Source organism: Juglans microcarpa x Juglans regia, chromosome 8D (genome assembly GCF_004785595.1).
Source record: "Juglans microcarpa x Juglans regia isolate MS1-56 chromosome 8D, Jm3101_v1.0, whole genome shotgun sequence".
Classification (NCBI taxonomy): domain Eukaryota; kingdom Viridiplantae; phylum Streptophyta; class Magnoliopsida; order Fagales; family Juglandaceae; genus Juglans; species Juglans microcarpa x Juglans regia.
In genome coordinates this window covers 35,540,188-35,658,309 of record NC_054608.1, presented here as the reverse complement: position 1 = coordinate 35,658,309, position 118,122 = coordinate 35,540,188, and the positions used below count along the sequence as shown (strand labels likewise).

At 34.9% G+C, this 118,122-nt stretch overlaps 11 protein-coding genes, 1 long non-coding RNA gene and 1 pseudogene across 17 annotated transcripts; 8 read left to right on the top strand and 5 right to left on the bottom strand.

Annotated features, from left to right (window-relative positions):
* The first annotated feature begins 3,141 nt into the window (after positions 1 to 3,141).
* On the top strand, positions 3,142 to 11,383 carry LOC121242797 (ubiquitin-like domain-containing protein CIP73). Of its 2 annotated transcripts, none has more exons than XM_041140747.1 (16): positions 3,142 to 3,300; positions 4,579 to 4,722; positions 5,127 to 5,244; positions 5,861 to 5,941; positions 7,235 to 7,350; positions 7,433 to 7,504; positions 7,904 to 8,029; positions 8,141 to 8,210; positions 8,310 to 8,488; positions 8,588 to 8,752; positions 8,841 to 8,912; positions 9,022 to 9,151; positions 9,246 to 9,635; positions 9,730 to 10,145; positions 10,725 to 10,802; positions 11,104 to 11,383. In XM_041140747.1, the coding sequence occupies exons 2-16, from the start codon at positions 4,600 to 4,602 to the stop codon at positions 11,110 to 11,112; spliced, it is 2,145 nt and encodes a 714-aa protein (XP_040996681.1). In that variant the 5' UTR covers positions 3,142 to 3,300; positions 4,579 to 4,599; the 3' UTR covers positions 11,113 to 11,383. The 2 variants fall into 2 exon arrangements, with proteins under 2 accessions (XP_040996681.1, XP_040996680.1); XM_041140746.1 differs by having other exon boundaries at positions 8,304 to 8,488.
* A 1,392-nt stretch (positions 11,384 to 12,775) lies between these two features.
* Positions 12,776 to 15,382, top strand: LOC121243430 (40S ribosomal protein S11). Its single transcript, XM_041141548.1, has 6 exons — positions 12,776 to 12,925; positions 13,030 to 13,070; positions 13,188 to 13,288; positions 14,575 to 14,719; positions 14,856 to 14,945; positions 15,062 to 15,382. Exons 1-6 carry the CDS (start codon positions 12,914 to 12,916, stop codon positions 15,150 to 15,152), a joined length of 480 nt encoding a protein of 159 aa, XP_040997482.1. The 5' UTR covers positions 12,776 to 12,913; the 3' UTR covers positions 15,153 to 15,382.
* Positions 15,383 to 18,830: 3,448 nt separating this feature from the next.
* Positions 18,831 to 22,957, top strand: LOC121243281 (probable protein phosphatase 2C 27). Of its 2 annotated transcripts, none has more exons than XM_041141375.1 (4): positions 18,831 to 19,162; positions 20,486 to 20,683; positions 21,438 to 21,649; positions 22,048 to 22,957. In XM_041141375.1, the coding sequence occupies exons 1-4, from the start codon at positions 19,019 to 19,021 to the stop codon at positions 22,607 to 22,609; spliced, it is 1,116 nt and encodes a 371-aa protein (XP_040997309.1). In that variant the 5' UTR covers positions 18,831 to 19,018; the 3' UTR covers positions 22,610 to 22,957. The 2 variants fall into 2 exon arrangements, with proteins under 2 accessions (XP_040997309.1, XP_040997310.1); XM_041141376.1 differs by having other exon boundaries at positions 18,849 to 19,162; positions 20,476 to 20,683.
* A 9,016-nt stretch (positions 22,958 to 31,973) lies between these two features.
* LOC121242575 lies at positions 31,974 to 47,704 on the top strand. The gene is made up of 3 exons (XR_005935921.1): positions 31,974 to 31,984; positions 40,897 to 40,898; positions 47,244 to 47,704. It is a non-coding gene; the product is annotated as an uncharacterized LOC121242575 (long non-coding RNA).
* On the top strand, positions 32,779 to 38,232 carry LOC121242571 (E3 ubiquitin ligase BIG BROTHER-related-like). Its single transcript, XM_041140461.1, has 6 exons — positions 32,779 to 33,130; positions 35,082 to 36,068; positions 36,325 to 36,498; positions 37,260 to 37,402; positions 37,672 to 37,782; positions 37,912 to 38,232. The coding sequence occupies exons 1-6, from the start codon at positions 33,011 to 33,013 to the stop codon at positions 37,988 to 37,990; spliced, it is 1,614 nt and encodes a 537-aa protein (XP_040996395.1). The 5' UTR covers positions 32,779 to 33,010; the 3' UTR covers positions 37,991 to 38,232.
* LOC121242573 lies at positions 38,427 to 41,240 on the bottom strand. Its single transcript, XM_041140462.1, has 5 exons — positions 40,578 to 41,240; positions 39,483 to 40,299; positions 39,296 to 39,375; positions 39,102 to 39,173; positions 38,427 to 38,892 (listed from the first exon to the last, which is right to left on the bottom strand). Exons 1-2 carry the CDS (start codon positions 40,905 to 40,907, stop codon positions 39,679 to 39,681), a joined length of 951 nt encoding a protein of 316 aa, XP_040996396.1. The 5' UTR covers positions 40,908 to 41,240; the 3' UTR covers positions 38,427 to 38,892; positions 39,102 to 39,173; positions 39,296 to 39,375; positions 39,483 to 39,678.
* On the bottom strand, positions 44,371 to 45,728 carry LOC121242574 (probable E3 ubiquitin-protein ligase RHY1A). The gene is made up of 3 exons (XM_041140463.1): positions 45,153 to 45,728; positions 44,926 to 45,041; positions 44,371 to 44,793 (listed from the first exon to the last, which is right to left on the bottom strand). The coding sequence occupies exons 1-3, from the start codon at positions 45,321 to 45,323 to the stop codon at positions 44,505 to 44,507; spliced, it is 576 nt and encodes a 191-aa protein (XP_040996397.1). The 5' UTR covers positions 45,324 to 45,728; the 3' UTR covers positions 44,371 to 44,504.
* Positions 47,705 to 52,051: 4,347 nt separating the features above from the next.
* LOC121243643 lies at positions 52,052 to 53,169 on the bottom strand. Of its 2 annotated transcripts, none has more exons than XM_041141760.1 (3): positions 52,789 to 53,169; positions 52,558 to 52,673; positions 52,052 to 52,457 (listed from the first exon to the last, which is right to left on the bottom strand). In XM_041141760.1, the coding sequence occupies exons 1-3, from the start codon at positions 52,915 to 52,917 to the stop codon at positions 52,286 to 52,288; spliced, it is 417 nt and encodes a 138-aa protein (XP_040997694.1). In that variant the 5' UTR covers positions 52,918 to 53,169; the 3' UTR covers positions 52,052 to 52,285. The 2 variants fall into 2 exon arrangements, with proteins under 2 accessions (XP_040997694.1, XP_040997695.1); XM_041141761.1 differs by having other exon boundaries at positions 52,558 to 52,670; positions 52,789 to 53,163.
* Positions 53,170 to 56,614: 3,445 nt separating this feature from the next.
* LOC121242476 lies at positions 56,615 to 57,079 on the top strand. The gene has a single exon (XM_041140320.1). It carries the CDS (start codon positions 56,615 to 56,617, stop codon positions 57,077 to 57,079), a length of 465 nt encoding a protein of 154 aa, XP_040996254.1.
* A 2,083-nt stretch (positions 57,080 to 59,162) lies between these two features.
* LOC121243546 lies at positions 59,163 to 63,556 on the bottom strand. 2 transcript variants are annotated; one of them, XM_041141674.1, is made up of 9 exons: positions 63,037 to 63,555; positions 62,458 to 62,982; positions 62,177 to 62,326; positions 61,797 to 61,955; positions 61,610 to 61,696; positions 60,758 to 60,868; positions 60,385 to 60,645; positions 59,924 to 60,267; positions 59,164 to 59,830 (listed from the first exon to the last, which is right to left on the bottom strand). In XM_041141674.1, the coding sequence occupies exons 1-9, from the start codon at positions 63,104 to 63,106 to the stop codon at positions 59,222 to 59,224; spliced, it is 2,316 nt and encodes a 771-aa protein (XP_040997608.1). In that variant the 5' UTR covers positions 63,107 to 63,555; the 3' UTR covers positions 59,164 to 59,221. The 2 variants fall into 2 exon arrangements, with proteins under 2 accessions (XP_040997607.1, XP_040997608.1); XM_041141673.1 differs by having other exon boundaries at positions 59,163 to 59,830; positions 62,458 to 63,556.
* A 14,545-nt stretch (positions 63,557 to 78,101) lies between these two features.
* Positions 78,102 to 102,097, top strand: LOC121242475 (annotated as a pseudogene).
* A 2,461-nt stretch (positions 102,098 to 104,558) lies between these two features.
* Positions 104,559 to 105,321, top strand: LOC121243751. The gene has a single exon (XM_041141882.1). The coding sequence runs from the start codon at positions 104,679 to 104,681 to the stop codon at positions 105,114 to 105,116; it is 438 nt and encodes a 145-aa protein (XP_040997816.1). The 5' UTR covers positions 104,559 to 104,678; the 3' UTR covers positions 105,117 to 105,321.
* A 996-nt stretch (positions 105,322 to 106,317) lies between these two features.
* LOC121242985 (homeobox protein knotted-1-like 3) lies at positions 106,318 to 110,596 on the bottom strand. 2 transcript variants are annotated; one of them, XM_041141033.1, is made up of 6 exons: positions 109,897 to 110,596; positions 107,778 to 107,898; positions 107,396 to 107,589; positions 107,178 to 107,309; positions 106,925 to 107,061; positions 106,318 to 106,838 (listed from the first exon to the last, which is right to left on the bottom strand). In XM_041141033.1, exons 1-6 carry the CDS (start codon positions 110,392 to 110,394, stop codon positions 106,805 to 106,807), a joined length of 1,116 nt encoding a protein of 371 aa, XP_040996967.1. In that variant the 5' UTR covers positions 110,395 to 110,596; the 3' UTR covers positions 106,318 to 106,804. The 2 variants fall into 2 exon arrangements, with proteins under 2 accessions (XP_040996967.1, XP_040996968.1); XM_041141034.1 differs by having other exon boundaries at positions 106,318 to 106,830.
* Positions 110,597 to 118,122: the final 7,526 nt, after the last annotated feature.

The window sequence follows — 118,122 nt, the reverse complement described above, 5'->3', positions numbered from 1 at the left end:
TAGTGGCATACAGTCTAGTCAAGGGTGATGATAAAGACATATGACCAAGTTATGGGTGATAATAGCGGCATATGGCCCTTCCATGGATTATAATTATGGTTTATAACTCTACCACAGAGTTAAACATTATATACAGTCCAACCATGGTTTGATAATAGTGACATACAACCATTCCACGAGTTATAATTGTAGTTTATAACACTACCACGATAATTAAATATGGTATATGTTCCGATATGATATTCTGATACGATGAAGATGAGGTTTTAGAGTTTGATATGCCAAATGATTTTATTTTTGAATATGAAGGTTGATGAAGTTTTCGCTCTAATATTTTTGATAACATGTTTTGATTATGCATTCTGAAAGCAAATACTTTGATTCTGCATTTTGAAAGTAAATGTTTTCTTTTGCATTTTGAAAATAAATGTTTTGTTTTGCATTCTGAATTCTATAAATACTCATTTTTACATACAAATATATGTTTTTTGTTTACTGAGTTATTAATAATTCACATCTTATCTCCACAACATTTATCAGATGATTTTGATACCTCAACTGGAAGTTAAAAGTAAGAAGTGTTAGCAATGTTTGATGGTCGTAGAGGAATAAGTGCCAAAAAGTACAAATAATTATTGGAGAGTTTTATATAGTAGATTTTTTATTTTATGTTAATTGATATTTTGAGTCATGGATATTTTCGAATCTTTGTAGAAATTTTAATTTATTTTATTGAGGTATTTCTTTGATGTCGTGGTGGAGGAACATATATTTTTTAATTTTAAATAAATGAGTTTCTATTTTATGAAAAATTTGAAATATATAAATAAGTTATGAGATATGATTTTAAGTCATAAAAGATAACTTTCTAAACCTCAAAAAAAGGGGCGTTACACTAACTTAGGCTAATTATTTCTCAGTAAAGCAATCAGATATCCTATAAATGTCATTCTATACACAAACCAACAATTGGCACGAGAATCCTCCTGTAAGCTTATCTTGAAGATTTATTATAAAGCACAACCGACAAGCGGAAGATATGATTTTGGGATACTCGTGGACCTGAAAACAAGATTACTTTTTGATTTTGCATGGGAAAATATTCTATGATTACATAAAATCAATTTCACAAACAAACATGATTTGATATCGATAAATTATAAAATAAATCTAATAGATCAGATATAATTATATTAATTTATGATATTATTTTATATATATATATATATATTTTGTGAATATAGCACTCTATTTTTTCATAAAAATGGCTTCAACTCTTCCCCGAGGCTACTTGTTAATTAATCATATATAGACATATTTTAGTTAATAAACCAACTAATTTACCCAAACCTCCAAGATATTATCACAATGAGAATTGAACCTAAAGCTAGAAAGATTCAAAATTATCTTCATTCATCATCCCTTAAAGATATAAAAATATATAAAACATTTATCAGTGTAGTGACCCTTAACTAAGTCAAAGTTAAGTGTCTAGATAATAACTCATGCTGCATTTTATGACCAAGGTTTTCCTTTTTTTTTTTATTATGTATGACCAGATTATTTTATGGCTTCATTTTCTCTGTTCTAAGCAAGAATTTATTTTATTTTTAAAAATCCAGTTGAGCCTACACAAGTTTTTCCACATAAATGGAACCAAAATTGAAACTTGAAGATACGCTTCAAAATGTAGAAATAAAAGGAAAGCAAGATTAGTGTAGACGACGGGCTCAGCAATAGCATAAGATGGATCCAGGGTATTGATGGACTCCCTAATCACTTAGGCGCGGATTATTATAAACCAAATCTTATATCAACATCCAAACAGAAACATTACATGTTAACAAAAAAAATGTAGTATAGGACAAAATCTAATGATGCCACCAAAAATAAAAAATAATTACCGAGCACGAAAATATGCGCACTTTACTAACTATAAACAGTAACATACAATCATCAGTACACTCAATTATCATGCAAATATTCTTACAAATAAACTTCACAAAAGTCTATCCTCGAAGGTCCTTACTATAAAATTCACAAATTCTTCTTGAGGACTGCTCATGGAGATTTCCATTGCATTGCATTACAGTGACAAACTATGGACCAATTCTCATAATTGCTTTTTCTGAAGTTTTTTACAAGTTACCTCCATCATGATTGACTTGAAGATTCTCAAAGTCTTTTTAATAAACAAGTCGATCTTAAAAATCAAGGGTATCTGGATTGTGTTCAACCCTTTGAAAACCTATCACTAATAAGAAATGAATATATAAAACTAAGAGATAAGACAAGGAAGAAATAAGATAAGGAAGAGATAAATCAAAAGAAGTTGGCTCAGACTCTTATAAGGAAAAGACTTCACAAGACAAGTTAGACTCAATTACTCAAACAAAAAAAAATAGATCTCTATAAAATGAGGAAATCTCTACAAATGAAGGGGACTCTTTATAAGCTCTGTACGTACAAACTCTACCACATAGAGACTCTACCAGATCTCTCAAGGGAGGCATCGTCTTCAACCTTCTAAAATCTTAAATTTCTCCATTATATTAAGTGATATCTGAGGTCATGAGAGATTGTAAACTTATATATCATAGTAGATTTTGCCTCCAAACAATCTGTAGACATAGGCTTTTATGCCGAACGACGTAAATTTCTGTGTCTCTTTATTTATTTTTATTTTATTATTTATTATTATTTTATAGATGAACGTGAAGAACACTCATGTTTATAAAAAGATCACTCATGTTTCTCAAATGCTTCAACCGTAAAAAGATCTTACAAAAATAAATTTATAAATTAACATTTTTTGATATAATACATGTTAGATTAAATAAACATCAATTTATAAATTTATTTTTATAACATTTCTTTACAGCGGTGAGACTTTTCTTATATGTCTAAATAATAAAATAAAAATAAAAATAAATGGATAAAGTTAGAGAAAGTAGTGGTAGTAAAAAGGTAAGAAGAGGAGTCGTGGGTGGGACTATGGAGGAGATATATGCAATGTATTTATAAGGATCCAGTAGTGGGAGGAGCACACGTGGCTGCATGTAAATTTCACCGCGAGACAGACACACAGTGAAAACATTTCCGTCTCATTGGGTAAAAATTTATAAAGAGGTGTCCGATATATTACACCACCCTTTTCCCTCCCCCTGAGCCATCCTCCCTCCTTGTGCCACCGATTTCTCTCACAGAGAGAGAGAGAGAGAGAGAGAGGGATTGAGAGCAGACTATTTTGGCTAAATAGCTTCCCCCACTTCTCTCTCCCTCTCCGGTGAAGCTTCTCGGGTAACTATGAATTTCAGCTTTTTTCCCCTTTTTTGTTTTTTTTTTAGTTTTTGTTTTTGTAATTCTTTGACCATTTAAGACCCATATGTTCTATGGGTTCTCTTAATGGTTGTGTTTGCCTTTTGTTTTCTGTGCTATTTCTTATTTTCTTGGGTTTGGGAATTTAAAGGCTTGGGCTTTGTTGTTCATCTCTGATGTCAGAAGCCCTAAAATTCTTGGTAAACAGTTTGGTATTCTCTCTTGTTTGTCTTTTTGGTTGGGTTTCTGGTAAATGGTATTAGGTAATGTATGCAATCGTTTGAGTTTAACTTTTGCAGCTTGATTGGGTTTTGATTTTACTTTGAAGCCAAAGCTGAAAATATTGTGAATTTGGTTTCTCCAATTTTTCTTGATCGTGAAGTCTTGGTTTACTTCGGATTTGTGTTTGTTTGATTGAGATTGATTTTGGGTATTGGAAGTTTTGACTCTTTGAACCGAGAAGTCTGTTGATAACTGACGGGGGTTGTTCTGCCAGCTGATTTGACATGTGGGCTAGCCGTGATAATGGATCAGATCATGGGTGCTGTTTCAAAATGGAAAATCCTTGTCATTATTTTCTTCTCGGTCCTTGATATGTAATCTTTCTAGCATAGATAATGTTTCTGAAATCATTTCTTTTTTGTGCGCGCATAACTCAAGCATTTTCTTTTTGTGTAAATGTGTGTTTTAGTAGGGTTTTGGTCTCTTTCATGTTTGAAACAGCTATATACGACCATGTATTGGCTTTCTCTTTGCTAGTTCATTTAGTAGTGTTGGATTTCTGTAGTTTTTGTATTTTTGGACTGAAATTGATTTTTGGGTTTGGAAACTTCCAATCTTTCTACTTGAAATTTGTCAATTTTGAGTGGAGGGGTTCTAAACTTAGCAAAGAAGATTTTAATTTCTGCTGTACAGAAATCAATGGAAACTATTTTGCCAGTGAAAGCAAGATTGATGAGTACTTACAAAAGTTTGAGTAATTGATGGATAGCAATCATGTGGCCCTAATGCTTACTTGCTATGATAGGCTTATGATTCATTCTTATAGACTCTTGCCTTTGGTTTGGGAATAAGTAGGATATTGTTGTGGTTTCACTTTGAACTTTGCCTAGTATTCAAGTTTTATGTAGTAGGTAAGTTTTTCAGTTCTTTCTGAAAATGAGGCTTCTTTTAACTTCTTAAACTCATGATTATTCAATGCTAGGCCCCTATACATGTGTGAATGGTTTTGGAATGATTCCGAGTATTCTTTTGGTACAGTTGTCAACTAATCTCAGGAGAATGGGAAGTAATGGTGCGGATGCAATTCCTAGGGTTGATGAGGCTGGAGGTTCTGAACCTACAATTGAAATAAAAATAAAAACATTGGATTCTCAAACATATACTCTGAGAGTTGACAAACAGGTGATTTCTGTTTTTTTTTTTTTTTCATTGCATTATTACCAAGTCACAGCCTTAACTATTTCTTGTGGATGATATGTCTGAAGTATATATTGAGAATGCAGTTGTGGGCCTTGTGACTTCAAGTTTCCTTTAATATCTGGCTAAAACTTGAGTAACTCTAAGATTCTTTGGGTATAATCCTTCTTTAACTGCATTAGGACTGCCAGAATACAACTTTAGCATATCTGCATGGTTATGCTCCAGTGTTTGAGATTGTTTTATAACATTAATGTGGCTTAAGGAAAGCCTAGAAAACTAGCGTATATATAGTTTTTAAACATCAATCATGTTATGGTATGTAAGAGATTTTCAGATGGACCTCAGGTTTTCACCATATTATTTCATGTTTCTCTAATATCCTGCAGGTGCCAGTTCCTGCTTTAAAAGAGCAGATTGCTTCCATCACTGGTGTGTTGTCAGAGCAGCAACGCCTAATATGCCGAGGAAAGGTTCTAAAGGATGATCAACTCCTCTCTGCCTATCGTATCCTTCTTTTTTATCTTTTGCATGTGGAAGTTTTTTTGGCTTTAAGATCTAGTGGCATTTTTTTTGGTATCTTAAGATGCTCTTATGACTTTCCTTCTGCAGTGCACGATGCACCGTATATTTGTTCCTATTCTCTGTGGTTTATGTTCCAGGTGACATTGTTCCTGCCGAGAGGTAGTTTGTACCCGTAGTGAAGGATATAAAGTATTAAATAGATTGTGAGTGAATTTATAGTTAGCCTTATCCTTTTTTCAGAAAAGTTTGAAAGTTAATGCTCAATCATTTTAGTTTAGCATGGTTAACACCTAGAACCTATCGCACAATGCATATTTAATATCTCCTTCCTTATAGCCGCATCTAAATTTCATATATTTTTTTTAAGTGTGTTCTGTTTAATTAGCAATGAATTTTGTTAAAATGCGGGTGTTATGTGTATATTGTGGATTCTCCTTTAAATTACACTTTAAAACTCAAAGATCAAGAAAGTGTAAAAAAGAGAAAACATACAAAGATATATATATATATATATATATATATATATGGCGAGTCACTTGTATCACTGCTGTTTCATTTTCACCATTGGAAATGAGTTTTGTACCTTGACATTAATTAGATGTTGAAGATGGTCATACCTTACATCTTGTTGTTCGACAGCCCTTTCCACCATCATCTGAGGGTTTACCCAATCATGCAGGTATGTTTTTCTTGATATAATACAATCTGTTTCTACTTGGTACCTGATCTAGATATTATGATACTTTTCTTTTATATGCTGTATAAGGTAGGCTTCTTTCTTTTGTAAGTAGAGTTTTCTTTAAGTGTGAAGTATTTCTGGTGGTTGCTCCTCTTGACGATCAACACAGATTTACCAAGAGTATAAATTATACCATGCATTTATGGGCATCTTCTGTCTTCTGATGAAATCTTGGATTTAGTTGTGCACTGTCAAATAAAAAATTCACAATCTGCTCTCCTTTGCAATTTTTGTCCTTTATAAAAACAGTTTGAATCTCATGTGCAAACTCAGAAATGAATGATCAGCTAGTCCTGTGTTCAAAGCCCAGTTCTGCCATCTATCTTATGTTTGCTGTCTGTATACCTCCTTTGTACTTGGGCTATGCCTATTTACTACCATCAATAAAATGTTATTTTTCCCCACCTTTTTCTCCTTCCAATTATGCTCCAAAACCCTTCAGATGGTGCTGCTCATCAATTTTCTGGTCATAGGGCAAAGAATCCCATCCAACTTACACTGATCTAGTTACTTTAAACATCTCCCTGGAGTGAATGCATTCAGAAAATTTAGTTGAAAATGTTATAAGCAGGCTCTACAAATGCAGTTAGTGATACTGAACAAGCCCATTTCTGTTCCAAAATCCATAGTTTGTAACTTCTTTTTTATATCTACCTGGAGGATAAAGGTATGCCTAGTTTATTGTGTAGAGGTCAACATATAAAAAAAATTGCATGCTTGAGTTAGGACTTTCTTCCTACCAGCTAAGCACTTCTAAATCCAAAATTGATCATCCAATTTTCTCTTTTGGTTGATCAGTTTTCTAGTTTAGTTTTTCTTTTATCTTTTCTTGGAGAAGCATGTGTTGTGTCACTTTGGTGCTTTTTTTTTTTTTTGGATGAGTACTTTGGTGCTTTTTCTATGAACTTATCGTTCATATAAGAAAATACCCAATCCAAACTGGTTGTGTTTCTCTCGATATAACAATGCTTCCCTTACAAATTGAGTCTCTAATTTTTGGAGAAACAGAAATTTAGTTAATAGATTTGATCATTTGGAAAACATGATAGTTTTGTTGACTAGTGATCTGTTAAATCTTTTGCTGAGGATCTTCTGACATTTCCAAAACTTTTTATTTGATCTTTATCTTGTTTCCCATCCTCTCTATTTTCTATGCTTTTTTTAATACATTGATGTGCATATCATTCATTTCTCAAAATTAGATACTTAGAATTAGTAAAATTACTTTTGCAGCAACTGATCCTGCTTCAACTACAAGCCATGGGCACAGTAATCAGGTACCTCCTGGTTTTGTTATTGAAACTTTCATGCCTGTTCAGGGTGAAGGAGTTCCTCCTGAAATCAATCGGGTGAGTCTACAACTCCAGGATGATTGTAGCACTTTTATGGTATACTATTGGATTATCCTTTCTTATCTTTATTTTTTAGCAGATTATCTCTGCAGTTCTGGGCTCTATTGGATTTTCAAACATTGCAAGTGGCAGTGAAGGGGCTGATGCCAGGGTAAATCTTACTGTCTATTTCTGGAAACTATTGACTTTGCTTATTTGCTTAATTTCATTATGAAAATATAAACGTAGGCAGGGTATAGAATGAAATCTCTGTCTCTCTGTGTTTGACAAGTAAGTAAAAGGTATACTCAGATGAAATTTCTAGAGCACGGCTTTAGAACCTATACCTTTTTTGATTTAGAAAATTAATAGCTAGACAACTGTAAGGCTAGATACCTGTGAGGTGTGGTTTGACCAAGATTTATGGCACTTTCTTCAAGGTCCAAGAAAAATGATGTCATTTTCGGCCAAATGTATATTCTTTTTTTATCAATCCACCTTTTAATTTATCTCTATCTCGATCTTACATATATATAAGTTATTGATTTGGGGTGGTCGGTGGATGCTGAAGGAGCATGAGACACAAAATCCTTCCCAGTTTCAACTCGAAGAGGCTGGCCTGAGGGGTCCATCAGATAGATCTCACAGTGCTTACGGAATTCCATCAGCAGTTTCTTTGGGGCATCTGCAGGCCCCTGTAAGTTTAAAATCCCTTATTTTCTTCATTAATATTGAATTTTCACCATTGATTTAGTTTACTTTCCCATATACCAAATGAACCTAATGCCTATGTTCCTGGTATTTGTAGGTGATTCCTGGTTCTTTGACTACGCTATCCCAAAATCTAAGTCATTTGAGGCATGAATTTGATGCCATTGGTCAGTTAATTTTACAGTATTTATTTTTTACATTAGAGCATATAATTTCCTCCTTCAAAGCTGGTTCATTGAGACAGTGATGGCACATTGTAGTGGCAGGCAGAGGCGGCGGAGACAATGCTCAGGCAACTGCCACCCATGAGATTGGAGAGAGAGGTACTAATTCCACACTGCGCACTGGCACTGTACAAGAAGGATTTCCAACACCAGCATCCCTGGCAGAAATCATGCTCTCTACCAGGCAAATGCTTATTGAACATGCAGGAGAATGCCTACTCGTGAGCTTTCAAGTCACTTTATATGACGTATAAAATATTTATGACTTCTCCCAGTCTGATCTTGCTATGCTAATTGCTTAATATTTTGAATGCTGGCAGCAACTTGCTGGGCAACTAGAGGATCAAGTGAATGTGACTGATCCCTCTGTGCGGTTAAGCACTCAATCTAGTGCAATGAGAACTGGCATTCTATTTCATAATCTAGGTGCATTTCTACTAGAACTTGGTCGTACAACCATGACACTGCGTCTGGGTGAAACACCGGTAGGATTTTCCCCTTTCATGTTCATTTCATCTTTTCAATGGTAACATAAACTGTGATGTGTTTTGCTTTGATCAATGTCTTATGCAGTCAGAAGCCATTGTTAATGCTGGACCTGCAGTTTTCATAAACCCATCTGGTCCTAATCCTATCATGGTTCAGGTCATTGTGTTCACTATATTAATATTTGTTTTTGCTTTTGAATTATTAAAAAAAATCTGTTTACGTTTGAAAATAGTTATATTTGTCCTGATTAACCTTACTTGCCCAGCCTCTTCCTTTTCAACCGGGGACAAGCATGGGTGCCATTCCTATGGGAGCTGTGCAGCCAGGTTCTGGTTTGGTTAATGGACTTGGTACTGGCTTTGTTCCAAGGCGTATTGATATACAAATACGTAGAGGTACCGTGTTAAATTATGAGTGGCCTATTTACAATCCACGTGTTGTTTCTAGTGAACTATATCCCTTATAGACTAGTGTTCCTTTTACCATAAGGTTCTTCAATAAGCACGCCAAATAGTAATCAAGAGTTGCGTAGTGATACTCAGCAGCCCTCTGGGCACAGAAACTCAGAAACAAGTTCTGGTGTTGAAAACCTTACTAGTACAAGGACTTCAAGGGTCTCAGAGGGTTCATCTTTTGCTGGAGAGGCTGGAGTACGGATGCTACCAGTTAGGACCATGGTTGCAGCTGTACCTGGTCCGTTCAGTCACCTACCTGCAGATTCGTCCGGTAATTCGATAGGTTTGTACTATCCAGTTCTTGGAAGATTCCAACATGTGGCGTCTGGACATGCAAATGGTGAACAAGGATCTCAAGCATCTGGTGAGCGGCCGACTGATTCAGTAGTACAACAGCATAACATAGATGGTCCTGCAATAGATGGTAATCCAAACATTTCATCTTTCAATGTAATTGATGTCTCTCTGAACATTTGACTCTGTAGTCATGAACTTCTCTGTTGGGGCATATCTTGCAGGATCATTGCCAACACCCAATCTAAGACAACAGGAGCCATCTAACGCACGCAGTGTAAGTATCAACATTCTGTCAGCTGGTGGAACCCACAACAACCAGGATTCTGATAGACAGCTCCCGAGCAGTGTTATGCAGTTTTTAAGGAATCTTTTTCCTGGTGGGGAAATTCATGTTGAGGAAGCCAGGCCACCGGGAACAATTCGAGATCCTGTCCCAGAGAATGAGGGGACATCTAACGGTGTTGCGACGGCAACTGAAGCTGAACCAAGAGTGAGCGATGAAGGAATATTTTTGTCTAATTTGCTTCATCAGATCATGCCCTTGATATCTCAACAAGCAAGTGTAGAACCAGATACAAGACTTATGGAAGAAGCAAACTCTTCTGAGAGTATAATGCCTTGCGATTCTTTAACTCAGGTGAGCATGCTTCACCAACCTTTTCTGCAGTTGCTATCAGGCAAAATTATGATTTTCCACTAAATGAGAAAACAATTGTAAAATTATAGAATGTGTTTACGACCAGCGCTGTTTGGACTTTGTGCTTGAATAGTTGCTTCAAGTTTCATGGCATGGGTTCGAGAGCTAGTGAGAGAGAGAAATGAGAGTCTAAGGGCTTGTTTAGACGCTAGAATATCTCAGAATTATGTGAATAGTAGTAAAATAGTTTGTGAATAGTAGCAAAATTGTTTGAGTTAAGATGTTCTATTGGATTTTGGAAAGGAGGGAAAAAGTTGAATACAAATATGAGAAATGATTTGTACAAGCCTCAAATAGACAAGCTCTGCCCAAGCCTTTGTAAAAAAAAAGTGGACCCCACCTTAAAAAAGTGTAATTGAAAAGTGGTTTGTGTTTGAGTAATGTTTGGGAAGGAAATAATGAGAAGTTTTGAGAATATCTGAGAATAGCTCGTTATCCAAACAAGCCTTAAACATGAGGATTTCGTATAATAAAAATTATAAAATGTGCTTAAGAAGGTACATAATGAGGTATTTTCAGGCTAACTCTGGTGTTGGGCCATCTCGGCGACCAAGTGATGATGGTGAAACAAGTCCTCCAGATTCAAAACGCCAAAAGGTAATGCCCTTGAACCTACGAAACATGCTGAATATCAAATGATTCTTTGCTGAACTGGATTGTTTTGTTGAGTATAGAAGTAATGGAAGTATTTTGTTGAAGGCATAATATCAGAGTGGTCTATGGGGGGTTTGGAAAATCATATTTGAATCTTTGATAAATCAAAAGGTTGGAAGATCTTTGCTGATGCTAATTTTACTTACAGTAATAAGTTGTGCATAAATGAACCCTACTTTTTATTCTCTAGACATCCTTAATATCGGTCAACTGTTGAAATAATATCATTTGTTTGTTGTTGCAGACACAGTGATTTGTAGTGAGATTGAGGATGCTACCTGCAGTTGTGAGTCCATGATCCATGAGACCAAAAAGAAAAAAGAAGAAGCATCATATTGGTCACTGTAGTTTATTGGTTTTATTTTTGAATTTTTTTTTTCTTGTCAAAATTCATGTTAGTCAAGAGAAGAGTTATAGGATAAACTGTTTTCTTTTGCTGTATTACATTTTAGTGTTGTAAAACTTGCAAATCATAATTTTTGTTTCCTATATAGTGCTATCGGTCTTGAATTTCCTTTTTTCAATGCCTTGCTAGTTTGAGAACTTAATTTGAGATCACACTTGGGAGAGTTTATGGTTCTATCACACCATTTTGGCCTTGCTTTGTTATATTTTCTGGGGCAAAAGACTACCAATTCATGTACATGTATGTTCTTCAAGTTCAAGGATTTGCAATTTGGACTGACCTTGTATTTGGGGTTGCGTATAATAAGGCTTCTTTATGCAGCCGACAACCCATAAAGCTTAATATTTCGAGAATTTAAATAGTACAATGAATTAAATCAAATGTCATAACTCGTGATGAAGAATTTCATATGTTAATTGCAATTATAACTTTTAACTAGTGTTTAAATATAACGAGGGTAAATACTATTTTAATAAATGTTGACATGGTAAATTTTTTTATGCTCGGCCTCTCGTTCAAAACACACTTCAACTTATCTCATCTTATCATTAAACATTTTTTAAATTTTTATACAAAATATAATAAACAATTCAATTTTTTCAAATTTTAAAATAACTTTATCAAATTCTCATACAAAATATAATAAATAATTCAATTTTTATTTTGTTATTCACAAACTATTTCAACTCATCTCTGAATCCAAACTACTATTTATGTTTCGTTTTGATGATTATTTTAGTTTAAGTACTAGAATGAAATATTTTGACATTGGTATATTTCTATGTACCATTTTGACAGTGTCCTATATATAAGCTGATATTTATAGAATAAATGTAAGTGTGTATTATGTATGCGTGTGTATATATGGAAGAATTTATTATTTATAAAAAGAATATATGTTGAAACCATTAAAAAAAAAGAGATTTTTCAGTATTAAAAGATAATATTAAAAAACTTACAAATTTAAGTTGAGACACAAAAAAACAAAGAAAAGATATAAGAGCGTTGAAGTTATTAAAAATAATAATATTTTAAAACTGGGAGAATGATGAGACATATTTAAAATTACAAAAATATTAAAATTGTATAACTACATTTTAGATTTTAGAATTACATAAATACCATCTAGATTTAAAATTTACGAGAATGCTATTTAAACTCAAAAAAAATTATAAAACTTTCCATTAATACCCAAAATGAAATAGAATTATTCAAAACTATGCTCTTAATTAAAAAACAGTGGTCAAGACTTAGAGAAATCCGTTCAATAAAATATCTCGAGAATGGTTTTGATAAGTAATCGAACATTTTATTAAAAAAAACAATTAAAATAAGGTGTAGCACTGTAGTTGAAGTATTCATGATGTAGACCAATATAATAAGGTGTAGCACTAAAGGTATGTTAAAAATTTAAGACGTAATCCTTTGGGCTTAGGTCATTTATTTGGGCCGACTTCTAGTAGTCTAAATCTTCTTAAAATTGGGCTCAAATAACCCGACTTGGTCCGGCCCAAAATTCCCTCAGAACGATATAAATTTCCATTTTTCTCCGCCAAATCCTTCGTCCTGAAACTAGGGTTAAGGTTTTTTTGGCTGCAGATACTCATCGTACTTGACTGGTCATTACTGCTTCAGAGCTCCCCTAATCATGGCTGAGCAGGTCTGTCTAGGATCCATATTCTTATTCATCCCTATTCTCTTTTATTTTTGTTTCGCGATTTGGTTTGGCAATTGTTATCAATATGAACATTGTTTTTGTTGCAGACCGAGAAGGCATTTCTTAAGCAGCCGAAAGTGTTTTTATGGTAGGAAAATTTCAGCCTTTTGTTTCCTGGGTTTGACATCTTGTGGTTTCTGAGATTTCCATTTTTTGGTGATTTACTGTCCTGTTTATTCTCTGTTATTTAAAACAAAATTTACAGCTCAAAGAAGTCTGGGAAGGGGAAGAGACCTGGTAAGGGCGGGAACCGTTTCTGGAAGAGTGTTGGTCTCGGTTTCAAGACTCCCAGAGAAGCTATTGAAGGTCTCGCTCTCGCGCTGTGTTTATTTTTATTATAACATTTTGGACTGAACTGGGATAATTTTGAGGCTTAGTTGATTCTGGGAATGTTTGTTGCTTTGCATATATTAGTAACTGAATCAAGAACATGGTACTTTGTTTTCTAACTGTTTGTGTAGTGAACGTGACTGTTGCTTTTTTTGGCTTGTCTCTCTGCACATTTTGGTCGATTACCTCAGTATTGTTAGTATGGCACTTCAATTTGCTTTATTGGTGATTTCCCTTTCGGAACATTAGTTGGTATTCGCACATTAATGCCATGAATCTGCTTTCCACCTGGAGTTTTGACCATTGCGATGTTTCCCTATTCTTATGGCAACAGAAAATGTACAAAACACGGGGTTGAATCCTGAAGAGAAAGGCTAAATTCCATCAATAATGTGTGAGGCCTAGCTCATAATGGAGATGTTTCATAAAATATGGATAATCCTTATTGATACCTTGTATTAATGCTTGATATATCATATGCATATGCATATCATTATGTTGGTAGCCTCCCTTTGATCCTCAGACCCTACTAATAAACAAAAATGCATATCATTATGTAATGTATCTGAATATCATTACATGCTTGGGTGTTTTCTTAATTCTAAAACTTGTCTCTTCCCTGTATGAATTTGACCTTTTTTTGCTTGTTGATCTGACATGTATTTCAAAACTTGAGCATGCATGGGTTGTATAGATGGAGAGCAATGCTATAATGAAAGATTGTAGCTTTGAACCATGATTTAACGTGATTGGTTGATGTGAGCATTTGATATGTTGGTCAAAGTAATACTGCAATATTTTGTGGAAAGTTAGCTGCAGTCGTTTGTTCAGGTGAAACTAAGATGCTGCACCATCATTCAGTGTATTTTCTGATCCATTCATGATGAACATATTTTGTGCGGAGAATTCTATCAAGATGCAAGTCTTTTGTCATTAATTTGTTAAGAATGTACACTGGACATTAATAATAATGAAGTTCTCTGTAAGGCCCATTTATAGATCACATCCCGTGCTTCTTTTTGGAAAATGTGGTACTATGGAAGGGTCCTGAGTCTGGGGGATGGTATTTTGATCTTGTGAGGAGCTTGCGCCCTAATCTAAATCCCAAATGCTTGGAATTATATTTGCTTAGGCTGACTCATATGTATGCTGCAATTACTCATAGTACTGAATGACATGACGGGGGATGTTTCTCTAGTAATTATTTAGCATTCAAAAGTACAAGTGTTTGCTGATTAGAGCCCTTTTTCTGCTTGATACAGGAACCTACATTGATAAGAAATGCCCCTTCACTGGCAATGTTTCTATCAGAGGTCGTATCTTAGCTGGCACTTGTCATAGTGCCAAGATGATGAGGACAATTATTGTTCGGAGGAATTATCTTCATTTTGTCAAGAAGTACCAAAGGCATGATCCTTAGTTAGTTCTGATGAAAATCTGTGTTTAAGTGGATCTCAATTTTTTTAACATTTTTCTCACTCTAGAAGTGTAACCTTTCTCCCGATTTTCTTCTTTGCACCCCTTTTCCTCCCTTTGTGAACAGATATGAAAAGAGGCACTCAAACATTGCTGCGCACATATCCCCATGCTTCCGTGTGAAGGAAGGAGATTATGTCACTGTTGGCCAGTGCAGGTAAAGTTTTTCTTGATGAAAGAGCCTCTTGTTTTATCATTTGTTTATATGTTGTTTTGATAGATTAGCATCCAATGTTTCTGGTTTTGACTGGCTATTTTTCCCCCATGTTTCAGGCCATTGTCAAAGACAGTGAGATTCAATGTTTTAAAAGTCATTCCGGCTGGATCTTCTGGTGGTGGGAAGAAGGCTTTTACTGGAATTTGATGTTGTTTTCCGTCTTAAATTGCTCATCATGGTTTTGATCGAGCTAGTCATCCACTAGAAGACTTTTGAAGTTTAGAACAGCATCTTGATGGGGTGAACCTGGACTTCTAAATGCTTTGTGCCTTTTGTATTTCAACATAATTTTGACCTCTTTTTTAGTACTGTTTTAAGTTGTGGTGTTCTAAATACACAATATGGTTCTTTGAGTGGAATCCACCTTTTAGATCTTAGTTGCCACGTATTTCTTGCATCAGACCATTGATGCCTTGGTCAGACCTTGGTCATACTCATAGACTTGGAATGTCGGAAACTTGGACTTCCTTGCTTTCCACAAACCCGGATGGTGACCTTTTTAATATGTCCGTCAAGTGATCTAGATCACAGTCTTAGCCAATGGTAGAAACCTTAGTACTCATTGTTCCTCTAATACACTTTAATACACTCAAAAACCGAAGCACTCATTGCAAAAAAGGAGCATGGCTATTGCTATATGAATAATACAGCAATAGCACCAACCTTTAATTGGGTGGCATTTTGACACATCAGGGTCCACTAATTTTTGGCTCTTTTGTATATCACATAATCAGGCAACAGGAGAGATTCCTTTGCACTTGCAACATGGAGCTGGACTTTTTTTTTTTTTTTTTAGGTCTTTTGGATCGACTTGACCTTAGAATCTGATATAAGAAAATCAAGGCAGGGTTGATGCTCAAGTTTTTCAACTCATTTATTTGATGTTTTTTTTAAACAAATCCTGGACGTTGTATGATTTTATTAGGAGAAAAATAAATACAACATATAGGTCTTAAAACATGTAGTTCTAGAAAATCTTTTAAATGTTTTGGTTATTGCATTTTCTAAATGATTTGGTTGTGAAGCAACTAGGTTTGGGTACTAAAATCATCTCATTTCATCGTTATAATTTTTATAAATTTTCACATAAAATACAATAAATAATTTAATTTTTTTAAATTTCATAACAATAATAATATTTAAAAAAATTATTTTAACAATATTTTATTCAACTTTCATCTAAAATTATCTTATCTCATCTCACTATTTAAACCCTACAAATAAATATTGTATTAAATGTTGTATGATTTATACGATATTGACAAATGGTAGGAGATGTCATTCATTCTATTATGCAAAGACAGAGAGATGGTAATCTCTCTTTTTCAATATATTTTGGAAATTCATGGGGTCACTTTGAAAGGAATAAAATGGAGATTAAAATCAAGGAGCACGTTCAGGATGGTGGTGGTTAAATGATAGCAAAACGAAAGGTTTCTTTTTCTTCTTTCTGGCATTTGGACCATCAAGTCAAAAGAAATTTTATTTGCAATCATGAGTAGAGATTGTGTGTACAATCTTATTGATGAATGAGAATAAAAGATGAAAAATTATCATTTTAAAATAGATATTATTATAATTTTATTTTTATTTTTTAAATACAACTGTATGGGATTGCATAAACAGTCTCTATTGTCTAAATGAGGACTGTATATAGACTAACTTTCAAAGCGATCAATTCGGTGCCTTTCTTCGCATAAAGCAGAAAGAGAGACATGAAATGTTGCTATCCCACGTAAGCTTCCCCATTGAACAATGCCCTTTCAGTCGGTGTGAACAATGAACATATCAAAATGCCTAAAAGCTCTCTTTTAAATCATTTGGCACCATTCTTTGTAGTTGTAACTATAAATAAAATGACCTTCCTCCTACAAGTTGAAAACATCACCTATTGGGACACCATACCAATTTCAGGACTTGATGTTGGAGAGGCTCCGTTGGTTTTGGGAAAAAAAAAATGGTAAAAGTTTAAGAATTCTACATGGTCTTCTTGGATAATGAGATGAGATGAGATGAGATGATTTTAGATGAATTGAATAAAATGTTGTTAGAATATTATTTTTTAATATTATTATTGTTTTGTGATTTGAAAAAGTTGATTTGTTTATTATATTTTTATGTAGAAATTTAATAAAATTATAATAATGAAATGCGATGAGATAGGATGAAATGAGATAGTTTTTATATTCAAGCGTGCCCTAAGAGCATCCTTATTGGCTTGGCCAAAGTTGAAGGATGACTAAAATTTAGATAATCTGTGTCAAAAGACCCCACATTGGATTGAGTATCTCTAAAACAATTTGGACTTTTGCTACAGTGGTTGGCCAAAAATAGAGAACCACAATTGATTTATCAAACATTAAAATATAATTTCCCACTCCAACCACTTGTAAGTGTTTATGTAGGTAGATTTTTTATTGACATTGAAATAGATATGTTGCTAGATATTGGGTTAGTGAATAAGAAATTTAGATAAAATTTTAGATAAGTTTAATCTCAATTTTTGGTTATTAGTATTAAATGACTTTTGAAAATATGATTTTTTTAATATTAATTTAATTAAAATATAATTAATATTAATATTAAATTGGTATAATTATAAAATATGATACAAATAAATTAAATAAAAAAATTATTAATTTAATAATATTTTATTATTATATAAAGAGTGAATGACTAATCTGATGTGGGGATTGAATTTAAATAGAATGGACAAATATAAAAAAATATAATATTAACTAAATTTTAAAGATATATTTAATCAAGTGAACGTGAATGCTCTAAAGATGTATTGTGTTTAATGAATGCAATCAAAATCAGCTATATAAATTCCTTTCCTAGCTTAGAAGAAATGACTATCCTCTTTTTATTGGTTTTTGCTCCAAAAGAAGCCAACTAATAATGCGTAGGCACCCTGAAATAATGCCATCCATCCAATTATGTGCACATCTTGTGACTGATTGTGTAGCAATGATTGAGGTATAGCTTTTCACGTTTTCCATCCTCCAAAATGTCTACCTACTTTCTCAAGAAACTATATGGTTGTTGTTTGAATGGTAAGATTTATAAACGGGTTTAAAAGATTTATATATAAAAAATAAATAAATAATTTTTTACAATTATAAAATAAGATATGGTAAAGGGTTAGGTAAGTACTGAAATGGTGTAATCAAAGATGGGTGGTTGGGATACTTTGAATTTAAAAAGTATGAGGTTTATTGGGGCAGGCCAATCCCCCATTTTATATTGTTTTTTTTTAAAAAAAAAAGAATTTAGGATTAATATTATATAAAATTAATCAAATTTCAACTAAGCATGGTACTTAAAATAAAAATTAAATCTAGGATTTGGATGGATAGATCCAAATGAAACAATTTGAAAACTTATTTTTTTTTTCTTTTAAGAATATTATGTCAAGATCTATATAAAGAAGGGTTGAAGAACATTTCAAGTTTTGAATGTCGGTTGCATGGGATGGGCATTTAATCTGCAGGGTTGGGTCTGAAGGGCCCTACTTTGAAGATGTTCTCCAACATAAAAAAAAAAAAAAAAAAAGTTTTGAAGGTCCATTTTAAAGTATTTGTAATCATTAAGAAATCCCAAAAGTAATCTCAAAAAATGTTAAAATCACTGAGGATTTTAAACCATTTGCCCTATAAATATCAGAAAATATTTTCATAACAAAAAAATCCCCCACTCAAAAAAATAAAAATAAAAATAAATAAATAAATCAAAGATGTACATCAAGAGGACATTTCCTCCTTGCAAGCCGCATAAAGCTCATGATAATTACTAACAACTAACAGACTGATTTTCAGCCACGCTTTCATAAAAAAAATCTATAATTTGACGGCTCTCTCTCTCTCTCACAGTCCTCCCAACATATTCCTAAGAATCTTTTCCCACGTAAACATATTTCTCTTATTCCATCTGTGCGTGTTACTTTTCATAAGCGTAGCGCTCTTGCTGTAAGAAGCTGAACCACAACCACCGCCACTACCATCTTTATCATCATGTGTGTGAAGGATGCAGAGGAAGTTGACCAGGAGATTGAGAGTCTGGACAACAATAACAAGCGGCCAGGGCGTTTGCATTGTGAAGTGTTGCATACCCAGATGGAGAAGTGGGATAAGGAGTCTTCTGAAAGATCATCTCCTGTAAGAAATCCAATTCCTTTATCGTTTACTTCTTCTGGGTTTCGTCTCAATTTTGTTTTAGTGGAAGATCCGTTTTTTTGAAATTGGGTTCTGAGCATTTGTTTCTCCATGTGATTAATGATTGATAATGATTTTCCTTTTCCCCCCTTATTTTTCCCGTTTCCAAATGGGATTTTGTTCATGGGATTATTCCTACTGGATTTTTTTGTCTGGTTATTCCTCTTTGAAAGGTGACTTACTGGACATCTATTTGAAAGTATTTGGGACTTTGTGAGTATAAATTCATGTTTATGGCTCAGCACTTATAAAACTTAGCTGGTTTCATTAATTTCAGTTCAATGGATATTATACCATCTAAAATTTTTGCAGAATTTTACTGGTTGGTACTCTGCTATTTTTCTAGTTTGGTTTCATTCAATGAATCTGAGTTTGTCAAAGCGCTCTATTTCAGTCAATAATTTGGATTGTCTCACCGGCACTGTAGTCGCTTAGAATTTTGATGTTCTGACCAATGAATTCTTTTTATTATGAGAGTGTGGAATTTAAAGAAAGATACCATAAAAGGATTTCGAGAACCGAAATAAAAATTTTGTTAGTAAACCTGTATTTCTTTTTTTGTTTAAATATTTTTAATCAGTTAGGGAATACCTACAACAGAACTTGTTTTAGTTTATTAACCTGTAGTAAGGATAGTATGACATTTCCAAAACAAGAGGGGGGTTATGTGATAATTATTTTCCTGAGGGAGGTCTCTGCGTGCTTTTGAATTAATTGAGTGTTGATGTATAATTCCAACACCAACGAAGGTTAGTATAAATAACTCTGACACAATGCAATGGAAACTGTTCTGCTTCTTCCAAAGATTCATTATCTAAAATTTTTTCCAAATGGTTATCAGTGCCACGAGTTTAAAAGAGCATATGCTTCACAATTATATGGACCAGATGCTTTTATCTCATTACACATACCTTCTCTGGATAAGAGTTATACTGATCACTAAAATCTACATTTTTTATAATCAAGATAATTTTGTTGAAGACGAAAATAGGATATTAACCCCAGTATACAGGAAATAACAAGAGATTCACGATCCACCTACCAAGCAACAGGAAAAGTGCCTGAAATTCTTCGAACTCGGAATCACTAAAATCTACATGGAGACCTTATACAAGAAGTCTCTTTCTCGAGCTCCCAAGAAGTCTCTTTTTTACCTTTGAAAGAAGCAGAACGCTTTCGAAGAAGTCTCTTTTTTGCCTTTTTGTTTTATGCTTATTGTTCATCTCATCCTCTTATAATAATTTCATGTTTATGAGGTTCATTCAGCTGGAAAGCATTTGTGAGGATGCTGTAGCTGTGGACAGAAAACAGAACCTGTTAGACTTTATCCCTGCCCTTCGGTCAGGAGTGTGGTCTCATATAGGGGGTCGTGACTATATGGAGGATACTCACATCTGCATTGGTGATTTAGCTGAGAAATTTGGTTCTAGTTTACTCTCTGATGAAGTTGTCTCCTTCTATGGTGTAAGTTATCTAACCTACTTAATTCTCTGCCGTCTGTATCCAAAAACAATTTACATTTGAATCTTTTGCAAGAATCACATCCTTAAAATAAGGGTGGTTGTGAGAGTTTGAGGAAACATTCAACTGTCCATGCTCTATGTGTGTGTGGATAGAGAGAGAGAGAGAGAGAGAGAGAGAGAGAGAGAGCTTCGGTTGTGGGTACTTTGTTAATTTGATGAATAACCTGAGCATTTCTAGAAAATATAGATTATATCGCATTATTGTGAATGGTTGGAGTATTATATATATATATATATATATAGATATACGAACCTTCTTTTAGCTGTTATTTGCTTTCAACTTGAAAAGACTAATGTACTTCCAGTTCTGAAGAATGATCATATCACAGATTTGTGGGATCACTTTTGAATTCGAATGTATCCATCATCTACCATCTAAGAAAACTCATAAGCTTGAAAAATTCTCGTGATAAATAACCATTGTACGGCCACTTGAATAGAAGTTGGTGACAATTAAATAAATGTTATGAGGGATGGCTATCTTATCCAAGGTCAACTTGGGAATTTTCGTAGTAAATTATATGCAATTGAATATTGGAGGATGCCTTGATGGAACTTATGGATGTGGATCTAATTGTGGGCACCTTCCTTTTTACGAGTAGTTGTTTATTAAAGTTCTGAGAAACACAGAAAAACAACTAACAATTCAAACATTTCGATTTTTATTAATATATAGCAATTGGTTTGAATAATAGGTATTTGATGGGCATGGAGGAAAGGGTGCAGCACAATTTGTTCGCGACCATTTGCCAAGAGTAATTGTCGAGGATGCTCATTTCCCTTTAGAACTTGAGAAGGTGGTTACAAGGTCGTTTATAGAAACTGATGCTGCATTTGCAAAGAGATGCTCTCTTGAGTCTTCCCTGTCTTCTGGCACAACTGCTCTGACTGCAATGATATATGGGAGGTGAGTCCCACGTTGATCAGTCATCTTTCAGTTTAGTTTTTTACTTGGGTTCAGTGAGTTGCATAGCCACAATCCTCGCTATTTAATGAGCTGTTGGCACTGAAATGTACTGTAGAAGATGGAGGAAAAGTAAATAAATATAATTAAAATAAAGAATGATACATGGATGCTGATCAATATGGTTACTGTATTGATTATAACTGTATGTTGTACCAATAAAAGAGGCTCACGACAATGATGTTTAAATCTCCCATTTACAAGGAATTGCTTATGTTGTCTCCTCTGCATCTTTACAAATTCTTATTCACAAATTATGAGATAATGTGCTATGCAAAGAGCATTTTGAATGACATTTTTAGGTGCACTTCCTTCTTAAAATGCAATACCATTTTGGACAGGTCTTTACTTGTGGCCAATGCTGGGGACTGTCGAGCTGTGTTGTCACGGCGTGGAATTGCTATAGAGCTGTCAAGAGATCATAGGCCTTGCTGCACAAAGGAAAGAGCAAGGATTGAGTCCTTGGGTGGATACATTGATGATGGTTACCTTAATGGTCAGTTGGGTGTGACTCGAGCCTTAGGCAATTGGCACCTCGAAGGAATGAAAGGAACGGGTGAAAGGGTTGGGCCATTAAGTGCTGAACCTGAACTTGAATTGGTAACATTGACCCAGGAAGATGAGTTTTTGATAATTGGCAGTGATGGACTATGGGATGTGTTTTCCAGTCAAAATTCTGTAGATTTTGCTCGGAGACAGCTCCAAGAGCACAATGATGTGAAGTTATGCTGCAGGCAAATGGTAGAGGAAGCATTAAAGCGGGGAGCAATAGACAATCTGACAGCTGTGATGGTAAATTTTCATGTGGAGCCACCTCTGCCTGCAGTGGTACAAAGGGCCAGGGTCAGGAGAAGCATATCTGCTGAAGGCCTACAGAGTCTCAAATGCCTGTTAGAAGATTAAGTTCTTTTTTAAATTGAAACATTTTTCCTGGGAGGAAAATATTATAACTAATCTTAAAAAATAATACTTTGTCGATCTCCCCAGTTTTGTATCTGTCTATGTATATATACACACACACACACATAAAGCATCATCCCAAACATGGGAACTGCCTTTTCCTTGCTCTGATGGATTGATGCCCTGTTTGGTTACTGAGAAGATGGAAGGAAAGATAAGAAGAAAGGGAATCATAATTTGTAATAATATTCTGAAATCGGGGAGGGGATTAATCCCAACTTGTAGACAGATTGATGATTTTAGCACTGTATCATTTTTAATTCAATGTATACAAACCAGTGCATACATTTATTTTGTTTTGGTGAAAGGAAAGATGTAACTTTCACGTTGAAATTTTTACATTCCCATTGGATTGTTGTAGAACTGCTATGTATATGTAACGTATGGTTGGTAGAGGGAAGAGCGAGTAATTGAGTAAATATATGAAAGAATCCAAAGCTGTTAACTTTACTTCTTTTCTTCTATTTCTGCCATTGGATAATAGCGGCCATTTTTAAGAAGAAAAGAGTTTCAATCCCGAAAACAGCTTAGAAGACATATGCATGCTGCTGTATATCAACCAAGTTTTTTCGCGTAATTTGTTCCTTTGTTGAGTGGAGGTTACATTCAACTTTGCAATCTCACCATTTTGGTGGTCATTATTACTGAAGAAGATCACCCTATCAGGCTATTTCAAAGCAATCTTTTCCCAGCTGTGGAAGACTGAATCCGATTCCTCTTTTTCACCTTTTCTAAGCTGATATTTCTCACAACTCGAGTCCTATATAGGCAAAGATAAAGCCAGATGTGTGGATGGGAGAGCTTCCGACACTCATTCCACAAGCTGGTAATGGAAGTTGACCACTCACTTTTTCGTAACTAAGATTTGATGGTTAGCATGCTCCCCTATGTACGGTTTCAAACAAAATGTTCCGCTTTGAATGCGATTCTAAAAGGGTCCATCAAGACGACAATCTCGTCTTAAAGAATTTAAAACGACTCCACAACTACACTTTCAAATCTTTTGTTCTGCAAGAGTAATGTTGAAGCTACAAAAAGATTTTATAAATATAAAACTATAAATTAAAATGCCTTCATGTAATACATTATATTTAGTTTATAATAAAAATAACTTTACAATCTGATATAAATCATGTCAATTTATAAGTTGATTTTTGTAAAATATCTTTGTGGCTGAAATATTTCTTGTTCTGCAAACTCTTCTCGGAGAAAAATGGCGGATATTTCTTTATACATCTAAAATCTTTCTTTCTTTACCTCTCAAATTGATCCCTTATACTTTCACTTTCATTCGCAATAAGAAGGTAGTTTTAAGATTGACAAAATTTAGGATATCTCACGACTCTTGTCAAGAATAAAAAATGTTTTAATAACAATATGAAGAGTCTTCCAATTTAATGAGATTAGATGTAACGTCCCGTTCTCGAGAGTCCGGAGAGTTAACTCATATTACCTGATACTCAACTCCAACATTGTTAATACTCTTCCAAAAGCTCCAAATCGAATGTAAACACTTCAAATTTAATTAACCACACATACTTGTATATAAAATCCTCAATACAGTAATCCCAAAAATTATCAATTTCTCTACATGTCACATAAACTCACATTTCAACAATATAATTATCAAAAATCACTAATACTTATCGAAAACTTTCTATTCTTAATCCACTATTCTTAAGTCATCTCACCCAATTCTTCATGGTCCTGATTCTCAGCTGAAATATCCAATAATCATCTGAAAATATTAGAGATAAGAGGGGGTGAGTTATCAACAACTCAGTAAGCAGAGAACATATACTAGTATGTAAACATGAGTATTTACAAATTTCAGAATGCAGAACAAAACACTTTTTATTTTCTTTTCAGAATGCAGAGTCAGAACATGCTATCAAAATATCAGAGCGAAGGTTTAAAAAAAAATATTCTTATTCAAAGTCTTTTGGCATAGCATAACTGACCACCATCATACCAGAACATCACAGCGCATCAGAGGCCATGTTTAACCCTCGTGGTAGGGTTGTGCAAACTCCGGTAGCTAACCGAGTAGAAACAGAATGTGAATCTTCCCTTTATTTATTCTCGGAGCCCCGAGTGTGCACAAAGGAAAGACCACCAGAAAACCACTTTGTTTTCAAAGTGGGTGCACCAGAAACAGAACAGTTGGTACCAACCCAAACAGAAGCCACTATTAGCACCCGTGGTAGGTCAAATAGGTCACCATCCACAAACCATATCCTGATTTAGAATGTCATGCCAAAAGTTTTTAGAAATCACATCATATCAAAATAAAAAACATCTTCAGAACAGAACAAAGTTTTCCGAAATCACATCACATCAGAGTATAGAACATCTTCAGAACAGAATAGAATCAGATCACAAAACATAATTTTATGCACAAACTTTCATATTCTCTCTCTTTTGCACAGTTAAGAAACAAAATGCAAAATAACTCATGTCCACACCAGTCATGCCAGAAAACACTTTATTCTTAAACAGAATTTCATGAGTAATGCAGAACAAATAACTGAGGTAGTTCAAATATCTTTTCATAACAAAACATGGATATTTTCAAAAATCAACCTCAGCCCATTTTATTTTTATACAAATCTAGCATAGGAACCCCGCTTATCTGGATTTCTTAGCTTTTCAGAATTTTTCTCAAAAATATTGAGTCAACTATAAATCATTACCTATAAAATAATCACGTAATTTCCGTAAGTTTTCAATCAATCACGGATTTTGATATTTAAATCTAAACTTCTAAAATAACCTATTTTAATTCCTCAAAACTTAAAACCCTCATAATTCCAAAATATATCATCACTTCCTAAAATCACCAATATCCACCATAGCCAACGTTAAACTCAAAACACCAATATTTAAATCCGAAACAGCCAACAAATCTCATAGCATAAACCAATCACAAAAACAACTCCATCATCCAATTCAGCTGACCCCCTTACTCCTCGGACTCAGTTCGGCACAACCAACCAATTCACAGTAAATATGAGTTAGCACAAAAATACATTTAAATCTCAAAAGTTATTAGGAAAAATACTTACAATGCTATAATATAATTTTTGAAAAATCATGAAGGTGCTAGAAGTGGCGGCACAACAACAAAATAGTGCAAAATGCACTGTGGCCGTGGGTCTCAAATACCCATTTTTGAATGGGGACAAACCAAGACCCGAAATTGATAGGGTATGACTTAGAGATGTCGGTGAAACTAATGGTTGTGGTGGTTGGCCGTGGGTGGCGGCGTAGAGGGTGGTTGAAGACCACAAAGCCTAAAACGGAAATGGAGTTGGATATACTTTACCGGTGATAGATCGGGGCTAAGGATGCGTGTATTGGGTTGCTAGGAAGTTGAAGATGAAGTGGCGAAGAGATGGTGGCCGGAGGTGGCGCGACGGCGGCGCTGGAGCAAAGAGAAGGTCGCAGCTTGGTGTTATGCGTGGGGCTCACAGCGGCGTGAGGGAGGCTGAGGTTGAAGGGGGTGGTCGCCGGAGGGAGGGGAAGCTAATGGGCTGGGCGGTGTCGCCGGACGGAGTCGCACGGTAGCAGGCTGGTGGAGAACGACGTGGACGCAGGGAGAGGAAGAAGACGTCGCGCGAGGGAGAGAGAGAGAGAGAGGAGAGAAAAAAGAAAAAGAAGAAGAAAGAAAAAGAGAAGGAAAAAGAAAAAAGAAAATGAGAAAATTGAGGGAAAGAAATGAGGTCCAATTCTCTCATCTTGGGTCACAAAAATGATCAAACGAAAAATATTTTAAAACAGCAAGTCAATTAAAATAATTTAAACGTAATGATAAAATGAAAATAAAATAATTAAATCCAACAACACAATAATTTTAAAACCCACAAACAGTTAATTTAAATTAAAAAAAATAATATAAATGCAAAACAATATTTAATATTAAGAAAACATATCAATATAATTTTCAAATTAAAAACCATAAAAATAAACCAACTAAAAATCCCATAAACTTAAAACAAGAGAATCAATATTTAAATTAATTAAAAAAATCATTCAATTAAAAAATACACTAAAAATACGTCACATTAAACCTTCTCATTTCCTCAAGAAAATGTCCATTCTGCAAAGCAAACGGACTTTGGAAAAGATAAGAGAGCCGGGTCACATGCAAAACAGAGGATGCATAACACTTCCTCATATGAGAATGAAACCAACCTATTTAACCAATTCGTGCGCTACATAGGATTTGCTATGCATTAAATGAATTTTAGAGACGAAACAACTTAGTGATACGTTAATTAAACTTAGCATAAGAAGAATGTGAATGGAAAAGTTTCTACCCTCCATCAAGTTACTTGAATTATGATATTGATCAGAAGTCTTTTCAAACTATAAAGTCGGATGTATTGATTCCATCATGTGCTTCACCACGGCGGATTACCGGTAGAATAACTATTTATTAATTTGACAGCAATTATTTTTACTCCGATTGTTAATTCTCTTATCATCTTTCCCTATTTCTTGCTCAAGAATAATTTCACATTATATGTAGATAAAATTTTAAATATATTTATAAAAATAAATAATTATCTCTTATAGAATCGATTTTATGAAATAAATTAAGTTCATAAAATTATTAATAGTATCAGAACTTACTATAAGACGAATATGAACCCACACTACTTATTCCGGATTGAAAAAAAATACTAATCTGCACATAAATAAGAATATTTAGAAATAATCTCATATTATTTATAGATAAAATCTTATATATATTTATAAAAAATAATAATCATCTCTTATGGAATGAATTTTACGAGACAATTTATACTCGTAAATTTCTTACCTCGTGGATAAAAATTCATGCCCTTTTCCACAATGGAGGTGCTTGTTCTGGTTTAAGGGCCAAAATCACATTCAAAGATTTTACCTATGCTAATATTTCTTTTATGGATGCGTGGTTCAATTCTAAGCCTACTTGGGAATGGAAATGAAAAAGCGTATTTGGAGCTTTTGCCTGAAAACCAGCATTATGGCTGTGGATCTACTTTGTACACAAAAAGGAGAGTCAGAAGAAGAAGCAGTTGCTGATACAAGGTTCGTGTACAGTGAAAGACGAAGAAGAAGAAGAAGAAGAAGAAGAAGAAGAGCAGCAATCAACACAAAGGGTACTTTATTTATTGTAATAGATACTACAGCATAGCTACAAACAAACACGATCCCTTTTCTCCTCTACCAAATTACAGTCCAGTTGTTCACTTAATACACATAATTATGAAAAGATTAAGATCTCTATTTAGCCATAGCATCACAAGAACATCCTTGCTAGCTTTGGTAAACTAGACTAGTTATTCCCATCATGACTAACAAGCTGAAATAACAAAGCATAGGCATAACATCTGGACTACAATCCTAGTCACACGATTTTATAAGGTTACATATAAACTTCTAGCCTTTTTAATTAGTGGTGGTGGTGGTGATCATGAGGAGGGTGTGGTTTGTGCGGGTCATGAGGGCCTGGTGGAGGTGCGTGAGGACCAGGAGGAGGTGGTTCATGACGAGGCGGCCCCGGAGGTGGTGCAGGCTGATGCGGTGGCCCTTGGTGTGGTGGCCCGGGGTGTGGGTGATGAGGGTCGTGTGGTGGTGGAGGGGGGTTGTGCATCTTCCTGCTGTCTGTTCTTCTTCTTTTTCTTCCCGGCTAGAATGCTTTTTTCTTGGTGCTCCAAAGTATGTGAGAACTTGAGATGGTGAGTGAGCTTATATGACTAGGGTGCTACCTAACTGTCAGCGCAATCTCTACATAATAGGCTGAGGAGTAATATCAAATTGTGTGGTGGTGAATATCCTATCCATTTGAATACGGCCTTGAAATCCTCAACGGATGCAGATGAAAAGATAAATGAGAGAGTGATGTTTTTGCACAGTCCCATTCCTCATTGGCTTGGTGGGGAAGCTCTTGTCTCGGGTCTATTATTGCTTCCACGTTCTAAAAGTGCTTGCAGTCCTTCGGCTCTATGCGTTCACGGGCTAATTTATCTTATAAAATCAATTTTTAAAAAAAAAAATTATTTATTTCTTATAAACATATTCAAAACTTTATTTAAATTATTTCTTAAAACCCTTGTTCACATACAGATTAATATTTTTAACAGTTATTATCACATGATAAGTAGTGTGGACTCTTATTCGTACTGTAGCAAGTTTTAATATCATGAAAAAATTTATAGGCCTAACTCATGTCATAAAACCGGTTCTACAAAAGATAATTGCTTATTCTTTATAAACATGTCCAAGATCTTGTCCCTAGGCAATGTGAGATTATTCTTCAACACCCTCCCTCACATGCATGCAGTATTTTTCCTGCTCCTTATTACAGGATAAGTAGTATGGCCCCCATTCATTCTGTGGTAGACTTTAATACCATGAAGAAATTTACAAACTTAATTCATCTCATAAAATTAGTTTTCTAAGATAGGGTTGCTCATTTCTTATAAATATATCTAAGATGTTGTTCACAAATAATGTGAAATTATTCATTAACAGAACCATCCAAGAAGATGGAGAAGGCCGGAGGAAGTGCTAACAAATTAATGACCTCTTTTATTTTTATCACACCCTGAGCTCAAGCCCAATGAGAAATACTTCTTCACTGCCTCAGAAGGGCCCAAGCTAAAGCTCTGGAGCCACTTTGGGAATACATTCTGCTTTAAGTTTTGCCAATTTAAGATGTAAATGCGTTTAATTTGGTATTTGCAAGTCACTAATGGAGCCATGCATCTAATGTGATGAACAAATATATAAACAAGTAAAAACACCCTTGCTTTATTTTATCTTAACCACGCACGAAGAGAGAAAGGACGCGGAGTCGTACGTAGCAGGATGACTTCCAACTTGAACAGGACTACTTCAACAATTGCAAGTTAGGTATGATACTTTCACAGATGCAGGAGAAGTAACTTGGGACTAAGCTTGCCCCCCGCACGAGGCAAATTGAGAGTGAAAGGAACTAGGAAGGACGATACGTGGCTCGGCGTATAGGAATTAGAACAGATCCAGTCTAGTACAGTGATCAAGAATTGAATTGCATGTAGTTTGTGCATGCCTTGCCTCTGCAATCCCCCTTGAATTCTTGATATTCTTGTCATGCTATTCCTTTGTAAGTAGGATGATTTAAGTCTCATGCTTTCTAACTGGAAACTGACTCTGATACCATATAAAGAAAGTCCTGGCTGTGAGTACATATGGATTTACACTCTAAAATGACCATTTAATGATATGATTAGAAAACCTGCAATGATTATAACGGCCAAAACTTCTTCCTTGGGAATATATGTGATATTCAATATGGGATATAAAGAGCAAATCAAGCATCTGTTAGGAGTACATGTAGTACTGTTGATCTAATTTCTCAGCGGTAAAGTTTGCTCTTAGACTTGGAGACTTTAGATTGAAGTAGCAAATAAGCAATAGGCCTCCAAGACCAAGGAACAACTTTCTTTTTTTTTTAAGCAAGCAAATTCATGGATAAACTAAATGGTTACATGATATAAGATTCAATGGGGTGGAAGTCCCCAACAATAATCTCAAAACAAACAAATACAATACTAGTGGAATAAAAAAAGTGGGGGGGGGGGGGGGGGGGGGAGGATCTGGAGCCATTTCCCACTAAGAGAAAGCCGCTTGAAGCGATTTTTGTATGATCTGATAAACAGACTATTAGACTGCGACTAAAAGTTGCAGTGAAATGGTGTGTTGCAGCTTGTTTGTTTGGGCTGGCTGTAAGAATCTTCCATGATCACTTTATCTTGATCCTCATTAAGGAAAAATAGGAATATAAGAACATAGCAACCGGATGATGCATCGATACGCCGGCATAGGATCTTCATATACCAAGGAACAACTTACTGTAAAGTCTATTGATCAACTTTTGAATATATATACACACACACATTCACCACAAAGATGAGGCACAAGCTTATTGTATAAAGGTAAGTACAAAGTGCATACTAGTAAAAACTATAACTATAGCTTATATTCCTGGCTAGCTAGCTCTTACACCATACAATAATATCACACATGTATGCTTCCAGCCGACACGATCACGGATCAAGGGTGGTGGTGATGAGGCGGATCATGTGGTTTGTGTGGCTCAGGAGGTCCTGGGGGAGGCGCATGAGGACCTGGAGGAGGAGGATGACCATGTGGAGGAGGAGGTTCAGGATGTGGTGGTCCTGGGGGTGGTGCATCGGGTGGTGGTGGGTGGTGGTGATGAGGTTCTGGTGGTGGAGGGTTATGCATGATGATCAGCTTATTTTGCTTCCCCTTGTGAAACTTGTAGATGCCAGTGTATTGAGGTAGCTTGTGGAATTTATATGAAGTGAAGTGGCTTAATCTCACAACTGCAAGTCAGACCCATGTTTGTTTCTGGTAGGTGTACATCATCTGCCTAGCTACCATAAATCCATGGACTTCTCTAGATGATGCTATCATATTCACCATAAATAAATTAATTACTGTCAATTTCAACTTTTAATTATATATATTTTTTTGTTTTTATGAGAGGTGAATGGCTTGGACAGGTGTATATATATAGTTGATCAGTCTTAATCTGTGTTTCGGTCTCCTATGGGTATTTTAAAAGCGATTTAATAGGTGTATGACTTTTATTTGTCCACATAGTGACCACTAATTGCTTATGTTGAGTAATTTCAATGAGTATATAAATGCTGCAAGGCATTATCTTTGTAGCAACCAAACCGGCCATTATCTTTTTTTTTTTTTGATAAAGATGTTTTATGCCTCGTTTGATTACACAGTTTAAATGATATGAGATGAAATATTTTATTAAAAATTGGATAAAATATTATTATAATATAATTATTTTTTATTTTGAGATTTAAAAAAATTTAATTATTTATTATATTTTATATGCAAGTTTAGAAAAACTGTAATGATTATATGATATGAAATAAGATAGTTTAATTTTGTATAATCAAACCGTCCTAGTTCTTATTTCATTCACCACAAACAATCATTAAAATGATCACTAGTGAATTTTGGTTTCTTGTATCACCATTTCTTCAAGTTATTTGTGGTGTGAAATCTCTGTTGTAATTGTGATAATGTTGCTGCAATATAAGCTATAGTCATTGCTTATTAAAATTGAAAAATAGATTGTAAGTGTATTCTTACTCTTTGTTCAATTTGAATAGAATTAATTTATCAACGAGACTTAATCTCTACTTGAAACATGACATAATAACATCTTATTCATTAAAACATTTTTGCATGAAGACCTACAAAAACAAGATTGATAAATAATGAGAGAGTATATAGAAGGTGAAATTCCAAAAAGCACAAGGGAGCTGGTCTTGGGATTTGTTATGCTAATCTTCTGTTTTTATGACATAGACTATTGAGTTTATTGTATAATAGAGTAATGATAAATATGTTTTTAAAATGTGCAAGTTTGGTGTACTTTATTTAAAAAAAAAATGAAGTTTACTATTAAATAAAATAAAATTTTCATCTGAAATTTAAATTTATTCATTTTTTTTTAAAAAATGCATGAAAATTACAAATTCTAACACTGTAATATCATTTTTCTATATGATAAATGATGTACTTGAAGTAGAGAATATTACTACGAGAAAAAAAAATTATTAATTTATAAATTATTTATTGAAACATTAAATATATTATTAAATAAAAATATGCGGTACGAAAATAATAAAAAATATTTTTATTTAATTTTTTTAATAATTATAATGGAACTCATGATAAATATATAGCATAATGTATGGAGAAAATTCATGATTGACCATAATTGACCATGGAGGTGGAGGTGGTGGTGGTTATGAAACCTTGTATTGTATTGTATGGTAAATAAGTAATATTGTACATTATATTTTTATTTTATTTTGATTATATTTAGTATGTATTATATTTATTATTATTAGATAATAAAAAATATGTAATAAATTATTATTTAATGATGATAAATATGTAATAATATATATTATACTCTTATATTAAAATGATTATTTAGTAAAATGAAATAAGATGATAGTATGATATAAAAAATTTTTTACAGAAAATAACCAAAAGATGAAAAAAATAAAGAAAACAAAAAACAGGAAAAGTGAAAGGACAAAAAAGGGGGAGTGAGAAGTTTAGACCACGCTGCCTGAACTCGCAAGTCGTGTCTTTATGTCTTAACCTTAATTAAAATAATTGAATTGGAATTTGAAAGCGAATCTCTTGTTGTGTCTGTCTGTGACTCTGCTTCCTTTTTCCATTATCATCGTCCTCAATCGTCTTCCCCACCTCTCTCTCTCTCTCTCTCTCTCTCTCTCTCTCTCCCAAATGGGTTCTAGCAGTAGTCGACTGGGCTCACGCCCTTCTCGGGCCCGAGTAAATCGCACCAACCGCTCCAGGGTCTTCTCTCTCATCTGCGGTGGCTCCCCTTCTCGCGCTACCCATCAGGTACCATTCACTCATGACTCATCATTTTTAACAAAAGCTTTAATCTTCTACTTCTATTAACCAAACCCATTTCCTATTGATCCTTATTGGTGATCAATTTTGAACCTGCGAATTCAAGTTTATGACTCTTGTATGATTTGGGATTGAGTTCCGTTCCCGTCATCACCAATATCAAGGAAAGGTGTTTTTGTTTCCTGGAAACTGATAGGCATACTACGGTTTTTCCCCTTTTCTCCATTCGAACTGTGAATTTCGCAATCCTAAATGTTGACGTTTGGAGGATTTGGTCTTGACCCGTTGATGCTGAATATCGGTTCCTTTTCCAGTAATTATCGGCCCCCGGGGGGGGGGGGGAGGGGGTGTTCGGTTTTTGATTATTTCCTTATTAAAATGAAAATGGGGTTATCTTGGAATTATGTTCTGATCTTTGTTTCTTCTGTATTCATAAATGTGTTAATGTGTTTTTTATTGGGTATGTGGTGATGGTTGTGATAGATGTTAAATATGTGATGTTCTGATGATGATTCTGATAGTTGTTAATTATGTGATTTTGGGGTCTTAAGCATGTGGAAAGTATTGGGTCATTCATTCGATGGCTTCTCTTGCAATTTCTTAGTTTCACCATACGGTCATGTTATGTCCATATAAAGAAAAACGATTAAACGAAGGATTTAGGTTCTTGAATACAGAGTTGGTTTTACTGAATTGGACTAGATCACTTACTAAAAACAAGACCCAGTAGTTCAACATCATCATCTTGGGAATTCAGCATTAGTACATGTTTTTTTTTTAAACCACCCCTAAAATTAATCTCAGGATAGTTACTATTGAAAGCTACTTGGAGAAAGGTTTTGAAGTTTGGATGGTAATTGAGGCATGTAATTATTAGGAAGAAGATTTGTTTCCTTGTAACCCTTCTTCAATATGCTTCTGAAGACTGTTTTCTTATAATTTGGCCTCTTCTTTTTCTTTCTTCTATCGGGGAGGTGATGAAGCTTGTTAGTTGGATGTGGCCTTGAAGTAGTCAATAGTGAGATGATTTACAGTGCATTAAGAGAGGAAATAAGTAAAAGAAAAAAAAAATCTCAATTCTCTTATATTTGAGTCTTTGATCCAAAAAACCAATATTTTTAGAACAAGTGAAGTATCATGAGAAAATAATAGGTAGAAACCCAAGTTGTTGATTTAATTTTGGATTTGCTTTACCCATTTTTTTTCTACTTTTTGTTGTGTTAAATTTCCTTATATGGTAACTGATTACAGAAATTTCTAGATGCCCTTGCATAGAAATGCAGTGTTTTAGTACTTCAATGCAATATGCCATTTTGTCTAGGTCACCCGCAATTTTCAGTATTTTAAATGTCTTCTTTTAGAGGCTCTGGCTGATATATTGTTCTTGGATGTGCTTATCTTGTTGGTAATTTACATGTTTACTTATAAAAAAAAAATCTTGTTGGTAATTTTGTGTCCTCTTGCAGATTTATGTCCTGAAAATGTACCCATGGTTTTTTATTGATGCTTTCCAACAGTTTTGCTTGTAGATGTAGTTTGGGACCATTGCCTCGCCCTTTGAATATAAACGTGAAATGGTTTTTGGTCTAGTTAGTGTTGATTAAAGTGTGATTTTCATATTATATTAGTGCAATTGAACCTCACCAGTTTTTATATTTAAGAGAGCCTGAAGAAAAGTGAAAGCAAACTGTTATCCCAGTCTTTGAGTTATCGAGGAAGTGATATGACAAAATTTTATTTAGTCCCTATCTCACAAGAAGAATCAAGTGATCAAGCATTATTCTAAATTCAAAAAAATATTCGATGTATTATACAATTATTTACAATTATTTTAACATTCAAACTACTTTCATTCTGTTCAATATTCTTGTGAAAGAGTTTTGCTCTTCAAAAATTAAGATAATGAAGCAACTAATAGACAAGCATTTTTCTACGGCAGATGGAAGATTGCGCAGTTGAATCTCTCGTGAATTCTGCAGAACATTCAAATCCAGTCATCAATGTAGTTCAGAACATCATAGAGGAAACCTCTCTTGTTACTGGTGCAGGAAGGCTCTCCTACTCAATTACTGAAACTGGTGCCTTATCTGGAAGCAGCATTGAGAATCCTGCAGTTGAAGATGGTTCAATAAATGTTGAAACAAGTAACCATGGGAAGTGCTTGTCTGAAAGTAAGGAGCTAGTTCCTCCTCATCAGGTAAGTGCTGATCATAGTCATGATGAGTCCTGTAGGTATAGTAGTACTACAGCTAGTACGTCGTTTAAAGAACAACAATCTTCAGATCCAGTTTCTGTTAATGTTTCCACTAACAAGGATGTAGACAATGGTATTGATAATTCAGTGGACAAGGGAGTACCTCAGATATGTCCCAAGGCTCATCCTAGCAGCTCAAGTCCTCAAGAACTAGGAGATTCAAGTTTCAATGGAGGGTCTGTTGATAATCACATTAGTGAAGTATCTACCTTCGAAAACTCCGACCCTGATTCTGTTCCTCATGATTCCAATTCACCTATGACATTTGGATCGCTGGGAGATGAATCTTTTCAGGAGGCAATACCTTCAGGTTTAGGATTTCTTGTTTCCAATAGGGAACAAGGCTGGGGAGATGGAGGTGTACTTCAAGTTGATGTGGTGACTATCTCTTCTAGTGTTGTTTCAAGTAGCAATGCTGATGAAAGTAACCGAGAGGTCAGAAGGAATAGTAGAAGACTGTTTTGGGATGCTTTTTCAAGACGTAGTTCTAGAAGGCATAGTGATTCTCCTTCTATTCTTCTTTCAACAGATGATTCTCATGATTTAGGATCTCATGATAGATGGCTCCTTGATTTGAGTAGTGACTTTTTTGATGGAGTTGGAGGTGATCGTGGACATCTGGGCAGTCGAATTCACAGCTTGAATGAACAACGACGGCATTCAAGATCTGAGGTGATTCTCAGAATATCTTGATTATACTATACTTTGGTAACCTTTACATATCAAGCTGTATTTTTTACTTATATAAATAAAATTTCAACCTGCATTTGTGACTTTATTTGTGTCTTATCTCCATATCTTTGAAAATCTGGCTAAGCCTTTGTCTATGTAGTGGTTGCATTGGGGTGACTGAAGTGATATATAGTGCTTTTAAATTTTACTTTAAGCTCTATGGATAATCTTTATGAACCGCTCCTGCATGCTACAGATCTGGGAAAGAGTTCGTGGCAGTCTTGATGACAATGGGAGGCAAAATACAGCTTGTCCATCAGGTCTCCACCCTGATGGTACGTGCTCTTGTGAGTCATTTTTGATGAGCGAAGAATCTAGTACCCGTGCAAGTATATCACGCATAGTCATGCTTGCTGAGGCTTTATTTGAGGTAATTTTCTTTTCTGCTGCCATGTTTTGGTAGAGGGCTTTGGGATTTCTTGTGGGTGTCTTTTGTTCTTTATTCCAATATATAAACTGGGGAAAGACTTATAAACAAAAATATAAACTGGGGAAAGTTAGGGGTTCTATATTTCACAATGCTTATAGCTTTGAAAACACTTAAAAGTTAATTTTTGGAAAAACTTCTATCTTGATCCAATGTTTCTGTTGGGTAATTCTATGGCCATTATGTGGAGACATTGGAAGATCCATCAAGTTAAAGGTGAGGTTTGATTCATTGATGGTCCAACTTAAAGTTAGGTTTGATTCTTCCCCATCTTATTAAGTTCCTATTAGTTTTTCTTTTGTTTTTCATTTGGTCCCCTTGTCGTTCTGTTTTTTGTTCAATTATGGGTGGTATGCTCCTGTTTTAACCATAACTTATTTTGTGTTGGAATGCCAACCACAATTAACTTATATCTTGTGATCCACAATTAACTTTTTCTTGTTACATGGCTATTCAATTAAAATTATTTCTATGTACTTGCCAATGATCCATCTGGGTTTGTGCCAAACAGCATCTCTTTTCTCCATAATGGGTGAAGAGTGATGGCATGGGATCAATCCTGTGTGGTGGGTGTGTGAGTTGTACGTACCCATAAAAAAAAATATCTATTTGTTTTGCCATTGGAGCATTGGATGTTGATGACATCTGTAGAACTCTAGCAATTAACTTGGTAACTTAGTTTTATTTTAATGTATGATTTGCAGGTTTTGGATGAAATCCATCGCCAACCTGTGTCACTTTCCCTATCTATGGTCTCACTCCCAGCACCTGAGTCAGTCGTCAACTCTTTCCCTCTCAAGAGTCACAAAAAGGTTGAAGCCTCTGGGGCCAGTGAAGATGTAGAACAGTATGTCTCTTATATCAGTTTGGTTAGATATAAATGCTTAAGTAGAGTACTTATCAAAATAACTTAATAAATGCTTATGTAGATAAATTAAATGAACTATCATGTGCATGCATGCGAGTGCTTGTTAGTGTCTTTGTGTGTACATATGTTTGTAATGATTCATATAAAGCGTTTGCCCCTATTATAATGGTTTATCATAAGAGTGCTTATTTATTATATGTGTTTGTGGTTGATATTTCAGTTATTAATGATACTAATTAAATTGGCAGGTGTTACATTTGCCTTGCTGAGTACGAGGAAGGGGACAAAATTCGAGTTCTTCCCTGTCACCATGAGTATCATATGTCTTGTGTTGATAAATGGCTAAAAGAGATACACGGGTATTGTAATTGCAACCCCCCCTTCTTATTGTCCTTTATTCGTATAATAATCTCCTCTCTCTCTCTCTCTCTCTCTCTCTTTTTTTCCTGATGCCCTTCTTCCACCCTCTCCTTATTGTTGTTTTGCAGGGTATGTCCACTGTGTAGAGGAGATGTTCGTGAGGTCGCAGAAGCATCTGTATCTCATTCAGAAATCCCTACCCTTTGATAGAATTGTACATATCTTGTAAATAGTGATCAACACCCCACTCATGACATATGCATTCACTGTCCTTATAAAATTGACATGTATCAGAATTTCCTGTTATTTTTTCCTTTAGCATCTTGTCCTCATGATTTGGTTTCGTAAAACTTTATGATATCGGTTTAGAAATTGGAATTTTGTGGCTTTGCCCTCTAGCTCATTCATTGTTATAAATGTGATCAATGGGATCAATCCATTCTAAATCAGTCCCAAGCGTGATGTAACCAATTGAATGTTATATCTCTTGTTAATACTTTCTCTCCTCTGCCGCAAAAGCTCAACAGCTATGGAAATTGAACTTCATTAGTAAGACTAGCTAGCTGTGGAGACCCCCATAGCCCACAGGGAAAAAGTGACCAAATTGGTGACGTAACCGGCTTTAAACAGTATCCCTAAAGACTTTCGGCACAAAAGCATTTTAATTTCCTAGAAAAAATTAAATGGGGTTCATACACCAACAGATTCTTAGAAGACAAACATGCAAGTAACGACGGAAAAGGGTACAAGTCTCCCTATAGCACGATGGAAACAGTACTCTCAAGAAAGAGAGAACTAATGTAAAGCTTTTCATCTAACCCAGCAAAGAAGAGCCATGCCTTGGAGTCCAGAACGGATTCTGGTCTTGAAACAAGGGATTGCCTTGGAGGCCCTTGCTACCATTTCTACTACTAGGGAATGAATTATCACGAGGACCAAAGAGATTTGGATGACAGTTCTCATCATCATCTTCAAATGTTGTCCATCGCATTGAGTTGCCATGTTTCTCTCTGGAGGCGTTTCTCATATTTTCCATCTCTCCAACATGATCTTTGAATTCTTTCTTCACCACATCCAATACTACATCACCGTAACGATCACACCACGGTCTTCAGCACAGACGAAACCATCCAAAACAGAAACAAGAAAGAATTTTAGAGGGTGAGATGGGGAGTATGTTTGTCCTCATTGGTCTTACAGTCCGATTAATTAACTGTTGAGTTAGGTTTGTAAGCATCTTTGGTTAGCTGTCTTAACAACATGATTAAGAAAATTTTTCAGTGTCATATGGATGATGAGAACAGAGAAGATGACTTACTTAGGAAAGAAACTTTTCAGTTCGGACTTGTCCACAGGAAGCTTGGTCGAAATTGCTTCAATTTGATCATTCCTGATAAAGTCACAAGAGAAGAGAAAGTCAGCATATTTTTAAGACCAACTTTCATAAGTATCAACTTTGAAGTCGACATGCAAACGCAAGCACACAGAAACGGCCCCAAAAGAAATGCTTACGAGAATTGGAGGTTGGGGTTTGTGGTGCAAAGCTCTGTCTGGATTCTTGTTAGCTCCTTCTTTATCTTGTCTCCTAAAACCTTTTACATAACAAAATGAACCAAATACAATGTCAGGAAAAAAACTCTTAATTTAGTCCAACTACACAACACAAAAATGAATGGATCTTGAAACATTAACTCCCGACCTTATCTATGAAGAAATCAGACGGAGAACCATCCGAATGCAACTTCTTTTTTATCAGCTTGGTGTCCGGACCCTCCCCGATAGGGCTTGCGACAAGCCGGCCGGACTCCAAATAAGCCTCACTGTCCAATCTTCCATTGAGAGACAGAGGAGCTGTCTCTTCCTCTGAGTCACTTTTCTTCCATTTCTTGAACTTTTCAAACCCCCATTGTTTTTTTTGCAGATTTTGTAGCTCTCTCCTCATAACCAGCATCATTATGATCACCACCACTCCCTTGTCCTTCTCTCTGCTCTCTCTGAAACAGAGTCTTAAAAGGTTTCCTCTTCGCGGACTCCACTGGCAAGCTTTCGGGCATTAGAATCGAGCTTGTTTCGCTTTCTTTATGCTGAAAATGGCTATCCCAAAATGGGTTTTCTTTGGAATGCCGTATTTCATTCTTAGAAGAGGCAGGGGAAGAGAATTTTGAGTCCGCCGAGCCTAAATGTGCTGCTGTCAATTCAAATACGCTCTTCTCTTCTTTGCTCTTTCCGGGTTTATAAAAGCTGAACACTGAGGCAACTCCTTTGATCTGCTTCACTGTTGACCCGTGCTTCAATTTACTCTTAGAATTCGAATTCTCTTTGTTTAGCAAGCATTTCTCATCCTTTAAGTCAATAACAGACCAATTTTCTTCTGAGCTCTCTTTTGGGTCTGTCGGTCCCGCAGCAATTACATCTCTAGCCTCGATTTCAGCTCCTTGAACTGCCAGTCTCTGCAACAACGGCCTCTTTGAAGCGTGATATTCCTCTGAGGAAATGCACTTCCCATAAAGAAGTTCCTGGAAGACAAAAATAAAGGACAGAGAAGTTTATATTTTCAATTTACTCAAGGAAACAAAATTTCAAGGCTAAACAACCCCTTTGGTTTCGGAAAACCAATGAAAAGAAAAACTACAACTTTTTGAAATCGTAGGCTGAATAGGAAGCCTGGTAGTTGAGTTAGGCCCAGAAAGAGTATAAATTTAAGCCAACTAAGCTCCTAAAACATGCAATTCGAGGAAAAAAAATATCGTTTTCCATTTATCCAGTAACCGGAACGGATGGTTAACAAACTTACCTGCAAGAACAGCAGCTTATCTCTTAATACGACCGGCTGCTCATGTTCCACGGGAGAAGCGATGAGGGTCTCGAGCAAGTGCGTCCGAAAAGCGGAAACCTCAGTCTCAGCCAAAATCCCTTCTCTGTGAAGACCCATCAGATTCATCATCTGGTGGAAAGAATCTTGCTGCCATTTAAGATTATCCGACTGGAGCTTGGAGAGCTTGTGATCAGAAGCAGGCAAGCGCTGCAGCCGCTTCTTGAGGCCGAGTGGCAAGATGGTCTTGCACAGAGAGGTGATTGAGTCATGGAGTGTGGAGTAGTACGTCGGGGTGTAGGAGTAAACCATTTTTTGTGCGTGAGCTTGTTACTGTGTCAAACAAAGACTGGAGATTTTAGCTGGGAATTGAATTCCTTGTGATTTTCTTTTTTTCTTTTGGATTTTCTTTTTCCTCTGTGGATTTTGGGGTATTTGTATTTGGAAGGAGATGGAGGATTTTCTTCGTCTCTGTGTTGTTTGGTGTAGTGTGCTTGGGGGGGTTTCGGTTTCAGATTTTGAATTTGGGTTGGTCTTAACGGTCACAAGAAACTAGCCGTTGCGGGGGAGGATGAGCAAGCTCAACATGCTCAAACAAGGTGGGGGTGTGGTCACAATCGTTGAAGGCTGCATATGATACGGCGTCGTTTTACGCCAATTCAATGAAATTGGGATTGCCACCCATATGTGGATTGAGAATTAGCTTCAGACGTTAGGCAAAGCCACTTTTAAGGCTTTGTTTGGATCTTCAATTACTCTCAATTCATCTCAACTCATCATTATAACTTTTTTAAATTTCAACATAAAATATAATAAATAATTTAACTTTTTCAAATCTCAAAATAATAATAATATTAAAAAATAATATTTTAACAATATTTTATCATCTCAACTCAACTCAATTCAACTCAACTCACTTCAACATCTAAACGCACTTAGCCTAACTTTTTCACACTTGGTTGTAAACATATCACTTTGCTACAGGATCCCTTACAATTATTAAAAGAGTAATGCTACACATAGTAGTAGAGTGTGTAAGTGCTGTGCAATCGTTTTAAAAAAGAGTGAGGTCTATTATTAAAAAATTAATTTCTTTTCATGTGAATTCTCATATTTATTTATTTTTGTCAAAGTTATTGCACGGACTGCAACTATCATTTCTCTTATAATAAAGGTTAAACTTGTTTGGTTACTGTAATTTTGCTGAAATTTTCTTCTACCCATCATGTTTGGCAACCGTACAATGTTTAATTAATTGTGGATAGTGGTGTGTGTATATATATATATAATATATATATATATATATATATAGACCCCATCCCATTCATGAATATTTCGGTACTCAATCTCCACCTTATATATATATATATATTGATCGGCCCCATTTAACTTATCTGCATATTGTTTAATTATATCCTCCCTTGAGAAATAAAGGCAAATTATTAGAGATGGGTTTCAAACTTTTACTTCAATACCTACCTGGAGAGGACAGTCCGACCAGTTAAGTCCCACATGGGCCTGGGCCCTTACTCGAGCCCGAAGCCTACCTCACTACTAGAACTGATATTGAGCACCAACCCATAGCCAGTACTTACAGGATAACTATCGAATGATGGTATGGAATCCAAACGGTTATCATTCAAATAGGTTTGAATTTGAATAACAGATGTCTATTATCATTTAACAACAGAATGGTTCAAAGGCTCTATATAAGAGAAGAATTCAGGTATGTAACATGGCATCTAATTTATTGGTATTAAAGAACTATCCCAATCACTGACTTAGGCATCGGAGGCGTTCCCTCGAACCCTCAAGCCATCTTACTCTTTAGTTGTAGGTGATCGTGAGGTGGTGGCGGTGAAACATATCCATAACACTACCTATACACAAAAGACAAAACAATAGGCGTGGAGATCAAGCAGATAACCAATAATATTATGCCCTTTTTTTCCTCAACCTCTTCTTTTTCTGTGCTTTCAAGGAAAAACACACAGATATCGGTAATCCCAGTTCCACTAATAATCATCTTTCCAATATTTATATAGGGTTGTTCCATGTTAATTATAAGTGCCAAAAAATGACATTCCACTATCACAAAAGTGATGTAGAATATTAATGCAGGTACTAAAAAAAAGGGTAGGTCTTTGTATCTGCACCAACCCTGCAGTTGGATGACACTATCACCCTCATGCAAATTGATTAATGACAAGGTAATTTCCTTGATTTCAACATGCCACCAGGATAGCTTTCAGAACCATCCTAGAAGTTTTCCTATGCTTATTGGCCCACTTTACAGGCAAAACTGGTGCATTATTTGAACTGCAGTTTTCAAAGTGGGGGCAAAAGAATAATGGATACTGATAGTGATCTCTGGTTCAATCAGAATCACTTGCTTGCTTTTCTACAAGGAATGAATCAACTAACAATAGCCGTCCACCGCTATATGTTATCTCTTTATCTCTTCTAATATGCATATATATTAATTGTCAGTTATCCAGCAATATTAATCAATGATACAAAGGACAGTATTCATATAGTACTTTGAATTTCACATTATCAAAACTATAATTTAATATTTATAATAAAGGTAAAATTTTTTGTTGGAGAATGATCTGATCAATTTGATCATGAGTACGGCCACTCGAGGCTTTCATATTTAATGAATTGAGACCTTTATTTTGTCCTTGGATATATAAATAACATGAAGCTGCTGCATGCATGTGATCATGTCAGATCATGTCATTTGAGCCACTGCTTCTCAATTACTTGGTGCTGAATTTATATATATATATATATATAGAGGGAGAGAGAGTAATGCTAGTCATCATCTCAATTCTCATCATCCTATAATGTGGCATTAAATGATAAGTTCACAAGTGAAATATAATAAATAGTCTTCAATTAACTAATGTGATATCATATGATAATGAGAGGATAATAAGAAAATAAATGATGAATAGATTTTTTTATATATATATATATATGATCGATGCATACATATATATCTCGATGATCAGTCACATAAACTTACAAAAAAAGACGAACAAAGCAAGGCCGTGCAATTTCTTGTGGTTAGCCTAGTTCTGGTATTTTTGTTCTTCATTAATCTGCATCCCTGTCGAGCTATTGTTTTTATCACAATCTTAAGAGATAATAATGACAACTTCTGGCTTCCCTTGCCAAGGAAGAACCAAATTTGTATCATGACAAAAACAACTTTGGTTGTTTCGTCCAAGAATTTCCTAGATTTTGTCGGTAAACAATTAACAAATTAGAGCCTAAAAAACCAGTAATAGTAGAAGACCTATTGGTTTTCTCATAAAAAATGCCAAAAGCATGATCGATCTAATCAAACTTCTGGTGCAAGAGAATAATCTTTAGGGATGTTGATGTTGAGGAATAATCTCATATTACATGTGGACAAGGTCTTAGGCATGTTTATAATGAACAATCATATCTTGTAGAACTGGTTTTATGAGATGAGTTAGGCCCATGAATTTCTTCATAGTATCAGAACCTGCCACAGGACGAATGAGGCCCACACTGCTTTCCCTGTGACAAGGACCATGAAAAATACTGGCCTGCATGTGAGAGAGAGTGTTAAGGAATAATCCCACATTGCCTGTGGACGTACAAGATATTAGGTATGTTTATAAGGAATGAACAATCCTCTCTTGTAGAACCAGTTTTATGAGATGAGTTAGGCTCATGAATTTCTTCAATTGAAACTACTTTAACAAATCAAAATTCATCTATTCAAACCCAACTGTAGGGATGTTTTGAAGATCAATTAATAGATGAGACGCATCATGAATCTTTTAGGATGCAATAATCACAAAATGTTCACACTCATGGGTTACTACCAAATGCAAAAGGTACTAATATCTACAAGTTAAGGAAAATCAAAAGTTACTGAGAGGAGATTATCCCCATTCTGCAGCAAGGGCAATGGGCATTGTTCACTAGCCATGGCACCAAACATTTCTCATGAAACCGATGAGCACAAGGCAGGTGCACCAGGTTCTCAACGCCTTTCAACTCTTCTAGGCAAACAGCACACTCGTCTTGGTCTGAAACCTTCCACCTCAACTTGGCCCAACTGAACCTTCTTGACCCACCCTTCTTGAACCCAAACATCTCTGTATTCAACTCCTCTAGTACTATAGATCTGCCCTCAACACACCTTAAGCTCTGTGTGCTGTATCCCAAGATCGATTACAAAAAATAGAAAACAAAAATAAAACATTAACTTCGATGAATATTGGGGTTGAGGATTCTGGAATCAAGAGCTAATTAATTAGTTTACAGATAGACCATATATAAAAGCTACCTTTTGGCTTTTGATTTTCTCTGTGTTCTCAACCTTTCATCTAATCTTTCCTTGGCTTCTCGGGCTACTTCTCCTAGATTCTCATCCCGGTATACTTGGTTCAATAAACTTCTCTTCTGTTTTTTTTTTTTTTTTTAAATCCAAACCATGAGTAAATAAGAACTTTCACCTGAAAAAAAAAAAAGAAAAAAAGGAAAGATTTGAGAGAGAAAGAGTGCTTCATGTACCTGTGAAGAGGTGGAGGTATGCTGGGGTTCATGATTGCTTCTGTACAAGCAGAATGAGGACCTTCTTGTCCCGCCAAGTGCAGCCACAGTACTAGGTGAATCTGAGCAAGCTCCACTCTGATGGAACCGTCTCCTTCGAGCACATTCAACTCCAGGAAGCATTCCAGCCATTGAGAACAACCCCAAAGAATTCAAAAGATCAGGAAAAAAGAAAGATGTTTTCCTAGTGAGAATTCATATGTTCTAATAATATTTGCCTGTCTCCACCCATATAAAAAGAAATCTTAAAGCACCTGTTTGATTGGAAACTGACTGTTAATTCGATTGTCCAGGCAATATATCTAGCTAGGCGGAGAAAATTATTAGTTACAGTGCAAAATCATTGAAAGATGGTGGGAGACAAAAACGGGTCCATGCCATTGATAGCTGCTACACGGTACATCAATCTTTATCTCCTTCAATATCTATATCTCTCTCTCTAAAATATATATATATATAGTTTCATGGGTTGGGTTCAAAGTGGGAAAAGGAGTTAAAAGGAATAAGGAGGAGAGGGTTTAAAGCAAAGCTGTAAAAGCAATTTCACCAGTCTGCCACCAACCTCTATTATTCTCCGCATGACCACAGAACCTGCTAGCGCTTTAGGAACAAGAATGAGCCACGTGACCTGACTAACCTGTAACCCCTCATCTTCATGCATACATGTTGTTGCCACCCCACCCCACCCCACCCCACCCCAACAAGCCTTTTTTTTTTTTTTTTTTTTTTTTTTTGCATACGAAAAACGAAACGACAAATGCTAAGAGCTGTGGCTAGAGATCGATAGATCATCTGCTTCTTATGATCCAAAAAATCAGATAGCTCAGTTTCTTTGGCATTGTGCTTTGCTACTCATCATTTCCACTCATCACACTTTTCTTTTAATTTTTTTTTTTCTTTGGTTTTATTCTTTTTAAATATATTGAGTTATTCTACTCATTATTTATATACCACTCATTTGGTAAGATTAAAAAAAAATATATAGTGTGTGGTGTGCATAAATGATGAATAGAATTTTTTTAGCAGTATATCACATATAACAAGCAAATCAGTAATAGAACACACACACATATGCCGATGTTTTCACAAACGTAAACATATATTCCCATGTTTTCACATATACATAAAAGAAATATCACAAATTGACGTAGTTTAATGTGATTCATCAGTAGATCTAACAGATCAGATAAAGTCACATCAACTTATAGGATTATTTTTGTATGATTCATTTGGGATGCAGCAGTTCTCTTTGAAAAATTGTTCAACAGCTTTGCTTGTCGTTAAAAAAGAGTACTTTTGATATAGTATATTTTTGTGGATTGTGTTGCTCGGTATTTACTTCTCTAGAACTTCTATTTGCAAAAAAAATAAAAGTAAAATAAAAACCTTAGAATACCAATTTATCCCTTGTAGGTGTTTTAGTCGGATCTAAACTGTTTTATTTTTCAATTTAATTAGTTTTAGCTTCTGTGAAACACGTCTCATGAGAAGCATCCTCTAAAACTTCAGTTACTGATCCCTATAGTAATATATTTATATGTATATCTTATATATAATAAGCGTCAATAAGCAGGCAGCTGTCGTATAATTTTTTTTCCTTTTTTACCCTTACATTTCTAATCTATTTCTGTTGTACTCTATCACTTTTTCTGATGTTTTTTTTTTCCACACTTGCCCTTACTTTTTTAATCATTTTCCCTCTGCATTATTTATTTGTCTTTATCTTCACTTTTTTTCTTTTCTTCCTGTAGATTACACAGATTTTGATGATCATGTCGTGTTTGGTTACTTCTTAATTATAAGGTGTTGGAGGAGGGGAAGGTGGCAGCGTAAGGGCGTCACACCTGGATTGATTGATCCACGTGTTTGAACATTTGCTAAACCATTGTTGGGCAGTTTGGGTAGTAGTCAACACGTGGTGCTAAGTATGTCAGGAGTATTCCGAAACTGTAGAGGAAAATACTATACCTACCGATTTTACCCCTACTTTTTTGTCCATTTTCCATTTCTGTCCTACAATCTTGATGATCGAGTACTGCATGTGCATATCAGTTTGTAGTAATTTATATGTGAATTAATTGTCACGGCTCAGACTGCATGCGTACATGGCTACACTCGATCGACGGCATGCATTTACTTTAAGCGGTGCTGGTCATGCATTTTAACGTACACGCGGATATTCATGCATTGTGACATATGTTCTGGATTTATCATTCTGCCGTTTTTTTACTTAGCTTTTCCACTGCTTTCACATTTGTTATTAGATTGTATTTTTACTTTATTTCCACCGCTTCCGATTTACTATAAAACCAAATTTTGTTGTCTGATTTTGGTGTAAAAGTTTACTGCTTGGCTTTCGGATTTCAGATTACACTCGGTATGCTTCTTGTTTGGTTTTATACTCTATTAATTATGAAATTTCCTTTGCTTTCATGAAATAGTTAATACTTATAGATGTGAAAAAAAATTAATGTATTTTATGATTACAGAAACAATTATTTACAGTTTAGCAAAATTATATCCTCGACTGATAACAAAATTACTTTCTTATTCATAAGATACATATACATAGCATAGAAGACATAAAAAATAAAAATCTAAAATTTAATTTCTTTACATAACATGCATATACATATGAAAACAAATTTAATTATTTTATGATTACAGAAACAATTATTTACAGTTTAGCAAAATTATATCGTGGACTCATAACATCAGGACAGAATTACTTTCATATGTATAACATGCGTATACATAACATAGAACACATAAAAATTAAAATTTTAAAATTTAATTTCTTTACATAACATGCATATACATAGATAACATGTCAATAATTTATTTCTTGAATATCCTACGGTTTTTTTTAAGGATTTACAGACTTGAAGATTAAAATTCTAAAATTTAATCCAAAACTCATTACATGTAATAGGTATGTCAAATATATGTGCGAAACAAAAAAAAATTTAAGCGTGAAAAAGGTTGCTATACGTAGATGTTGATCTTTACAAAACAGAACAAAAAAATCAAAAATTTTACAAGAACAACATAAAATATATTTAAGATAAAAAAAATTTGTGAAATCAGACAAAATTTTCCCACTAATTTCTTCATTAACTTAGAAGCATGGAAAGAAAAAAACCAAAGGAAAGAGTAAAACAACAGCAAAACAGAGGTAGCAACATATACTTGGAGATCAGCGAATGACGCCACTCATATCTGAAGACGAAAAAATACCAAAAAAAAAAACCTCAGTCGGATCTATTTTAGATCTATGGAAGCAAACCAAAAAAAAAAAAAAAAATAACCAGTCAGATCTGAACACGAGATCTTCAAATATGCAATGATCTGTTCAAATGTATAGAGAAAAAAATGCAGAGATGAACCAACTTCAAACCAAAAACACAAAAGCATTCGGAAAAAAAAAAAACCTGCAGACCATGTCTTCATGAAGTTCCTCTTGTCGCTTTGAAGCTTGCGTTCGGGTGGAAATTTGAAATAGGTTCACGAAATATATTCCACTGGCATGCAAGAAGAAAAAAATTGCAACAAAAAAATGGAAAAAAAAAAAAAAGATCCACATTCGGTAGAAAATTAAAATTTCTTTGCATATCTTGTTTATTTGTTTAGAAGAAGGTAAGAAAATAAAGAAGAGTGCAGACGGAAAGGGAAGAAAGGAGAGAAGTAGAAGAAGAAATGTGAGAAGAAGAAAGAGAGGGAGAGAGATGGAGAGAGACTTCGGAAAGGGCGAAATGAGGGAATGAATGTGATAAGGATGCATTTATACGGCTGCTATTAGATTTAGGGTTTTCTCCTTCTGAAAACGGCGTCGTTCTAAATAGGAGATGGGTTGTTGCGTTCAGTGCAGGAAACGGCGCTGTTTTGGGTCATTCTTGCTGATAATTCGACTGGGTTTTAGGGCTAATTTTTTTTTTCCCTCAGATTTTAAGTGGGTAAGAGAACAAAAAAAAAAAAAAAATATTCCACTACTAATAAAATTATTCATATTATTTTCACTCATATAATTATAAAACTTCATGATATAAAAATATATACTCTATTATAATTTTTTTTACAGGTTTTCTGTTATTGTTCTTCATTTATTCTTATTTATTCTTATTATATTATAATTAAAAACATTAAACAAATAATGTCTATAATGTCCATGACGCTGAGAGAAAAAAAAATAGAAGGGAAAAATTTTTTGAAAAAATCTACGTAACTTCCTACTATTCACACAATCTTCACACACCACACTTTTTTTTAATTTTTATTATTTTTTCATTTTATTAAATATTTATTATATGAATAATGAATAGAAGAATTAAATTATTTTAAAAAGAATAAACTCAAAAAAAATATTAAGAAATTTTTTTAAAAAAATGTGGTGTGTGGAGGTTAGGAGGTTGTTTAGCATTGCTAAAAAAATTTACCACTACTTTTGTATTTATTTTCACTACTTGTCCCATTTACAACTTTAGATGTGAAAAATACATAGGTGTTAAAAATAATTTTCATCCCAAATTAATATATCAATTACCCATAAAATTATAATAACAAAAAAAAGTCTCCAAAATTTAAGATATATTGTCGCACTTACTTTTTGAAGAATAATATTTTCATAAATTTTACGTTTGTGTTTTAGATTTTAGACTGTGCATATACTTAAATTTTATTACATTAATCATTTTATTACATATCATGTAAAAATTACAATAAAACAACTGAATATGAAAAAAATAAAAACATTTTATGTTATAGTGGCAAAAAAATAGAGGCTTCACAATCAAGATAAACATTTCTTCTCATATTTTGGAATTAAAATTTTTTACATTATAATTAGAATATAAAAATTGCTAATATTAATAAATAATAATTTATTTACTATTTTTATATATCAATTTTATTTAGAAATGTATAGTGATCGCACATCAACTTCAATAGTCGGTTTTAAATCTACAATAGAAAATTGTATAATTGTAAATGTGTTTGTGAAAATTCTTATGTTATAGTTATAGATATTCTACAGATAATATATGTAATATTTTTTATGATCAATGAGAAAATATTAAAACATAAGCAAAACTATTCCATTTCATAATCATATATATTAATATATATTTTATTATTACATAATTTTACAAAAAATTCTTATTTTTAAAAATATTTTTTATATTTTTGCAATTGGGCACACGTGCATTGCACGTGTTTGCCCTTTACTAGTATATATATATGTATGTATATGTTTACTGTGAGTAGTAAATTAGAAACAATAAATAATAAATAAATAATTTAATATAATACGAGAAAAAAAAAAGAATAAAATGGTACAATTGGACCCTAAACCTATGAATTTAAAGTTCTAGATTGAAGTGTATCGCAGTATATTATACATAACCTTAAGCTTTTAGCTTTTGGATTACAGACTATAATATGCAATATCATCTCAGCTGAACATGACACTACTGATTAATGCTATACTACCGACTTAATTAACAGAACAGTAGAGTCCTTTCATCCTTTCTCCGTTATGGCTGATCTTTCTAGTTGTTCATATATGTCCAGAAGCCCCAGCATGATAGAAATGTTTTGTTTTATTGGGTTGTGTAAAGTAAGTACTGATGAGTAGGAAATCTCACAGCTCATTGCAGTGTCTTACCTCATAAGAAGTGGACATTGAGGCTGAATTATGTGATGATCAGGTCGAGACAAAGGTTTTGGGAGGACTCAAATGGCTGTGTGCTGTGTATGATATCTATTTATTTATCGCTTTCTTTTCCTTGAGATTGACCGGCAAAATAATCTTTGTTAGGTAAAAGAGAAAGTGGACAAAACCTGCATTGCTGGAGCTCACGTCAGGTTTATGAAGGGTGGCTTGCTTAAGTTTGAATTTTTTGTGTCCCTCCCCACTGCTGGAGCTCACTTCACCATTGTGCAGAGAAGCTAGCTTTGCTCCATCACTGTTCACTGATTCAGAAAGTAACTGACAATATGTAATATAACTTGGGCGATCACCACCAACTTCTGCTACAATTTCTGAGACAAATCACGTTAATCTTACATATCATACAACCCTTTTTTTTACCTCTTTCTTTCCAGTTTCTACACGTCCTGCCGCAAAGGACTGGACAATTTGTATATAGAACCGCTTTAGCTAGAAGGGTTAATTCGTAGAGACTATAGTGCACTGCCAAATCATGCACAATTCCTTCTAGGCTCTTAAGAAACCTTTTAATTCTGAAATTGAATCTACCACAAGCTTGGTCTAGTTCAAGATCATTCCCAGAATTACTCTCTTCTAGATCATTACCAAATTAATGTTCAAGATTCCTAACCAACTTCACCCTCCAAAAAAGCGAATGTGTTGAAACTCATCAGCATGTTTCTATTTGGCTTGGAGTAGAATCAAATTTTTTTTTTTTTTTCCCTCAAAGAATTGCTCGTGATTGATGATTATTGAAGATTGTGTGATTGATGTCTTGTACAGCTACTAGTTGCAGAACCAAATATGGAAAACTGTAGGATTTCATTTGATATTTTGAGCTTATTGACAGGATCCTAATTTGCACAAAATCAGCAAAGACATCAACACCATGGTTTTAGGAATTAGTCATTGATTTGTAAATATCAATTCTTTCCATACATTTATTTGTTTCCATACTTAGCTTAGCTCTATGTATCTATGTATCTATTTAAATGTCAATCCTTTCGTTGTAAAAAGTAAGTTTTGAGAAATAAAAAGGCTTCAGTTTATAATCTTAACAGAGCTAAATGATCAGGGTTTCAAATTCCAATAAGATTCAACGATATTTAGAATTAATTCATACAAGAATAACAGAAGCTAAAGACCAATTTTCCCATTTTCAACTTCAAGCCCAATAGAGCACCGTATTATATTGGATCTTGAACAAAAATAGTTGAATTTTCCAAGATCAAACATCACACAATGTTGAGAGTAATAGTTCCCTGCTCTCTAGCCATATATACAAATTAAGAAGGAACGAAGGATTAATATGAGACTATATCTATTTCAGTATTTCCATTCCTTAACAAGCCCAATGAGCATAGCTCTCTAGTCATGGCAAACAAGCATCTCACAGGCAAAATGCATTATTTTCTTGGTCCGAGGCCGAGGGTATCCAGCTCAGCTTGACCCAACTGAACCTCTCTGAGCCACTCTGTTTTGAACTCAACGCCTCTGTGTGCGACTTTCCAAGGACCATGGAGCTGGCCTCCACATACCTCGAGCAGTCTTTGGTGTTACTCCTACATCCAATTATGGGAAACCCACATAAATAATCAAGAGAATTGAATCTAAAACAGATAGGTACAAGGAGACTGGAACCACAGAGAGGGATATCCTTACCTTTTGGTTTCTGAGTTTCTATTTCCTCTCAACCTATCATCCAACCTCTCTTTGGCTTCTCTTGCTGCTCCTCCCAATTCCTCATCCTTGTATGGTTGGTCAAATACACTTCTCTGCTGTTTTTTTTATTCAAATTTAAACAATTTCAGCTAAGTAAAGAAAGAAGCAGAAAGAAAAATGAATTTTCTGTGGAAGATTTAAGGGTGAAAGAGAGATCAGAAGGGTACCCACCAAAGAAGGGGTAGTATAGGTATGATGCTTTTCATGGCTGCTTGTGTATAAACAGAGAGGTGAACGCCTTGTGCCTCCATGGATCCGTCTCCTTCGGGCAGATTCCACTCCGGGAAGCATTCCGGCCATATTTCTGTCCCTCCAAACGAGAAAGATGATAACTTGAAGGACAGTTGGGCTGAACACCAGCTATAGAAGAAGAAAAATAAGAGATTGAACAATCTTTGAACATTGCAAGTTTCTCAAGGTGTTTATATTATATCATGTTTTCAAGGAACAAAAGTGAAAGGTCAGAAAAAACGAAAGAAGAAAGAAAAGAAGAGGAAGGAGGCAAGGAAGTTTCAATGAAACTCATCAACAAACCGCCAACCTATATTCCAATTGACCAGACACCTGTCATCAACAATATTCTTCCTTCTTCTTTTTTTCCTCCGTTTTGAAAAATGGCATATTATTATTATTTTATTTTTTAGAAGGAAATAAAAAGTTGTTTGAGAATCGAACCAAGTGATTGTTTGAACATTCAGCTTGTCAATATCCACGTACACTTAATCTATATTATATAGAAAATTACTACGTTAATAAATAAATTCTATAAGATTTTATCTGATATGTTAAATTTATTTTATAATAAAAATAATTATTCAATCTGATATATCATATCAAAATAAGTCAATTTATAAATTTATTTTTATAAAATCTCTTTATAACTAAAATCCTTGTCTATCTTAACACATGCTTTTGTCTATAGAATATAAGTATTAATAAATGTTTATTCTTCTTTTCCTCCTTGTCACGTGAAACTTCTTTAAATCTTATTAAAAGCTCACTAAATGGCTTGTCTTATTAAAGAGTTTTTCTACTTTACAATCCTACACCGCATACGTACTAAAGAAAAAAATAAAAAAAAAAAAGATAAAAAAAATAAAAATAAAAAATATGTGGTGTAGTGCTGAATAAAATTTTTCTTTATTAAAACTCGAAATTCTATGTATACATACTAATGTAGAAAATCTCTGAAAAAGTTGATCTAAGAGGCCCATTTATCACAGTAAAATAGCTAAGACTCAGCCCATTATAAAAAATGGATCATCCTCTTTTGCCAAAGCAGCCCAGTTAAATGTGACGGATTCAAAATCCAAAAGAAGTTCTGGATACGCTTCTCCCACTAATGAAGCCCTAATGACTCATTATTCTTGTTCTCTAATCTTGCTCAAAGAAAAACTCTACCTAATTCTATGTGAAGTATACTAAAGAAATAACATTTTAATAATTTTTTTATTTAAAAAAATAGTTAATTCAATGTGAGCTCATGCAAAATAAAAAAGTGAACTCTTTAACTAAAGTTAAGTTAGAGTAATGCATAGATGCAATCTGTAAACTTCGGGCACTTAATTTGCAATTGACATAGTAAGACTTGATTTGTTAAAAAAAAACTAAAAATTAAAATCTCTAGTAAATCAAGTCTTGTCATGTTAATTAAATGGTGGGTGTGCTTTGTGGAGAACTATTTGAAAAAAGATAAATTTGGGATCCACATGATTTTTTTTTTTTAATGGTGGACCCTACTTTTTTTTCAAAGAGAGTGTGCAGAGCTTGCATTTCCTAAGATTGTATATAACATTACTCCTTTTATATAGGTCTCATACTTGTCCATTTCTTTCCAAAGAGAAATGTTTAAGCCACAAAATATTCCACAAAAGTAAACATACAAACTAATATGGTTTGGTGTAATACGTTAGATTATAAAGTTACTTTTATTGTAAAGTAAATCTAATATATCATATGAAGTCATGTCAGTTTGTGAGTTTACTTTCGTGAAATTTTTTTGTGATTGTAATACTTATCTCTTTTAAAATAAGTGCGCAAACTTGCATAGTCTTACCTAAGAGTCTAAGACTGTTTGAATCATTCTCATATTAGTGCATATTTTCTTTGACATAGAGAAATGTCCTTTTTGGATCGAGCAACCTCCATGCCTAATGAATATTTAATAGGACCTAAGTCCTTTAATTTGAAGTGTGTACTTAAAGAAGATGTAATATGTTGAACAATTGATACATCAGTACTTGCTAGAAGTATATTATCTACGTGATAACCAATAAGGCCACAAATGACTTATCCTTCTTTCTTGTAAATAAAGAGTAGTCTGATTTGGATTGAACATCAACTGTTGTAATTTTCTTGTGTAAGAAGATTAGAGACTAACATAGAACCAAGAGAATCTCTATTTTGCAGGTGATACGGACTGGAATCTTCAACATTGAGCGAAACACAGGTTGATGTAGCCTTTCTTACAGCAGGAAAAAATGATTCTTGCAAGCGAACAATGATTCTTGTATTGGACAAAAGTGAAACCCTAAAGTATTTGCTCTAATACCATGAAACAACTTCAGTCAATCTTAAACTGAAAAGAAGAGAAAAATACTATTGGAAGAAAACCCTCTATATATTCGACTTTAGAAATAACATAAGAGAGAGTTTTGTATTTATACATAAGAGTAAAGTGAACTATGTAGTACAATGACAGAACTGGAAACTTTCACTAACTAGTTACATTGACTATCTATATACAGTAGAGAAATGATATTTGCAGTCGTGGAGTGCATAAGCGTCGTGCAATCTAGGGGTGGGCAGCAAGGGCCTGCCTCCCGCTACCCTTCCCCCCGTCTGCCCCACCCCCGCATGGGCGGACGGGCTACCCAGCATCGTACATGTGGGGGGGGGGGGGGGGGGGCGTGCTGACCCCAGCAAGGCCCCACCCTACACCCCGCTCTGCACCGTCCCAAATTATTTGTTAAAAACTTGAATTCAAGTTAATGGATTGTTTTGGCCTCATAGGCTAACCTTTATATAAGAGGCTAAGACAATACAATAATCATTCTGAAGCAATGTAAGACTTACTGAAAATACAACTCTAATGAGTTTATATTTTTTTGAATAAAATTTATAATTATATTATATTATAAATTGGGTCTAAATTTTTTTTAGATCCAAAAAAAATTATAGATCTAGTGAATCACTAGGTTGAGCAAGGGGCAGGGCGGGGTGCGGTTTCAACCCCACCCTTGCTACCGAGGCAGGGTTGAAAACCCTTCCCCCGCATGGTGCTGGGAGGGGGTGCCCCCGCCCCGCACTATGCGGATAGCACTCCTAGTGCAATCCAATTAAAAAAAGTTAGTAAATATGGAATCCACATGAAAAAAAAAAATTAATTTTTTAATAATAAATCTCACTCTTTTCAAAATGATTGCGCATTCCACAACTATATATAACATTACTCTTATATTAAAGAGCTAAACAGTAACTTCCTATTACAATTTTAAAATTATCTGAAATCTTATTGATTTATGAATTTACTTTCATGAAATCTTTTTATAAAAGTAATACTTTTCCTTTTCAAAATAAGCATAGTCGTACTAGTCTAAGAGACTATTTGAATCATTTTCATATTAGTTAACCAATAACTAATTTCAAGTCAACGGAAACGTGAAGAAATTAAATTTAAAACAAACATTACTAAGATGAGTAAAAGACGGAAATATCCCTAATTAAGATATGTTATGATGGATTAAAAGATGATATAAAATCCGAGAAGCATGAAAACACGCTCCCACACACGTCTCCTCTCCACAATCCAAGTAACTGAAACAAACACAAACACCTCCTCCCTCTCCGCTCCATCCGCGACTCCTTTTCCCTCTTTGACACACACTCTATCTCTCCCTAATTTCCTTCCTCTCTCCGTCTCTCTCTCTATATATACACATTCAAACCCCAGCACAGACCTCCACAATACAAATTAACCAACGTCGGCTAGCTAGCTATGGATCCTCCTCAGGACGATCACCACCGAAACAACAATTCCTCACCCTCTTTCAAACAAAAGTTCAAGTCCTCCCTCTTCTGCTTCCCCAAGAGCCCCCACCACCATCGAGGCGAAACCGTCACGAGCTCCGTCGAGAAGAAGCCGAGGCTCGTCCGGAGCAACTCATTGTGGACAAAGTCCAGGCCGGAGGGATCTGATCATCATCACGACATACCCGAGCCCAAACACCGGTGCAAGAACTTCATATCGCGAATGGGCTCAGGTCGAAAACACGCCAGGCGCCACTCCGCCGACTTCAAGTACGACGCCCTCAGCTACGCCCTCAACTTCGAGGAAGAAGACGCCCGTTCCGAAGACTTCCCGTACAGAGACTTCACCGCCAGGTTGCCCCGCACTCCTCCTTCCACCGATGTATATAATATTGAATCTATTGATGATCAAGGACGGACGGCATGTAGTTAGTTAGTTAAAACTTAATAATAATTAGAAAAAAAAAGGTCATTAGTTTCGTTATTTTATTTAATTAATGAATTATAATTAATTTGGTTAATGCATGTATGCATGCATGGTGTTGGTTATATGAATCAATGCGGCGGCTAGGGTTAGTTTTGGAGTACCTGTGGAACACGGCGTATTGAGGGGTGGAGATTGTAACTGTACATACGTACGTGGGGGATTCATGAGAACATTATAATGATCATGTGTTAGTGAATTGTTTTTTAAGAAACTAAATATATATGGTTCATAATCATGTTGTAGGCTTGCAGTCCATAAATATGGTTCTTATAGTTTTGTTTGTTTTCGCATATAAGATGAGTTGAAATAAAAATTTAATATTAAATAAAATATTATTAGAATATATATTTTTAATATTATTTTTATTTTGAAATTTAAAAATGTTGAATTGTTTAATTTATTTTGTGTGAAAATTTAAAAATATTGTGATGATTAGATTAGATAAGATGAGTTGAAAAGAATTATGAAACCAAGTACGCACAATTTTTTGCATAATATTATAGGCATTGAGTGACCACTTTATTTCATTCGAATTTCAAATTTCAAAATCTTCACAATTTTAAATAGTTGACACATCAAGCACGTAATATAACTTGCAAGTATAAATAGTATTTTTCTAATATTAATGCATGCATATGGAATCATCATGGTATGCCTTATGCATGCACGCCATATATATAATAATAAAGAGAGATAGAGAGATGTTATGATCTGCTTAATTTTGAAAAGACGGGAAGATATTGCGGGATGTCCCACATTCGACTCCATATTTTTGTCCTTTTAAGTTAATAAATTATCTAGGGGTGGGAAGCAGGGGCCGGCCCCCCGCTACCCCCCCCCCCCCTCGTCCGCCCAGTAGGAAGGACCCCTAGCAGGGGTGGGGGCGGGTTGATCCCAGTAGTGCCCCGCCCCGCACTCCGCTCTTCACCCTCCCATATTTATAATAACAAATATTTTTTATATTTATACTATATAAATATATTGTATATAGATATATACAATTTGTTAAAAACTTGAATTCAAGTTAATGGATTGTCTTGGTCTCCTAAGCTAACTTTTATATAGGAGGCCAAGACAATACAATAGTCATTCTTAAGCAATGTGAAACTTATAAAATATAGCTCTAATGAGTTTATATTTTTTTTAATAAAATTTATAATTATATTATATTATAATTTGGGTCTAAAAAAAATTATAGATAATAAAGAAAAATTATAGACCCAATGAATCACTGAGTTGAAAGGGGGCGGTACCGGGGCGGGGTTGAAAACCCTCCCATGCGGGTTGTACCCCTAAAATTATCCACTAAAGGAAGGGTAAATTGTAATTTATGTGGAGTTTAAAGTTATTTGCTATATGCTCGTTAGACTTTCAAATATTCAAGCCTTACAAGCTATATATCTTAATTACCTCGAAATCAACGATGGGAAAGAATGGAACTATAAATATAGCATTGATAAACACCAACCTTGGTAACCTTTCCAAAGTACTATATATACATGCGAATTAGCTCACACAACAGTATCTCCGATTGCTTGATCGAATTAGAATGTATAGTTTTGAAGAGAGATAAACATGATATCATGTGAACCCTACGTTATTTCACATTGTCCATACATACGATTTTGGGATAGCACACAGACCCCGCACAAATATTTAGAGAAATATTTTAGCTACAAAAGATCTCATTAAAATAAACATACAAATTGACGTGATTTGATATGATACATTGATACCCATGCATATTGCAATATTGATACAATATGATAATTAAGTTATGTATCATGATGCCCAATGATCATGAAATTTCCAAAACTGATCATCAAAGATATGGAATTTACTTAATTAAAAGGAAAAAAAAAACATACAAGAAGAATAGGAACTTGATGATCATCATGAGAACTGGCTATAGATCACCATCTTTCATCAATGGTAAAAAACCGTCTAGGATACATTGCATGAAACAGGACCAGAAAGAGAATTACAATACAACATTAATTAATTAATCATTCCTTCATACGGATTATATGACAATCGAAAAAAAAAAAAAAGGAAAATATGGAAGAAGTGGATATATAATATAATTATTTAGAGAACCACCTTGTAGCTACGTTGTGGCACATTCTTAAAGGTGGCCCATATAAGATCAAAATAGAGTGGAAACTGTGCTACGGCAAAAAAAGTTACAGGCAGGCATGTGACTGCATACACTGGAAATGCAGCATATTTTAACTTATCCTTTAGCACAAAGAAATGTCCAGCGCAGAATGAAACCAACATTGAAGCTATGGAGACGAACAGAGATGTTAAACCCACCAAGAGCTTCCTCGGCAAGTCTGTCCCAAAATCTTTCTCTTGGTACCTTGATGTTAAAATGGAAAGGAACATTATCACCGAAGTGACCGAGAAGCAAAGCGCAACAAGTGATGAGATAGCGAATACGTCAAATGCCGGTTGGTTTTCGAGCGTCGGTGTGCCAGTATCCTGCTTGACGCCTCCGGGGACTGTGGAAGCCGTCGCGAAGGCAACAGTGGCAATGAGTGCAGCAACGACAGAGCAGGATTCAGAGGTGTTGGTTAGCCACTCACCACCGTTTTTTACTAGTTCCTGATGGGTTTCGGTGAACACGTCCTTTGCTGTCCTGCCCGCCTTGTTGCAACGGGGGAAGAAATGGGTTGGCATGGAATCCTTGACAAACTGCATCAACCCAAGCATGCAGTATATAAGCGCATATCAATATATATCTAAAAAGAATTCTTTCAGCTGATGATCTATTTCTCTCGTACGTACCTCATACCACTTGATTTCCCATTGCATTTGTAAGGCAGCCCCGGGAATGAGCCAAGGCTTATAGTCTCCAAGCTTTGCCGCAAGATGCAAGGCACTGTTCCCGTCTTTATCCACTTTACGGAATACGCTGTCAACCAGGATATTTCTTTTATGCAAGTATCTATACACATGTGGTTGCCTGTTCTCCACTGCCAACAGCACTATATTCTTCTTGTCCACATTCATGTCGTGTATGGCAACTGGAAAGAGTTCTAGGATTTTATCCACGATTTCAGTGACACCATTTTTAGCTGCAATTAATATGGGAGACTCCTTCTTCGGCGGCTCATGAATTTTTTTGTCCACTGCATGCCATGCACCAACATACGCACGTATATACCAAATCATGAGTGCATGTAGGTAATTAATCTAAAAGAACTAGGAATTAATAGGATCGATAAGCTGGGATTATAGATATATACTTTCTCCACCAATATTGTCAAAGCCGACTTGGCCGCCAGCTTCTTGATCAACATTATAAGGCTTTGTATCCGGCTGATGATCATCATCTTCATGTTTGGATATTGTCGGTAGCGTTGCTGCAGCAAATAAATTCGGGTCCGCCCCGCCGGCTGTGTAACAATCCTCGTATGTTTTGGTATGTTTTAGAAGTTCGTTCATGACTTGAACGGCCCATGAGTGCTTTTGTTTCTTATCATGTATCTTTCTTATCGAGCTAGATCCTAATTATCATTAACATACAAGGTCATAAACAAATGCCATATATATATATATATTAGAAACAAATTATATATATATATATATATATTAACTACCAGCTGCTAGCATACATACCTAGTCCAAGGATGATCAGCATCGCCTTGGATGCAAACTTGACAAATTCAAAGCAGGTGTCATAATTAGCTGGAAATAACCGATGTCGTTGATCCCGAGTTCCATGATGATCTGTAGCTTAAGCATTAATATTTATGTACCAGTACTTAGGAATATATAAGACTAGGGCTTGGGATCAAGATGGTCTCCGAACCGGGAACAAAATAGGCACATCAAGTACTTAACTAGCTTTATAGTATTTATTGTTGCCCGTATAAATATTTTGAAAATCTTTAAACGAATAATAAATTAGTGTCAGATAACAACTTAGGACTGGTTTGGTTATACAAAACCAAATTATCTTATCTTATATAATTATTATAACTTTCTCAAACTCTCATACAAAATAAAATAAACAATTCAACTTTTTCAAATCTCAAAATAAAAATAATATTAAAAATTTATATTATAACAATTTTTTATTCAATTTTTAACAAAACATCTCATCTTATTTTATCTCATGAACTGTATAACCAAACAAGACCTTCATATATATGAGGTATCTTTTTTGAGAAATGATTTGTCTAAGTTTCAAATAAACAAGTATCGTACAAGCTTTTATAATAAAGAAGACCCAACTTTAAAAAAGTGTAAAAAAATTATTTTTTGTTAGTGAGACTCATTTTTTTGACAAAAAAACTTGCATAAGACTTGTTTATTTGGAGTTTGTACTTGGCTATTAGCATTGCTAATCTTTTATTATATTGTCATATACACTAGGAGTGCTTTAAATGTTTTATTGGTCAATTGATCAGCTTATAAATTGCTTTCAAACACATATCTATTTAATAGATCGTATCCAATGTTGCTTACCTGCATTACTACCACGGGCTATAACTAACTGATTTTTTCCTTTCTCTGCATCTGATGGCTTTGATCTATCCTTTGTTCTAGGAACAACTGGGGGAAGGGGGAGAGAAATCATTTAGACATGATATTCTTGTCACACTATTGTGATGTTTGAATGCAAAATAAAAATAAAAGTACTCGTTTCACATACCAACATGAGCCATTTTCCAGAACAATCGAAAGAAGTTGACGCATGTCCTGTAGTTTTCTGGATAATTCGGATTCTTTTCCTCTTTACGACTCTTTATTATTGCCGGTGGCCTCTGATCATCGTATTCATGTTCAGGCTTCAGCTCATCAATAAATATGGCTTCAAATTAAACAACAATATTAATATTACACGCACGTTAATTGTTATGATCTGTATATATATATATATATATATAGAGAGAGAGAGAGAGAGAGAGAGAGAGAGAGTGCATACGTACGGTTACCAATAAAGATTATCTACTAATTATTATAAATCAGAAGAGTAACGTTAATAATATACAATGATGGAGGGATGGATATATATGGACATAAGCTACTTACAGTGATAGATGAGTTTGTAGAATCGTCCAAGGTGGCTACCGCTTCTGAAAGCGGAAGGCTTGGTGGCTAGCAGATGGAGAGGGAAGAATCCTTGCTCATTCACACTGTCAACCAGCTTCGGATACAAGTGAACTATTTGAAATGCCAAATCTGTACGCGGTACGTACATGATCACATAATATATATATATATATATATATATATGTAGTTAAAAACGATCAAACATTTATACATGTTAATTGCTATATAATAGATATAGTAATTAATTAGTATTCACTTACCAAAATACTCGCCATTGATGGCACAGTGAAGAATGGTGTCACCATCCTCCCTCTTGGCATATGTGTAGCCAATATCGTCCAGCTTGCCATCCTGAGCAACGCAGATTTTGTGGAGATAAAGGAAGGCTTCCTTTTTACCGTGGACGGCAGCCAAGAAAAAAGGAGTCTCTCCTTCACAATTACGTTCACCCACCAATGATGGATCAACTTGTGCTATGAGCTTACACATGGGCAGGTTCCCCATTGCTGCAGCAGTATGGAGAGGGGTATTATCTCGCTCGTTTTTAGTTCTAACAGCCTCCTTGGCATGATATTCACGAGTAGACAGCATTAAGTTTATAAGATCTGCGACTGTTTCTTCTTGGCCATCGGAGACAGCTATGTGTAATGCTGTGTCCCCTGACCTCGTGATCTTGAGGTTGTGAGCAGACTCTAATTCTTCCCTATATTTCTCCACAACTTTGTTCCATTCGGCCTTCATCGCCATTCTGAACAACTCGCTCTTGATCTGCTCCAAATGCTCATATTTGTGTGATTCCTCCGGAGTACTACTACTACTCTTTTGATCCAGACGATCATGATGATGAGGATCATGAGGATGAATATCACTCGTTTCATGCTGATCATGATGAACTATTTTGGAATCCATTAATTTTCCAGATAGTCAGCTCCTCCTACTACGTACGTGCAATTAACGCTTATAATCTATATATATATATATATATATATATATATATACACATCCTGATGATCATCCGGGATAGGCCCCAAAAGATCACTTGGACCTCAAGCGAAGAATGTTCCATGCACGTCGTCCCAGCTAACTTGCAGTATGAATCATGCCCCATATAATAATATTATACATCATATGCTTGCTTTTTACACCACTAGCATTCAAGATTTAATTTATTCTTTTAACAGTAGAAGTACTGGTTGATCTCAGTACTTTAGAAGCTAGGATCGAACGTCGGAACGAAGAAGATCATCATGTAATAAATATTCTAAAAGAGAAAGCTCTACAAGACTACAACATTAAAGCCAAAGGTACTTCTACTGCATGTGGTTATTTTTTTCTTTCTTTAACCTACTTTACATGTTCTTAATTAACCCCTTTTTTGGGGGGTGTGGTCCTTATAATCGTTTCTTTCCTGGTATATATGTTCCTGGAAAGGAAATGATCTACACGAATTTAATTTGGTAGTGCTTCTATTAATTCTGATCAACAAAATGTAATTATGACCTATCACGCATAAGATTGGTTAGGAAATCTGAATAAAACGAGAGAATTAATATCGAAGTGGATCATTGACTAGACAAGATAGAAGTATGAATATTGGTATAATAGGTTCTGGGCCAGCGCAGTCTAGTCTGTATATGATCTACTTTGAAAAAACCAATTCAGTGTGTTCGGCTGCGGGCGGCACCATGCTCTTTAATTGTAACACGCAACCTGTAAAAGCAAAAGTGAGATAGAGCTAATCAGATCAAAGCAAAAGTAAAATAAAAACAGTGTAATTAAAGATATGCTCTCGGCAATAGATATATAAATATGGGACCGCATGGAAATTATTTTTTTTTCTTTTTTCTTCTTTTTTTTTTTTTTTTTTTTTTTTTTTTAATAGTGTACCTATCTCATTTTGTAAACGGTTACATAGTATTTGTATATTTTACGATTGTATATAATATTACTCTATAAATAATAATACAAGTTAAAGTTGTGAAAAACATTAATGATCATAGAAAAATAAAACTAAATAAGAAACTAAATCACACGACATAAAAATTTATATGGTTCGGTAACGTGCCTATATCCATGAAATTGTAGAGGATTTTATTATCTTGAAAAATGATAAAATACACTTTTAAGCGAAATACACTATTCCAGATGACCATACTGTTCATAACAAATATATACATAGGATTGGATGGCAAAAAACTTTAATTTCACAATTGTTCGATTATTCGTTTGAACAAACTCTCTGTATGATGTTTGCTCAAGCAAACTCTCTTCCTGAGCTTTTCTCAAGTCACAAACAAGGTCAAAAAGTTTTCTCGAGATCATTATCCCCAGACCCCCACATCCAAGCATTATTGAAACTCCACCAAAAAATAGTGACGAAAAATTATCGGGTTGAGACATTAAATTAGGCCATTATAGGAATAAATTAGGCCCCACAAACCCAACAGTTAAAACCCCAAAATGTAATATTGTTATATCCTCAGCTAATATATACACTACAAGAAAAAAGAATATTACAAAAACGCTTCAGAACGAAGACACCTAAAATGTGGGTTTATTGGAAACCAGTCAAAAGGTCACATGTAAGCCTTCCATGCCATGTTAATGTGGGAAAACATACAAGGTCATCTTCTTTGTCCTTCCCCATCGATTCTCTCTCTCCTTCGTTCTCGACTTTCTCTCTCTCCTGTGGTAATTCCTCCCGAACCACTCTCGATCCACTCTCTCTCCTTTGATTTTAGAAACGCTTCGATTGAATTGATTTCATAAGCCATTCTCGATTTTCTCTCTCTCCTTCCCTCTCTCTCTTGACTCTCCCTCTCTCTCATTCGATCTCTCACGGAAAAAGTACAAGTGCAGTGTCAGTAACTACCAAATGGGAAACGTTTGATTCAGGCATGGGAAGCATGCACGCCCCAACTCCAGTGCAATCTCCCACCAAAATAACTCAGGACTGGGAATGTTTGACTAGCCAGAAGTTCCATCCATTACATTGTTCTGTACAAATTGGTATCACAGTATATAATTTTATTTTTCGTAATCTCTAATTTTTTGTAATCCTTAAAATCTCAATTGGGTCACGAAATCTGAGAGAGCCAACGTGAGAGATTGAGGATCGAGAGAATCTGGGTGGCTTCGATGGGAGGCAGTGAGGGCTTGGTGGCTTCAATGAGAGGTGGTGTGTGCTTGGTGGCTTCGATGAGAGGCAGTGAGGGTTTTCTCTTTCGGATCCAGTTAGAGAGCAGAGAGAGAGGGAGAAGAGGTTTTCTTTCGACAGAGAGATCAAGAGCAAAGAGAGAGGGGGAGGGGAGAATCGGATCCAGTGAGAGAGCAGAGAGAGAGAGGGGAAGGGGGAGGTCATGTGCACTCGCTTACGTGTCTATTTCCTATTGGTCTCCGATATTCTAACTTTACAAGAGTCTCTGGCTTGAAGTTATTCTCAAAAGATTATTTGTGACCAATTATTTGTAATAAAAATAATTATTTATGGTGAGAATGTAGATTTTGATAGAAATATGTCATTTTCAGCATAAATAACTAGATACATATAAGTATTTATCTTGTAGTAATAGTCATGTACTTAAATCTAGAAGTTTGTAAGTTAATCCACATTGCCATGATTTGTCACACACACATATATATATATATATATATATATATATATATATATTTTCCAAATAAAAGGATAGGAGTGGTTAATTGGAGTTGGCTTTCTTATTTGGGTATGATTATAGTAACACTCTATCAAGCGAACATGAGGACTTGTGACTTTGATGGGGCCTAGATAGCAGAAAGTTGCAAACACACCCTCAAGTAAAGTTTGAGCCATAGTTTAGACCTTAATTTTATAAGGGCTGTTAGAAATACAAAAAATCCAACACACTGATGTGGCAAGTGTGTCACGTCTCCCTCTCTCCCTCTCTCTCTCTCTCTCTCTCTCCCCCCTCCCCGTGCCTCTCCCCTCCTCCTTCTTTTCTTCTTTCTTTCTCCCTTCTTTCCCTCCCTAAGGTGGTTCCCGACCACCACAGCTAACGAACGGCGGCCATCGGCCATGCAAGCCGTGCATGAAACGTGCACCAACATGCATGGCAAGCTTACGACACTGCCTTAAGCTCCATATCCCCTCCAGCGGTCGCTACTTAGACCATCGAAAACTTCTGTCGTCTCAGGGGTGAGTCTCAACCATCCCGGCCAACTAACGACAGTCGTTGACCACACACACAGTGCACAAAATGTGCACCAACGTGCACGACACTGTCGTGAGCTCCACACTGGCAATGCCGCTTGGACCGTCAGCATCTTCTGCCCACCCTGAGGTGGTCCTCAACCACCATGGTTGGCAAAGAGAGAGAGTAGGGGTGGCAGGCACGGGTAGAGAGGGGGAGAAAGAGAGAGAATAAAACAGAGAGAGAGAGAGACGTGGCACACTTGCACATCAGTGTGCTGGATCCATTTGTGTCTATAGTATTTTTTTAATCTTATTAAAAATTTCAATAAATCTTTAGGCTATTAAAACCAATTATCTAAGATAAATCTATATTCAAATTCAAATCTAAAACTTAGTAAAAACCACTGCAAAGACTTAACCCAACAAACTTTAAAGGACCAATACAGGTCCATGGTATGGGGATATGTCAAATGAATTCTAGGAAGCGTAATGTTTGTTTGTGGGTTTGATTCATATTGGATCAAGGACTGTTTGCAGTAACATAAGTCTATTTTGTGTGCTGAGCTCATCTAACTTATTTCAAACTAATCATTGATAGAACTCGTTACTTTTTCAATTTCTCATAAAAAGTTAAAACAGATATCAACCTATTCAAACACATTTTTATAGATTCACAAAACTCACTCAAACATCTTAACTCGTTGCTATTTAATTCACTACAAGAAAAATGAACTTTTGTGACCATTTAATTGAGGCGAAAAGACCATTTGTGACCAAAACAAAGTCATTTTAGCTGTAAATAGTCATTTCGCTAGAATTAACTGGCCACAAATAAGTAATTTTCTTGTAGTATTTACAGATAAACTTAAATCATCTAAAATCACCTCAGCACCCAAACATAGCCTATATTATTAAGTCTCATTCGTTTGCCGTGCCAATATTATTAGGAAGCCTTGTAATCCATTGTTGAAAAGTTTGATGTACAAGCAGTTTTTTCTTTCCACCTCGATCTTGGAGGTACGTCATCGAAGAAAATAATCGGTTCCTTTCTCATTTCTCATGCATCCATCATATCTCACCTGTAACTACTGTTATATACCGTCTTGGAATACGCTGTATTTTTCGTTGATAAAAAGCGAGAGACGTCATTAAAAAAAAAAAAATTATATAAATTCCAAATTTACCTACGAGTATACAAAAACTGCATATTTCAAAACTATAAATATTATTTTTATTGAGTTAATAGGTCAATGGCAGATCGAGAAAGCCGTTAATAAAAAGAAACAGAAAGAAAAAAAAAAATGATAGCATGGCCGCCGGCCCAAAACGATAGAGACGGCCTGCACATGAGAGAGTCCAAGAGCCGAGTTCTCTTGACGAGTTTACTCCTTAAGATGAAAGGCAATGATAGGTGGTAGGACTGAAAGGCAAGAGCCGAGACCTGCCCATGCAGTACTAAACTCGTAAGAGAGATAATTAGTTGAAAGATAGATCATAAAGATAAAATTAGGGTATATACAGAGAGTAATAAAAAAATAATAATAATAGTTACGTTTGTCAGACCATCAACACTAATTTTTTTTTTTTTTTTTTTTTTTTTTTTTTTCCCAAGAGGTAGAGCAATCAACGTAGCTACATTCCGTGGATGTAATCATAGCATCAACACTAATTGTGTGATGCTATAATACACATAACATTAATATAAGGTCATAATATCCTTCAAAATTTAAAATATAATGATATATTAACTTGATATAGAGACATATATATATATATATATATATGTATGAGAAATCATTCGGTACATTAATGCTTCCAACTATATGTACGTACGTGTTCTTGATGATATATTTAATATTTGGAGAATTAATTACGTTTTTATCCATAAATTACCACTAGGATGACTTGGGCCTCAATTCGTGTTGTTATGAGTTCTCGGTAGTGTGTTGATGCTGCTGTACGGTGTCAGTACGTACGTCCATGGTGGTGAAATGTGTAGAGAAAATAAGAGAAGATGGGCACATGGATTTACGTAGTTCGGCATAATACCTACATTCACGGGGGTTTAGGAAGGAAAAATCTACTATAATATTCTTGTTTACAGTCTCTCATTCTTCACTATACAATGGTGGCTTCAGATACATTTACTGGAGAAAAACCATTCGTTGGAGTTCCCTGTTCTTAAATTGAAGGAGAGGTCAAAGAGGAAGAAGAAGCACTGAAGAAGAAAAAGATCCTCTCACTGGTGCGCTCCTTTCACGGGAAGAAGAAGAAGAGGAAGTAGACGAAGTCGAGAGAGAGTTTTTGGTCATCTGGCTGAAGGCTTTTATGTACCTCCCGGTTGCTTGTCCCAATTTGCAGTGATGGGACCGGTTCCATTTGCGTGTGTCAGCACGCTTTTCCCCCATATTTTCCTTTGACTTACTTTGATGGCCTTGCCACTGTTTGCTGCATGTCCCCCTTGTTTCATATTCTTTTATCTTTTCTCCTAATGTGGCCTAGTGATTGGACTTTATATTGGCCTTTAACATTTTATCTACTCACAATATATATATATATATATCTTCTATTATATAAGTGGCTATTTAACGCCACCAAACGGAAATTCTTGTTTTCAGTTAGTTCTCTGTTAAATTATCGTTAAGTCATCAGGCAGCTGTGACAGCAGTTATTTTGAGTTTATTATTTTTCTCCATTTAAATTTTGACAGTTATGTTTAACCACTTTTTTGCTATATTCTTTTTCTGTTCGATTCAGGAGCTTTTAGTAGGCTTTTTAGCTATAACTTTTTCTGCTAAACTCAGAAGCTTTTTAAAGCCGGTCAGGTAGTAAGTCAACTTTTTCTTATCTTGTTAGTTTTGCAGTTTTACACATCTTTATCCATTGAGTAATAAGTTATTTTAAGTTTATTATTTTTCTCCTTTTAAGTTTTGACAGTTATGTCAGTTCCTTTTTCGTTGTATACTTTTTCTCAAAGTCTGCTCTACAGATTGAATTAGTGCAAAACTCACGGATAAAAATAAAATCGTCCTCAATGAAGAAGGAATACAGTGCATGTTTAGTCATTTTTGCAGTTTCATTAGATTATTTTGGGTTTATTATTTTTCGACTTTTAAGTTTTGACAGTTATGTCAATTCCTTTTTAGTTGTATACTTTTTCTTATGGTTTATTATTTTTATGCTTTATATTTTGCCAGATGTGCAGTACAACATTTTTTTATTTTCTGTCTACTTTTTATGCTCTGCAGGTTGAAGCAGTCCTGCTCTGCAGGTTGAATCAGTGTGGCATATAGGCAATTGTGCCTGTTTAAAAACAAAACTCACAGAAAAAAAATGCGTCCTCACTGAAGAACAATGAATAAGAAGGAATAAAAAAGAAGGAATAAAAAACACAGAAAATAAAAAAAAAATGTAAAACATTAAAAAAAAATGTAAGAACACAGAAAATCAGTCCATGCATGCAGTTGTTAGTTAGCGCTCCAATATCAGTTTACATACATCTTCCTGTTATTGTAGTTTCTAAAAAAAAAAAAAAATGTCAGGAAGATTTTTAAGTACAATACATCTAAATGGATAAAAAAAACTGTACAAAAAAAATTGTATCCCTCACTAAACACAAAAAAACACATGCATGGGAGGAGAGGGGACACTGCACTTTATAAACATAATGTGTTTTGAGAGGCCAAACCTAACCAAACCAATCCACGTTTATGCAGCCTCTCTTTCAACTAAACAAATTCTGCTCTTTGCTCCTCATGCAACTTCACTTCCAAGTAAACAAATTCTGGTCTTTGCTAAGGATCAAACAAATTGTCATAGGTGAATAAGCAAATTCGGTGTTCATCTTTTACTGGTTAGGTCTTGATCTTGAGCAAAACTCTTCTATTCTTTTCTATTTTTTACTTTTACTGGTTTTTTTATGTTTACTGATGGTTTTTACTGGTGATTTGTTTTCAGCTGATTTCCTAGTTCTGTAAGGTGTTCTTGGGTGAGGATCAACTGAACTTTCTGTGAGTGCATGATTATTTAGTGTAATATTTTCTGATGGTTGTTTAGTATAGTGCTTTCTAACTTAATTTTTTTTTTATTCATTCATTATTGCTTAGTATTGTCTGTGAGTTATTTTTAGTGGTTTGTTTTTAGATCTTGTTAGTTGAGAACTTTCAGATCTGCTGATTTTTACAGCTTCTTTTCAGGTTCTTCTAAAGTTCTTAGCCTGAGATTTAAAAAGCTAGAACTTTCTGTTGTTTAACCACTATGAGTGCATGATTGTTTAGTGTAATATTTTCTGATAGTTGTTTAGTATAGTGCTTTCTAACTTACTTTTTATTTCTTTTTATTCATTGATTATTGCTTAGTATTATCTGTAAGTTATTTTTAGTGATTTGTTTTCAGATCTTGTTAGTTGAGAACTTTCAGATCTGGGCGTTTCTGCTTCTTATCTTTGTAAGTGTATGTTTATTTCATTACGTCGTTTGTTATAACATTTTTTTTTTTCAATTTTTTATACTATTTGTTATTCTATTTTATATTATTTTCCTGGCTTGGTTGATACTGTGTTTAAGAACACTAATGTATTCAAACAGAATATACAATATACCGTGATAGAATTTGTGGTAGAAAATTTTAGAAATTGGAAGTGTGTTGTTGCTATCTTTCTAGGTGCTGAATGTGAAATAAGAGGGGAAAAAATGAAGTTTTAAACTAACTTAAGCTTAGTCATCTAGCAAATGAAATTTAAGCCAAAGTTCATGCCTTACATAGTGAAGATATAAGCTGAAAATGAAGGAAAAATTGCTGCAGCACAAGTAGCAAACATCATTGAGATGGGTTTAAATTGCTGCAGCACAAGTAGTACTTTGAACTCTAACAGTTGGGTTTAAAACTGTTACTTTCGGACTAAAAAGTAAAATTCGACTTCTAATCAGGGGGCTCAAATTAAAACTTTATATTAAAGTTCATTGAAACAATAAAAATTAAACATTCCAGATAATTTGTCCTTTCTTTTCCTCTATTTTTATCCACCTTTGCAGGAAACCAAACAAAGAAAGCAACCAACAGCCCAAACTCATCTATATGCTTATATATTGATAAAGACACCATGCCTTTTGATCAACAATAAACATTAAAAACCACTAAACAACCACTAGTAAATCAACGAAAAAAGAAATAGCAATATTCAACCAACGGCCCAAACTCATCTATATGCTTATATTGATAAAGACACCATTGCTTAAAGTGTCTTTTATTCACGGTTCTTAACCAATATTTTGATATTAAACATGCTTTTGACATTGGGAAATATTTTTTAATGCTACTTGGGAACTCATAAATGATCTGCACATACAAAGAGATATAATAGTAGGCAGTGGAATCATTGTTGATTGATTTTAAGCATAAAACCTACAAAACAATGAATTGGTTGCTGTATTATGAAACAAAACATAAGGACAACACATACATAAAACTTTGAGACTTGCTACAAGTAGCTTAAATTAACAGCGTATATGAACTCAGACCTATAAGTATATTAATTTCTCAAAATCAAGTTTTCAACAAACTTTCCATAAGAAAGCAAATCATTCAGATTATGACTCTTAATCTTACAGAGGGAAAGCAATCAAAGCAACTAGTGCAATACACACAATATTCAACCAACAACCAGCACAAATATATTACAGATGAATGTTGGTCAGATCTATTGGTTGTTTTCCCGTTTGTAAATCTCCACATATTTGAGATCTGAGATTTGAAAGTAATTTTAACAACACAAGCCTAAACACAAGACCTAATAATACAAACACAGCTACAAAAATCCTAAATTTTAGATTCAAAAACCTTAATTAAACAATTACATAACATCATCAAGTAGATTTGAGATTTTAAAATAATTTTAAAAATACAAAAAAAACATACAATGGGGAATTGAAGACAGAGAGTGAGGTGAGGTTGACGGTCCGTGAGTGGTATCACTGGTAGGTTGCGGCTAGGTTGCATGCAATGGAGAGTGAAAAGCAGAGAGAGGACGTGGTGGTGGGAGAAACAGAAAGACAGGGAAACGAGGGTGGGTGAGTTCGGCGAGATGGGTATGGCGGCGCAAGGTTTAACAAGAAGAAGAAGAAGAATAAGAGATGAGAGAAGGGAGGGGACGGTTCGTGCGGCGCATCAGAGAGCGGAAGAAAAAAATACTTAGGGTTTCAGCAAGAAAAAGAAGAAGAAGAAGAAGAAGAAGAAATGGGAGATGAGGGGCGGGTTCGTGCGGTGCGATAGGAGAGAATGAGAAAATTATGAAACCCTTAGGGTTTCATTTGAGGAGCGCCAAAACGGCGTCGTCCGAAGGACTCTGCTTCCTTCCCTTTTCTCTTATACGGGCTGGGCCCGAAGTCACCCACAAAACCCAACTAAAATAAATCACTATAAAATCACTATAAAAAGTTCACTCTCAAACAAATAAATCACTATAAATCACTTATACGGGCTTCCTTTTTTTTTTTTTCTTTAGATCTGAAAAATACATAAGTGTTAGAAATAATTTCCAACCTAACTATTTAAAATGTTAAATAGTTATTCATTACTCTATTTAAATGTTATTGTTGTTATTTAAAATGTTATTCATGTTATTTTACTATTTTACAATAGTAAAATAAAATAATGAAATATTATTAGAAAGTTAAAATTTATATCATATATTATTGTGACACAGGAAGCTCAATCTGAAAAACAAAAATAATATATAAGAAAACACATTAATACAAAAATAATATATAAGAAAATACATTAATACAAAATACACAACAACTTTTGCAATAGTAAAATAAAATAATGAATACAATCATAATAATAATATAAAATATTATTAGAAATTGAAGTTTATCTAATATATTATTGTGACACACACGGCCCAATCCGAAAAAAATACCTTAATACAAAATACACAATAATTTTGACAATAGTAAAATAAAATAATGAAGACGCTCATAATAATAATAATAATAAATTGAAATTAAAGAGTGAATAATAATATAAAATATTATTAAAAATTGAAGTTTATCTAATATATTATTGTGACAAAACAGGAGAAGTGTATAAATAATTCTCATGTCCTCATTGGGTTTGGGATTAATGAGAAAGTTTTGAATAAAATACTATAAACAAGTTTTAAATATGGTTTAAAATTTTTTTCATCATTCCAAAATGTTTGCAAAAGATATATTTGAACAATCTTTTTGTGCTTATAATAGTGTGTATGTGTACAATACAATCAAAATTTACAATGTATTTTGTGTCTAGACAAGAATTATCGTCCTTATCAAGAGATCTAAATATATAAAAGACTCTCCAATATTCGTTACAAGACCTGTAAGTGTCTTTTTATATAATATATATATTTCTTGTTTTGCTAGACCCTGCTTGTACTTTTTAGTGGGTACTTACTAATAGCAAATTAATTGTTTATAGCATTTAAAGTGCACCATGGACGTATGCATTTCACATTAAGTAGTTATTAATTATTCATTTAGTCTTCGTTGTGTGAACAGTATCCAACCTTTGGAAGAATTGTTTGCTTCATTAACATAATGAGAAGTGATAAGATTGTGTTAATGAGTTATGTAACATTTATTTTTAAATAGTAATATTAATTTTGTAAAAGTTAAGCTTGAAAACTATTTTTTGAAGATCATGGAAAACAATCAGTAAAGAAAATCTCGTATAAAGATTTACCAGAAGAGAAAAAGGAAGAAGTCCGTAGAAAACAGAGAGAAATATATGCTAAAAAAAAGCATTTAAAAGCAATTCCATCCAGTTAAAAGATTCAACTTCATTTGGGGATGATCAAATGACTACGTCAATTGATGAACCTTTAAATAATGATGTCCAACATATAAACAGCATTTAGGACTTCGCTGTTCTACAAAAGGTGTCAAAGAGACAACGAATTTTTCGCGCTAATGTTGACATCAATGAATTGGCTTCATTTCATGAAGTATGTGTTCCTCCTGGTGTTAATGTCTGTATGGTTGGTTCAAAGGCAACTTCATCATTAAACAATGTGACGAATCATTCTGATTGTCCGAGTAATTATATGGATTTCCTGACATGCAAATCGGGAAACACATACATAGATGAAACAACCGTCTCTAATCAGCTTTTAATTCAACAGGTTTTCCTGAAAATATTTTTTTATCTTTCTTATTCAAGCAGCCTTATATTCTTTTTCATTGAAATTTGAGAACATCTTATTCAAATAAGCTCCATGTGTTATTCGGGAAGAATCAATCTTTGAAACAAGTATACCGCCACCTTGTAGGGGTAAAAAACAAATATAATTATATTATTCGTTTTTCTGATTCTATTGTCAACTCTTGCCACTCTCTCAATATTGTCCTTAGTCAAATCATTCAAAGAATTCGATGGGTTTACGCCTATTGTCTTGTGTTCATTTTATTACTCAATAAGTGGGGGGCATCGCCGCTCTGTTGGACTTCGACAATTATTACAAGTCGTGCCATATGAAGCATATTCTTTGACATATGTCCCTTGTTGCAGACATTGTAAAGCAAATCGATTCTATCACGAAACAAATGGATTTTGTTGTGCTAATGGGACAATTTCTTTGGCCACAAATGATTTCCCTGATCAGCTTTATGATCTTTTTACCTCCAACACAGATGAAGCTGCACATTTTAAAACCTATGTTCGGACTTATAATAACAAGTTTGCATTTACATCTTTTGGAGTTAAATTCGATATAGATCTTTGCAGACGGAATAAATGGATTTATACATTCCGAACTCAGGGACAAATCAATCACTATATCAATGATTTAGTGCCTTTAAATGGCCGTCCATCTTATCTCCAACTGTATTTCTATGATACTGAGCATGAATTGGAAAATCGCATTTCTGATTTTGGCAGAATGAATCCATCAATTATAGCTCAACTCATCGATATTCTTCGCATCAATCCATACTCTGTGTTTTTCTGATCTCTTGGTGATTTGCCAAATTTAAAAAATCAAGTAATCCATATAAGATCAGATGCTGGCCTAGATCAGCGTGTATTCAATGCCCCGACATCTTCACAAGTTGCAGCAATATAGGTTGAAAATGAAGATGCAGATTAGTTGGGAGGACGGGACATTTATGTCTTCAATCATTCTGGTGGAAGTCATATAGTTCAGTATTATTTTGGCTACTATGATCCACTTCAGTATCCGCTGTTATTTCCTTTTGGAGATACTAGTTGGCATCAAGGCATTTGAAGGGTCAATAGAGGAAGCATATTAATACGTGATGAAACAACCCAATCAATAGATCCTCACCAATCAATGTCAGCAGAAGAGTTACTTAGAAGAGAACAATAAGATGAGAGTGTAATTTTAATCTTCCCATTTTGTACTTAGTTTGTAGACATCCAATTTTGTAATGTTTCGTTCTTCTTCAACTTTTACAACATTAAACAGAAAAACGAAGGATCCCATTGTTTCATGCCGTGAATATTATTCCTACAAATTGCAAATCAGAGAGAATGTCAGATCAATTTTGTTGCTATCTGGTCGTCTATTGCAACAATTTGTTATTGATATGTATGTTAAGATCGAGACGTCAAGATTAGATATTTTCGTACCAAACAACAACATATTCGATTTGAGTTATATGAAGGTATTGTTGATACCATTACGCTTGGGGAAACTAATGTTTCAAATGTTGGAAAACGAATCATTCTGCCTTCGTCGTTTATTGGAGGTCCAAGAGACATGCGAAAAAGATATATGGAAGTAATGGCTTTAGTTCAGCGTTATGGTAAGCCAGACATTTTTTAAACAATAACATGCAATCTAAACTGGCAAGAAATTTCAAATAAATTACGTCTCCATGAGGAGAGTCAAAATCGGCCTGATTTGGTTGTTCGGGTCTTTCGTGCAAAATTATAAGAATTAAATGATCGATTATTCAAACGACAGATATTTGAAAAAGTCTCAGTATATGTTTATGTTATTGAGCACCAAAAAAGAGAGCTTCCATATGCTCATTTTTTAATTATATTACAGAGGGAATGGAAACTCTATGCACTTGAATCTTTTGATGAGATTGTATCGGCAGAAATACCTGATAAAAATACGAATTTGCACTTGCATAACGCTGTTGTCAAGCATATGATGCATGGACCATGTGGGGTGTTGAATCCAACAAATGTTTGCATGAAAAAAAATGGTTATTACAAAAACCATTATCCAAAAAATTTTGCATCACGTACGACTGTTGGAAATGACTGCTTTCCAATTTATAGGCGTTCTGACAATGGAATAACTGTCAACGTGAGAGGTCATAATTTGGATAATCGTTAGGTTGTTCCATATAATCCGTATTTGCTTACAACATTTGACTGTCACATAAACGTCGAGATTTGTTCTATGATAAAAGTAGTCAAATATCTATATAAGTACATTTACAAAGGGCATGATCATGTTGCTTTCAATTTGGTTTCTAAACAAAATGATCTACAAATTGATGAAATCCAACAATTCCAATCAGCCCGATGGATTGTTCCACTTGAAACTATGTGGAGAATATATGGCTTCATTGTTAATTAAATGTATCCAACAGTGTATAGTTTACATTTACATCTTGAGGATGAATACCAAGTAACTTTTCGAGCAAATGAAGACTTAATCAATGTTCTCAACTCTGATCGGTCTGCAAAATCGGTGTTAACATAATTTTTTGCATTAAACCGAGTGGATGAGAATGCCAGGACGTTGTCGTATAAAGAATTTCTAGAATTCTATATTTGGAACCAACAACACAAATAGTGGACTTGTCAAAAAAATAAAACTGTTATAGGTCGAATTGTTACAACAAATCTATTTGAATGTGAGAGGTATTATCTACGGATATTACTAAATCATGTAAGATGAACTTTGTCATTTGAAGATTTTAGGACAGTTGATGGTGTTGTGGCTCCAACATTTCGTGAGGCAGCGACTATGCGTGGTTTGCTATAGAGAGACAGTGGCTTAGAAGATTATTTACATTAAGCAGCTCTATATCAAATACCATCCAGTTTAAGGCCACTTTTCGCAACTATATTGGTTTATTGCAATCCAACCAATCCGAGAGAGCTTTGGGAACATTTTGAGCAAGATATGTCGGTTGATTTTAGGTCAACTGAAAATTCTATGTTCAATGTAAGAATGCAAGTTTTACGCTCAATCTCTTTTATATTTGAATCAATGGGAAAAGACATTAATTCATTCCATCTTCTTGATGACAATATTTGTTTCGATGAAGACCAGTTTGAATCTAAGGAAATTGATGATGAATTGGCTGTTGAAATTTCAGAAGAAGATATTGCTGCATTATAATCCCTTAATAGTGAACAATGACATGTTTATAATGAAGTTTTGGGAAATGTTTTTTCAAATAGAGCTGCTACATTCTTTGTTGATGGCCCTGGTGGGACAGGAAAGACATTCCTGTGCAAGGCACTTCTCGCAGCAGTAAGATCAAGAAAATTAGTGGCTCTTGCAACTACTTCATATGGTGTTGCTGCATCTATCCTTCCTGGAGGTTGAACAGCACACTCACGCTTTAAGATTCTATTGGATACTGATGAACATAGCATGTGTTGTGTCAGTAAACAAAGTGCCATTGCAAAGCTATTGCTATAGCAAAGTTAATTATATGGGATGAGGCCCCTATGTCAAGAAAACAACACATTGAAGTATTAGATAAAATGCTACGAGACATTAATGATTCAGAGTTAACATTCGGTGGAAAAGTTATCGTTTTTGGTGGAGATTTTCGCCAGGTTTTACCTGTGGTTCGTAAAGGAACAAGACAAGAACAAATCGACGCCAGTTTGGTTTCTTCCTATTTGTGGCCTACATTCATCAAGTTTCATTTAACTCAAAATATGCAAGCAAGATTGAATCCAATTTTTTCAGAATATGTGTTAGAATTAGGCAATAGAATGCCACCAATCACAATTGATGAAACTATAAAAATTCCTGATGACATGCTTGTTTCGTATGAAGATAACTGCACTTCTTTGGATCATTTAATAGATGTTGTTTTTCATGATATTCATGAATATTCAATAAATATTTCAGCTATGATGAATCGGGTCATATTAACACCAAAGAACAGTTATGTTGATGAAATAAATGCATCGTTAATTCATAGATTTCCTGGTGAGCTTAGGCAATATTATAGCTTTGATGAAGCAATAGATACATCTGAACAATTAATTATGGAGGATTTTTTGAATACTCTAACCCCAAATGGACTTCCTCCTCATGAATTGTTACTGAAGATAAACTGTCCCATCATGCTGCTTAGAAACATTAATCCTTCAGAAGGATTATGCAACAAAACACGCCTAATTTGTCGAGCTTTTGATCGAAATGTCATTGGCGCAGAAATCGCAGTTGGACACCATAGCGGAAAAAGAGTCTTTATTCCAAGGATCTCATTCTTACCAAATGTTAATGAAAATAGTATTTTTCCATTCAAACGAACCTAGTTCCCTATCAGATTAAACTTTGCAATGACTATAAATAAGTCACAAGGGCAAACGTTGGATTTTGTTGGGATATATTTACCTCAGTTTGTTTTCTCACATGGTCAATTATATGTGGCTTTATCAAGGGCTAAGACTACATCTACAGTAAATGTTTTAATACGGCCAGTGTCGACTGAACGATCAGAAAAGAACTGCACAAAAAATATTGTATATACATAATTATTAAGATTGACATGTTCAGATTAATATTATATGGGTAATGATTCAATTGCATAATTTGAGTTTTATATTATGTTCTTGAAATATTTATTGTATTCTTTAATTTTCTTTGCAATTTCCTTTTTAAATTTAGTATTGAGTTTATCATATTTACACGTTTAATATCTTTGTATATGAACAGCTTTAAAGATGAGGACGGTTTATACATCGATAAAAGATATCACTCAAAATACAAGAAATTGGAAAATAAAAATGATCGTGGCAGACAAGTCACCCAAACGAACAGGGCAACACTCGCCAATAAAGTACCAAAACCTAACATTGATTGATCCAGAGGTATAGTATTTATTTCTATCTATAATCTTTTATTTTTTTTGGTGTACTAAAAACTTGTAAATGATTTTCTTATTCTTGCATCCTATTTATTAAACTTTGTTTATTTATTTTTTTACTACTGATTTGTTGGGTTTTTTTTTGTTTCATTTTTAAATCTTTTCATATTATATAAATGTAGATGATGTTCCGTTTATTTAGTTCTCTTCCTATAACACATTTAAAAGAAATTATTTTTTTAAAACCCAAAACAATTTAAAATTAAACAAAATTATTATGCTCAATTATTCATAACAATTTTTTGTTCGTTTCAATTTCTTATACTGTACAGGGAAATCGAGTGCAAGCCACAATGTTTGATAAAGATATTGACTCACGAGATGATACTTTACATCTTTTCCGGTCATATTACATCAGTAATGCATATGTGAAGCCGCTTGGTTCAAAGTATAGAATTGAAAAATATGAATATCAATGGATCCTAAGTTCTAGAACGATAATTGAAGAAGTTCCGAAGGATGAAGAACAATTGGAGCCACCGAAGTACCAACTCGTTCCGTTCAACGAACTAGACGCTTACAAAAATTCAATTGCAGAAATAGGTAATTGACTCTTTATTTTAGAATATTTGATTATCAATATATTAAAAATTTAAATCTTATTTCTCAGATGTTTTGGCTGTTGCAATCCACATCAAGCCATGTAGAGAGATAACTTCAGCGCATGGACCGACAACTATTCAGAAAATTTACGTCATTGATCAAAGGTAAAAATATTTTTTTGGGTAGGTCACTCTTTTAGAATTATGTTTCATTCTTTATTTCTTACATATTTTGTTAATTCTTTTTTTATTCCAATTTTGTAGCTTAAACTCCATATGTTTAATTATGTGGGGTCAATTTGTTCAAGATGAATGCAAAACAATCTCAGAAATAATAAAGACAAAGCTAGTTATACTTGGAATAGGAATAAGAGTTGGTTCTTATAATGGTATTTTTAATAATTAACAATATTATATTTTTTTTATATTGTATATGCTTGCATTAATTATGATCTTTATTTCCAATGAAGGATTGTCTCTTTCATCGTGTCTGAAAAGTAAATTTGTGATCAATCCTGTTCTTCCTGAGGCAACTTCATTGCAAGAGTGGTAATTATCACAAATATAAATCATTATTTGTTTCATGCCACTTGAATATTGAAATCTCCATATTTTTATTTTTTTATGTTGCATTTGTTTTTATGAATTTTAAGGGCGGTGATTAATGACTTATTACTTGAGAGTATTATTGCAAAATGCTTGACATACCCGTCAACATCTCTATCTTCTGTTGGTATTTGAGAAATCATCAAGAATTGTGATGTTGCTGAGTTCATTAAAAGTTTACAACCCATGCAGGTAAAATCCTATTCTTTGTAACAGATTCAAATATTTATATAATCAATTCACCTAAAAAATTGTTTCTAATGTAATGTAGAAAGTAAGATTTTGGATAAAAGTAAAAATAATTGTGGTTGACTTACGCCAGATATTTTTTTATATGTCATGTATTGGCTGCAATAAAGGAACTGGGTATGATTACAATGATACATTCCTTTGTTACCATTGTAAACACCAAAGCATTTCCCAACTACGGTATGTATCTTTCAAATTTTTTGTTTTATTTGATAATTTATGTGATAGATTTAATGTATAGCTTTTGTTGATTCTAACTTAAAATGACATTTCTATCAAATTTATAGTTGTCAAGCATATGTTGAACTCGACGATGGTACAGGAAGACTATCTGCTATTATGTTTGGTGAAGTTGTAGAACAAGCATTCGGTTGTTCGGCAGTTGAACTTATGAATCACACTGGTGATGTATGTTTTCTTATTTTCCATTAAATTTATCGTTGTGAGTAAAAAAGTTCATCTTAGAATTTTTGACTTGTTTACTACATTATCTATGAGTACATTGAGTTTTATATTAATTTTCCATATATCTGTTCTTTAAATTTTTATTAATCATGGAAGCTTATTAAAAATTTTCTTTGCAGGAGCATCTACCATATATTGAAAATCTTGTAGCAGAAGTTTCGCAAAAAGAATGGATGATTGAACTTTTAGCAGACACCAATCGACTCAACCAGCAGCAACACAAGAATTTCAACGTCGTCTCTATTGATGCAGTAAAAGATGACACAAAATGATGCATCATAGTAAAAATATCAAATGACTCATATTATGAACTGGTATTTCTGTTGGTTTTATAAATATGTGTTGGATTATGTTACATTATAAACTAATGTTTTATAAATATCGATGTTTTACCGAACTAGGCAAACGTGCTTTGCACGTTGTTCCGACCTAGTATATATATATATATAAATACTAGCAGTAGGATAACGTCCAAGGGACGTTTGCCTAATTTTTTTTTTTACCTAGTAATTAAGGAAATGTTTTTTAATAATATTGTGAATTTTTTATTTTTTAAAAAAATTTTTATGATGATTAAAAAAATACATGAAAAAAAAAGAAAAGAAAAATAAAAAAGTGAAATACACATTTAGGACATATTTTTGGCTACTTTTTCATTAGATGTAGCAGTTCTCTTTAGTTAATTAAGAATATTATCATATTTAAATTAAGTTTTAACGTGAACAATAATCACTGTTCAATACTGTTGCTTTTAATGTGAACAGTAATCACTGTTCATTACTGTTCAAGTTATAGCCATTTTAAAACTCTAATTATTTATATGATTTTATTCTCTTAAAAATATTTAACAAAACTCTATTTTTTTATTTAATGATAAAATATTAGTATTTTATAAATTAAAGTTGAATTTATATTTTAATTATCTATTTTAAGTTTATTTATTTTTAATGTTTTAACCTGTACTATTGAATCAATTCTGGAAATTGAAGATGAAAGATTGAGATTTAAAGTTTCAAATCTTAATTTTTCCAATCACTATTCATTACTGTTGGTTTTTAACGTGAACAGTGATTCTTGAACAATAATCATTGTTCATTACTGGCTTTTAACGTGAACAATAATCATTGTTCAATATTTATATTTTAATTATCTATTTTATGTTAGTTTAAATCCATATTTAAACTTCTACCATTTCAAGATTTAAGATGAAGGGTTGTGATTTATTTAATGATCAAAGATTCATATTTTATAAATTAAATTTGATAGTTTATGTATGATATGTTATTTTTATTTTAATTATTTTAATTTTAAATTAGTTTAAATCAATGTTTTAATAAGAGAAATTATTTATATATAAATTTTAACAAGAGAAATTATTTATTATAGTGATAAATATTACAGTCTTATAATTGTATTTCTAAATTTTAATAGAAATTATTTATATAATTTTAAAGTGTGTAAAATTTACACAATATCTTTAAACAAATTTTAGATCCCAGACGTCAGATTTTACAATAAAACTCCAGCCCCTCTCTCTTTCTCCCTCACTTTTCTCCTCATGGCTCTCTCTCTCTCTCCTCCCTCTCCTTCAGCGTACGTCGTACGCATCTCTCCCCATGGCCAATTCCTCCACTGCCCATCTCGGCGCTGCCGTGGGCCGGTGAGCTTTACCGCCCCTTCCACCGGCACCACCTCACTCCGGCGAGTCCCCCCACACCGGTCTCCCTCTCTCACGCTCTCTCTTCCTCTCTCTCGACAGTGCACAACCCGAATGGGCTTGATGTTGCTGCGCCGCCGTGCGCCATCCTCTGGTGCCAACACCTCCACGGTGGCCTCCCCTCCCACCGGTCATCCTCCTCCAGCGAGCTCAGCCTCCATCTCCCTGCTGTTTGCCCCCACGAAGTCCACCTCTCTCTTGCACGGGTTCTCCACACCCACGGCGGAGCTCCACCTCCTCTGGCCACCGCACCACTATCGGGACCTCCTTTGGCCACCGACCACCTCTCGTAGCCATCCCCACGTCCAGTCGAGCCACCATGCATGCTCACCTTCCCTCACGGACGCCCACTTCTGCTTAGGCCACCTCCACCACCGTACGCCGCCACCCATGGCATGTGACCACCCTCTTCGGCATCCTCAGGCCACCACCGACCCATCCCAACCACCCATGGCCCCGATCTGCTACCTATGCTCCCTCACTCTCTCACACGACATCTCTCACTCTCACACACGACCAGTTTCCCCTCCACTACTGTGATTTGTGTGGTGATTTTTTTATTTTGTAGTATTTTTATGGTGATTTTTTTTTATTTTGTGGTATTTTTGTGACGATTTTATTGTGATTTTGTGATGATTTTACCGTAATTTTGCTTTGAGGATGCAGAGAGGGACGTGGAAATGTAGTGGTTTTGCTGTGTTCACCACTTTTCATTGCTGTTCATGTTATAACCTCTTTTAAGTATAAGGATGTATATATATATATATATATATATATATATATATATATATATATACACTATGCAAACTTGCATATGATCTGTATGTGACAAGTGAAACTCGTACCCAACATTGATAAGATTGCGATTCTTGCCGACATCGTGAAACGCATCCATATAGATCGAGCTCATGATTATATATACAGGACAAAAGTTGTTGCAAACTAATTGTTGTGGAAATGGCATAGTCCCGCATGCATGTTTTTGAACGCCACAGCCAGCCAACGTGAGACTAGGGTTAATTGGGCGGCGGTGTTCCACCTGACGTCTAGTTCTGCCCAAACTCATATATATATATATTAAAAAAATATTTCTTTTTTGTTTTTAAATAAAATGACACCATTTCTTACTGGGTTTTATTTAAAATTATAGATGTAAAAGATTGGGTACGACTAAATGATTAAGTTAACAAGTTTGGATATGATTAAATGAATAAGATGATAGAGTTTATTTTATCTTTAATTTTTTATTTTGGATGAATGTAAAATAATTTGACTTTATCTATAACTATTTTGATTTTATCTAGATGTTGTTAGGAAGTGTTTTAGATAAATTAAAAGTGTAGAAATCAAGTTCTAAGAGATAGATCTTATTTATAGAAGAGTTTGAATATGAAACTGCTAATGCTGAGAAGATAAGTATTAGGCGCTAGCAAAATTTGTTAGCAGAGTTTCATTGTGACTCAAACTACTATTAGATTTATTCCGTCAATAGAGTTCTATTACGAGTCAAATTCTTATCAAATTGTTTATTTAAGAGATACTACTGGTTAGGATCTGTAGAGATTTCGGCCTTTGAGATTTTAGAGAGTCTTTCTGAGTGCTTATGTGTGAGAAAACAGAATTTTCTAGTTATTTTTCTCTCATTGAGTGCATGCTTACTCTATGTTGGAGTTTGATTGATTGAGTTTAGCCATTAAAGTTCTAGGAGAGAAGTCAATAGTTTGAAAATCGTAAAAGGTTCTGCCTGCTACTGAGGTAGAGGCAAACATATCGTTTTTCAGGTCAAGAAAGAGAGTTGATTAGCAAAGATTTTACAAATGAAAATTACTTGTAACCGATTTTCAAATAATAAAAGTGACTTTTTTGGGTTTGGCTGCCCCACATGGTTTTACATGTGAAGAGTTCTTCAAAAAGTTTCCCTTCGTAATCAAATTTGGCGTTATGCAGTTTATTTACTTTATGAATATGATTGGCTATCAAATTTGTAACACCCCGTATTTTAGTGTATTTTTATTGAAAGATTATTTTTATTAATTCAAAAATTTATTCTCTTGTTTTTAAATTATCAGATATTTTAAATGGTTTATTTTATGATCTTTAAATTGTAAAAATTAATTTGTTATGTTTTCTTAATATTTATTACTGTGATGCATTTAAATTGTTCTTTATTTTAAATTAATTGATTGTTGGATTTAATTATTTTATCTTCATTTTATCATTACATTTAAATTATTTTATTTAACTTGCTGTTTTAAAATAGTTTTCGTTGGATCATTTTCGTGACTCAAGATATGAGGATTGGACCTCATTTCTTTTCCTCCATTTTCTCTTTCCTATCTTTTTCTTTTCTTTTCTTCTTTTTTCTTCCTTCTTCCTCTGCTTTCCCGCTCGACACCCCTCTCCCTCTCTCTTCCCGTGCATTTTTCTCCTCCACCCAGCCCGCCGCCCGTGACCGACACCGCCCACCGCCACAAGTTCCCCTCCCGCCGGCCATCATCCCCCACCAATCTCAGCCCCTAACTCGTTGTCGTTTCTCCCCACGCACAACATCAAGCCGCAGCTCTCTCTTCACTCCAGCGCCGTCGTCGCCCCACCTCCAGGCACAATTTCTTTACCACTTCATCCTCAACCTCATAGCAACTCAATAGACCCAACCCCAGCTCCGATCTACCACCGGTGAAGCCTATCTATCTCCATCTCCGATTTGGGCATTTTTGGCCTAAAACCACCATCTACGCTGCCACCCACGGCAAAGCGCCACCACCATTGGCTTCACCGACCTCTCTAAGCCCTATCCTATCAATTTCGGGTCTTGGTTTGTCCCTGTTCAAAAGTGGGTTTTTGAGACCCACGACCACAGTGCATTTTGCACTGTTCTGCAGCTGTGTTGCCACCTCTTGCAGCTCCGTGATCCTTCGAAAATTATAATATACCACTGTAAGTATTTTTCCAAAGAACTATCGTGATTTAAATATATTTTGCACTAACTCATATTATTGTGATCTGGTTGGACATGCCGGACTGAGTCCGAGGAGTTCGGGGGTCGGATGGATTGTGGACGGAGTTGTGTGTTTGGTTGGTATTGTGAAATGTTGGTTGTTGGTATGGTGTTGTTCATGTACATGGCATATTGCACGCATGATCATGTTTGTAAAGGAAACTGGATTTTCGTGTACATGCATTCATGTTCATGTGTTTCATGAAAACTGGGTTTTCATGTGTTAAAGGATTTTGGGTGTGTGTGTATCACGACTCCAAGCCGAGATGGGGTATTATCTCGGTGGAGCTCCTCTAGTCACTCGAGAGCGGAATATACTGAGTGACGTCCCCTGGGTTGTCGCTGGGCGACAAAGGGATCGGACGAGATGGTCTCGTGCCGACTCCGTGGCCCCTTTGCTGGAGGGGCTAGAGGATGCTTGCCACGAACGCGCTGGGCGCGGAACTGGGCATCACTCGTTGCGTAATGGGTGCTTGGCCACGAACGCGCTGGGCGAGGAACTGAGCATCGCTACGAAGTCAGGACGTGCGGATGATCCCTAGGGGAGATCATGGTGCATTGGTTAATGGATTAATGGGCTGTTTTATGGGAAAATGGTGTGTGTTGAATAAAAGGATTTTATGTGATTCATTTTCTGGGAAAATGATGTTTTATTGATTTGGATAATTTTCTGGAAAAATGATGGACCATTATTTTTGGGTCAGAATGAGATTCTGGCGTATGTTGGAAAATATCCATTTTCGAGAAAAATGATATTTTGGATTTGATGCATATTTCATCATATGCATGCATGTTGGTTGCATCAATATGTTTTTATACTTACCTGTGGTACCATTTTATAGTATCGCAGATTTTGATGCAGATGAGGATGACGAGCCTTAGCTTGGCTCCGTTGGCGGAGTGATCTGGGATTGCTCCTGTTTATCGAGATTCGTTTTTATCAATTATTTATGTATTGCCTTTGTAATATATTTGAGATGACTATATAACTTTTTAAAGATAATTTGTTTTGAATATTTGTATTTAAAATTTTGGTACTTTGTTGACTATTATAATATCCGCTGCGACTTTTATTATGCACCTTTGCATGTTACACACACTTGAGCACATTTCGTTGGGATGCGTGACCGTATTGTCATCATCCCGACGTTATAATTCTCGTGTTTTTTTTTTTGTACGTAGGAGTCGGGACGTCACAAAATTATTGCATGATTGATCACTAACCAAGTTGTTGAGTGATTAGGTAGATCGTTGCATTACAATACATGGATACGTGGGTAATTTAAAAGATCTCCCCCCACACCGTTCCCTCTCTTTCCTCTCTGTCACCGTTGCCATCGCTGGTCTCTTGCCTCATCGCTAGTCTCTCTCTCTCAACTTTCCTCCACTCAATCCAGATACCTCTCTATTTCTCAATGAGTCAGTGCGTTAGTGGGCCACTAGATGTGGCTTTGTGGGTGGTAGGCTAATGATCTTGGGGTCCAATCTGCCCCCATGGGGCAAGGTCGTGCCCGAGGGCCAAACTTTCCCATGGGCGGGGGCGACCGGTGGGCATACGAGGGTAGACAAGTCCTCGAAGAATCGTCTCATCTTGAGGATGTTTATGCCACAGCTAGCAAGCCATGACCAGAATGCATGTATACATGCAAAGTGGGCTGAGATCACTAGGACCGACCACTCCATCTGGTGGCTGGGGCCGGTAGCCCATGATATGATGCATGTGAATTGTTATAATCACAAAATTAGAGATTTTTCATTTTTCTACGTACACATGAATATCAGATTGTATAGGGAATAAAAAAAGGACTAAATTTTAGTGTTAACTGTTAACTGCTAACTGACAAGGTCGTTACTTTCCAACTGGTCCCATGGCGGATTTTGTCAACCCACTTTAGAATTCTATGGAAAGAAACAAAATTTTAGTGCTCTCATCCCATGTGAGTAGGGTCGTGAGTTGGCCATTCATGGCAATAAAAGTTTCCTTAATTATCTCATTCATGTCTACATGAGTACCATTTAGTCACTATCTTTGATTTTTTCAGTTATTTTATTTTATTTTCAAGACGGTGTATAAAAACACAATTTACATTGCTTAATTAGTAAAACTTGATTTGTAAGATTTAAATTTTAAAATTTATTTTTTAAATTAAAGTATACTATATAAGTAGGGGTGTAAATTCAAATCGGAAAACCAGTCCGGACCGGACCAATTTTACTGGTTTTGAATCGGTCTGGTCCAGGACCGGTTCTCAGAATGTGAAAACCGGCCAGTTCCGGTTTTAAGATTTTTCGGACCGGGCTGGACCGGACCGGTTGATAAAAAATATATATAAAAGATAATATTTATATTATTGTATATATAAGTTTTATACAAAATATTATGTATAATTATAAATTTTTATGTGAAATTTGTATATATAATATATATAATTATATATATTCATATATGAAATAATTTCTTATTATAATTTATAAATTATTACATAAAATGTTAATACTAAATCACTAAAAGTTTATAACTAATACTAATATATAACTTATAACTATACCAATAGTTTAATATTAATACTATTATATAGTCTAATATATTAATAAAAGTATAAAACATATTTTTTTTAAATCAGTTTTTTTTTATAAACAAATTTTTAATGATAAATTGTGAAACTTACATTTTAAAAAAATTGGAAAACCGGACCGGATCGGAAACCGGTGAAACCGGAAGTACTGGTTTAGGTGGGTAACTGGTGCGTAATCGGTTTTAGAAAATACAAAACCGGTATATATCGGTTCGGTCTTAAATTTTGTCCAAAACCGGACCGAACCGGACTGGTTACACCCCTACATATAAGTACTTTGGGCAGCACTACACTTACCAAGGATTCCTACCAAGGAATCCTACATCATTACAAAAATACTTCTTTAATTATTAAGTAAAAAAAATAATCGAGATTCGGGATCCATTGTCGGGACCTATAATATTTTCCTAAGCAATACTTCATTAGGTGTGCGATCTACACATCTACATGAGAATATATATATATATATATATATATATATACATATATATTATATTCTTTTAATGACTCCATATGCATTCGTATTTTGGTGATCAGGAAATTCAAAACTTTCACGTAGTACTTCGGAAAAAATCCAAAGAAAAACTTTCTTATATTTATTTAGTATTTTAGATATTTGAAAAATCCCAAGATCAAAACATAACAAATTCTTTATCTAAATTAAATTTAGTTAAGCCTCAAAATCAGGCTTTTGATATCCTGACCATCCTTTTCAAATATAAAATGAACAGTGCAAAATGCATGAGTTGAGTTGAGTACGTACGTGAGTGCATTTCGTTGAAAGTTCAAAGACGCATGCAATCGCTTTTTTGCAATATGATCAGGAGAATTCAATATTAAAGTGACACAAAAAAAAGTAGCTAGAAATAGTTATGTCGTATGGCCCTGATCAATCTCTATCCCAAATTAGATGCCTCGGTGTTACAAACTGAATAGACTGCATGAACGTGTGGTAGTCTTTCACATCAATTGCTAGCTGAATGTAGGAAACCGAAACATGCATAGCATACCCCACAATTTACTCTAGAGCTAGGATCATCTACCCGTCAATTTTCAGGTTGTTGGCTCCACGCTTTTCTTCGTACTAATTCCATTTTTTTATTAGAAAACTTTTATTTGAATGTCGGTAGGAAACATATTTTATTTTATGGATAATGTTATTCTAACAGCAGAGTGCAAAAAATCGTACTATTGTTTTAAAAATGAAAAGATTTATTATTAAAAAATTATTTTTTTATATGAATTTTATATTTATTTATTTCTTTTAAAATGATTATATGATATTTACAGATTTACGATTACTATTATCATTTATCTTATTTTATTAATATGACAAAACTTAATTTATTTACAAAATTTTAAATTTAAATTTCTTATAAATCAAGTATTGGCATATCAATAAATTAATGGAAGGTGTACATTACACACCACACCGACTTTTAAATGGAAGAACTTTTTTTATTATATATATTTTTGGTTATATTATAAGCCAATTTTAGTGTTTTGATAAACATAAGGTACACTTGTTAATATTTAAAGAAAAAATTTTTTATGATCTCTTTTATTTTCATCTTTTTAGCATTTTATAATATAGTATTAAATGATTGTTCTTCAAGTTGAATATAACAATTAATATCTAATCATTTAATACCAGGTGATGGTGAGACAATGATGATATAAAGAATGATGGGTAACATTACTCCTATTTAAAAGCACAATAAATTTATATGTATCTAAACCACTAGTTGTAATGTGGATGTGTTAGTTAAATATACTAAGAATTTTACATATAATATAAAGATTCATGAAATTCAATTCTTGGGATATAAGGGGATCTTTTAGAATCATCAACCAAATTCTAAAATGATATTCAAAGAGTGGCCCCAATATATGGTGCATGGCATGTATGCACGCAATATTAAGATATTTAATGTTGGTTGGGGGTGGGGAACTTATTTTGGAATGAAAATAGATTGGGTTAGATGTTTTTGCAGGGCCACCCTTAGAAAAAACGAAAATAAATACTATTGTTTTCTAAAGTTTTGTTTAGATGTATTGTTAGTAGGGCCATGCCCTTGAAGATTCGTCTCTTGTAACATTGAAAATGATTGGACATGGAATGGAGTCGCCTGAAATGTATTGATGAAGTTGCTCTATTGGGTTGGACAGATAACGTGATAAGGCCATGTTAATGGGATAACTTCATTGATACACTTCAGATGATAGAATAGTTAGGTCTCGTTTGGATAGTGAAATGAAATGATATGATTTATAAAGAGTAGTAAAATGATTTATGAATAGTAATGAAATATGTAAGAAGATTTTCCCTTCGTATTGGCCTGTATGACAAGCCTATGAGAGATCTTTGGGAGAATAAATTAGAGAGCCTGATCAAGCTCAACAACCCTCCTCTAAAAGGGGTCAGTGAACCTCTATGAAGTACTCCGTCTATGGGCAAAATTTGCCTATGAAGAAACCCACACATGAGAAAAGCGAACGATAGGGGCATATGAGACCTGCCACCTTGACACCCCCAATGACACCCAACTTTCTAGAACCTATACGAGCAAGTGGGCGAGAGATACAAGGAACCATTGATCTTCCGATAACAGGCATGAAAGGAGTTAACAAGGGATGTTCGTAGGGTAAACTGAGTCAGGGAACTATGCCGCATTAATGGCAACACTCCCTGCACTCTATGCCGCATTAAAGGATTCTGACTAAGTGAACAGTTAAATTGACATGAACTCCCTAAGGCTAGGTATGGACTGTCCTCATCCAGAAACCTAGTATAAAAGCCGACCCTCAGTTACAAAGAATTCTCTCTGATTCCTCTAACTTCTTACACAAACTAGTAAGGAGATATACTGACTTAAGAATTGGAGACGCCCCGACCACCATCCAGACCCCTTCGCCCTTTGTGCTTTCTGAAGTGTGCAAGTGGAAGACCTAATACCTGAGTTGTTAAAATCCGGTCCAAATGTGTACCAAATATGATGTTAACAAAATGGATTGAGTTAAAATCTTTTATGGAATTTTGGGAATAGAGAGAGAAAAAATTGAATAAAAAAATTATAAAATTAAAATATTATTATAATATAATTTTTTATATTATATTTGTTTTAGGATTTGTAAAATTTGAATTGTTTGGAAAAGTTAGAATAGTTAGGTAATGATTAGAAGAAAAAGTTAAAAATTTAAAATTTAAAATTAAAAAATATTTATGTTTGAGTGATATTTAAATATTAAGATGAAGTGAAATATGATGATTTTAAAGCTTTGTGAAACTAAACCGAGCCTAAAACTCTCTTTATTTTTCCATCATAGAAAGAAGGTATGGTATGCTGTATGTGCATAGATGAAAAAAAAAGAAAAAACAAAAACAAAAGTGGTTGTCTTATTCTAATAGCTAGGAACAGCATATCAGTAACAAATTATGTTTTACATAGTATTTTTTTAATGTTTTCATTGCTCGATGAATGTAAAAACTGCAATTTTCTCTGAACAAAAAGTCAAAACACATATCTCCCATTCAAATCAAAAGCACTTGCATGGAAGCTGAGAAAGCTGAGATTTTAAAGTGCTTTTGCTCTCATACACCTTTCTTCTCTTTCATCCATCTTTTTTTTTTTTTTTTTTTTTTTTTTTTTTGTCCCTTTTGAACAGCTCAATCTAATCTCGTATCCGTTTGTTAGTCTAACGTATTCGAAAAGTCCAAATAACTTGCGTAAGCAACTGAAGACCCACAAACTCTACCAAAAGCAACTAAAACAAACACCCTCAAATTAATTAATTAATCTCACTATTACTCTATCTGCCCAAAAATATTACATATCTATGTGTGGGATTTGTTAGTATGCTTTTTAGAATTAATTAATGGAGTCTTATTTATTTATTTATCAAAAATAGACTTCATTTTATTCAATAAAATCAAAGTTACAGATTTGATTGATAAATATAAGAAAAAATCTAAATTACAAGTCAAACTACTCATCTGTTTGAAGCTGTTCCGCACACAAATTTCTTTGTGACGGATATTGTCTTAACTTCTATAAGCTCTCTAATGACAAAACCTTCTGAGATTTTAATCCCGATTTATTTGAGAATAAAACACTTTATAAAAACAGAGATAACCATCACCCAATCTCCAAAAGAGGAGAGGGTATCCAACCTCTATCTTCTAAAGGAGGAGAGGGAAAACTACCCACCATCTTCCAAAGTATGAGCGAGACAATCAACCCTCATCCTTCAAAGGAGGAGGGGGATTCTCTTGCTATGAATAACAAGTCCAAACTTAGTAAATACAAGATATTTTTTTATTAAGAAGTTTAGAAATTGCCATTTTCAATTCAATATAGCCAAGAAAAGAATATTCCAAACTTGGTAAAGGGAGAAGATGGTTGTTTTTAAAGAAGAGAAATTTTATTTATAGTCCTGAGTAAGGAATTGCGTGTGCAGTTTCATTGCTGAATGTGAAGAAAAATAAAAAAATATCATTTTAAAAAGAATATTATTGTAATTTTAATTTTTTTTAAAGTATGGACTTGCATGAGCTGTCCCCAAATGGCTAGCTCTTTAAAAAAAATATAATACTATAATTTTATTGATAAGTCAGTTCGTAAAAAGGTAAATTATTCTTTGAAGAGTTTTCAAATTGTAATTTCCCATTGTCCGGTTTCGGACAAAAGTAAAGATGATATGGTTCCTCTCCTATCTAATCTACTTTTCTCCCATTTGTAATACAAATTTAATGGGTTTTTGTTTTTCAAAGTGATTTGATTTATCAGGAGTTTCCTAAATTGATGGATTTTAGGTTGATTGGGTCAAAAAGTCAGAAGCATGAAGCTCACAAGTTTGAGTGCATGAAGGCGTCCACGTGCCTCTTCCCGCTTCTGTCTTGGTCTTGCAATTGCTTAAAACCCAAGTAGAAAGCCATGCCTTGCCCTTCAAAATTTGGCAGGGCCCCCTTGCTGCCTACAAACGCTTGCTTTCAGTCATTTTTTCTAGAAAATAATAAAAAAATTCAACCTAGACATATAATTTCAAGTATATATGTAAGAAATATTATATAGAAAAGTTACTGTTTATTGAAGTTAATTTTGTACACATTAAATGTCAAAATATACATCATATGTTTGAGAGGGAAAACGAATGAGAGAGCACAGATGAGAGAGAGAACGAGAGAGAGAGAGTGACAGCAGAGATGAGAGAGAGAGAGAGAGAGTGGAGATGAGAGAGAGAGCGAGAGTAGAGATGAGAGAGAGAGAGCAAAGATGAGAGAGAGCGAGACGAGAGATGAGAGAGAGAGCAGAGATGAGAGAGAGCGAGACGAGAGAGAGAGAGACGAGAGATGAGAGAGAGAGCGAGACGAGAGAGAGAGAGAGAGTGGAGATGAGAGAGAGAGTGAAGATGATGAGAGAGAGACGGGAGAGAGACGCTGGTGAGAGAGAGATGAGAGAGAGAAGCCAAAGGAAGAAAAAAAAAATAATTGGATGAGAGGCATCCACGTAGTGTGCATTGTGTGCACCACTGCAGTGGATGCCGTATACCACTTCTCTGTATGTAATAGTCACTGGCCCTGTGGAGACAAACTACGGAGAGATACTGAGAGAGAGAGAGAGTGCGAGAGTTAAAAGGAAGAAAGAAGATTTATCAAAGCCCTGAATTGAGGAGCTTTTGGGACTGCACCGACTCAGACTCTCTCTCTCTCTCTCTCTCTCTCTCTCTCTGAGTTTCACATATCACCGTTCAAATCTGGTAATTCTCTCCTTCTTTCTCTTTTGTCTCTTTTTCTTTAGCTATGTTTCTTGCTTAAAAATCCCTCATTTATTTCTCAATTTTTGCCCAGTTTGTGTGAATTTTTCGTAGTTTCTAGGACTAGTTCATAACCAGATTGTAAGAAAGAAAAAAAAAAAAAACCCAATAAGCAAATTCAGTTATATATATATATATGTTGCAGAAATGGTATTTGATCATTACTCAGCTCCAAAGGATCTATGACCGTTAAACGTAGCTCGAACTATAGCCGAAGAGCCCCGCATTGCGCCAGCCGCTCCTTCGGGTCGAAACATGGAAGGGTTTTACCCCAACCTGCCCCGGGAACCCTTCGTCGATACTGATTTATTATCCTTCGGGAACAGTTTCGGATGTTGGGTTTGTTGGTTTGGGCTTTGGAAATGGGGCGACACCTGGTGTGGCAGTGTGGGGCCCTCGTATGCCTGTTTCGTTGGGGCATCCGGGTGTGAGCCATGCTTCTGGTGTAGGCGTGGGGGTTGGTTATAATCCCAATTTGGGCAATAGGGTTGGTGGAAACGCTGCTACTCTTGCTAGTATTGTTGTGGCAACTGGGACTGGCTATGGTGTGAATTTGGAAAATCGAGTTGGTGGCAATGCTGCTGATATTGCTAGTTGTGCTATGGCAACTGGGATTGGCTATCACGTGAATTTGGGTGATCAGGTTGGTGGTAATGCTGCAGCTGCTGATCATGGTGGCAATGGTGTGGATCAGGCTGGTAGTGATATGGCAACTAGGCTTGGCTATAGTCCCAATTTGGGGAATCGGGTTAGTGGCAATGTCACTGATCAGGCAGACAGTAATTTAGCTACTGGGTTCACTAATAGTCCCAACTTGGGCAATTGGGTTGTTGGCAGTGGCACTAATCAGGCGAGTGATGAAGGTGGGGATGATTCTGTGTTTGGGAAGAAAGTAAAGATTTTATGCAGTTTTGGGGGAAAGATTTTGCCAAGGCCAAGCGATGGGATGTTGAGATATGTTGGAGGGCAGACAAGGATCATTGGTTTCAAGAGAGATGTGAGCTTTAACGAACTAGTGCAAAAGATGGTGGATACTTATGGGCAACCTGTGATTATTAAATATCAGCTCTCTGATGAGGATCTTGATGCATTGGTGTTGGTCTCATGTCCTGATGACCTTGATAACATGATGGATGAGTATGAAAAAATAGTTGAGAGGTCTTCAAATGGGTCAGCTAAGTTAAGGTTGTTTGTGTCTTCTATTTCAGAACTCGACCCTTTGGGTGCAGTACAGTTTGGGGACTTACATAATAGTAGGCAGAGATATTTTGATGCGGTGAATGGGATCGTGGATGGAGTTGGTGGTGGAATCATGAGGAAGGGAAGTATGGCAAGTGCTTCTTCAACCCAAAATTCTGATTATAGTGGGAATGATGCTTTCGATAGCTTGGGTCCTGGTCAAGGGGATGTTAGTGGGCTCCCATTAGCCAGCATGTTATCACCCAGAGGAAATTTAGCTACTTCTAATGACACTGCTCCAAGATTGGCATGTGTGGATCCCAGCCCTGCAACCTATGCCGATACCTATGCGATGCCACCAGGCATTCCAATTATGAATTTTATTCTTCTCCAAACATCTCAGCCTAAGGTTCAATTAGAAAGCTTTGTGCATGTTACTATTACGCAGCCACAATTGGGGTTGCAGCAACGCAGAATGGACATTCCAATATCTTCACCTTATATGCAGGCCTATGCTGATCCTCGCCAACAAGTTATGAAGCATGCTGATTATCTACAGTTTCCTTCTCAAATGGGTTTCTCGAATCCTCATCTATTGGGGACTGCTGCGTCTGTGTTCACCCAGTAGCAGCTCCATGATAACTCTACTGGCATCACTTCCCATCAGTTTATTCCTGCAGTGCACATGAAAATGACTCCTGCATCTTCTCATTTTAGCATAAGACCGAATATGGTTCAGCCAGTTATGCAACCACAACAATCTCGGTTGGATCATTATGCTGATGAAAGAAAATTTGGACTAAGTGTTGTCCATCTTCTTGTTGATCAGAGCTACAATTCATATCAGGTTCAGGTCCCTTCTTTGGTGATAAGAGGTGGTTATGGCTGGCACCAGGTTCCAGCGCCTGAGCATGTAATTCTCTCTGATGGATTGGTACCCCATCAACAGGTTAAGGTTTCCTGAAAAAATACCAAGGTTGGATGATTGTTATATGTGTCAAAAAGCATTGCCTCATGCACATTCGGATACTTTGGTATAGGATCAAAGGGACAGTAGTGCAAGCCTAATGTCTGATGTGAACTCAATTTTTCATAGTCTCCATGGGGAGGACAAGTTGAAAGGTCAGCCAATGAAAAAGGCTATCGTAACTGGAGCCTTGGGGGAAGGCATTATTAAGCAGAAAGTCATTCCTCAACCGAGGGTCCTTGGTCAAGTAGATGCTCAAGTTTGGGCACCGCAAATGGGCATAACTAGGTTTACTCAGAGTCTAAAGACAGATTGAAAACGACAGGACTGTACTCCAAAATGAAAATAATCTTGATAGGCTTCAAATTTCAACCCCCCTAGGTGTTATCAGTAGGCCAAGTGATCTACAGTCGTCTGATGCTGCATTCATGGCCATTGCACCTCATTCTTACCAAGATGATGCCGTCCAGCAGCATTCAATGCCAGGTCAATACCAGGTAAAAAATGATGCCTTAATGAATAACGGTGATGTATCTCCTGCAGGTAGTGTATCAACTCAAATTTCAGAATGTGTGGTTCACGAGTCTCCCAAAGAATATTCTAAAAAAGTTCTTAGTAACCTTTCAACAGAAGATACTGCAAACACTTTCTTTCCACATGAACAGCTGACACCAGTTGATGGGAGGATGGATACCCTTGGGATGCCCTCTCATGAAACTTACAATATTGAGAATAGGAAGTCACATCTTGATAAAATTATAAAGGAAGACAACATTGATAAAAAACCACAGCTAGTTGCTGGGAAGTGCTTCTAGACAACACATTTAGCAAACCCAAAGCTGTTTTTGACACAGTTTGCAATAAACCAATTGATGGTCTACCTTGTCCCTCTACAGATGCTCCATATGTGAATAATTCTCGACCGTTGGAGTCGTATGAAATGTCAAAAACTTATTTGGGTTAATCCTGTATCATATCCACAATCTAACATTGGATTCCATAACTTGGATGCTGAGGAAACTTGTTTTGGCAGGCCTGCTGTACTTGGTGTTGAGTCCTCTCATCCAACTGAAAGAATTCCAGCTCCTGCTGAGTGGAAAGAGGACACGCTTCAGTTCCAGACCAAGATGTTCCCAGGTGATATGGAAGTTGTCCCTTCGAATAGTAATGTCCAAGATTCCTCGAACTCACTTTTCAGCAATCAGGATCCTTGGTCTCTATGCCACGATACTTATTTTCCACCTCCAAGAACTAACAAAGTTCTGCTTATAAAAGAAGTCCTTACTACTAGGGATCCTTTAGGTGAAAGCCATTTGGGCAGTGGTGGGGAGCCAAATGCAGAAGTACAACTGGAGGTTGGAGTTCATCAGCCATTGGGCATTCCAAACAGGGATTTGTATTTGGAGCAGGTTAGGTCTGCTAAAGGTCAGTAATATGTCAATTCTTTGTGCAATTACTCAATTACTTTTTTATGCATGTCTGTTGGGGTGATTATTCATTTTATTTGGCTTCTCAAAGGCTCGACAGAGGAACAAATTAAGCAAGATCTCCAGACCGTTGTCGAGGATGTAGTTGCTTTTGTTTTGCATTCAGCTTCACCTTCCAATCCCGACTTGCATGATAGAATTGAGTCTACTTTTGAAACCTATCCTAATGGAGATATTCAAAACAGTTATGGTGACAAGCAGGACAAAGCTAAAGTTGAGGTCACTTATTTACTTACTCTTTTATTTTCTTTCCTTTCTGCAAAAGAGGAAATATGGGTGGGGTGCGGGGTTTCTCTAATTTCAATTACTGGTTTATATATTTTTTTCCCACTTGTTCCTTTCAGGACAGCAAGAACAAGCTGTCAGATAAGACAAACCTTGGTTTTTGGGTATCCGATGGCATTGGCTGCTTGCAGGTTTGGAAAATTTCACATTTCCCCCATTAAATCATGTATTTTTGCTGCTAAGTTGGCCTTTATACCATGTTTGTGTTAGATTATACTAAATAGTGACCTTGAAGAGCTTAGAGAATTGGGTTCAGGCACCTTTGACACTGTTTATCATGGAAAATGGAGGGGCATAGACGTTGCAATCAAAATGATTAATGATAGGTGTTTTGCTGGGAAGCATTCAGAACAAGAGCGTATGGTTTATGCCTTCCCATTATAAAAATTTTTGTTTTGTTTTGTTTTTTCTCCATTTTTGCATGCTTCTTAGTACCCTATACTTTGCTATGTGCCTTCAATTAGAGAGATGATTTCTAGAATGAGGCAATCAAGATTGCCAATTTGCACCATTCCAATGTATTAGCTTTCTACGGTGTTGTGCTTGATGGCCCTGGAGGTTCTGTGGCAACAATAACAGAGTATATGGTTAATGGTTCTTTAAGAAATGCTTTGCGGAAAAATGAGAAGTAATGTGTCCTTTCCCTTTTTCCTTAATGAAATGCACTTCTAAGCATGCCATTTTTAACAAAAACTGATAAGAGGTATTCATTTCAGGAGTCTTGACAAGCGCAAGTGTCTCTTTATTGCAATGGATGTGGCTTTTGGAATGGAGTACTTGCATGGAAAGAATATAGTGCATTTTGATTTGAAAAGTGACAATTTACTGGTCAATCTTCAAGATCCTCACCACCCAATATGCAAGGTTAGAGATTTGGCCTAATGTTCTTTGCAACCTTGCTCTGTTACATTTTTAGGTCAACATGGTGAGGTATTTGGTTTTGCCAAATTCAAATGACAAAACTTGTTCACTAATATCAGGTTGTTGGCAGAGAAAACACAGTCCGTAATTAGTTAGGATTATGTTTACAAGGCACCATGTTATCTGTTGAATTGTCATCAAGTTTGTTGTTCTCTAGTTGTTGGTTGTTCACAAGTGCTTTGTACTTCTCTGGTTACCCTTTTTGTAAAATGCACAAGCATATATTTGCTTATATAAGTTCAACATAAGATAGAGAAATAGCTTATTAATAGTTGCAGTGGTGATCGTGGTAGTAATGCGCTCAGTGCGCTCCTTAAATCTTGGTGTCAAGCAATTGATAATGGCATGCTCACTCATGTCTGTGCACTTGCAGACATGAGTTGTGTAGGTTTGAAGCAGCTTTCCTTATTCTTTTATTTTATTTGGCCACTCCAAATACAGGCATTGAATACGTAGATTCCACATACATTGTTTTTCCTTGCATCAACTTGCAATCATCTTTTTTTTTTTTTTTTTTTTTTTTATAAGTAGTTGTAGTCATTATTTATTTGTCATTTGTGGAATAATTTTCATCTTCCCTCATTAGAGTTGGGGTTATTGTATTTAAGAGTACAGGTTAGTCAAGTTAAAATAATCTTCATCTTGCCCTCCACCATATAGATTCAGTATTCCTTTGTTGATATGCTTTCTTGTTAGTGTAACATATGAATTTGCATGAGGTATCAACCTTCAAAGTGATAAACATGCCTGTTAGATTCCAGTAGTTTTTTTTTTTCTCTTTTTTGTCTTTTGGTCACCTTCAAAGTGGTTTTACATGTTTATTTCATTTGCCTGCTATTTTATCTTATCTTACATTAAGAGGTTGACTTCGAACTTACATTTCGGTACCAGGTGGGTGACTTGGGCCTGTCCAAGGTGAAATGTCAGACACTAATCTCAGGAGGTGTTCGGGGAAAACTTCCTTGGATGGCATCAGAGCTTTTGAATGGTAGCAGTAACCTAGTTTCTGAGAAGGTTTATGCTCTATCCATCTCATTTAATCCTCTTATGAAATTAGCGCCCCAGCCCCCCTCTCTCACTTTCACAATTTGAGATCTGTGAAATTCTTTGTATAGGTTGATGTATTTTCATTTGGAATCGTGATGTGGGAGATCCTCACTGGAGAAGAGCCCTATGCCAATTTGCACTATGGGGCTATCATAGGTAGTATTTAATTTGCACCAATGTTTATACTGTTTTTCCCTTTAGGTGACTCAAATTTGAGTTGCTGATAATCGGTACTTTCAATTGCAATTCAGGGGGTATTGTGAGTAACACGTTGCTGCCGCCTATACCGGAGTTCTGTGGCCCAGAATGGGGATCGCTGATAGAGAGATGCTGGTCATCAAAGCTAGGGGTGTAAATTTAAACCGAAAAACCGGTCTAGTTGGTCTGAGACCCGTTCCTATATTATGAAAACGGGCCGAATCCGATCTGGTTTCTGTTCCGTAGTTTTCGGTACCGAACTGTACCGAATCGGACCGGTTGGAAAAATATATATACAAAATAATTTTATATATTATACAAAATATTTATATATATAAGTTATATATATAATATATAATTATATATTAAATTTATATATATAATATATATAATTATATATCATATATGAAATAATTTCATATTATAATTTATAAATTATAACATAAAATGTTAATGTTAAATATGAATATTTGTAATTTGTTTGATCATATGTTATTAATATAATTATATATAAGATAATGTTATTATAATTTATAAAATAAAAATTCAATCTTAAAGATAAAAATTTAATTGATCATATGTCTTAAACATAATATATATATATATATTAAATTATTACTAATATTTTATCATAAGAAGTAATATTTTATTATATGTTTTTTACATTTTAAAAAAATGAAAAATCGGACCGGATCGGACCGAAACCGGTAAAATCGGAGGTATCGGTTTAGGTGGGTAACTGGGACATAATCGGTTTTAAAAAATGTAAAATCGGTACATACCAGTTCAGTTCTAGATTTTATCCAAAATCAAACCGAACTAGACTGGTTACAGCCTTAATCAGAGCCATCTGAGAGACCAAGCTTCACTGAAATTGCTGAGTTACGTGCTATGGCAGCAAAGCTTCCTACCAAAGCATAGAACCAACCACAACAACTGCCCTCTACCCAGCTCCAAGTTTAGAAATGATTGCAGGCAAGTTGCTTTCACTTAGTGTCTATCCATTTTGGCTAAAGGGCTTGGCTTACAGCTTGTTGGAAGACAATTGATGTCTTGTGCTCAAATGTATGAGAAAAGATCTTCTCACTGTGGATAGAAAATTTAGTTATTTTTTCAAGCATTTAGGTACAATTTTCTTAAATATGTGTGGCATTAATTACATATATAGTTCTCATTTTTGTGATAGCCAATCCCCCAGATCGTTTGTAGGTTGACTCAGATTGGTGGCCTATGCCTTGATGCTACTACCAGTTTGAGCTGCCCTGAAAGGAGGGGAATACAAAGTTCTTTTTTACAAATTTATTCCTGCTCAAAAGTATAAGAAACCAACACTGTGCGATCATTATGGTCTTGGTGGAAAGGGATTCAGCTTTTGGTTGGCAGTCGAATACGAGAAAAAAGAGCATAATGCTTGGAAGTTGGCGTCCATGCTAAATTCCGCTTATCACACGAGAAACTATGACTCGGTGGTTGCACATTTTGACGCGGCAGCCAGTCTCATTATATCCGATTTACTGTTCACTTTTTACAATATGTTCTTATGGCTTGGCTCACCTCCAACACATACGCACACATATTATATATATATATATATATATCTCTTCTATTATATAAGTGCGTATCTGACGGCTGTAGACGGAAATTCTTGTTTTTCGTTAAGTGCCTATCAAACGGCATTAAGTCCACGTTAAAGCAGCAATCCGCGTTCTAATATACATCTGATCTCTGGTCTTGAGTAATAATCTCTTCTTATTTTTTTCAACTCTTAAACAGATAAGTTGGATTTCTTTATTTAAATTTTCATGGCAATGAGATGCTAAATGATTATTCGAAAAAAAGTAAAAGAGTAGCCAGATGATTCCTCTTCTGAGCAAGTTGATATTCTCAATGCGCACACAAACATGCCATCTTAATGGATCAATTCATAACTGTTACAATGCTAAAAATAATTTCACTAAATTTTTTTTGAAATAATATAATGTACTTCAAGTAGGACTGGAATTGTTGCAAAAAGATATAAAAGAACAAAAGGCATTTTAATGCAGTTTTGTCCCGTGCTTGTCTAGATATGGTTCTAACCTTCAGCATTTTTGCATGAAGTGTCCACTTTCAGTTTAAAGCATGTTAACTTTCAATTTGCGAAAGCAATATGCTTGTGCCTTTTGCTGAAAAATCTTGGATATTCTCCTTCATCTTGATAATTGATATATCACATATTTATTCCTATAAAATATATCATATTTTTTTTTTTTTTTTTTTTTATAATTTTGTTTGTTTTTGGTATTTCCTTTGGTGATATTTTGTCCCTTCAATGAAATTTGAGGTATCTATTAAATCTATTCCACATTTGTTAGTCATAAGAAAAGATTTCCATGCTTAAATGTGGATTTTGATACTAGCAAAACCTTCTCTTTTTCCCATGCGTTTATATGATCAAGTACATCTGCTTTGACCTTTTACATCCTTAAGGCATAACAACTTGCTTTCACATCTTTACTACTTGATTTAGCTTTCACATCTTTAATACGAAAAGCTGTTACCCAAAAACTAGTAGGGCCATTTACCAGTGTTTTAAATTTCGTACTGTACCAGTCGGTATGGTCAAAATTTTTCGTTTCAGCCGTCCGGCCGATACAGGTACTATACCTGTTTCGTACCGGCCAAAATACCAGCTGTACTGGCCTCAATTTCGGCCTGTACCGGCCAAAATACCAGCCGGTACCGGCCGATATTTCGGCTTGTGTTTTTTTTTTCATTTTTTCAAATTACAAGCTTATTTTTTAACCCTCAATTCAGACTAGACTATTTATAATTTATATATATATATGTATTTATATATAATTTATTTATATATAGACTATTATTTTGGAATATAATTTTTATATATAATTTATTTATATATCGACTATCCCGAAATGTTATCCCGAAACGCTATCCTGAAACGGTACCGGTACTGAAATATTTCGTTCCAGTGCCTTGACCAATACGGCATCCGGTACGGTATTCAAAACATTGCCATTTACAGCAGCTTTGGGAGCAGTTATTTTAGTCAGTTTCTAGTATATATATATATATATATATATATATATATATTTTGTTGGAACACAATATGTTCTTATGGCTTGGCTTAGCTTAGCTCGAACACGTATACTGTTGCAATTGCCCATTGACTTGCCACCATCACTTGGTGCCACGTAATTTATTAAAAGAATACATATCTAAAATAAAATGAAGTCTGAAAACACAAAAATAAAGACTGATCCTAAATTTTCTGTTCTATTTATGTTTGTGTTTTTAACTCCTTTTTAATAAAGACACGTGGCACCACATGGTGATGACACATCAATGGGGCAACTTTAGAGGTATACTTCAGGCGGTACAATAGCATTTCTTATATATAAATATAAACCCTAAGGGGTTGGCCCAAGTGGTGAAAGACGTTGGTCTCGGGATATCATCTTTAAGGTTCAAGGTTCAACACCTCCTGGTGAAAAGTTAGCGATTTAATCAATTTCGTGTAAAAAAATTTTTGAGGGTACGGTGTACGAAACCGGAGTTTATTCTGAAATGTGGGTTTGAAGGGTCCTATCTTGAAAAGGTTTCTGACATAAATATATATATATATATATATTTATATATATATATATAACACAGTGTAATCGTCAAATGACAATTTTTTTTTACAAGAGGTAATTGATCTGTTGAAAATAGGGTCATTAATGGATCCTTCTTCGTGGATGTAGTTTTAGAAAACGTGTGAAGAAGACACCCGCGTAGCTAAGCTTGCTGAGCTGTTAATTCCCCCAGCCTGCAAAATAAGGTCAATTTTGGAGTCCTAGTGCACTCCAACACGAAATTTCCCCCATTTTTCTAAACAATTATGGATTGGCCTCATCAAAAAATGGTTGGTATCAGCCAATCGCATAAAACAACGTAAGTATGAAAATAAATTCCAACGAGAATCTTGCAACTAGTGCCTTTGCAATTTCCTGGAACATCATTAAGCAACCGCCTTCCGTTTTCTTCTCTACCGCTCTTTCTCCTTAAAAAGACCGACCCCTTAATTCCCGCCTCCATCACTGCAATCTCTCTCTCTTTCTCTCTCTCTGCTGTGTGTGCGAGCAATATGGCTTCCATTGAAGAAAAACCATTGAAGGTGCATGAAGAAGGTGATGAAGATCATATGGACGAGCACGAAGAATCCGTTTCGTGTGGTGGGTGTTGTTGCCTTGGGCTTATGGGCTTCAGATGGGGACAAAGCAATGAAAGGGAGAGCAAACATCTGCTGCAGATCAATAAAGGAGAACGCAGGGAAACATGGTGGATGAAGCAACTGATTAAGGTTAAGCAGGGTACAGAAGTAGTGGCAGGGCCCAAGTGGAAGACTTTCTTAAGAAAGATCAGCGCATTTGGTAATAACAAGAACAAGAAGAAGCACGGCGCAGCTGGGTTCCAGTATGATCCTCAGGCTTATGCCCTCAACTTTGATAATGGTTTTGATGGGGATCAGGAAGATGGCTTTGTTCTTGATTTCAGGTCCAGATTTGCTGCTACTCCTTCATGAAAAGCGGCACAGTGGATCGTGAAAAAGTCGTTAATGATGTTGATAATTTTTGTTGTATCATGTAGAAAGTTGCATTCATCATTCATATCAGTCTTGCTCTCTCTCTTTGTGGAATCTGGTGATGATCTTTTTGGCAGAGAATATATATAATTTTGGTTTTTATTACAGTAAATATATTTATATACTGTCTAATTAAGTTGCTTAATGCGTTTCTTTTCTCTTAATCATGCGTTTCTTTAATGATAGATCGAGTTGCCAAAAAAGTTTTAAAAAACCAGGCCATTTTCGTAACTCTGTAAAATGTCCATCTCCAATTAAAGGACTTGATCTGTAGAGGCGTATTGAATGCTATTACAACTTGCCAATACGTTACCTAAGGAAGGCATATGTTAATTCGGCACTTTGTCGCTTTATAACTTGATCAAGGTCTTAGAGTTTTTAAAAGTCTTTAAAGACTGCTCTTTTGTGTTATCTGCAGCATCCCGACGCTAGCTTTTCTTCTTTCCAAGTTAATCCAATCTAATTAGGCGCTCTATGATAATTGTGTTAAATGGAAGCTTTAACTTGATGGGCCGCCCAACAACCTTGCTCTTGATTGGTCGGAAAGAAATGAGCAGTGTTTTGAAGATAGGGAGCGTATAATGGCGGAGTTGCAGAACTTTTTCGTACACGCTTTAATATTGTGGTTTTCAGCCATTGTACTTAATGGAAACGTTAATGGCATCACTTCTTGTCTTTAATCTCTTGATCATAGAATGTATTTAGGTGTTCTTTTGTATCATTCCAGTATACACGGGCTATGCAGGTATATAAGAGTATAAGAGTATCAATAAAATTACTCATACATATCAAAAAAAAAAAAAAAAAAAAAAAAAAAAAAAAAAAAAAAAAAAAAAAACAACCTTGCTCTTGTTGGAATTTCTTGTTTTCGTGAATTCTAATTGTTGAAGTACTTGCTGTGCCTATTCTGAAAATTCTTGCTCAGATTGTCCGACCAAACACACAGGTTGTAATCTCTGTGCTAGCTGCAACATGATCATATAATATATTAATGTAGCAAGTTGTTGGAAATTAATTCCAACAATTTGACATAATAACCTCAGATATTCCTTCACAATATCCATAACTTCTGGTTGTCTTTTAGCTCAGTCATGCTTGCACCCATAACTCACAGCCATTATCATTCGCAGACGTATATGCATGATGCCAAAAGCAGAAATATTAAATATAGAGTACGTACGTTAATCTCAAGTGGTACAAAAAGATGCTATCTAGCTAGTTCCACAGGTTATCAAGAAGATTTCTCCTATCTTATATATGTATAATATATATGCTTCAAGTTTAAACCTCATAGATGAGCGAGATTTATGGTACAGATATCAAGTGTATGGGAGTTCTCTAAGGCTATATACCGTCAACTGGAACTGTTCAGCAGTGTTAATTGGCTTGAAGACGCATACATAGGTCTCAGGCGGCATGTTCAGTTTCAAGTCTTGAATCCATACATATGAGTAGAATATAGATCTGCGAATAGTCTTCATGTAATCTTCATTACTTGCAGGCAGTAGTTCTCCGTCACAATGATGTGTTCCGACTATATATAATAAACTTTCAAAAGATTTGGACACAAGCTAGCTGCTAGGAATATATAACAAGTTTCTTTTTTCCTCTTCGAGATTGTCCAATTACTAGAAGGGCTGCTTGCTGGTTTCACCTGCATTACTTCTTTCCGAATTACAATAGGCAGAAAGTTCTTAAAGTGAATCTTGAACTTGGGTAATAGAAGAATACGTAAATCATCACCCTACCTTTTGCGTTTGCTCTTCACAACAGTGGGAGATGAAGGGTTACTGTGCCAATTTCGTTTCCTTTGATTTATGAACCAGTTATTTATTTGCTTTAATTGCAAGCCTGTTTCCTGAACCAACCTTGCTTTGTCTTCCTCCTGATCAGAGCAATGTTTACAAGCCAATTAATAAGGGGTGTATAGTGGTAGAGACGCCATTTGTAAAACCTGTTGCCAAACTGATCATTGGAAGGAGAGATATATGTCAAACCTACCGTTGGGTATGGCCACTTTGAATGTGATTGCCACCAAGCTTTTAAGAGGGAGGTGGTGTCGCCTGGAAGCTTTCCTGCTCTTCTCTTTCGTAGAATCTCCTCTCTAACGTCTACAATCTTCTCCTTGTAACCCTGAAAAATGAAAATGGTTATGAGCTGCGTACCTGCTCAACAGATCGAAGAATAACAATGTTGCCAACGCGCGCATTCTTAATTACCTGTTTGAGCTCATGCTTCAGTTCTTGTCTTACACGCTCCATCAAGGACCTCTCACTTTCAGTTGGGATGAGAGGGCCAAATCCCATGCTGTCATGTCCATCCATATTTCCATCATACAAGTTGGCGTCACTATCTGCTTGGTCATCTTCATCATCAGACATTGTAGCACCTGTACTGTCAACTGGAGACACACCTGTTCACGCATGATTAATGTATATGCAAGTTAAATAGCCACTTCAACATAAGAAAATATGGATATTATAAAGACGTACATGCAAATACAATCTAATTCCATTGTTCTAATTTCTATTGTCTAAGACCAGCATTAAGACATCGGATAAAGGAGGGGGCGCCCGGTGGGAAGGGGCTTCAGTAATTTACCTGTTAAGCTTTGCAAAGACTGCTCCAGCTCCCAACAAGCCATTACTGCTTCCATGGCATGAACACGAACATGTTGGTGCAATTGTTCTTTAAAGGAACAGAGCAATAGAACATAATGTGTCTACATCAGAAGGAACAAAGACAAAGAAAGAAGAGAAGAAAAAAGGAATATTCAGATTAAAAGATACACCATATTTATAACATCAAGAATATTTGGATCCGTTAAGAAGTTCGATAAAATCTGATCAGAAAGTAAAAGATTAATTAGCTACTCAGATAGCAATGGATCGATGATATCATCGTACATATATAATGATTTTCCACATTTCTGTACATCCGAGAACTCTACTTTTGCATCTGTCACAATATTCATGTGGTGTCAGCAACTAATACCCATTTAATAATGGGTAATTATTTCAAGTAGTTATTGGATATTTTATATCAAAATATCAACTTATTTCACTTGAGTAATGACTGATCAAAACATGGTTCCAACCCTGTGTTTTACATCTAAGTGGGGGGCAATATATACAACAGAAAACTTGAGTTATTTGAGACCAGCGAGAATTGGCTCCGTTTGGATTCAGAGATGAATTGAGATAGTTTTAGATGAGTTGAATAAAATCTTGTTAGAATATTATTTTTTAATATTATTATTATTTTAGAATTTGAAAATTTTGAATTGTTGATTATATTTTGTATGAGAATTTGATAAAATTATATTAATGAAATAAGATAAGTTGATATGAGTTTTCAATCCAAACTGGAGCTTAAGAATTATTAGATGACAATTTATTAAGACTGTAACTTTTAATTCCATTTAGCTTGGAAGAGAGAATTTTTATTTAATGTAAAACATGTAGTGTCTTGGTGGTTTCATTTGTGCAAAATATTTGATAATTGGCTAGTGAGGTCGGGTTTCCATTTCTAGAGTCGAGATGTCTTCAAGTAGTATCATGCTCCATATTAGAATGATTGAAATATGAACCTAATACAGTATTTTCAACACTAAATATAGTAGTTTTGACTGATCAAGCCGAATCATTTCATCACATATATATCATACCACTTTCGCCATGGTTGTCTCTTTGGTTTTGTGTGTGAATACTTAAATTAAGCAATAATTAGCAGACAAGGCTAGAGCCACCATTACTGTATCCACTGATTCCACTCTTACTTAGGATACCTCGCACATAGACCCGTGACTTTCCAAGTTAGCTAGATTCAATGAACATTTACACCTCCAAGCATCAATTCCTAGAAAAATATCGTGAACTTTTATGATTCTCTTATTACACGATGAGAATAATCAAGCTTAGAAAGTGCCAATAATTTAAATTAATCCAACCCGATGCCATGCAAAGTAATTCTATCACCAGCTCAAGTCACAGCTACACCTGTGTTTAATGGCGGATCATATTTTGAAAAGATAGCAAGAACTAGGTCAAACAAACAAGTGGAAATTAAGAGATTCTCAAAAGCACTCCCAAGTTTCGGTTATTAGTACTGTACTCTGAACAGCATGATTCGTCTCAATTAGGATGCCACACAATACACGTACATTACGATTTACATAAAGATTATGACTTTCCAGAAGCGTAGCAGTTCCCTTTTTGTGTCTTTTAGGTCTTTTTTCTCCCATAATCTTATATATGTACAAAATGAAGACAATGTTTTCGGTTGAAACCACCAAATTGGACTCATATTAACACAACACACAGTAAACAGAAAAATTACAGGAAAAATAGAAAAAGAAAATCAATATGGATTTCAACACCAAATGAATTCCCAAAAAAAAAAAAACACAATCAAATGGGAAATTTTTTTTTTTCCTTCATCAAGTCAACCTCGAACTACAAAAACAAACAAACTCGCAGGCATATTATATAGCCATTTCAATTATTCAAACCAGACAACTTTTACGTAAGATATGGGATCCTATGTCGATGTACGGTCGAGTAATAGCAACGAATTCTTGGGTCCGGTATTGTTATGAACAAATTCATAGAACCATCGGCTTAAGTTCTTTATAATCTTTTTCTTGTGCTTGCAGAGATAACAAAAACCCAAGCTTTGAAAGAAAAAAATCATAAATAGAGAAAGTAACTACTAAACTAACCATAAACTGATCGAGCTCCTTCTCGTCCACCGAGCCGTTTCCGAGCACTGAGTACTTGGCCACCACGCGCTGGGACTGAGCAAGCTGAGCGTCGATCCTCGGCAACTGGTCCACTGGCGTAGCGATCCTGAGACAAGCCACATGTGCCGACAGCAACTGCTCGTAAAGCGGGTGGGCCGCTATGTCCGCCTTCTGCTTGGCGCTCTCCCACTCCCAGGCCGCTTCGCAGTCGCTCTCCGTCCGGTTTCGATCCCCGCTCTCGCCGGAATTCATAATCGTGGAGACCTCGTCTTGCCGGCCGCGAAGATGGACGGAATCCTGACGCCGGAGAATAGCATCGCTGAGCCAAGTGGGAGCTCCTGATCCACCGGCCTCGGAGACGGTAACTGAGAGCGGAGTCTTCCCGGTGGTGTCGAGCATGAGGCGTTGGTGCACAGCCTCTCTGTCATCGTGGTCGCCGAAAGAGTCGAAAGCCATATCGTGATCGTGAAACGCCATTTATACAGATAAAGCAGTTTTGCCTACATATACGCAGTCAGGGTTCAAAAGATGGGATTTTGAGGAGACGGGTTGATGAGGTTGAAGGTCTTCATGAAGATAATGGAGTCATCAGGTCGATGGAGAGACCACTGTATGACAAGGTGTGAGGAAAAGAGATCAAAAAGCTCCGTCCGGCAAAAGCCGATTCTCTTTATTTATTTAATTTTAGGTGCATGACCCCTTGAATTTCTAATATTTTATTTATAATCATATTTATTTCAGCCGATCCAACGGTGGGAACGGTGGTAACGTGTCCCAGAGATGCTATCGGGGATTACTATGTATTAAGACAAAGATTGATGATTGATATTTGTAATGTTTGGAGTTTGGAAGCAACCTCTTGTTATTTGACGTGAAGTTCACTCCCCCATTTTTTATTTATTTTCCTTTTCAAAGTCTTTATCCTATTTACAAAGTAATTTACTTTTTTACAAAACTATTTTACCATTTAACTTCATTTAATAATATGTCACTAAATTTGAAGATAATTAAAAATTAATATGTCACTATAATTGAAGATAATAAAAAATAACATTTTTCTTTAATATTTAACTAATTTAAGAACTATTTGGTGTCAACTAAACATTCATAAAAATAAATTTATAAAATAACGTAACGTCATATAATCTGTTAGATTTATTTTATATAAAAATATATTTATAATCTAATATATCACATCCAATCATTCTAATTTATTTATGAATTTAAATATTTTATAACTAAAACATTTTTCAAAGAAAGTATATTAGACATGTCCCTTGGTATATATGGAATATTATTAACAATTGTACAGAAAGATATATATATATATATATATAAATATATATATATATAAGGATGTAAATTTAAACTGGGAAATTGAAAAATCGGTCCGGACCGAATCGACCCGGACCGGTTGGTCTGGTTTTGAATCGGTTCAGTCCGGGACCGATTCCTATATTATGAAAACCGGTCGGATCCGGTCTGGTTTCAGTGTCGTAGTTTTCGGGACTGGACCGGACCGAACCGGACTGGTTGGAAAAAAAAATATAAATTAATTTTATATATTATACAAAATATTTATATATAATATATAATTATATATCATATATAAAATAATTTCATATTATAATTTATAAATTATAACATAAAATGTTAATCTTAAATATGAGCATTTGTAATTTATTTGATCATATATTATTAATATAATTATATATGATAATGTTATTATAATTTATAAAATAAAAGTTTAATCTTAAAGATAAAGATTTAATTGATCATATGCTTTAAACATAATATATATATTAAATTATTACTAACATTTTATCATAAGAAGTAACATTTTATCATATGTTTTTTACATTTTAAAAAAACTGAAAAATCTGATTGGACCGAACCAGAAACCGGTAAAATCGGAGATATCGGTTTAGGTGGGTAACCGGAGCGTAATTGGTTTTGAAAAATTTAAAACCGATACATACCGGTTCGATCCTAAATTTTATTCAAAACTGGACTAAACCGGACCGATTATATCCTTATATATATATATATATATTTTTTTTTTTTTGATAGAAACGGAAAAAAAGAGTTTAAAAAAAGAAAAAGTAATGTAGAGTTATTAAGGGTTAATTTTTAATATTATTTAATATTTTATTATTATTTTATTATCTATTTTTTATTATTTATTATTTATTATTTTATTAATATTTTATCATTATTTCTTTATTAGAGATTAACATACTAAACCTAATACATGGTTGGTGTTTATAGATTCTTTGTTTTGTTGGAGGATACTGTGGAAATTGCAAATGACGTAGCCAATGTTCAGGGACCACTAACGGAAAGTTACCGTACGAAGAACACGTGTCGGATCTAGGTTTCATGGGACCACTTGGGATTCCGGGCCAAGACCTGCATATCAGGTCCGTACACTTGTGAACAAAAGTAGCAGGTTAGCCCGGGGGGGGGGGCACCGCCTTCGCCAAGCAGCTAGCCGGCGGCGACTGCGAGAATCTGAGAGAGAGAAAGAGGGAAGGGCTCACGCGCGCCACTGTAGGTGTAGGTACTAGGTGGTCCCCCATGCAGCTTTAAAGCCAGAACGTGTAGTTCGGGGTCATCAGTGCATTCACCGGACCCCACTCTTCTACTGTTCTTAAATCTTATCACTGTTTTTGGTACCAGCACGTGGTGCTTCATCTCCGTTACTCCCTCTAATTCTGTATCAAAATTACCAATAATTATGCTATTATATTTATATTAATGTGTATTATAATTTATAAGAGTAATTTTACATACTGTCAATCTTATTGTTCAATTGACTAGAGACCTTGATTGTATATTTATATTTTGAATTTTTTTTTATCAATTATTATTTATCACCTACATCCTTAAAAAATATCTTCATATTTTATAAAAAAAGTTATAGATGTAGAGTCTGAAAATAAATAGTGACTGATGCATAATATTTCTCTTCTCTTTTACTCCTCTGGTTTTGTCATTAAAGATTGTCTGTCTGGGAGAATTTTACAAGTTCCCTATTCAGTGTCATGCATGGTTCTTTAGTAACTTCTAATTTAATTAGAAAAACTATTGAAAATAATCTGCTAATGAAAGTTACAGATTCATAGCTGTTCATGATTATTTTGGCCGATTAATCTTCCAATATGCTATGCCTTGTATTATCTTTAAAAAAAATGAGGTTCGTCATAAAAAAAAAATTTAAATAAAGTATAATTTTTTTTTCAAAGGGAATACAGAAGAGTGAACACCCTAATATTATAATTTTTCTTAACAATTATTTAGTGAATTAAGATTATTTTTATTTAATTAGTTAGTGAATCTTATATATTTATTATTATTTAATTAGATTATTAGATTTACTGATAAAAAAAATGTTTAATGGATCATTTTATTAATTAAATAGACACCCAAAATATCCCTCCGGAGTAAACAAGGAAAAATGGGAAAATTTCACTGTTCTCGTTGTCCTCTTTGCCTCAAAACTCTGTTTTTGTCTTGTTGGCCTGTCAATTCTACAAACTTTATAATGCATATAATTTGTATTATATCCCTTTTATATTAAAAGCTTTTAATATAGGCATATGAATATAAATGAATAGTATTTTTGTTTGACACTTTCTATTTCACTTATGCCCCTGATTGTTATTACAATTATGTTCCTGAATGTTCTGTACATAATGAATAGTATTTTTTTTCGTCTAATTTTGCCTTCTATTTTCTCAAATTTCCATCCTTTTGTGTTTTTCTTTTCCTCACTGACTATGTAAAGTGTATTTTTATGGTGTTTCACTTGTCTTTTTATAGCTTTCTTCTTATCCAAAGGTTGGTCAAAATCTCTTTTATCTCACTTTCTCACGTTTCAAATATCTTTTACTCCCCATTTTCTTACACAAACTTCTAGGTTCTTCAGCATTGGATTTCTCTTATTGCCTGTGAATCTCGTTGTTACGTGGGTATGAGTTTTCTTCGTCTCTCTTTTTAGTTGAAGCTCTTTGAATTTTTAGAAGTTGTGTAGAAAGCCCATATGTATAATCTGGGTTAGCCTTCAATTGAAATGATGAGATCAATAGACATGCATCAACTAGGATGAAACCAGTCATCAAATCATCTGTTTAGATCTAAAAATTGGCGATGAGATGCTTTAACTGTGAACAAACACCAAATCGAATGAAACAAGTATTATGTAATATCTATTTAAATAATGAAAATTGGTGATGAAATGATTTAACAGACAGAAACAAGTGATATCTTAGAGATCCTTACACCGACACATTGAGGCAGCATGAGTGAAACCAAATTTACGTAAAAAAATTGTGTTTATAAACTTGGTAATTTTGGTATGCAACTCTCACGAGTTTGTCAATTGAATGATGATTTTGCATGTTGGCCCATTTAGTCCATTTATGTAAATAATGGTGTTTTTAATTAGGTGTTATTCAAAATATGTTTTTAAAAAGTTTTTATCTAATGAATTGTTACTATTGAAGAAATTTTAGGACTTTCTTTCTCAAACCAGACGCTACGTACAAGGGGCATACGTGTCTTGCACGTAGCCCCCATGCTAGTATAAATATATATATATATATATAATTATAGGCAGTCGCTTTTGAACCGAGTCTTTCGCTTTCAATACAAAAGAAGTCTGTAAAGGACGTGTTTCATACCACCAGCCACTCGAACGACCTACAACGAATGACCTGACGGCGCTGGGTTTCTAGGATAAACTCCGATGCCTAAGTTAGAGAAGTGGTCTCAATATATAATATCTCAATCAAATTTTGAAGAGCATTTGTTACCTTCATGTACCATTTATAGAGATGCAGGAATGTGTCCATGGATTTGATAACCATTTGTTTCCTACATTTATTTCTAATTATCCCTGAACAAAGGATGAGGCCAAAATGCTCTGATTTATAGGGGTCATCCATCTCAAGATAATTGTTTTCATCTTGGGTGTTATCTCCTTACGAATAATGTTGCTTCCTTGTTGATATCATGCCCCCGTGTGCCCTTATAGGTCAAAATGGCAAGCTAGGCCTACTTATCAGCACATGGGCCTGATAGCAAGAGGACCCAGATATCCCCTCCAGTTACCCAGTTAATTTTCTTTGTGCCAGCACATAGGAAATTTACTAGTTTCGCACCTTATAGGCCCATGTCGACACGGAAGTTGGGAGGCAAGTTGAAGGTTAAGGGATGTTCGTGGCCTAGTTGGGGGATTTGACCAATCTAGACAGGTGGTACGGCGGCTTTCTGCCGCTTCAATTATTCGTTCTTCTTTTGTAACTACTCCACTACCGTCACGGCCTCTCTCAACTTTTATTCGGCCTCTGCCAGCCTCGCTTTTGTCTTCGTTGCATTCATCTCTTGATCATGGGTTGCTTGAGATCGATCGCATAGTAGTTGGCATGTGAAAATTATGTTGAAGTATGCAAAGATCCCACAAATGGCACCACTGTAAAGGACGTGTTTCACACTACCAACCACTCGAACGACATGCAATGAACAACCCGACAGCATTGGGTGCCCATGATAAACTCTGATCTTAAGTTAGAGAAGTGGTCTCGATATCTAATATCTTAATCAAATTCCAGAGAGCATCTGTTACCTTCATGCACCATTTATAAAGATGCAGGAACGTGTCCATGGAGTCGATAATCATCCGTTCCCTGCATTTATTTGTAGTTATCCCTTAACAAATGAGGAGGAGGGGATAACTGCTTTGATTTATAGGGGTTATTCATCTAAAGATAATTGTCTTCATCTTGAGCGTTATCTCTTTACGAATAATGTTGATCCCTTGTTGATATCATGCCGCCATGGGCCCTTGGGCCGCGGGCCTTGTAGGTCAACATGGCAAGCTGGGCCTGCTTATCAGCACGTGGGCCTGGCAGCATGGGAATCCAAATATCCCCTCCAAAGTCATTAAATATCCAACTTTTAAAAACTTTCCATTCGCTTTAGTTTGCAAAAACGTATAGTTGTGGATGGTATCCATATGGTCAGAATAAAGAAATATAATTGATCATGTCAAAAGCAAGTCGGAAACAACCAATTTATTTTTTATTTTTTATTTTTATACAATGGGTGGGGGTGCAATCCTGATTCTCTTATTTGGAGATCAATCTTTATGCCATCTGATCCAAAGGAACTTGGCGGACACAACCTAAGTTAAATATTGCCACAGCATGCATGATGTTTTAGTTGTAGTACTTGAGCATGCATGGAAGACCAAGAATCCATCCTTCACGTTTGGCTTGCTCTAAATTCAATTTTGATGCAGCAGCATTAATCTAATTACATGGATTCAACTCATGTTGGACAAACATGATCAGATGCTGCATATATATGCATGTGTGTCTGTATGTATGTATGTATAGCCATTTCAAATGCCCCATCTTTAGATATCTGCATAAGCTGTAATTAATGTTTGAAGGTGATACAAATCGAGCCGACATTATACCGATGATCACCATATGATCTCAAGTTCCTTCTGATATCCTCCTTCCCTCCTTTTCATTTAATATTCTTGCTAGCTCCATTTTTGTTAATAAACCGACATATAATTTTCACGCTTTCCATGCATTTAATTTGGTTCTGTTTTATTATAAATAACTGCTTATGATAAAGAATCTTCAACAAAACTAATAAATGTGTTGTATGCATATCATGTGAGTTGTTTGAAATGCATGGTGACCTACCCATCAATTCTGATGACTTTCATGCCCTATAATTTAGATGCTGCCTGGTTGGTAGTATACATTGGTTCCAAGTTTTCAAAGTGGCCGGTAATAAATTAGTATTTTCAGAGGTTACTACTCTCTCTAAGTTAATGTAGCAGGTGGAAATCTACCTTATTTTTTGCGAGCAGATCGACTGATTGGCTAAAGATTTGTTCATGCAGCGTCAGATATGTGTTTGAAATCATCACCAAACCTGGCTTGGCTCTAATTAATCAAATGAAATGAGAATATGGGATTATCATTCTCTCTTGCTTAGTCATGGTAAAGAAGTTTGGTGGGTCATCATAAGAGGAGCGTCTCCTCTCCAGCAGGGCATGCATGAGTCTCCCAAATATTCTCGTCAAATCTAATGGTCCACAACATGCCACGTTAAGATAAAATAATCCTCTCTGTTATTGCTGCCACACTCCCCTTCATTCCTCGCCTGCTGACCTTTCCTTTGTTTTTAATATAATCTAATTGAATATAATAGAAATAGGAAGAACAACTAGTTCGGAGCATCTAATGGGTTGTGTTCCTCTTCTCCTTCAAGAGGAAGAGTACCAAGAAAAGGCAAGTTGGTTTATTGATTCATATAAAGAAATTCATGGAAATAGGTAGCTTGGTTTGATTGATGCGTCCTGATGTTGAACTCACAAAGAAGATCGAGTCAGGGGAGCACAGAGATGGGTGCCGATAAACATATGGCCAATCTGAGGGTCGATCAATATAGAACGAAAATGGTGAAACGGTTACGCTCATGGACTATGGGCAGAAGAAAGGGAATGAAATAGTTTACCAAAACATGTCATGTTGCAAAACTGTCATATTCAAATTCTCTCCATTTCCAACCTGAATTTCCCTTGAAATGCCAATATCTCTTCAATACCCATGGAACTTGGCTCCCTCCATGCGAACATGTCTACACTCATTCTCCAGCAACTTTTGTGGGAGGGAATATGGGAGTGTCTTCGACAGTAGACAAGGGACTTAATTTAGTGTGGCATGGCATATTTTGAGTTGTCAGATTTATTAATTAGCCCCTGTTTGAAGACTCATCTCAACTCATTTTATCATTACAACTTTTCTAAATTTCGACACAAATTATAATAACCAATTCAACTTTTTCAAATTTCAAGACAATAATAATATTAAAAATAATATTCTAACAATATTTTATTTAACTCATATAAAACTATTTTAACTCATCTCTGAATCCAAACGGGACTAGTCCACGTGATCTTCTCCTGTTTGAAAGAGGGAAGATTGAGATGCTGGAGAGAGCTGCTCCCAATCGGAGATAAGGTGACAACTCTGTATTTTTTGGTACAAACTTATACATCTAGTTAGTGAGTTAGTTAAGAGTATTAGAGCAATGCTACGCAACCTTCTCAACCTCTACACACCATATTTTTTAAAATTTTTAAAATTTTTAAATTTTTTTTAAACTAATTCAATTTTCTAT

What these genes read in the sequence shown, in the direction of transcription:
- LOC121242797 (XM_041140746.1), top strand. Translation starts at nt 4,600, where the DNA reads ATGGGAAGTAATGGTGCGGATGCAATTCCTAGGGTTGATGAGGCTGGA. An exon ending in GTGAAGGGGCTGATGCCAGG is followed by an intron (nt 7,505 to 7,903) that starts GTAAATCTTACT and finishes TGGATGCTGAAG; the next exon opens with GAGCATGAGACACAAAATCC. An exon ending in TGATATACAAATACGTAGAG is followed by an intron (nt 9,152 to 9,245) that starts GTACCGTGTTAA and finishes TTTTACCATAAG; the next exon opens with GTTCTTCAATAAGCACGCCA.
- LOC121243430 (XM_041141548.1), top strand. An exon ending in CAGCCGAAAGTGTTTTTATG is followed by an intron (nt 13,071 to 13,187) that starts GTAGGAAAATTT and finishes CAAAATTTACAG; the next exon opens with CTCAAAGAAGTCTGGGAAGG. An exon ending in GTCACTGTTGGCCAGTGCAG is followed by an intron (nt 14,946 to 15,061) that starts GTAAAGTTTTTC and finishes CCCATGTTTCAG; the next exon opens with GCCATTGTCAAAGACAGTGA.
- LOC121243281 (XM_041141375.1), top strand. Translation starts at nt 19,019, where the DNA reads ATGTGTGTGAAGGATGCAGAGGAAGTTGACCAGGAGATTGAGAGTCTG. An exon ending in CTTCTGAAAGATCATCTCCT is followed by an intron (nt 19,163 to 20,485) that starts GTAAGAAATCCA and finishes AGGTTCATTCAG; the next exon opens with CTGGAAAGCATTTGTGAGGA. An exon ending in ACTGCAATGATATATGGGAG is followed by an intron (nt 21,650 to 22,047) that starts GTGAGTCCCACG and finishes CATTTTGGACAG; the next exon opens with GTCTTTACTTGTGGCCAATG.
- LOC121242571 (XM_041140461.1), top strand. Translation starts at nt 33,011, where the DNA reads ATGGGTTCTAGCAGTAGTCGACTGGGCTCACGCCCTTCTCGGGCCCGA. An exon ending in GACGGCATTCAAGATCTGAG is followed by an intron (nt 36,069 to 36,324) that starts GTGATTCTCAGA and finishes TGCATGCTACAG; the next exon opens with ATCTGGGAAAGAGTTCGTGG. An exon ending in TTGCTGAGGCTTTATTTGAG is followed by an intron (nt 36,499 to 37,259) that starts GTAATTTTCTTT and finishes TATGATTTGCAG; the next exon opens with GTTTTGGATGAAATCCATCG.
- LOC121242573 (XM_041140462.1), bottom strand. Translation starts at nt 40,907, where the DNA reads ATGGTTTACTCCTACACCCCGACGTACTACTCCACACTCCATGACTCA. An exon ending in ATAAGCTGCTGTTCTTGCAG is followed by an intron (nt 40,300 to 40,577) that starts GTAAGTTTGTTA and finishes TTTGTCTTCCAG; the next exon opens with GAACTTCTTTATGGGAAGTG.
- LOC121242574 (XM_041140463.1), bottom strand. Translation starts at nt 45,323, where the DNA reads ATGGCTGGAATGCTTCCTGGAGTTGAATGTGCTCGAAGGAGACGGTTC. An exon ending in ATACCTCCACCTCTTCACAG is followed by an intron (nt 45,042 to 45,152) that starts GTACATGAAGCA and finishes AAAAAAAAACAG; the next exon opens with AAGAGAAGTTTATTGAACCA. An exon ending in AGAAAATCAAAAGCCAAAAG is followed by an intron (nt 44,794 to 44,925) that starts GTAGCTTTTATA and finishes CTTGGGATACAG; the next exon opens with CACACAGAGCTTAAGGTGTG.
- LOC121243643 (XM_041141760.1), bottom strand. Translation starts at nt 52,917, where the DNA reads ATGGCCGGAATGCTTCCCGGAGTGGAATCTGCCCGAAGGAGACGGATC. An exon ending in CCTATACTACCCCTTCTTTG is followed by an intron (nt 52,674 to 52,788) that starts GTGGGTACCCTT and finishes TAAAAAAAACAG; the next exon opens with CAGAGAAGTGTATTTGACCA. An exon ending in AGAAACTCAGAAACCAAAAG is followed by an intron (nt 52,458 to 52,557) that starts GTAAGGATATCC and finishes AATTGGATGTAG; the next exon opens with GAGTAACACCAAAGACTGCT.
- LOC121242476 (XM_041140320.1), top strand. Translation starts at nt 56,615, where the DNA reads ATGGATCCTCCTCAGGACGATCACCACCGAAACAACAATTCCTCACCC.
- LOC121243546 (XM_041141673.1), bottom strand. Translation starts at nt 63,106, where the DNA reads ATGGATTCCAAAATAGTTCATCATGATCAGCATGAAACGAGTGATATT. An exon ending in CATCAATGGCGAGTATTTTG is followed by an intron (nt 62,327 to 62,457) that starts GTAAGTGAATAC and finishes TACCGCGTACAG; the next exon opens with ATTTGGCATTTCAAATAGTT. An exon ending in CTGGAAAATGGCTCATGTTG is followed by an intron (nt 61,697 to 61,796) that starts GTATGTGAAACG and finishes CCCTTCCCCCAG; the next exon opens with TTGTTCCTAGAACAAAGGAT.
- LOC121243751 (XM_041141882.1), top strand. Translation starts at nt 104,679, where the DNA reads ATGGCTTCCATTGAAGAAAAACCATTGAAGGTGCATGAAGAAGGTGAT.
- LOC121242985 (XM_041141033.1), bottom strand. Translation starts at nt 110,394, where the DNA reads ATGGCGTTTCACGATCACGATATGGCTTTCGACTCTTTCGGCGACCAC. An exon ending in TGAAGCATGAGCTCAAACAG is followed by an intron (nt 107,310 to 107,395) that starts GTAATTAAGAAT and finishes TTCATTTTTCAG; the next exon opens with GGTTACAAGGAGAAGATTGT. An exon ending in CAAAGTGGCCATACCCAACG is followed by an intron (nt 107,062 to 107,177) that starts GTAGGTTTGACA and finishes TGCTCTGATCAG; the next exon opens with GAGGAAGACAAAGCAAGGTT.